Source organism: Musca autumnalis, unplaced genomic scaffold, assembly GCF_047663935.1.
Source record: "Musca autumnalis isolate F117 unplaced genomic scaffold, ASM4766393v1 scaffold_3, whole genome shotgun sequence".
Lineage (NCBI taxonomy): Eukaryota > Metazoa > Arthropoda > Insecta > Diptera > Muscidae > Musca > Musca autumnalis.
The window spans coordinates 152,542,020-152,666,358 of NW_027411866.1; the positions used below are offsets into that span (position 1 = coordinate 152,542,020).

The 124,339-nt window shown below is 36.4% G+C and overlaps 2 long non-coding RNA genes and 33 other non-coding genes across 35 annotated transcripts; 30 read left to right on the forward strand and 5 right to left on the reverse strand.

Annotated features, from left to right (window-relative positions):
• Positions 1 to 3,295: 3,295 nt before the first annotated feature.
• LOC141397949 (uncharacterized) lies at positions 3,296 to 6,347 on the reverse strand. Its single transcript, XR_012411572.1, has 2 exons — positions 6,065 to 6,347; positions 3,296 to 5,998 (listed from the first exon to the last, which is right to left on the reverse strand). It is a non-coding gene; the product is annotated as an uncharacterized lncRNA (long non-coding RNA).
• Positions 6,348 to 8,930: 2,583 nt separating this feature from the next.
• LOC141396449 (uncharacterized) lies at positions 8,931 to 14,944 on the reverse strand. Its single transcript, XR_012411162.1, has 5 exons — positions 14,635 to 14,944; positions 14,009 to 14,568; positions 10,121 to 10,564; positions 9,517 to 10,049; positions 8,931 to 9,451 (listed from the first exon to the last, which is right to left on the reverse strand). It is a non-coding gene; the product is annotated as an uncharacterized lncRNA (long non-coding RNA).
• An 8,919-nt stretch (positions 14,945 to 23,863) lies between these two features.
• Positions 23,864 to 23,937, forward strand: TRNAI-AAU (transfer RNA isoleucine (anticodon AAU)). Its single transcript has one exon. It is a non-coding gene; the product is annotated as a tRNA-Ile (tRNA).
• A 12,969-nt stretch (positions 23,938 to 36,906) lies between these two features.
• Positions 36,907 to 36,979, forward strand: TRNAK-CUU (transfer RNA lysine (anticodon CUU)). Its single transcript has one exon. It is a non-coding gene; the product is annotated as a tRNA-Lys (tRNA).
• An 81-nt stretch (positions 36,980 to 37,060) lies between these two features.
• Positions 37,061 to 37,134, forward strand: TRNAI-AAU (transfer RNA isoleucine (anticodon AAU)). The gene has a single exon. It is a non-coding gene; the product is annotated as a tRNA-Ile (tRNA).
• Positions 37,135 to 42,950: 5,816 nt separating this feature from the next.
• On the forward strand, positions 42,951 to 43,023 carry TRNAK-CUU (transfer RNA lysine (anticodon CUU)). The gene has a single exon. It is a non-coding gene; the product is annotated as a tRNA-Lys (tRNA).
• An 84-nt stretch (positions 43,024 to 43,107) lies between these two features.
• On the forward strand, positions 43,108 to 43,181 carry TRNAI-AAU (transfer RNA isoleucine (anticodon AAU)). The gene has a single exon. It is a non-coding gene; the product is annotated as a tRNA-Ile (tRNA).
• Positions 43,182 to 51,499: 8,318 nt separating this feature from the next.
• Positions 51,500 to 51,572, forward strand: TRNAK-CUU (transfer RNA lysine (anticodon CUU)). Its single transcript has one exon. It is a non-coding gene; the product is annotated as a tRNA-Lys (tRNA).
• Positions 51,573 to 51,790: 218 nt separating this feature from the next.
• TRNAI-AAU (transfer RNA isoleucine (anticodon AAU)) lies at positions 51,791 to 51,864 on the forward strand. Its single transcript has one exon. It is a non-coding gene; the product is annotated as a tRNA-Ile (tRNA).
• A 728-nt stretch (positions 51,865 to 52,592) lies between these two features.
• TRNAK-CUU (transfer RNA lysine (anticodon CUU)) lies at positions 52,593 to 52,665 on the forward strand. The gene has a single exon. It is a non-coding gene; the product is annotated as a tRNA-Lys (tRNA).
• Positions 52,666 to 52,742: 77 nt separating this feature from the next.
• On the forward strand, positions 52,743 to 52,816 carry TRNAI-AAU (transfer RNA isoleucine (anticodon AAU)). Its single transcript has one exon. It is a non-coding gene; the product is annotated as a tRNA-Ile (tRNA).
• A 6,543-nt stretch (positions 52,817 to 59,359) lies between these two features.
• Positions 59,360 to 59,432, forward strand: TRNAK-CUU (transfer RNA lysine (anticodon CUU)). Its single transcript has one exon. It is a non-coding gene; the product is annotated as a tRNA-Lys (tRNA).
• A 91-nt stretch (positions 59,433 to 59,523) lies between these two features.
• On the forward strand, positions 59,524 to 59,597 carry TRNAI-AAU (transfer RNA isoleucine (anticodon AAU)). Its single transcript has one exon. It is a non-coding gene; the product is annotated as a tRNA-Ile (tRNA).
• Positions 59,598 to 60,960: 1,363 nt separating this feature from the next.
• Positions 60,961 to 61,033, forward strand: TRNAK-CUU (transfer RNA lysine (anticodon CUU)). Its single transcript has one exon. It is a non-coding gene; the product is annotated as a tRNA-Lys (tRNA).
• A 208-nt stretch (positions 61,034 to 61,241) lies between these two features.
• On the forward strand, positions 61,242 to 61,315 carry TRNAI-AAU (transfer RNA isoleucine (anticodon AAU)). The gene has a single exon. It is a non-coding gene; the product is annotated as a tRNA-Ile (tRNA).
• Positions 61,316 to 61,643: 328 nt separating this feature from the next.
• TRNAK-CUU (transfer RNA lysine (anticodon CUU)) lies at positions 61,644 to 61,716 on the forward strand. The gene has a single exon. It is a non-coding gene; the product is annotated as a tRNA-Lys (tRNA).
• Positions 61,717 to 62,339: 623 nt separating this feature from the next.
• On the forward strand, positions 62,340 to 62,413 carry TRNAI-AAU (transfer RNA isoleucine (anticodon AAU)). Its single transcript has one exon. It is a non-coding gene; the product is annotated as a tRNA-Ile (tRNA).
• A 5,451-nt stretch (positions 62,414 to 67,864) lies between these two features.
• Positions 67,865 to 67,937, forward strand: TRNAK-CUU (transfer RNA lysine (anticodon CUU)). The gene has a single exon. It is a non-coding gene; the product is annotated as a tRNA-Lys (tRNA).
• Positions 67,938 to 68,461: 524 nt separating this feature from the next.
• On the forward strand, positions 68,462 to 68,534 carry TRNAK-CUU (transfer RNA lysine (anticodon CUU)). Its single transcript has one exon. It is a non-coding gene; the product is annotated as a tRNA-Lys (tRNA).
• Positions 68,535 to 72,123: 3,589 nt separating this feature from the next.
• TRNAK-CUU (transfer RNA lysine (anticodon CUU)) lies at positions 72,124 to 72,196 on the forward strand. The gene has a single exon. It is a non-coding gene; the product is annotated as a tRNA-Lys (tRNA).
• Positions 72,197 to 73,974: 1,778 nt separating this feature from the next.
• TRNAI-AAU (transfer RNA isoleucine (anticodon AAU)) lies at positions 73,975 to 74,048 on the forward strand. Its single transcript has one exon. It is a non-coding gene; the product is annotated as a tRNA-Ile (tRNA).
• Positions 74,049 to 74,685: 637 nt separating this feature from the next.
• On the forward strand, positions 74,686 to 74,758 carry TRNAK-CUU (transfer RNA lysine (anticodon CUU)). Its single transcript has one exon. It is a non-coding gene; the product is annotated as a tRNA-Lys (tRNA).
• Positions 74,759 to 75,225: 467 nt separating this feature from the next.
• On the forward strand, positions 75,226 to 75,299 carry TRNAI-AAU (transfer RNA isoleucine (anticodon AAU)). The gene has a single exon. It is a non-coding gene; the product is annotated as a tRNA-Ile (tRNA).
• Positions 75,300 to 76,841: 1,542 nt separating this feature from the next.
• On the forward strand, positions 76,842 to 76,914 carry TRNAK-CUU (transfer RNA lysine (anticodon CUU)). Its single transcript has one exon. It is a non-coding gene; the product is annotated as a tRNA-Lys (tRNA).
• Positions 76,915 to 81,363: 4,449 nt separating this feature from the next.
• On the forward strand, positions 81,364 to 81,437 carry TRNAI-AAU (transfer RNA isoleucine (anticodon AAU)). The gene has a single exon. It is a non-coding gene; the product is annotated as a tRNA-Ile (tRNA).
• Positions 81,438 to 82,528: 1,091 nt separating this feature from the next.
• TRNAK-CUU (transfer RNA lysine (anticodon CUU)) lies at positions 82,529 to 82,601 on the forward strand. The gene has a single exon. It is a non-coding gene; the product is annotated as a tRNA-Lys (tRNA).
• A 73-nt stretch (positions 82,602 to 82,674) lies between these two features.
• TRNAI-AAU (transfer RNA isoleucine (anticodon AAU)) lies at positions 82,675 to 82,748 on the forward strand. Its single transcript has one exon. It is a non-coding gene; the product is annotated as a tRNA-Ile (tRNA).
• A 2,977-nt stretch (positions 82,749 to 85,725) lies between these two features.
• TRNAK-CUU (transfer RNA lysine (anticodon CUU)) lies at positions 85,726 to 85,798 on the forward strand. The gene has a single exon. It is a non-coding gene; the product is annotated as a tRNA-Lys (tRNA).
• A 1,058-nt stretch (positions 85,799 to 86,856) lies between these two features.
• On the forward strand, positions 86,857 to 86,930 carry TRNAI-AAU (transfer RNA isoleucine (anticodon AAU)). Its single transcript has one exon. It is a non-coding gene; the product is annotated as a tRNA-Ile (tRNA).
• A 259-nt stretch (positions 86,931 to 87,189) lies between these two features.
• Positions 87,190 to 87,262, forward strand: TRNAK-CUU (transfer RNA lysine (anticodon CUU)). Its single transcript has one exon. It is a non-coding gene; the product is annotated as a tRNA-Lys (tRNA).
• A 79-nt stretch (positions 87,263 to 87,341) lies between these two features.
• TRNAI-AAU (transfer RNA isoleucine (anticodon AAU)) lies at positions 87,342 to 87,415 on the forward strand. Its single transcript has one exon. It is a non-coding gene; the product is annotated as a tRNA-Ile (tRNA).
• A 1,405-nt stretch (positions 87,416 to 88,820) lies between these two features.
• On the forward strand, positions 88,821 to 88,893 carry TRNAK-CUU (transfer RNA lysine (anticodon CUU)). The gene has a single exon. It is a non-coding gene; the product is annotated as a tRNA-Lys (tRNA).
• Positions 88,894 to 93,526: 4,633 nt separating this feature from the next.
• Positions 93,527 to 93,600, reverse strand: TRNAI-AAU (transfer RNA isoleucine (anticodon AAU)). The gene has a single exon. It is a non-coding gene; the product is annotated as a tRNA-Ile (tRNA).
• Positions 93,601 to 93,809: 209 nt separating this feature from the next.
• Positions 93,810 to 93,882, reverse strand: TRNAK-CUU (transfer RNA lysine (anticodon CUU)). The gene has a single exon. It is a non-coding gene; the product is annotated as a tRNA-Lys (tRNA).
• Positions 93,883 to 101,019: 7,137 nt separating this feature from the next.
• On the reverse strand, positions 101,020 to 101,093 carry TRNAI-AAU (transfer RNA isoleucine (anticodon AAU)). Its single transcript has one exon. It is a non-coding gene; the product is annotated as a tRNA-Ile (tRNA).
• Positions 101,094 to 124,339: the final 23,246 nt, after the last annotated feature.

A 124,339-nucleotide genomic window follows, 5' to 3' on the forward strand; every position in this document is an offset into this window, starting at 1 on the left:
TTCTGCACCTTTTTGGGTCATTATCTCGGGAAGTATGGACTTTCCCACGAAAAAAAAAATTACAACGTCGTAACAGGGGCCGCAAGTGCAACCTGCTGCGTCACAAATTAATAAGATCAGAGAGGAGTTTTTAAACTATACTTTTTCCAAATTTTGTGTGGGTGGTACTCAAATGAGTGGACCGATATAGTCCATATTAGAACTCGATCTATGCCTGAAAGTAATATTACCAATACCAAAGTTTGGCTCAATTCGGTTAATCCCTCCTAGAGTTATCATGCCCACAATGTTGGCGAAAAATTTTGAACATTTGTGGGGGGGGGGGGGGGGGGTACCGGAAGGAGTGGACCGATATGGTCTATCTTCGAATTTAAACTAAGTTTGGACAAAATATTGAAAGACCCAACATTTTAACCAAATATGTTGATCCGTTCGAGAGTTATCGTGCACTCCAACTACGACACATGGTATTATATGGGTTGTTTGCAGTTTTCGTGCTGATTTCCGAGGATATATGGACTTGCTCCTGAAAAAAATTATATCGTCGTAATGGGGGTAGTGAATACAAGTGGCTGCAACAAAAATCTAAGCGATTCGAGAGCAGGCCTTAAACTGCACTTAAGCAAAATTTTGTGTAGGAGGTACCCGAAAGAGTGAACCAATAGGGTCCATATTGGAACCTCATCTATGTCTGGTAGAAATGTCACGATGTGCAAAGTATGGACTAATTCGGTTACTCCGTTCAAGAGTTATCGTGCGGACAATTTTTCCGAACATTTTTGAACTTTTGTGGGGGAGGTACCTGAAGGAGTGGACCAATATGGCCCATCTTCGAACTTAAATCGAATCTGGACAAAATATTTCGATACACAAAATTTGAACCGAATCGATTGATCCGTTCGAGAGTTATCGTGCGCACCAGCCAGACAGACGGACAGACAGACAGACGGACATTGCTAGATCGACTCAAAATTGTCGGAAACGGATATCGTACAAACATACTTGGGGTCTAAAACCATTATTTCGATGAAGCACATTTTTGGCCGTGTCAAAGTGTAAATATCCTCTTTAGCCTAAAGGCTGAGGGTATAAAAACTATGCAGAGCAGTAAGGTGAATGCAGCACAACTTGAACGTAAGTTTATAGTTTTCTTTTTATTTGTGAAAACCATGGTTTAATTATTAGAGGTTGGGCAGGTTCATGAAATTATAAAAAAGCAACTCTGATGCCGGTTTGCTTATAACTTCAAATGACTAATAACAAATACAACAGGTTTTGTTTATTTGAAATATTGTCAAATATTTAATTTGAAATATTTTATATATGTATGTCTACGTTTTGGTATAGCCCATATAACGCGAATTGTCGCAATTTGCCCTTGTAATTTGGGATTTTGTATTCTACCCAAAAGTGTTTTTAAAGTCCACGTACCATATAACTGTACCTGCAGATTTTAGTTCAGAAAACTAGACGGTGGAGGATATAAAACCTTCTCCAGGCCCAATGGACACTGAGCTCACCTTGGTGCAACCTTGCGAGCTACCGTTAACATCTGTTAAGGGTAGTGAGCTAACATGTTTACTCATAATAATGTTAAAAACTTGAGTTGGACATTGGGCTAACTCAAGATCGTACTATAGAAAAAAAAGAAACAGAAAACAATCCCCTCTTAAGTTGACGATCTCGCTAATGGTTTATGGATCATAAACAGCGAATCTATAATTGCAATGTGAAGTTTACGCTTTGGCAGATGTACTTGAAAAATACGAGCCCGATTTTAATGTCATACAGGAAATACGATGGATTGGGGAAGGCGTCACAACAACATATGTATAAAGGTGGCGCTCTGTATTATAGCTGCCATGACACAAAGCATTAGTTTGGTTGCGGATTTGTATTTGTCAGATGTAAAAGGGTCTGGTATCCAGCTCCACACTAGTGATTGAAAGACTTGCTACAATTCGTATAGAAGCAACATTTTTCAGCATCAGTTTTATTTGTGCTTATACTTCCACAGAACACTAGGAACAGACCAAAGATATACATATTTTATAAGCGCTCAGAAGATTATTGATTATTGTCCTGCCCATGACATTACATTTATTTTATGCGATTTTAATGCCGAAATTGGAAAGGAGAATAACTTTGGCCCAACAGTCCGAAAATTCAGTCTTCCCAGTGGAACTTCTGACAAAGGAATCTGGTTGACTTCGACAAAAAACATGGTAGTTAGTAGTACCAGATTTAAGCATCTCGACATTCATCGTTCCGAGGAGCTAACATGGACTCGGACCACCATCTTGTTGCAGCAACGGTACGTACTACGTATCCGATTAAACGTTGCAAATAAAGTACCAAGAGACACAACGCGGAAGTTGGACATCGGTAAGCTGCAATCACAACACATAGCCACAGCATATTCCACTCATCTGGCCCAATTGTTTTATGAATGTACACGTCGACTATGTTGAAGTCATTTCTGTTTTCAAAATTGTAAATTTTTTATATTTATTTTTGTTCGTATCCAATTTGATTTTGAATAGATTTATTTTGTCAAAACTGTTTTGACACAATAGGAGGACCTCAGGAAAAAATTGTAATCAGATGTTTGCTGTGTCCTACCTTTTAATGATTGTACCATGGATGGCGCCTAAACCATTGACAACTTAACCTTTCATTGGACATCGGTATTTGGTCTGTTCCTTTACTTTTAAAAATGGTAAAAGTGGTGAATTCCTCTCATATAAATTGTGTGCTTTTTAAAGTAAAGGAACGCTTTACAGGTTAAAAATGGTAAGAAATGGTAACCTCAGGTACGTAAAGGAACAGAGCAATTATTTGTCACATTCGTGACACATGAGTCTGGTCAGATCTATATAATAATTTATTTCTCTGTTCCTTTACTTTTGAAAATGGTAAAACCGGCAAAAATAGTAAAAGTTGTAAACTGTTCCCATATAAATTGTATGGTATCTGAAGTAAAGGAACGCTTTTCGAGTAAAAAGTGGTAAAACTTGAAGAGTCTTTCACGTAAAGTAACAGAGCTTAAGCTGAAAACACATCCAACGTTTAGGTAAAGTTTTGTGTCGTTTTGGGGGTTTTTACACTGTTGGGCATGATGCCGAAAAATTCAAATTCATTTGTCTGTTGTTGTTTTTTCTCTCAGCGCCCAACACAAAACTTTACTCAAACGTTGGATGTGTTTTCATTTTCGTTTTCTTTACCTATTTCCTTCATTTTTGCATGGTAGAATAAGAAAAGGTAGCAGCAATACACAGCTGACTGAACTGGGTTGTAACGTTAGTGTCAAATTTCATATGACATTTTATACGTTTATTTCTATTTCGATGTACATTAGGGACATATATTTTTTGAGAAAAAAATATATCATTCGGAAAAAAACCATTTCCCAGAAAGACTTCTTCATATCAATGATATGTAACCTCCCCCAAGTTCGAACGATAAGCCGCGCAGTAAATCCCCGCTTGTAGAGGCGATACAACGTTTGTTAATATGTGAGGTATTTTGTTAAAATTTAAAGAAATAAAGCCCTAATAAACATGTGCTTCTTTGATTTCTAAAACAAAACATTGAAACAGCTTCTCCTTTTTCTATGAATTTCCAGCGACCCCAAACTTTTCTGCAAGAATACTTTCTGCGCGAATTTATGCATTTAGTGGGATGATGTGGAAACATAAAAATTGAAAATGTAACGAATTTTCATTCATGTTTTCCAAAATATTCAACCAAATGTGAAAAATTATTAGTTTTTTAAATTCCAATAATTTATAGACATTTCCTTGTTTTGTTTACAAATACAACTGGCAGTAACGTTACAAACAAAAACAAATTCCTTTGTGGTTGTTGTTCGAGTTGTATTTGTTGTAGTATTAACTTTACCTTGTATTTGTTCTACCATGCATTTTTTGGTAAAATTGTTTTCTTCTAACAATTAATTTCTCAACTGCATACGAAAATACATGGCCGAATGGAGCGCTCCCTAATGGGGTTTCTACATGGTATGTATCATGGCAGAACTACCAGGTAGTGGTATCACACCAGCTGATCGAATATGAAAAGTCAAATCTCTTTATAAAAAAATTATTTTTGTTGTAATTTCCCCAACAACATAAAGAAAGTTTTGACATAACATATTCAAAATTTTACGATGCCACTACCTGGGTAATTGTGCCATGGTATGTATTTTAGATATTTGTGCATACCACTTGTCACTTTTTACAAAATCTGAATTTTGTACACATGGTGCGAATCATACAGAAATGTCAAAGTGTTATGGTCATACATATGTATATTTATACCCTATACCACAATGTGGAAAAGGGTATTATAAGTTTGTTTTGGTAAAAATTCATGTAACACCGCGAAATATTCGTCGGAGACCCCCAATGTGGTATACCAATCTTCATATCTCGACGAGATAAAGCGATTTTGAGATGTGTGTCCGTCCGTCCGTCCGTCCGTCTGTCCATTATAAATTGTAAACACGCTCCAGGCCGCAATTATGGACCAATCGTCACGAAATTTTGTATGGAGGTCGGGTTCAGACCAGAATAGATCCCTTTTCTTATTGGTGATGATCGTGAAATATTTAGCGGGTGAAATGGACCAAAAACATAATATTTATCCAATTTTCTAGCGGCTCTGTAGGTCTCAATAATAGTCCGATCAACGCGTAATTTTAAACAATGTAGGAGTATATCACAAAGGAGCAGCTTGCAATTTGAGATGGCGATCGGATAATATTTAGGGAGTTAAATGGACCAAAACTTTTGTGTGAAAATTGTGAAAATTTTTAATATACAGCTTATATCTTAATTCCTGGAAGTGACATTCGGGACAAGTGAGATTTCAATTGATGCCAATTATGTTGGTGTGCATGATTAGATAAAAGAGTTACAGCCTAATATATTCCGTTATTTGTTTGTAGTGTAATAATAAACTCGCTAGAAGTCGCAATTATACATCAATAGTCACGAAATTTTGCACCGGGTAAGAGTATAGGTCGATAAAGATGCCTACAATTTTGAATGATGATCTGATATTCTTTAGCGGGTGAAATTGACCATTACTTTGTATAAAAAATATAAAAATTTTATTTTTGGTCGATATTTTAATTTCATGAGGACATATATATTTCGCAAAGTAGCCTACATATGGGAAAAAACTACTGACCTTTCCTCTGATGTAAATTGCAATAAAGTGTTTGCTAGATAACGGGCCTACTGCTTAATATATAATGGGTTCTGTGTAGAGAACCACATTTTTATCCCATGCTACATATTGTCTCTCCAAAAGTTTATCTAACACCACGAAATATTCGTCCTAGACCCCTTATTTGGTATGTCAAAATTCATATCTCGACGAGATAAGGCGATTTAGCGATGTGTGTCCGTCCATTAAAAATTGTAAACAAGTTTAAGGTCGCAATTATGGACCGATTGTAACAAATTTTTTAAGGAGGTTGGTTGATTAGTTTTTGGTGATGATCGTGAAATGTTCAGGGGATGAAATGGACCAAAAACAAAATTTTAACACATTTGGTAGCGGCTCTGTAGGTCAAAATAATAACCCGCAAAATTTTAAACAAAGTTTGAGTTTATGATGAAGAAGAAGCGTACAAACCAACGTGAAGATCAGATAATACTTAGCGGGTTAAATGGTTTGAAACTTTTGTGTGAAATTGGTAAAAATTTCAATAACGTGTTGCGGGATGGCAGCTAAGGCTGATGAATGCACACGATAAGATTGTTGAAGCAAATTGAGCATCTTGGAAAGCTTATAAACGATGCCGGCTGGCAGGATAGTATCATATGGGGAGTTCTAGTTGTATATAAAAATATCGATCACTCCACGTTAACAACCCCTTTATGACAAATTCCAATGGGAGTTTGATGATTTGGCTGTCCACATATTCAAGGCAGGTCCAAGTCAGATGAAGAGCCCCTCAGTAAAATTTCCACCGAAATGAATGTTCGTGCTAAAATAAATAAAATAAATGGCATTAATACAACATATGCGTAATCGAATAATAATGTTTACAAACCATGTCCATGTTACATTGTATTCTATTGTGAATGACCGGCCGCAATGCAAAACAATAGAACACACAGACGTACACACTCCACATTAATCAAATTTGCTTTCCCACTTACGATGGTGCTGATACTTGTGAACAAATTCTTCTTCTTGAGACTTGCTGTTTCTGGGGTATCGTGGTCCACACGGTTTTTGTAGTATTTTTCTCTGATTTTTCCTCAGAAGTATTGTTTTTCCTCGGTAAAGGGCTAAAGTAATGTTGACGTTGATTTATTTATCGTTGATAGGGATCTATTGTCCGTAATACATCAACAGCTGTCAATATATAGCTGTCACCGGGTCGGTACTAAAAAGTACAGGGTAGTCATGTTCCATCCCTGAATGATAGCGTATGGCCGACTGGCAGAAAAAAATAACAAATTAAATGTATGAAAAAAATAACAAAAACTAGTTAGAGGAAAAGGGCAAACTGTAGGTTTTCACTAATACTAATGATTTAGGGAATTTTTGGAAGAAAGTGCAATCAGGGAAAGTCTGCATATAAAAGAGAAATGCGATGGGAAAACGTCCAGAACATTTTTATATATTCCGGTGTGGACGAGTTTCGTGTAACAATTTAAAGAGACAATTAACAATTGTTCAAGCTTAAGAAGTTTTCCTTGTGATTAGATAAGGTGCAAGAAAAAGAAAAGTGAGTTTGTGATGAGAAAAGTGTTTGATAATAGGACTGAATAACAAAAATATGTTAACGTTCTATTTAACAGGAAAATTTCTTGCACAGTGATAGCGAGTGATAACCATAAGCGAGCAGTTGGTGAAGATTGTCGTCATCAGCGTATTACCATTGACAGCTTTAAAGTGGAAATAATAGCTAAGTACAACAGCCTTAAGGTAGGACTGAACACATTAATTCTTTGTAATCGTGGAACGAGTATAATTGGATCGGCAAGTGATTGGCTTTATATTATTTTAATCTATAAGATTCAAATTTTTGAGAATATACGTCCGCCGGAAAACGCAAAGCGACTAGCCAATCGCTGCCGATTAAAATTTTTATGGAAACACCCTGTATCAGCCAAAGCTCTGTTCTAAATACCAGCTGCTGAGTACTTGTAGCTGCGCCAAACACCTAGCCACGACAGTTCTAGCAGTTGAAACTAGCAGTGTTATACGCTGTAGGATAGTTGTATGCCAGTAAGCTTTTTTCATCAGAAATTGGTATAAACTATAATAAACGACTAAAGTGGCATAATTAAAGATTAATGATCACCAAATTGAAGTCGTCAGTTAGGCGCATGTGGAAAATCGGTGATTTACGATAAAACCATCAGATAGTTTTTCTTAATTTTTTTGTTTGCGTTATTATACTTACTTGACATTATCTTTTGTTAATAATTAATTTTATATTATTTTGTATACTTTACTTAATTTTTTTTGATTCTCATAAACGACTTTTTTTTGAATCATTCGTTATAATAGACTTGTAAAGGACTTTACAACCGTAGTGATAGGGGTAGGATTATAATAGCTTATGGGACTGAAGCGTCCTAGTCAACAGGTATAGACCTCTAACTGAGCTCAATTAGGGATTGAACTATGACGTATAGTAATCGGGGTCGGAAATTTGGACCCATAACCCTATCTCGACAGAGTGTAGGTTCTATTCGTTGAGTTACAGAGTAACGTAAATTTACCTTTATATTGATCGAAATGACTAGCTAAATATATGTTTTTTTTTGTGTTCTCTTATATAATATTTATGTTTTTTTTATCAATAAAATTATGTTATAAGTAAACGTGAATTAAGATGAATATGGAGTAGTGTTATTAATTTGGGAGGGAAAAAGGTTGTAAGAGGGAGGTAAGGGAAAAGGAGTTTGTGGGGTTCATGTAAATAGTAGAAATGGATTCGTGGACCAAGGATGGGAGGGCTGTGTGAGGGTCTGACCACCAAGGGCCCAAGTTCCACATAATGTTCTCCGTGTTGTATTTTGTGTAGTGTCTTTGTGTATCAAATAATGAAAGTTCTTGTTAGACCCAGAATTAGTTTGGCGGGTTGAGAACCCCCTGGGACCGATAGCTAGTCCGATGGCCAATCTAAAACCTAGCGCGGTCATAACAGAAATGGCGCCCAAGAATAAAAGAGTACTTCGAAGGTCATATAGAATATGATTTAGGAGTGAGTTCGAGTAAGTGCAGTATCAACTAGGCACTTGGAAATAGCCAGAAATTTAGATGTAATAGCCCAATGACAAATTTAGATCGAAGTTAAATACACCTAACTGATATTGCAGCCAGTTTCATTTCAATGAAGACTGCTAAATGTGCAATATTAGATATAGATGCTTTGACGTAAGACTAGATTTAGATAATAAAGGGTCAGTGCAATACCTAGTTCGCGTAGTGTAACTAAGTGTTTTTTGTAATCGACCTGTGACCTGTTTTCTTTTTGTAATGTTAGTGTCTGGGAATATCTATTAGTTAGAATTGGAGGTGAGCGGAAGTGATATCCATTGTGGTTAGAGAACCGCAAGACTGAGTATCCCGCGCGAAATACCACGATAGCTTCGTTTGTAGGAAGATGCAAACAGTATGCCGTGGAATCCAAATAACATATTAGATGTTCCTTAAATGTGTTGTTGATGTGTCTATCTAGAACATTATGATGGAAAGGAACACCGTTAGTATAGGAAAAATTAGATGAGAATAATAGTGTTAATATGGAAAACTCTCACCGTTGTCCCGACCGATATGGATAGACAGCGATGTTGGTATGGTTTCGCAACGATGGGAGTTGGAAATATTAAAAACATTACTCCTAAAATTTCCCTCTGAAAAGACAACCAAAATAACCTCCCATAAGATAGAAAGAATTTAAGTTGAAAAGAACGGAAAATCTTGCGAATTTTAATCAAAATAACTATATACTAAATACATTGACAGAATATAGCGTGAATTTATAGTAATACATAGCTTGCCCAGTAATACGCCTAAGAATAGTCCACATAAGAATAAACTTCGAAAACAGTGCATTTTCTTCCCAAAATCAGTTATTTTTCTGCGTAGCGTCAACGCATAAAACAAACCAAGGCTGGTAGTTCTTGTTACTGGTATGATCACTAGATCCAAGACAGCTACGAAAAGAATTTGGCCTCCAGCGTTTGATGAAAATCCAGGACATCATAGTATTGAAAATAAGAAGATAAAGATGTCCACATCCGGATCTAATGCAAATGACAAAAATCCACAAATTAGGGACCTGTCAGGCACCATCATGAACCGCCCAATACAGGAAATCGGTAACAACCAAACCCAGTCAGCACAAGTAGGCAATGAAGCGGGGACTGAACGCTTTTCGACCCCGTCGAGTAGAAGTCTACCCAGTGAAAAGAACCTTGAGGAGAAAGTGAAGAATATGATTAGTAGTGAGGTCGAAGATATAAGAAAAACTTTAAATACCTTAGTCCAATCTATTCAAACGTTGACCATGAACGTTCCAAACGTAAATACCCATAGAGGCTCAGAAGAACAACCGGCAGCGTTAGTTGAAGCATCGGGAGGGAATCACCAGTCGACAGAAACGATGTCCAACAGTAGCCATTGCACTCGATCGGCTATAAACGAGCCAATCCGAATCAGAGTGGATAAATTTGGTATTAATTATGACTCGAATCCCCTGAAGCTCACAGTCGAGGAGTTCATCTTTCGTCTGGAAAGTTTGCAGGCACAATACGAGATACCATGGGAAGAGATAGTTAGAGATTTTAGGGTATTGATATCGGGCCCAGTTTTGGAGTGGTTTTGGCAGTGCCAGAAGATTCGATCCTTCTCGAGCTGGATACAATTAAAGGATGCCCTCCTATGCCGATATCAGTCAACAAAAAATCCGTTCGAGGCCATGCGAGATTTAGTGGAGCGCAAACAGATGGCTAACGAATCCGTAGATGCGTATTTCCATGTCATGGGTCAACTTCGATCTCGTCTATTACATCCTGTAACGGATCAAGACATGATTAGCATAATCAAAGTAAATGTTAAAGATAATATTAAAACGGTTGTTTACCCAATGACGATCGCGACCGTGGAAAAGCTGAGGATAGAATGCAAGGAAGCAGAAAAGAATTTTCCGAGACGCGATCCAAGGCCTGCATTATCTCATCCGCGACCAGGTAGACAGGTGAACGAACTAGATTTTGATAGCTATGATTACGATGAACCAAATCCACAACTAGAGCCCTCTGAGAGTGTGTCTGCGGTGCGATTGAACACTCAAAGTAAAATAGTAGTTTGTTGGAACTGCCGTACTGCTGGTCATGTTTTTATGGATTGCCCATCGACCGAAAGAAAGGTCTTTTGTTACAGATGCGGCAAGCCGAACACTACTTGTCCCAAGTGCCCCAACTGCAAATCGGGAAACCCGAAGAGGGGCGTGGAGAATGCGGGGGAATCACGCCCGACAGACAACCCCGAGATATAGGGCAAATTCAAATCATTCCGAGGCTTGGTTCTGAAAAGAAAGACCAAATTAAAATGGATACTGATCTCCATATTAATAACCATTATGCTAGGTTGAGGCATCATATTCCATTGGAGGAAAGAGAGAAGAATTATAATCAAGTAAGAGAGAGGATATTTGGCACAGGTGAGCAGGAGAGTCGAAAAACAAAACGCATTCTAAAAATACGGCAAAAAACGGCCGAACAAAGAAAGATAAAACGATTTTTGGTGGATGCAATTGTTAGAGCGGATATGAACAATCCGGACCCCCGTCTATATGCCCAAATTCTGCTGAAAGGAAAGAGTATAAAGGGGTTGCTAGACAGTGGAGCTTCCGTGAGTCTTCTAGGTAAAGGATGTAGGGAGTTAGTGGAAGATCTAGAAATTGTTGTGAAGCCCGTATGCCATAATATATCGACTGCTAGTGGCCAAAGGTTCAGAATTGTGGGGAGGGTAGAGGTCATAATCGAATATGAATCCAACCAAGAGGAAATGACTCTGTACTTATGCCCCGATTTGGAGCAAACCCTCTATTTGGGCATTGACTTCTGGAGGAAGTTCAATATTGCTCCCGAATTGTTAGGCGTCAGTGAAATCAATGTAGAGAGAATAGTCGAGGAATATAAGAACGATGCCGAAAATCACAGACTAAAGCCGCATATATTGAATGAAGAGCAACAGCGTAGATTGGATGAAGTGATAGAGGAATTTGATACCTTTGAGAAAAAGGGGTTGGGGCGGACACCGCTCGAAAAGCATACTATAAAATTATTGGAGGGTGCTGAGCCAGTGAAGGATAGGCACTATCCTATGTCTCCCGCGGTACAACAGATTACGTATGACGAGATAGACAAAATGCTTAAATTGAAGGTGATCGAAGAAAGCGAAAGCCCGTGGAGCAATCGCACCACGGTAGTCAGGAAACCGGGTAAAAACCGCTTCTGCCTGGACGCGAGGAAGCTGAATAAGCTTACGGAGAAGGATGCATATCCTCTCCAAAATATCGACGGCATACTTAGTCGAATCGACGAAACTTTTTATATAAGTAGCGTCGATTTGAAATTCGCGTTCTGGCAGATAGAACTTGAAGAGGAAAGCAAAAAATATACGGCTTTCACGGTACCGGGACGACCCTTGTACCAATTTCGAGTCATGCCCTTCGGGCTATGTAATGCGGCTCAGCGGTTGTGCCGCTTAATGGACAAGGTCGTCCCCGCCAGACTGAAAGAAAACGTATTCGTCTATTTGGACGACTTATTAGTCATATCAAGCGATTTCGATCAACACCTCAATTTGCTAAAAGAAGTTGCCCAATGTTTGAGAAACGCGAATTTGACAATAGGTTTAAAAAAATCGCAGTTTTGCTTTAGGGAATTAAAGTACCTAGGTTTCATAATTGGGGGTGGGATGCTCAAAACAGACCCCGAAAAAGTAGAGGCGATTAGAAAAATAGCTGTCCCAAGAAATCCAAGGGAAGTGCGGAGCTTTTTGGGTACCGCAGGATGGTATCGGCGCTTCATAAGGGATTTCGCCACCATCTCTGCACCCTTAACGGATACCCTGAAGAAATCCAAAAAGTTTAAGATGACTGAAGAAGCTATTACCGCTTTTGATAGACTGAAGAAAGCTTTGACCACGGCTCCGGTATTGCGCCATGCCGACTTTGGTAAAAGATTTTATATCCAATGCGATGCTTCCGATTATGGAATCGGAGCAGTACTATTTCAGCTCAATGACCAGGGGGACGAGCACCCCATAGCCTTTTATTCTCAAAAACTCAACTCAAGCCAGAGAAACTACAGTGTCACTGAGAAAGAGTGCCTTGCGGCTGTTATGGCAGTGAAAAAATTCCGTCCATATGTAGAACTAATGGATTTCACTGTCATAACAGACCATGCAAGTTTACAGTGGCTGATGAGTTTAAAGGATCTGAGTGGGCGTCTCGCCCGCTGGTCATTGCAGCTCCAATCGTACAGTTTCCAAATCGAGCATCGCAAGGGCAGAGAAAATGTGGTGGCGGATACATTATCCAGGTTACCAACGGTCGAGGAACTGGATCTAAATCAAGTATTCGACTTCGAAACTAATGAATTCGAAAGCCCTGAATACGAAGCTCTCAAGAAGAATATAGAATTCAATCAAGATCGGCTTCCAGATATAAAAATTAAAGATGGCATGATATTTAAACGCATGAGGTCTGATGAAAACGAAATGTTAGGCGAATATGAATGGAGACTGTGGGTACCAGATTCACTGACCCATATTCTTATTGAAAAGGCCCATGATGCCCCCACAGCAGCTCATGGTGGAATGTCTAAAACCTTGAGCCGCCTAAGGCAACAATTCTATTGGCCAAACATGACGTCACAGGTCAGACAATACGTCGGCAAGTGCACAACGTGTAAAGAAACAAAGAGTGTGAATTATAAAACACAACCAACGATAGGCAATGAAGTGAAGACAGAGCGGCCCTTTCAAAAACTCTACGTTGATTTTTTGGGGAAATACCCCCGCTCAAAGAGTGGCAACGCGTACATATTCATCGTAGTAGATCATTTTTCCAAATTTGTTTTTTTAAAATGCATGAAAGAAGCCACGGCCTGTAATGTCGTGAAATTTCTTGTGGAGGAGATATTTCGAAAGTTTGGAGTCCCTGAAACTGTGCACAGCGACAATGGTGCACAGTTCAACTCCAAACAGTTTAAGGACATGATAGAGGCATATAATATAAAACATATGCAAACAGCACCATATTCACCACAAGCTAACGCGTCAGAACGGGTTAACCAATCCGTTCTGGCTGCAATCAGAGCCTACATGCAGAATGATCACAGGGATTGGGATCTATACATGTCGGAAATAGAGTGTGCGCTTCGGACCTCGGTACATGTGGCTACAGGCGTGACACCCTTCTTTGCCTTATTTGGCTACCACATGTACTCGAGCGGGTCCGATTACAACTTGGCAAGGAAGCTACAATCTCTAACAGAACACGAAATACTTAATCTTGATAGAAATGATCGTCTGTTACTCATACGAGAAAAGATAAAAGAGAATATGCATAAAGCCTACGAGGTCAGTGCCAGGCGCTATAATGCAAGAGCCCGAGTGACCAAATTTGTCCCCGGCCAAGAAGTATTCCGTAGGAACTATATGCTTAGTGATTTTCAAAAGAACTTCAATGCCAAGTTCGCAAGAAAGTTCACAAAAGTTCGAATAAGCAAGCCCGTCGGAAATAATATGTATGAGGTCGAGGACCTCCAAGGCCGACCCTTAGGTGTAGCGCACTCAAAGGATCTTAAAATGTGATTAATTCTGTGATAAGCCTTTTGGCAGTAACCCGACTGTGATACCAAAGTAACTACGTGCAATATAGGATAAGTGCTTGTTGTGAATGTCCTATGTGTGTAGTTATAAGTTCTACATTGATAAACTTACCATCATATCAACTTACCATCACAGTCACTGCCATATAATTAAATTACGCATGCCACCTCGTGGATACATAGTGATGAGTAATCCCAAAACAACACTAAAAGAAGAACCAAAGTAAATGATCTAATATATATACCTAGTACGAATATACTTCCCTAAAACTTAGTTAACATAGGCCCGGCTAATGAGACGTCAGGGTGTGGGAGTTCCCCACGTTGGGTTTCACGAATCAAGCGTCATCAATTCGTATCCAACCCTCCGCACACCGCCTATTTCATCACAGGTTCGAAATAGTCGGAGTTTTGTTGCGGGATGGCAGCTAAGGCTGATGAATGCACACGATAAGATTGTTGAAGCAAATTGAGCATCTTGGAAAGCTTATAAACGATGCCGGCTGGCAGGATAGTATCATATGGGGAGTTCTAGTTGTATATAAAAATATCGATCACTCCACGTTAACAACCCCTTTATGACAAATTCCAATGGGAGTTTGATGATTTGGCTGTCCACATATTCAAGGCAGGTCCAAGTCAGATGAAGAGCCCCTCAGTAAAATTTCCACCGAAATGAATGTTCGTGCTAAAATAAATAAAATAAATGGCATTAATACAACATATGCGTAATCGAATAATAATGTTTACAAACCATGTCCATGTTACATTGTATTCTATTGTGAATGACCGGCCGCAATGCAAAACAATAGAACACACAGACGTACACACTCCACATTAATCAAATTTGCTTTCCCACTTACGATGGTGCTGATACTTGTGAACAAATTCTTCTTCTTGAGACTTGCTGTTTCTGGGGTATCGTGGTCCACACGGTTTTTGTAGTATTTTTCTCTGATTTTTCCTCAGAAGTATTGTTTTTCCTCGGTAAAGGGCTAAAGTAATGTTGACGTTGATTTATTTATCGTTGATAGGGATCTATTGTCCGTAATACATCAACAGCTGTCAATATATAGCTGTCACCGGGTCGGTACTAAAAAGTACAGGGTAGTCATGTTCCATCCCTGAATGATAGCGTATGGCCGACTGGCAGAAAAAAATAACAAATTAAATGTATGAAAAAAATAACAAAAACTAGTTAGAGGAAAAGGGCAAACTGTAGGTTTTCACTAATACTAATGATTTAGGGAATTTTTGGAAGAAAGTGCAATCAGGGAAAGTCTGCATATAAAAGAGAAATGCGATGGGAAAACGTCCAGAACATTTTTATATATTCCGGTGTGGACGAGTTTCGTGTAACAATTTAAAGAGACAATTAACAATTGTTCAAGCTTAAGAAGTTTTCCTTGTGATTAGATAAGGTGCAAGAAAAAGAAAAGTGAGTTTGTGATGAGAAAAGTGTTTGATAATAGGACTGAATAACAAAAATATGTTAACGTTCTATTTAACAGGAAAATTTCTTGCACAGTGATAGCGAGTGATAACCATAAGCGAGCAGTTGGTGAAGATTGTCGTCATCAGCGTATTACCATTGACAGCTTTAAAGTGGAAATAATAGCTAAGTACAACAGCCTTAAGGTAGGACTGAACACATTAATTCTTTGTAATCGTGGAACGAGTATAATTGGATCGGCAAGTGATTGGCTTTATATTATTTTAATCTATAACTAGGCGTTTACACAAGACAGACTGTCTGCAAATACAACTCTGATTTACTAACACATACATATATTTGTCGTTTGTCTCCCAGCTGTCCATCATTTTTTCACAGACAGTAGGTTTAACAAATGTTTGACATGTTTTGTAAAAATGTGTGAGATAATAATTGAAATGTGTTGAAAACAACAGAATATGAAGAAAAACAAAATATGTGAAGGGAAAATAAAAGAAATCGATGATTTTCATTCATAATTTTACAACTGTTTTTGCAATTGTCTGGACGCCTACGTCACACAGGCAAGTTTTGGATTTTTGACAATCAATACATGTACTCAACTGTCCTGTCATGTGTAAACGCAGGGTAAGATTCAAATTTTTGAGAATATACGTCCGCCGGAAAACGCAAAGCGACTAGCCAATCGCTGCCGATTAAAATTTTTATGGAAACACCCTGTATCAGCCAAAGCTCTGTTCTAAATACCAGCTGCTGAGTACTTGTAGCTGCGCCAAACACCTAGCCACGACAGTTCTAGCAGTTGAAACTAGCAGTGTTATACGCTGTAGGATAGTTGTATGCCAGTAAGCTTTTTTCATCAGAAATTGGTATAAACTATAATAAACGACTAAAGTGGCATAATTAAAGATTAATGATCACCAAATTGAAGTCGTCAGTTAGGCGCATGTGGAAAATCGGTGATTTACGATAAAACCATCAGATAGTTTTTCTTAATTTTTTTGTTTGCGTTATTATACTTACTTGACATTATCTTTTGTTAATAATTAATTTTATATTATTTTGTATACTTTACTTAATTTTTTTTGATTCTCATAAACGACTTTTTTTTGAATCATTCGTTATAATAGACTTGTAAAGGACTTTACAACCGTAGTGATAGGGGTAGGATTATAATAGCTTATGGGACTGAAGCGTCCTAGTCAACAGGTATAGACCTCTAACTGAGCTCAATTAGGGATTGAACTGTGACGTATAGTAATCGGGGTCGGAAATTTGGACCCATAACCCTATCTCGACAGAGTGTAGGTTCTATTCGTTGAGTTACAGAGTAACGTAAATTTACCTTTATATTGATCGAAATGACTAGCTAAATATATGTTTTTTTTTGTGTTCTCTTATATAATATTTATGTTTTTTTTATCAATAAAATTATGTTATAAGTAAACGTGAATTAAGATGAATATGGAGTAGTGTTATTAATTTGGGAGGGAAAAAGGTTGTAAGAGGGAGGTAAGGGAAAAGGAGTTTGTGGGGTTCATGTAAATAGTAGAAATGGATTCGTGGACCAAGGATGGGAGGGCTGTGTGAGGGTCTGACCACCAAGGGCCCAAGTTCCACATAATGTTCTCCGTGTTGTATTTTGTGTAGTGTCTTTGTGTATCAAATAATGAAAGTTCTTGTTAGACCCAGAATTAGGTTGGCGGGTTGAGAACCCCCTGGGACCGATAGCTAGTCGGATGGCCAATCTAAAACCTAGCGCGGTCATAACAAACGTAGCGGTTAAACAACGGAAGTAGTAGTACTACATAAGTGGGTTTCATTACATTTTAGTTTGTGTGAACAAAATTTTCCTTTCCTGCTACAAAAATGCCTTTGTCATGCTAGATAACTTTTAGGTTTTGGTCATAAGTATTATACATTACATCTCTGATATTTGATAATTAAATTTTCACAATCATTGAAAAGAAGTTCCGTGGAGAGCGATTGTCCAGGGATAGTGGTATAGGGTATCCCATGGTCGGCTCCGTCCGACTATAGACTTTTCTTACTTGTTTTCGAATAGAACGCGCTCTATTCTCGTCTGTACAAACAAAGGCAAACAGCTGTTTTGTTTGTACGCGATATAAATAAAGAAAACAACAGAAAACTAATGAAATAAAATTTTTGTTGTGCAGAAAGAATTACATATTGGGGAAAAAAGTGGCAGTTGCTATGCATGAATATGTAAAAAACATTTCGTGTAGAAACCCCATAAATGAACAATTTACATATGAGTTGCCACATCATCATTTTGATAGATGAAAATTTTCATTGTGGTCACACTAAGGGGTAGTTTACACTATATGTAAATGTCATACGACATGAAATTTTCCATCATTATATAGTCGCTAACATTTGCAATATTGGGGATTTTCCTTACGCCATTTACTTTGTGCGTCCACACCAGCAAAATTGTAGTAAAATTACGTCTCCACATTGCCTGCGTGGGTAGATATGGAATGTTTTTATTTTGTGTCATATGACATTGATAGATAGTGTAAAATACCTCTAAGTGTACAACATTCACAGGTAGCAAATTTGACATTTCATATAACATTCATAGATAGTGTAAACATCCCTTTAGTAAATACGGACATGTGCCTATGCAGCATGGTACAATAATACAGGTAGCATTATCATGCCAGCTGATGGTAACATAATGTGTCAATTGCATTGAATTGATGTCAAATTTTGACATCTTATGTTGCCAACAATTGCCGATGCGGCTACCTGTGTATTTGTACCATGCTATGCAGTTCTGGAATAGACCAATTGTGTTTCCAGTAGGCCTATTCTGTAACTTTTATCGATTGGAAAGTTGTTAAAATTTGTTTTGTTTTTGTAACAAATACAAAACAAACAAATGAAATTGTTGTAAAATAAACAATGAGTAAAGTTAAAAAGTTACAGAATAGGCCTACAGCTTTACCCCTTTGCCATTAAAAACACTGGAACACAATGAAGGTATTCTTCATACAAAGCCGTATTTACACAATGTCATCATGTTTGGCAACACTATCAACATGTTGAAAATGCAAATTGACAACAGCAAAAATATAGCTAGCTAGCGCCAAATAACGTTTGTTTACATTTTTCAGTCGAAGGTGTAATTGGAAGTTTTATTTTCGCGAAAAAATATTGAAAACAAAACAAGTAAAGAAGTATGACGAAAAAGTGAAAGAATTGGAAGTGATATTTGTTTCATCACAACAACCTAGACTTGATCAATCAAGACAGATTTATTCAAATGATCTTCTTGTATCAAGTTATGGTATATCGGTTTACCGACAGTTATCCATAAAATTATGAAAAATTTGCTTTGGTTTATCAGAGCCGGGTTTTGTACCCGGACTTTCGGGTCCAATAACCGGGTAACCGGGTCCGTCCCACAAGAAAATTATACATTCCCGTCATCAGCGCGCGCAACAATATCTACACCTGGAAAAAATTTCAAAAAAACGGAGAGTTTTCACTAAACTAGAGTTGTTCCAGAAAATTTCGGGCATGATTTCAGGTTTTATAATTCGTTACACCAGCTCACGTCCACAAAAATTCCGTCTGAATTGTTGCAATTGTGCGCAACGTTAACGATCTCTTTTGCTAACATCATCGTTACAGTGCTATGAAATGTCTTTAGTTCAGCGTAAGGAAATTTTGGACAGTTTGATGTCCATATGTCAGAAAGCATCACTCACTGATATTTAGGACCAAACTGCGTTCTTAATTCTACGCAAGACAAGATAACGATACCTAAGCATTCATATATCAATATACATACATGACAAAAATTAATGCAATGCTTACTTCCTAAGTTGAAAAATCCTAAATAATAGAATCAATAAAATATAACCATACCTAATGAGGAGGTGTTTTCGAAATTACTTCGAAAATCCAATTTCAGAATGTGGTAAGTATATTCGTGTTATAATTCTAGTAAACATCATCATATATTATTGATAATCTTATGTAATTTTAGAGAAACTGGAAACATCCATAAACTTGCTAATTAAACATTTTAAATCGGAAAAGGTTACAGGAACTGAGTAATTCGCATTGAGGGAAACTTCGACAGTTTCCGTCATATATTCTGAATTTTAACGGTGAGTACATTGGTATTCTGTTTGCTTACCACTTTTACGTATAGATAGAAAACATTTTCCTTTTTCCAATTTTCAATTTAATTTATTTATTACAGTAACCTAGCCCATAGGGCCTTGAGCGGTTCCAAAAAACATCTAAACATTAACTACTCGCAGTTTGCTTATATCTAACAATATTTCTTTGTTTATTAAAAATAAGGAAATTTGTGATTTTTACAGGGTGTTATACCCCGTTTATATATAACCGGATTTAACAAACCGACTGGGTTTTAAATGTCAATTCCATTGCTTATATTTCAAACAAATGCTTATAAAGAAGGTTAACCCTACAAAAAGCTCTAATATAAACAGCATATTATCCATAAATTTCTAAACTTTTATTATTTAGTATAGATTACATTTTACCACGGGTACACCTAGAAATACAGATTACGTCAATATATACAAATTTTATGTTTAAAGTCCATATGTATTTCTCAACAAGTAGATTTTGAAAGTTCAGCTTAAAAACTTGCTGTTTTGGACTCATGTACATCTGAAGTACAAATCTTCGACATTAGTCGAAGCGACCCCCGACTCTTTTGAGATTTTTAGCACAGTTGGGTCTAAACGCATAGGATAAACAGTTTCAGAGACGCTTTCTCAGAGCTTCAAACTATTTCGGTGTTTTGTATGCTCGCAATTCTAAAAATAGTTTTTATTGGAACAAACGCTGTTCTTAGGCATGGCCTTTAATCTTTAAATCCTCTACAGATATCTTTGAAGAAGATATATAGAGAGGTTGCACACTGTGCTGGTGGCGAGGACAGGATGCTGATCGATAATTGGATAGCTATCCTATATCTTGTTTACTTGCCACGTGGCTTCAACAACGATACCACCCAACCCATTTTCAAATGTGCCGAACGTTGAGGGTGGCTATTGATAGATTGAGGATTTTAGGCCGGGCCGTCCGGATCTAATGGTCGCCCTGTTACTCCCATATTGCTCGACAATTTGTCAATAAAAAATATCTCATGAGATCAACCAACAAACACATCGTCCTATTTCCAGGGTTCAGTAGTTACTAGCCGTTGTCCACAATTTGTTGGTTCTGACTCCAAATGTCGCAATACTTCAAATTATGTGTCCACTTTTTCGCGTTATCTTCATAGTCAAAGTTGTTGACTTGCTGTCAGTTCTTTTACTATGGTATCTTAAAGTTGTTTTGACGAAACAAACAAGTAGTCTTGAAATCTGATATCTTAAAGTTGAAGTACAATCTTTTTACGAAGTTAATGACTTATATTTGCTCCGTTCTGTTATTCGGAAGGTATGTATGTGACAAGCGGCTACAGCATTGGCATTGCCCTTGAAAATCCATTCTGATATCGGAGATCTCTGCAGCATTGATTGGTAAACTCTCTAAAATTAGGCCAGTTGGATTTCTTATAGTTGACACGCAGAGGTGGTACATTTGTTGTTGTTGTAGAAATGCAAATATGTTCGTTCGTGCTTTATTTTTTCAGTTATCAGGTACTGGTTCCTCTGTATCCAGACTCAAGAATTCTGCAACCTGGACTGGTTGCGTCCATAAAGAATAAGGAGACAGGTGAGTGGGGTTAGCTGGGCAGCTAAACTAATGCAGTGTGTCGTGAGGTCCCAATCCACATGCTGGGCATGTGTTGGGTATCGTGACGTCAATGCGGGCCCAATTCAAATTGAGGCGGCTGCATCAACCGAATCTTAAAACCACTCGTGTTTGCTTGGCAGCTGGCGTTCTTCTGCTGTGACATGATCAGTGTGAATGATATCCACTTGTATTTGGATTTGGAACAAGGTCCTTAAGTCCCTAGCCGGCAGCACTTGGGGTGCCAACTTTTGTTTATGTTTTTAGTCATAAATTTGCGATTTTTGTCGGTAACAGCAAAAATGAGTTACAGAATCCCACTACAGATAAAGAAACCTTGTTGACCACATAGAACGCTATAGGTCGGTCTGTGGTAAGCTATGCGGCGCCAGTCTGGTCCCCGAGATTATGTGATACGAATTGGAAAAAGATTCAAACTTGCCAGAATGTCGCCCTGAGAACAGCAACAGGGTGCCTCCTCAAATTTTCAGTGGACCATCTACATGAGAAGGCAAAGATTCTTCCAGTAAAAAATACAATGAGATGCTTTCGTTGCTAGAGTAGTTTTGGCTCAACTACGCTCGGGATATTGCAGTCGCCTAAATTCTTATTTGGCGGAAATCGATCGCGCCGTGCAAGACATCTGCCCAGTATGTGGCATGGGCCCGCACGACACAAAACACCTTTTCAACCGCCCAGCCAAACCTACTCATCTAACTCCAGTGGACCTGTGGTTACATCTTATCGAAACAACCACTTTCCTGGAACTGGAGATAGACCCAGAGCCCGATTGAACAGCAGAACGAACATACAAACATAATAACAAACACTGTCCTCAGGGCGGTATTCTGGCAGGTTTGAATCTTCTTCCAATGCATAGTGCTAACCTTTGCAGACCACGCTGTCGCCGCATAGCTTAACACAGACCGGCCTATTTCATTGTTGGTAGTCAACAAGGTATCTTTGTCTGCTCCCCAAGTGCTGCCTGCCAGCACCTTGTTCCTACTTCTGATCTTATCGCAAATAGCTGTGGCTTGCGCGGACGACTTAAACATGCTTTGGAACGTTACACAAACTATTTTGGGGTAGTTAATGGTCGGAATCAGTGCACCATCGACCAACATGTTCAGTGGGAGCCTCATTTCAGCCGTCCATGTGGTGAATAGTGTGGCAGTGGATTTAGCGGCGGATATTTTCGTATTCCTCAGATGGAAGAACTGCACTAGGTCAGCTATGTAGACATTTAAACTATCACATATGTCATCGGCCAGCTCTGTATCCCTCTGGTCATTACCTAGGACGGAATGCAAAAGCTCGTGATGAGCATTGAAGTCCCCTAGTACCCCTAAAAGCGAACTAATATCGGTCATATAACGCCGGACACAGCTATTCATCATTAAGCAGATCTACCTCGGCAGTACCACACTTTACTGCTACCCCCTTACATTCCATGCATGGGTCACTAGAGACAAGCTCAAGCGCGATAGATCTGTACTGGACAGACTGGTGTATTAGGAAAGCAAGTCCTCCTCTTCGGCTTCTTGTGCGAACCTTCCGCAAAACGTTGTAACCGTCGTAGCTTGCGTTGTGATGAGCTTTGTTTCCTGGATCGCGGCGACCATGATGTTTTTCCGACTCATAAAGTCCCCAAATTCACTGGCCTTATTGCGAAGACCGTTGCAATTGAATTGCAGGAATGATCGATTTACGGGCCGTTGAACAACAATTTGCAGTGTTAGATGCTGTGTTTGTTGTTGCTGGGGAGACTGCGGAGGCGTTATACATCTCACCATTGTTGACATGTGCTAGATGCGGATCTGGCAAACGGAACAGATCCATGCTCGCCAGGGGTTTATCTCTAACCCGGCACGGACCAAAAGAGCTCGGAGCAGGCATTCTGGGATAAATTGCCGCTCCCATGGTGAAAAAATACACTAACACAAACACATAATTGTTGAGGTGACAGTCCGCTGCATAGAACCGGCCGCCGTGGGATTGAGAGGTGGTACAGTGGGAGGGTCTACTGATGAAGGAGTCAATTTCACACACACCCCAGCTTCCATCATTCTTTTCATATGTGGAGTTTAGCTCAATTTGTTATAGTAATTGGAAATGATTGATAACGTTATTATAACCGAACCGAAGTTCTAACCGGACGGAATATGATTGGCTGAGAAAATGTTGATTTATTGCATATTTAGCCATGATGGTCCACGGTTTCAAGGAATTCGCTATTAACAATCGATTGACGTTGGACACGACAGATGGCATGTTAATGCTGTTCTCATAGTTGTCGATTCAAGTTGATGCAGTATTCGAAATAAGGAGTTGGAACGAAATTATTCTTTTTGTAAAAAAACTTATTCACTTTATGCGATTGTGACCGACTAGTTCTGTTTGGCCTTTATCCCTTTAATCTCAATTCTGGCCATACTGTAACAACAGTAGGGTCCTATGACAGCAAAGACAATAATATTCCATGTTTTTCTTTTTTTCAGATAAGTGCCAATGTTGCTGTTTATCGACAAGTTAATTTTCCAATACATACAATTATTAAGAATTGATAATGAAGTACATAATTGAAATCAAAGGTAGTCAGTCATTTGTATAAATAGGTAATCTCTGTGGAGTAATCTATATTAAATCCTCCTCAACCTTTTAAAAGTTTAAAATAGGACTATTTATTATTTTAAATATTTTGTTATCGCTTCTTTAAAAATAAAGTGTTAGCTATAGGCAACATTTATGAGCGTTTTATAAATTTCAATGACATCACTGTGGCCCATTAGCTCAGTTGGTTAGAGCGTCGTGCTAATAACGCGAAGGTCGCGGGTTCGATCCCCTCATGGGCCAAATATAATTTTACTCTTTAAAATCTTAGAGGAATCCTATATTATCCTGTAAAAAGATGCCGATGCCCATGAGAGCGATGTCATGTTTAGGAGTTGACAATCTCATAGAAAAAAACACTGACCCCCTTGTGTGGACGAAATTAGCAAACGATTTAAGAAACATGACCTGCAAATCTGCAACAGGGATATCCAGCATTTTTGCAGAGAAGGAAAATATACCGTCTTCAGAAAGTGCTATAAATCGGAAACTGCGTCACAACTACACTTAAAGGTACATTGGCTATGGGTTTCTTGTTAGACGAAGGATGAAAGGGTAGCGACAATTCGGATAAAAAAATTTCAACGATAAGATCGTATAAAAAGAACATGAATTTTAACTAATTAACCAAATCGTAGGTTGTAGTTGATGGAAAGCACTCGACGATTCGAGGAGGAAACAGCGGTTCGCCGAATAAAAATATTTGTACCATATCAATGCGCCTTTTGACCTGGCAAAGTTAAAATCTTTTAAATCTTCGGTCAGTGGGAGAAATTCTTAAAAAAGTAAATTACTAAATTGAGTCCGGGAGAAAAATGCGAAAGGACCAAGACCTTAACTATCCAACCAAGTCTGGATGAGGATAAAGGTTTTAGGCAACGATGGTATTATACGATCAAAAATATGCCCCATCGAAATAATATTTTGGACTCCAAATATTTATGGACAAAAATCCGATTAAGGCGATTTAACTCTGTTCTTTCATTTTTGGCTGTCTAAAACTCCCGAACGGATGAACCGATTTGGTCGAAACATTTCACCTTGTGTCCTTGTAGATTAAGTTCAAGGATGGACCATATCGATTCACTTCTTTGGGTACCTCTTCCAACCTACTGTTTTTTATACCCTCAACCTTTAGGTTAAGAGCGTATTTACACTTTGATACGACCAAAAATGTGCCTCATCGAAATAATGGTTTTAGACCCCAAGTATGTTTGTACGATATCCGTTTCAGACAATTTTGAGTCGATCTAGCAATGTCCGTCCGTCTGGCTGGTGCACACGATAACTCTCGAACGCATCAATCAATTCGGTTTAAATTTTGGGTATCGAAATATTTTGTACAGATTTGATTTAAGTTCGAAGATGGGCCATATAGGTCCACTCCTTCAGGTACCTCCCCCAAAAATGTTCAAAAATTGTCGCAAAACGCAAAACGCACGATAAATCTCGAAGGGAGTAAACGAATTGAACCAAACTTTGCATATGGTAATACTACCTCTAGGCATACATCAGGTTCGAATATGGATTATACCGGTCCACTCCTTCAGGTACCTACCACACAAAATTTGAAATAAGTGCAGTTTAGTGACACCTCACGAATCGTTATGAATTTTTTTAACAGGATGTTTGTGCGGCCCCGTTACGTCATTGTAATTTTTTTCGAGGGCAAGTCCATAGTTCCCGACATAATGGCGCATAACCTCAAAAAAAAAAAACGCTGCACTATGTGGCGAGTTCAAATAAACGGTGGCCAAATATAAAATGAGTTGGCGTTGGCAGATGAATTTTGGTATAAATACTTATAGTTCACTGACAATGTCGAGAGCAAAAAATTGCGAAGGTCGGTTCACGTTTTGGGATAGATTTTACATATGTTTCACGCCCAAATACGCCGAAATTTTGCATTGAGGGTTCCCAATGGACCAAAAAACTTTTCTTATAAAAATTATGTACATGTCCAATGCCCAATAGAACGGTATCGCCCGATTTTCGGTATTTTCAAGGTTTTAGCGACATTAAACAGCCAATGTAGCTGATATTTGGTATTTAGTCTTCGCTAGGTCTTGCGAAATATTATTACATAGAATTGTTGGTATTGGTTCACGTTTTGATATAACCCCTGTGGAACGGTACCGCCCAATTTTCGGGTTTTTAAGTTTTATTTATTTATTTATTTATTTATCTATATATATAAAAGAGTAGTGAGGTGAGTGACTGACTGATTGACTGACTGATTCATCAGCGCCCAGACGAATCCGCTGAAGCTAGAAAGTTGAAATTTTGGGTGTAGGTTGCTGTTGGTGTGTAGGGGTGAGATAAGGCTGGGTTTTTGGAAATTCGACCTAGAAGTGTACGAAAAGTACTAAAAGGTACTAAATATGGTACCCTTTGTATTAGGCAAACGGTAAGAGCTAGAATTCTGAAATTTGGAGTGAGGGTAACTGATGGAGAGCTAGAAAGATGTACAAAAGGGTTTTTGGAAATTCGAACTACAAGGGTACGAAAAGTACTAAATGGTACTAAATTTAGTACAATTTGGATTTATGTGAACGGGTAGAGCTGCAATCCTGAAATTTGAAATTAGGGTAACTTGTGGAGAGTAACAAGAAAGGTTTTTGGAAATTCGAACTATAAGTGCACGAATAGTACTAAATGGTACTAAATTTAGTACAATTTGGATTTGGGTGAACGGATAGAGCTGGAATCCTGAAATTTGAAATGGGAGTTACTAATGAAGAGTAACAAAGAAAGGTTTTTGGAAATTCTACCTATTAATGTACGAAAAGTACTAAATGGTACTCAATTTAGTACTATTTGGATTTAGGTGAACGGATAGAGCTGGAATCTTGAAATTTGGAATGAGGGTCACTGAGAAGAGAAGCGATAAAAGGTTTTTGGAAATTCGAACTATAAGGGTACGAAAAGTACTAAATGGTACTAAATTTAGTACAATTTAGATTTCGATGAACGGATTGAGCTGGAATCCTGCAATTTTGAATGAGGGCCACTGATGGAGAGTAACAAAGAAAAGTTTTTGGAAATTCGAACTGTATGTGCACGAAAAGTACTAAATTTAGTACAATTTGGATTTGGGTGAATAGATAGAGGTGGAATCCTGAAATTTGAAATCAGAGACGCTGATGAAGAATAACGATGAAATGTTTTTGGAAATTCGATCTATAAGGGTACGAAAAGTACTAAATGGTACTAAATTTAGTACAATTCGGATTTCGGAAAACGGATAGAGATGGAATCCTGAAATTTGAAATGAGAGTCGCTGATGAAGAATAACGATGAAAGGTTTTTGGAAATTCGAACTATAAGGGTACGAAAAGTACTAAATGGTACTAAATTTAGTACAATTTGGATTTCGGTGAACGGATAGAGCCGGAATCCTTAAATTTGGAATGGGAGTCACTAATGGAGAGTAACAAAGAAAGTTTTTGGAAATTCGACCTATTAGTGTACGAAAAGTACTAAATGGTACTAAATTTAGTACAATTTAGATTTCGATGAACGGATTGAGCTGGAATCCTGAAATTTTGAATGAGGGCCACTGATGGAGAGTAACAAAGAAAAGTTTTTGGAAATTCGAACTGTATGTGCACGAAAATTACTAAATTTAGTATAATTTGAATTTGGGTGAATAGATAGAGGTGGAATCCTGAAATTTGGAATGAGGCTCACTGATGAAGAGTAACGATGAAAGGTTTTTGGAAATTCGAACTACAAGGGTACGAAAAGTACTAAATGGTACTCAATTTAGTACAATTTGGATTTCGGTGAACGGATAGAGATGGAATCCTGAAATTTGAAATGAGATTGACTGACGAAGAGTAACGATGAAAGGTTTTTGGAAATTCGAACTATAAGCGTACGAAAAGTAGTAAATGGTACTAAATTTAGTACAATTTGGATTTGGGTGAACGGATAGAGCTGGAATCCTGAAATTTGGTATGGGAGTCACTGATGAAGAGTAACAATGAAAGGTTTTAGAAACTTCGACCTATTAGTGTACGAAAAGTACTAAATGGTACTCAATTTAGTTCAATTTGGATTTGGGTGATAGAGCTGGAATCCTGAAATTTGGAATGAGAGTCACTGATGAAGAGTAACAATGAAAGGTCTTTGGAAATTTGAACTATAAGGGTACGAATAGTACTAAATGGTACTAAATTTAGTACAATTTGGATTTGGGTGAACGGATAGAGTTGGAATACTGAAATTTGGAATGAGGGTCACTGATGGAGAGTAACAAAGAAAGGTTTTTGGAAAGTCGACCTATTAGTGTACGAAAAGTACTAAATGGTGTGTATTAAATTTAGTACAATTTGGAGTTGGGTGAACGGATAGAGATGGAATCCTGAAATTTGAAATGAGAGTCACTGATGAAGAGTAACAATGAAAGGTTTTTGGAAATTCGAACTATAAGGGTACGAAAAGTACTAAATGGTACTAAATTTAGTACAATTTGGATTTGGGTGAACGGATTGAGTTGGAATCCTGAAATTTGGAATGATGGTCACTGATGGAGGGTAGCAAAAGTACTAAATGGAACTAAATTTAGTACAATTTAGATTCGGGTGAACGGATAGAACTGGAATCCTGAAATTTGGAATGAGGCGTCACTGATGGAGAGTAACAACGAACGGTTTTTGGAAATTCGAACTACAAGTGTAAGAAAAGTACTAAATGGTACTAAATTTAGTACAATTTGGATTTGGGTGAACAGATAGAGCTGGAATACTGAAATTTGGAATAAAGGTCACTGAGAAAAGTAACAATCAAAGGTTTTTGGAAAGTCTACCTATTAGTGTACGAAAAGTACTAAATGGTACTAAATTTAGTACAATTTGGATTTGGGTGAACGGATTGAACTGGAATCCTAAAATTTGGAATGAGAGTCACTGGTGGAGAGTAACAAAGAAAAGTTTTTGGAAATTCGAACTGTAAGTGCACGAAAAGTACTAAATTTAGTACAATTTGAATTTGGGTTAACGGATAGAGCTGGAATACTGAGATTTGGAATGAAGGTCACTGATGAAATGTAACAATGAAAGGTTTTTGGAAAGTCGACCTATTAGTGTAAGAAAAGTACTAAATGGTACTAAATTTAGTACAATTTGGATTCGGGTGAACGGATAGAGCTGAAATTTGGAATGAGGGTTACTGGTGGAGAGTAACAAAGAAAGGTTTTTGGAAATTCGAACTATAAGCGTACGAAAAGTACTAAATGGTATTAAATTTAGTATAATTTGAATTAGGGTGAACGGATAGAGCAGGAATTTTGAAATTTTGAAGAAGGGTCACTGATGGGGAGTAACAAAGACAGGTTTTTGGAAATTCGAACTAAAAGTGTACGAAAAGTACTAAATATAGTACAATTTGGATTTGAATTAACGAATAGTGCTGAATATTTGAATAAGGATCACTGATAAAGAGTAAGAAAGGTTACCAAAGGTCGAAAATTCCTAAATGGTAGTGAGTTTAGTATGATTTGGATTTGGGTGAAGATAGAGCTGAAATCGTGAAACTTGGAATTAAGGTTACTGTTAGAATGTAGAATTGAGATACTTAAAGGTACTAAATTCGATACAATTTGTATTTGCGTGAACAGATTACTGTTGGAGTGTAGGATTGCGGTTACTTTGGAAATTCGTACTTATGAAAAAGTGCTATATGAAAGTACATTGGCTATAATTTGGATTTAGGTGAACGAAAGAACTGAGTTATGCAAGTAGTTTTTGGAAAGTCGTGAACGATAAGTGGTAAATGGTACAAAATTTGGTACCTTTTGGTATTTGCTATATGGTACAGAATCTTGTACAATTTGTGATTTTGTAAAGGGGTAGAACTGGAATTTTTAAATTTGAAGTTCGGTATTAGATTAGCAATTGTTGTTTAGAGTGGAGGTAGGGATGAAGTTTTGAAAATTCGCACTTATTTATACAAAAAGTACTAAATAGTAATATAATTGCTTTCAGCGGAACATATAAAGCTGGAGAAGTGAATTGCGGTCGGGATATATGTTAAGGAAGTAAGCTTTGAAACGTTTAATTATGTGTACGAAAAGTTTGGTAACATGTTGGTACCAAAACCATTTTGGTATTGTGTAAACGGTTAAAGTGAGAAATACCTACTATAGGTGAATGAAAAGTACTAAATGGTACTAAATTTGGTGTTGGGTGTAGGAAAGTTGGGTGTACAAAGCTTGGATTATATAATTTGGACAAAAAATACGAAATGTAAAAATATTTGTTATGAAGACCACTCTGAACTTTGAGATAAAGTTCGGAGTTCGATTGGAAAATGTGCATAAAATCTTCAAAATACTCTAAGTCTTCAAAATACCTCTTCTAATAAAAGTGGATTGAAGTAGACATTTTTTAAATTAAGCTTTTATATCCTCTGAGTATTCAAGGTCCAAATGTAAAGAAAATTGGACAATATAGATTTGTTCTATTTTTAAAAAACACTAAGTCGAACCTATTCGGGTTCTTGGCGAAACCGCTGAAGCTAGAACCTTGAATTGTGAATGTGCGTTATTGTTGTTGTGAGGGGGTGAGATAAAGTTTAGTGTTTGGAAATTCGTATTGGGAGGGAATGCTGTGTAAGTGAAGGAGTAAAACCAGAAGTCAAGTGTGAAATTTGCAGTATGAGTCGCTGTTGGTGTACATATGTCTGTGATATGAGGTAGTAGTTTTGGAAATCCGAAATAAAAAATATGGTAGCTGTGTAGGAGTGCGATACGGCAGATATGTTTTTTTGGAATTAAAAAAATTATTAAATCGATCAAATGTTGGTATTAAAAATAGGTTTTAGTACAACAGAATCGTCAGTGTTCACCACTTCCACATTAAATATTGTTCATATATATTTTATGCCCTTTCCGCATACGAAGTAGCGGGCATTTGCTAGTTTATTTATAATGTGTATTGCGATGAAGAAGCTAACAAGCCTATATGTATCGCAACGCTCAAACTACTACAAAATCATACTTCATAGCATTACAAAACAGTCTTAAACTCATTATTAACACTTAAATAATATTTCTAAACAGAACTATGATGAAAAAAGGCAAAAAGGCTCCCCAGCCAAATGTATAAGTTATTCTGTTTGCAACCTATTGTTGATAATATCAAGACATTAAAATCAATACAGATCGACCATTATTCAAGTCAGGCAATATAAATTTATATTTATATATAAATAGTTTTAGCCACATTATCCACCCAAAATTACAGAAATTTGGTGTTCAGTCTTCATATATTTTTGTGAGTTTATTGAATACATCAAAATTTTGTCTTCAAATTAGAGAATTTTCCTTAAAATTTTTCTGACCGATAAATGGTCAATAAACGGCATGGGTGACGTAGGGGATGGAAGATACCAAGGAACGGTCCTGACCGGTTTTAACATGGCAAAGCCCAGGATTTATCTTGGTCCCTCTTTCATCCCAAGTGGACACTGACCTCCCCGTGGTGTCACCTGGGGAACTGCCTTTAACACCCGTTAAAGGTAGTGAGCTAACATGTGCCGCGCGTTCACCCATAAGAACGTTAAAAACTTGGGTTTGGGCGTCGGGTTAGTAACCCTCCCCTAGAAAAAACAGCCTACTATGAAAAAACGAAAGAAAAGAAAAACAAACCCCTCTAAAGTTGACGAACCCCGCAAACGTTTTAAGGACCATGATCTGCGAATCTGCACCTGGAATGTTCGCACTCTTTATAGAGAAGGTGCAGTCTTCGCATTGGCAGACGTACTTGAAAAGTACAAGACCGATATTACTGCCATACAGGAAATACGATGGATTGGGAAAGGCGTCACAACAACACCTAAAGGTGACGCACTGTATTATAGCTGCCATGACGTAAAGCATGAGTTTGGTTGTGGATTCGTAGTTAGTCGGAGACTAAAACATCTTGTATCCAGCTTCACTCCAGTGAATGAAAGACTTGCTGCAATTCGAATAAAAGCTAAATTCTTCAACATCAGCTTTATTTGCGCTCATGCTCCCACTGAAGAAAAGGATGAACAGACCAAAGATATATTTTACGAGCGCTTAGAAGAAACATATGACCGTTGCCCTGCCCATGACATTAAAATCATTCTAGGCGATTTTAATGCCAAAATTGGAAAGGAGAATATCTTTGGCCCAACAGTCGGGAAATTCAGTCTCCACAGTGAAACATCTGACAATGGTATGAGACTGATAGACTTTGCAGCTGCAAAAAACATGGTAGTTAGCAGTACCAGATTTAATCATCTCGATATTCATAAGGGCACCTGGCTGTCTCCAGATCAGAAAACAAGAAACCAAATTGATCATGTTGTGATAGATGGAAGACATTCATCGAGCGTGTTGGATGTACGATCGTTCCGAGGCGCAAACATTGATTCGGACCACTACCTTGTTGCAGCAAAGGTACGCACCCGCTTAAACGTAGCAAACAAAGTACGAACAGACACAACACGAAAGTTAGACATCGGTAAGCTGCAATCACAACAGATAGCCACAGCATATTCCACTCAACTAGCCCAATTGCTTAATCAAAGCCCTCCTCATCCCGATAACATATCAGCGCAATGGCAAAGCATTGCCCACTCCATGCAAACAGCCGCAAAATCCATACTTGGATACCAGAGACCTCCACCAAGGAATCCATGGTATGATGAGGAGTGTCGTGCTGCCACCGAAGAGAAAAATGCGGCATATAAGGCTACTTTACAATCCGTAGCAACGCGTAGCGCACGAGAGAGATACAGGGAGAAAAGGAGAGAGGAGAAACGTCTTTTCCGCAGGAAAAAGAGAGAGATGGAAAAGCGGGAGTGTGAAAAAATCGAGATGTACAGGAGCCAGAATGAAGTCCGAAAATTCTACCAAAGAGTCAAGCATCAAACTGATGGCTTTGGTACAGGCACATCCTCCTGTAGAGACCAGCAAGGTAATTTGGTAACTGATACAGATAGTGTACTCAGGATATGGAAAGAACATTTTTCAAATCTGTTGGTATCCAATAGCAGCGAAGACGACGAAGATACCACAGTCCCAATCCCAGAAGATGGTATTGAATGTATACCGCCCAGCCAAGATGAGGTAAAGACAGCAATAAATCGGCTGAAGAATAATAAGGCAGCAGGGGCCGATGGCTTACCAGCCGAGCTGTTCAAAACCGGAGGCGACACGCTGATAAGGTGTATTCATCAGCTAGTTAGCACCATCTGGCAGGAAGAACGAGTACCCGACGATTGGAACCTGAGTATCCTGTGCCCCGTCCACAACAAGGGAGATAAGACTGTATGCTCTAACTATAGGGGCATAAGTCTACTCCCTATTGCCTACAAGATCGTGTCAGGGATATTGTGCGAACGACTAAAGCCAATGGTCAACGAGATTATTGGACCATACCAATGCGGCTTTAGACCTGGCAAGTCCACCATTGACCAGATATTTACCCTGCGGCAAATCCTGGAGAAGACCCAAGAGATGCAGATCGACACCTACCACCTTTTTGTCGATTATAAAGCAGCCTTCGACAGTCCGCTGCGCTCAAAGGTATTCCAAGCTATGTCTGAATTTGGTATTCCCGCAAAGCTCATTCGGCTTTGTAAAATGACTTTAACTGACACGAGGTCCTCAGTTAAAATAGGAAAGAACCTCTCCGAAGAGTTTGGTACCAAAAGAGGTTTCAGACAAGGAGACAGCCTTTCGTGTGACCTCTTCAACATCCTGCTAGAAAAGGTTATACGAGAGGCAAACGTCAAAAGAAGTGGCACAATCTACACCAATAGTCACATGTTACTTGCTTATGCTGATGATATAGACATCATGGGTCGATCAGTAAAAGAAGTAACTGATACCTTTATAAAAGTCGAAGGAGAATCTGCTAAAGTGGGTCTGGCGGTAAACGGTGAGAAGACCAAGTTGATGGTGTCGACGCGCAATGCGTCCATTGAGCTCGGACCGACTGTGGAAGTTGGTTCCTATAATATTGAGGTAGTAAAAGACTTCGTCTACCTCGGCACCTCCGTCAACACAACAAACGACATCAGTTGTGAAATAAAAAGAAGAATTGTATTGGCCAACAGATGCTACTTTGGATTAAGTAAGCAGTTTAAAAACAAAGCCACATCTCGTCAAACAAAAATAACGCTCTACAAAACACTGATACTACCCGTGCTGATGTATGGCTCCGAAGCCTGGGTACTTGCGCAAGCAGACATGGCAGTGCTTGGTGTGTTTGAGAGAAAAATTCTTCGAAAGATCTACGGACCAATCTGCGTTGACGGTGAATATCGACGTCGCATGAACCACGAGCTGTATCTGCTATACAACGACATCAATATTGTTAAACGTATCGAGATGCAGCGATTGCGTTGGCTAGGCCATATCAAAAGAATGAGCGATGATGAACCCACTAAAAAGGCGTATGAATACATGCCACATGGCGGTGCACGCAGAATTGGCAGGCCAAGGAATAGATGGCGCAAACAAGTGGATGATGAGATGACAAGGCGCGGTATTCCAGAGAGCAAAGCAACAAATAGAGAGGAATGGAGATCTCTTCTTAGTTCGGCCTATAGAACAAATGTTCTGTAATGGGCCAGCTAAGTAAGTAAGTAAGTAAACGGCACATTTTTTTTGTTAAAAATCGAAATTTTGACTGGATCAACCGATTTGGTCTAAAAGTTGGCTATCGCAATATTTTGTCCAAACTTAGTTTAAGTTCGAAGATGGGTTATATCGGTCCACTCCTTCCGGTACCTCCCCCACAAAAGTTCGAAAATATTCGGAAAAATTGTGCGCACGATAACTCTTGAAGGGAGTAACTGACTTGGTCCATACTTTGCACATAGTGAAATTTCTACCAAACTTAGATGAGGTTCCAATATGGACTCCATCGGTCCACGCCTTCGGGTACCTCCCACACAAAATTTTGGAAAAGTTTAGTTTAGGACCTGCTCTTGAATCGGTTTGATTTTTGATGTAGCCACTTGTATTCACGGCCCTCCATACGACGGTACAAGTTTCATCAGGGGCAAGTCCATACTTCTTGACATAATAGCCTGAAAGGTGCAAAAATTCATATGACACCGTTTGTAGTTGTTGGAGCGCAGCATAACTCTCCGACCGATCTACCGATTCGGTCCAACATTTGGCCTTCGCAAAATTTTGTGCAAACTTAGTTTAAGTTCGAAGATAAGCCATATCGGTCCACTTCTTCAGGTACCTCCTCCACAAAAGTTCAAAAATGTTCGTAAAAATTGTTCGTACGACAACTCTTGAAGGGAGTGACCGATTTAGTCCATACTTTACACATCCTAATATGTCTGCCAGGTATAGATCAGGTTCGAGTATGGACTATATTTGTCCACTACTTCGGGTACCTCCCACACAAAATTTCGGATAAGTTCACTTTAAGACTTCCATTCACTGACCCACTTACGATGGTACAATTTTTTCAGGGGCAAGTAAATACTTTCTGAGAAAATAGCCCGAAAGTTGTAAAAATCCCTATGACACCATATGTAGTGGCTGGAGCGCACTTAGCATTCGCAGTGGTTAACGGATTTGGTCCAAAATTTGGCTCACAGTTTCAATTCACATAAGCTGAGGGTATATCTCTGTCGGCAAAGACGACTGATACTTTTTTACTTGTTGAAATATAGATTATGTTCGAATGTGGACTATATCGGCCCACTTCTTCATGCATCTCCAAAAAAAAAATTACATCATTTCTAAACTTTTACAGCTCGTAGAGATCGTGGTTCTACTGCATAATTTCGGTTCAAATTCAATACTTTCTGAGATAATTACCCTAAAACTAAGGACATCAACTAAACAGGTGCGCAATATATCCACACACAAGTTTGAAACGTTTTCCGTTAATTGCAGGTGCAAACTTATTTGTTTATACATTTTAAAAAAATGGGTTAACATAAAATGTCATATTTAAGGTTTTTGAATCAAATTTACAAAATGTAGAGGGTAAGCTTTCCGTTTATTGGGTAACCCTGGTGTACACCCATATTAAAAAGAATATGTTATATTCTGTGTGTTTTGTAATATTGAGTTACCTAGCGAAGGAAATATCCCTATCATACGAGGCCTGCTAGATAAGTTTTTGGTTTAATAATCCAAACCCGAATATTTTTTATTGTTTTTCAAAGTATTCTTTGCGCTCATACCTACTGTCGAAGCACTTTTTCTATTCCGATTGGGACACCTCTAAAACATGGTTTTTGAACACTTCAACAGCATCTTTTGCGATGCAAACCGTCGACAACTCATTATTTCTTGATATGCGGGAATAAAAATAAGCCATTGGGTATCAAGTCATCAGGGCTCATCAATTCCACGCCGATGACCCTAGAATTCCACGTTTTCAATGGTGCGCAATGATTCTTCTTCCGTAGTTCGATTACAAATTTCTCTGAAGAGTTTTTGGCACCACTCAGAATTGACCGCCCTACGTTGCTCAAGCGGAATAGTGGCCACAAGGCCCGTTTTGTCGAAGAAAAAGTTGACTATTTGCTTCGAAATGCTTCTTCCATGAAAACCTTCCGTTGGATTTGGCTCGATTGCTGTTTTATTTCGGATTCATAAGCATAGATCCATGACTCGCCTTTTTTGAGCGATTGTCAAATTGGATCCAACGAGAACAAACCTTTTTTACGGACAATTGTTCATGCAATATCGAATGTATACTGGTGGAAGAATTGCCCAAGGATCGATCACCGACGATCTTGAATTATCAGTTCAGGCACGTCATTGCTGTTTCAGAATACGCAAAAACTTCCCAGGTGTAAGCACCTTTCATTTAAAATTAGTAAAGGCGCACCGTGGCATTTTATAGAAAGTGAACTATTTTTGATGATTTATAAGGTCACTTATTATAGACTTTTTACCTATAATATCAGAACATTTAACCAAAATTCTATAATCTTTGAAGGGATGAAGATGTTTTAATGTTTTTCTTGTTCGAAAGGTCACTTCCTATGTTCCTTCACAATTAAAATTTCTTCGGAATCTGATGTTGTTTCATGATACATGGACAAATAAAATCCATTTATTTTAAATTTAATTAAGTAGAACATTCTACACATTCTTTATTCACATAAGACAGATCTAGAAAAACTTCGAATTTTGGAAAACATGGATGATGGAAAAGGGCATGGACTGTAAAAATGTGTAACGTGTTATCATATGCCCGGCTAGCTCAGTCGGTAGAGCATGAGACTCTTAATCTCAGGGTCGTGGGTTCGAGCCCCACGTTGGGCGCAGATTACTTTTTTTTCTATGAAGATTTTTTGCAATATCCTATTCAAATTGTTCAACACCAATAAATCTCCACTTAATATCGGCCCATTAGCTCAGTTGGTTAGAGCGTCGTGCTAATAACGCGAAGGTCGCGGGTTCGATCCCCTCATGGGCCACAAAATTACATGTTTTGTTCTCTGAAAATATCCTAAATTACACATTAGACCTAGAATGTGGATCATTAATAGATAATACTCCAGCCTCTTAAGACGTGAAAAATCGAGATCTACGGAATATATTTGATAGGATAAATGATATTGCCCAATTCGAAAATTCTTAAAAATTGAATAATTGAAATTCCTAAACCAGAACCATATGAAATGGATCAGATAATTGCCATGAATTGACTTAATATAATTGGGATGGGTATAAGCATTTCTCCGAATGTACATTAGGGCGACAAAATTTTTTTAGGCTTCCTATCCTCTAAAATTTGTCCATTTGATTCAAAACCCTTATATATGAAATTTTTTGGGGATCGGTTAACGATAACCCGTGCGATCTTTGCTTCCATAGTAATTTATATGGGACCAAAGGCGCATTTTTATCAAAATTATCTAATTGGCAGAATTATGGTCATCCGATCGATGAAAAAACTTAACAAGTTCATTATTGTGGCTAAAAAAAAAATTTTGAAAATCGGATCGGATTTTGATATAGCTATATAGGGCCCAAAATCGGCCAAATATACATATCGCAAACATACCCAGCAACAATTCGAATCGGTTAGTCATTATGTAACCTATTACAAAGTAATGTAATAAGGTAAAACTACTTACTTCACTACTTAGTAGAGATGGGCGCGTGCCTAAAAAATTAGGCACGAACATGCACGAACACGGACCAAAATTTTTATGCACATTCACGCACAAACACGGCGTTTTTCGAGAAGGCACGAACACGCACACTCACGCACGAAATTACAAAAAAGGGGAAATCGATATAGGTGTACATTTATGTTTTTAAAAAATATTCATTTGTATATTCTTTACAGAACATACGAAAACACAAAACACAGTTCTTTTCTGAGAAAACAGGGGTAAATGTCAAAAATGGCTATAAAAACGCGACAAACTCGATTAGTTGTCAATGGGAGTCGTACCTAAAATTTTCTGACCGACATTTTTGCAGAACATTTCGAAGCTGAAAAACGTCATCTAGTATCTTTATCGCGGTTACCGCGGTATCTTTATAGCGGTTCTTAAAATAAAGGAGGAAAAGAACATTGACGAAAGCGAGTTAGAAGGTTAGAAGTGCTCTACGAAAATAATCCTCATTCGATTCGACTGAAGACATGTCATCTCAAAAATAAGCTAGAGTGAACAAAGACATAACGCTAATTCCTGACGGCTTGCAGGGTCTCTAGCAAAAACTTCATCACGCCATAACGCGGAAGTTCGACTCAAGGCGGATCTGTCCTTCGAAGTTCTTAATATACTCACCAATGCCTTTCTTCCTCAAGAGGAATTTTCCGTGTCCCAGACCTTCATATCCATTTTGTTGCACAGTGTAATTCGTGTAAATGTGGCATTGTAATTTCCTGCTCATGATATGTTCTCAATTTGTATGTCAAGTAACATTGCTTTTACATTAGCTAATAAAAAATAATCTTCTTAAACGACAGATATGAAAACGTCCCTATTAGATTGTTGGTACAAAGCGTTTAAGCAATGATTGTTTAGTTTTAGCTTTCAAATCTTTCATGAATTAAGAGTCAATGAGCAGACCTCCAAAAGTTTTTTAGACCAAAGGGCAAAAATGTGCATTGTAGGGTATTTTTCCGAGCTTAATGTATCGGAACACACTTTTAATATTTTATGAAAACCCAATAGAAGTTCTAGAAATACTTGTTTAAACTAAGTTTAAATCTTATATTATAATCAATAAGGATATAATGTATAAGGATTTCCATCCCTGCACGCAGAAAAATTTATGTTAGAAATATGTTTGGATCCAAACAAATTTATGTTTGGGACCGGTTGCAAACAAATATATGTTTGGATCCAAACTTAATATGTTTGGGTCCAAACAAATATATGTTTGCAACATTTTGTAACATATTTCAATTTGATATGTTTGGGTAAAACATATTTTTTAATGTTAGAACATTTTTTTCATGGGTGGAGAGAGGATGTTTTTCAACGAGAGTAATAACAGTGCTCTCGCGGCTGTGGAATGCTGTTTTATAATGAAGAGTTACTTGGTATTTCTTTTTGTTCAACCCCGCTAAGGTAATCATTAGCCACACTTGATGGCTTTTGTAGTGATTCTCCTATCTCTGGAAATTGCGAGCCTACTCTCTCTCTACCAAGTTTTAAAGTTTTCAAACAGTACCAGAAAGTACGCTGCAACTTTCTTCAATGCTCTCAAGCATAATATTTGTCGAATTCCAACGTGTTCATACATCTTGTTTTAAAATTTTCGACAATTTGTTGTTTAGCTCCGAGTGTTTAAAATATCTTACAACGTTTTTTGGGCAGTTAATCAGTTTTCTCAATTCGGGAAGAGGATATTTTTCAATAACATCATCCAAAGAGAATATATTGCGTTAACCCTCAGAGTAGTTTTTGTATTTGCTTCTCTCACGAACAAAACAAATGGCAAACAAACATCATCATTTTTCACTCATACTCTGGCCTCTCCATAACAAAACGGCAATAAGTACCAGCCTACGAAAACGAAGCAAATAATTTTAGGAATATTTTGGTCGGTTTTATATTCTTGTTCGATGTTAGTGTTTAGTAAGGTATTTTGCACGACTTCTAAAGGGAGACCAAAAATTTAGCACGATCGTGTCACATAGTGCAGATCGTGTTTCGTCGTGTCGTGCAAAATCGTGTCGGACAAAAAAACACGATCACGCACGGTCAAAAATGCATTCCGGCACGACACGCACAAACACGGCGTTTTTCGAGAAGGCACGAACACGCACTACTCACGGCACGACACGCGCCCACCTCTACTACTTAGTAATGAGTACGGTGGGATTATATCGCATCATGCACACTAGCAAAGCCTAATTGTTTTAAAATAATTTCCTTTTGGTACTGGCGTTTCCTTTTTATACCCTCAGCATTTATGCTAACGAGGGTATATACACTTTCATATGGACAAAACGTGCCAAATCGAAATAATGATTTTAGATTCCAAGTATGTTTGGACGAAATCCTTTTCAGACAATATGGAGCCGATTTAGCAATGTCCGTCCGTCTGTCTGTCTGGATGGCTGGAGCGCACGATAACTCTTGAAGGGATCAACCCATTCGATCCAAAATTTGGCTTCCCTAATATTTTGTCCAAATTTAGTTTAAATTCGAATATGGGTTATATCAGTCCACTCCTTCCGGTACCTCCCCAACAAAAGTTCGAAAATATTCGGAAAATTTGTGTGCACGATAACTATTGAAAGAATTTAGCGAATATATAACGATGGAAAATTTCATGTCATATGACATTTACATATAGTGTAAAGTTTACACTGTAAACTACCCCTTAGATAAGGTTCCAATATGGACTCAATCGGTCCACTCCTTCGGGTACCTACCACACAAAATTACGAAACAATTCAGTTTAGGACCTGCTCTCGAATCGCATTGTCTTTTGTTGTAGCAACTTGCATTCACTGTCCCCCATATGACAGTAGAAGTTTCATCTGGCGCAAGCCCATACTTCCTGAGAAAATAGCCTGAAAGGTGGAAACAAAAACCCCTATGACACCGTGTGTAGTGGTTGGAGCGCAAGATAACTCTCGAACGGATCTGCCGATTCGATCCAAAATTTGTCCTCCGTAATGTCTTGTCCAAACTTAGTTTAAGTTCTAAGATAAGACATATCGGTCAACCTCCCCAACAAAAGTTCAAAAATGTTGGGACAAATTGTGCGCACGATAACTCTTGAAAGGAGTGACCGATTTGGTCCATACTTTACACATCGTAATATATCTACCAGATATATATCAGGTTTGAATATGGGCTATATTTGTCCACCACACAAAATTTCTGATAAGTTCACTTTAAGGCCTGCTTTCGAATCACCCTGATTTCTGTTGTAGCGACTTGAATTTGCTGCTTCAATTTTCAGGGGCAAGTCCATGCTTCTTGAGAAAACAGGTGTAAAAACCCTTATGGCACAATGTGTAGTCGCTGGAGAGCACTATAACTCTTGAACTGATCAACCGATTTGGTTCAAAATTTGGCCTTCGTCATATTTTATCCAAACTTAGTTTCAGTTCGAAGATGGGAAAAAACTTCCGGTACTTCCCTTCAATATGTAAAAAAATTCACTAAAATGGTATGCACGATATCTCTTGAACGGGGTAACCAATTTCGTCCAAAGTAGGGTTTTGTCCTGTCAGATCCAGTTCGGATTTTATGGCCTCACCTAATAAGAACTAAAACTACAGTTTTTTTGCAATTGTCGGGCCTTTATCTCAGAAATGATTAGGAATTTGGCCTTGCTGTCTTGGCAATACTGTAGCCCTAAGATAGTAGAACTTCCATCCATCAAAATCGATCACAAATTATGAAAATCTTCGATATTTTATTAAATTTGAGGCAATAGATGTAGTTTTTCGAGTTCTCCAAATATTTTAATCTTGCCCTTATCTAAAAATTTGCTTCAGCGGTCAGATGAAGATTTAAATAGGTTTCAGAGATATAGGCCAGAACTTCTTTAAAAAGTCAATATTTAACAATGTTTTGATGGGGCCATAAAATCCAAGCTGGATCTGACACAACAAAACCCAACTAGGGTTATTGTAGTTAAGGTCTGTTCTTTCAAAAAATTCTAAGCTCAAATTGTTTGCACAGTATTGCATTGAAAATGTTGCACAGTGATATTTTTCAAATATACGTTAATAAAGACGAGTTTCTTACTCCTTCAAACCGATTAATATGTAAAAGGGAGATAAAATAAAGGATATAAGGAACCATTTGTTACCACTACGTATTTTTCCTGCAATGAAATTGTAAACAGCAACATTTCCATCTTTTTTTGTTTTATTTCCTTAAACCAAACTACAACAATTTTACGAGTTTTTCTTAAGAACTTCTATATCTCAATTTGAACTTCTATATCTCAATAACGGTTAAACCTAAGAAAATATCATAAAGGTCAATCTTGTGGAGAATTTTCACAGCTACAACATTTTCTTTAGACCCATTTACATAGGACTCGGGGTTTCCAACCAAAATCATGAAAACCTACTCTATGAGCATTGTAGTTTCAGAATCTGCAAAAACTTCCCAGGTGTAAGCACCTTCCGTTTAAATTTGGTTAAGGCACACCGTGTTTTGTACTTTCATATTTCTTCAAATTTTTTTTTTTTGTGTAACGTATCAAAAATTTTTAGTTTCTTCTATTTGAAGCAATAAACTATAAATAACTGCAAAAAATACTTAATTTTACTTTCAAAAAAATGTTTTAAATAAAATTTCCTTAAACGTGCAATTTTGTTGCCACTGTACATTTAAATTATATATTATATTCATATAAATTATGCGTTATGTACATATTACCGTTATATATATTCAATAGCGTACTGGCACCTTCCTGGACCCATATGTATGCCCCATGTGTGTACCCCTATGTGCGAGGCTATCTTATAAATTTCAATATTGACAATCTCATGTTAGGCAACATTATCTGAAAGATTAAAAATAAAAACTATTCTTATCAGCCCTTTAGACAAACATAGATATGATAAAACTGACCATGAGGACAGTTTCATATCTAGGGCTCAATTCTGTTTCTATGAAAATGTGAAATGAAAAATATTATAAAGGAAATAAATGTGAAATGAAAAATATTACAGAGCAAATACTTTTTATTTCAAATTTTCATAGAATCCAGCGCCTGGTCTGATCGAATAACCCTTCTAGGATTTAGATTACATAAACGTGTAATAAATTGTGAAAATTCAGCACTCTAATATGCCCGGCTAGCTCAGTCGGTAGAGCATGAGACTCTTAATCTCAGGGTCGTGGGTTCGAGCCCCACGTTGGGCGCACACATCTTTTTTATGGGTCAATATTTTTGCATTTGTTTATTACTTCATTTTTTGGTTCATTAGAAGAACACGACTTTCATATGGCCCATTAGCTCAGTTGGTTAGAGCGTCGTGCTAATAACGCGAAGGTCGCGGGTTCGATCCCCTCATGGGCCAATAAATAACATTTTTAGATCGCCCGACATGTGCAGGGAAGTGGAGTGAAAGATTATAGAGAAAAAATCATCATCATGGGGGGCAGTATTACTAGGATAACTCTGAATTATGACATCGACCGCATACGTGAAAATATATCCACCACACTGGAATAATGCGACCACATATTCCGAAACTCCATATAAGTCCAGAAGCACAGATAAGGTGGTTTCCCACTATACAGTAAATATCAACAATATTTGAAATTGTGAATAGAATTGGCCAAACTACTAATAAAAATAAGACAATACGAAAATCTGGTCAAAAAAATTAACGAAGTGGAACTTGGCTCTTATCAACTCTTAATAAGAACGTACTGTATGCAAAGTTCATATTCGTACAGCTCACAAAAATGAATAAAATCGTTATTAATTCCATATTTTTATGCAAATATCAAGCAAGTGATAGAAATTGCTATAACGAAGAAAGATTAAAAAACATATCGAAACAAATTATTAAATTAAATCCTCAAAATATCAAAAATCGGGAAGTACGGATATAAGGGGACTATACGCAAACATTACCAGATATTGTTCATGTTCATCCAATATGATCTTACAGCATCTTCTGGTCAAATACAACATCGCTTGGATTTAAAAATTAGCAAAAGAACGATTTACAGAAGAGCGGTAGAGGCCGGCTTATTCAGTCGACGACCTTTCGTATCGACAAAAAGTGAAAAAGCCAGACTTGAATATGGAGGACTGTGCTGTTTTCTGATGAATCTAAGTTTAATTTAATGGACTCAAATGCATAAGGCGTGGACCAAATGGACAACGGTTAAATCCTAAATATTGCAAAGTCACTGTAAAACATGGAGGCGGAACATAATGGTCTGGGATTTTTTTCGGCTGAAGGGATTAAACCAATTCATCAAATTAATGAAATTATGGATAGTTTCAAGTATCGTAACATATTAAAAGGCGTCATGTTGCCTTATACTGAAGAAGAGATGCCACTTAGATGGACATTCCAGGAAGATAATGAGCCAAAATATGTATCGAATTCGACAGAAGTTCTCCATTGACCTGCCCAATCCCCTGATCTTAGCTCTAAATTGGGGCTTGTGGGAGATCGTTAACTCAAAAATCAATAAAAAAATTAGAAAACCAAAGAAAATTTATTTGAATATATTTTGAATTTATTTGTAATAATTTATAATTTAATATCGTATATGCATACAAAATATGCGTGTGTCATCCAGAATAAAGGATACGCAACGAAATATTGAGTTCACTAGTTTTTTGTTCCCCCCCAATACTTTAGTTTTGTGCACTTATATTTGCGACTTAAAATGTGTTTTTTATACTCTCCACCATATGGAGGGTATAATTAAATTTGTCATTCCGTTTGTAACACAGCGAAATATTCGTCGGAGACCCTATAAAGTATATATAATATTGATCAACATAAAATTCTATGTCGATTTGACCATGTCCGTCCGTCCGTCTGTCTGTTGAAATCAAGATACAGCTAGCAATTTTAAAGATAGAGAGTCAACATTTGGTACAGAAGTTTTTATTACTTGTAGGATGGTTGGTATTGAAAATGGGATATATCGGTCCACGTTTTGATATAGCCCCCATAGAACGGTACCTCCCGATTTTCGGTATTTTTAAGGTTTTAGCTTCGTTATCCTACCAAAATGGCTGAAATTTGATACGTAGTCTTCTTTAGCGGTATACAACTTTCGCCCAGAATTTTGACGGTATCGGTCCACACCTTCATATAGCCCCCATAGAACGGTACCTCCCGATTTTCGGTATTTTTAAGGTTTTAGCTTCATTATCCTTCCAAAATGGCTGAAATTTGGTACGTAGTCCTCTTTAGGGGTATAAAACTTTCCCCCAGCATTTTGTCGGTATCGGTCCACACCTTCATATAGCCCCCATAGAACGGTACCTCCCGATTTTCAGTATTTTGAAGGTTTTAGCTTCATTATCACACCGAAATGGCTGAAATTTGGTACTTAGTCTACGTTGGTGGTATAAAACTTTCCCCCAGAACTTTGTCGGTATCGGTCCATGCCTTCATATAGCCCCCATAGAACGGTACTTGCCGATTTTCGGTATTTTGAACGTTATGGCCTCAATATTCCACCGAAATGGCTGAAATTTGGTATTTAGACTTAGTTGGGGGTACTCAAACTTTCCCCCAGAACTTTGTCGGTATCGGTCCATGCCTTCATATAGCCCCCATAGAACGGTACTTCCCGATTTTCGGTATTTTGAAGGTTGTGTCTTCAATATTCCACCAAAATGGCTAAAATTTGGTATTTAGTCTTCAATGCGATATAAAACTGTTCGCCAGAAATATGTCTGTACAGGTACACGCTTTCATATTGTCCCATTTCTGACTAAAATTCGTCGGTATAGATCCACGTTTCGATATAGCCCCCATAGAACGGTACCACCCGATTTTCTTAATACTGAAGATTGTGACGTCAATATCCAACCGAAATGGCTGAAATTCGTTATTTCGTCTCTCAAGAGTTATAAAATATTCCAGAAGAGTATTATCAGTATAGGTCCACGTCTTCCTATATCTCCATAGAAGCGTACTTCTTGATTTTCGGTATTTTTTAAGTTTTAGCCACATTCTCGTACCGAAATATAGAAAATGTGGTATTTAGACTTCTTTGAGCCTAAAAACTTTCCGTCAGAAGTTTGTCGGTATAGATCGACGTTTTGAAATAGCCCCCATAGAATGGTGCCTCACATTGTTTTACCGAAATTGCTGAAATATAGTATTAAGACTTCTTCATACACGAAAGGAAACTAATTATTCCATTTTACTTCAATACAACTTGTGGTGGAGGGTATAACAAGTTCGGCCCGGCCGAACTTAACGCCGTTCTTACTTGTTTTTGTTTAATAATAATTTTTTTAATAATAATTTCAACTTTTGTTTTGTTAAATACTGAAATCCTTAAGTTTGTGTTTTTTTTTCAATAATACAGATTTAAATAAATAAAACATAAATTTGTTTGTTTTCTTACAAAATATAATTAAAAATAAGAATGTACTGAGGGGGTTCTTAAGTTTTGGCTGATACTGTAGGTATTATTAAAAAAAACTGTCAAAGGTAGAAATATTCCGAGACTTTAATATTTTAAAGCATTGTAGTTAATTTGAAAATTAGTTAGAATTAATTAAAATTTGAAATGAAATTCTATGATATTGGAAATTAATTTCTAATTCTGAAATTGTTGGTAAAATGTTTCAAATAATAACTGAAATTATTTAAAATAGATGCAAAAATTGTATAGTCATTTCAGGTGTGCACTATAGAAGCGGTCTTTCTACATATTGAAATCTCGCTAGAGTTCACATTAGTCCCGGTCCACAGTAGAGTGAATTTCATTAAAAAATTTAGATCAAATTCCCCACTACAGCAATTTCATGATTTTACTCTACTATGGAACTCGATATAGAAACGGAAAATTTCTTGCAAAAATTTCAGTGAAATTACTCTAGTGTGGTATAACGGTACATTCAAATCGATAATTTTGAGGGTTAAAGTTATATGATTCCAAAAAAAATACAATTCCACTTGAGAAACCAAAAGTGGTTTCATTCCGGATTTTTTTTCCATTTTCGGTTTCTGAAGAAGCTAAATACGGAATCAATTCCACTTTCGATCGGAATTGGTTTCTGTGACATGCCTGTAGTGCGATTCTGTAACTCATTAACGACAGAATTAACGACGAATGTCGGTAGTTAACGATAAATTTCGGTTAGTGCTATTCTGTATACAAATTTTAACGATTTTTGTCGGTAAATTTTGTCGTTAATTACCGAAAATTATTGTTAAGTTAACAAACAAAAAAAAGTTGTTGTTAAGTCTAAACGACAGCACATTATTGCAATATTTTGCTGATTTCCTTTAAAAACGGCGTTTTTATATGAACATATGTTAAGATAATAAGAAGGGTACACAACGTAAATTCCGCCTTATTGAGAAAAATGTTCTAAAGGCATTTACATAAGTGTTAACTATGTGGGATAACATGGAGCAGCTTCGCCATTGTTGTGCTTATACCAGCGCCGATTTTATTGAACCTGCATAAAGAGCGCTAAAGAAAAAGTTAAAGAACTTCGATTAACTCATATCTTTCCTTTGGATGATAATTATGTAGCATCAATTAAATCGGCGCTTGCGAAGGCGCAACAGTGGCGAAGTTGCCCCATGCTACCCCACATATGAACGCTGCACTATCCTTTGTTTTAATTATTAAAGAGGGAAAACGTTAGCTAATAGTACGTTTATATATAACCGGATTTAACAAACCCACTGGGTTTCAAATGCCAATTCCTTTGCGTATACGTCAAATAAATCCTCGTTAAGAAGGTTAACCATGCAAAAGGCTATAATATAAACATGGCCTAAAGCTTCAAGAACTCAAGTGCGGTACTGCTATGTAAGACCTACATATATCAATGTCCTTAACACTATCTTTCTAGGATGCTTTCGTTGGGGTAATGCCGTACTGAGGCCAAAACGTGTATAGTATTTCTGTAACCTACTTTGTTCTGTGGTAATCTTATACATTTAGACTCAGCATCACTAACAAGCAGAATGCTAAAATTGCGTATAAACTTGGATTTCCGAACTTTTCATACTCTTCGCTAAGAGAAATTCCATTTAACGTGAGCGTGAATTGAATATGTGAATATACGAACTCAAATGACGGTAACGTGGATCCACAAACATCATTGAAGCTAATTTCAAAGCTCAATAATCATATAGCGAAGCTAGCTCTTTTTGCACTGCTTTGAATTTCCTTACAAAGCGCCACAAACCAAAATATTACCCCAACATTCAATTAGAAAAAAATACAACTGCGCTTTAAATAAAGGTATAAGTGCTTTATCACTTTTATTGTTTTTAAATCACACACACAAAGTGACCTTCAAGCCGATGATCCGGAATGGTTACATATTATTTACTTATTATCCTAGAAAATTCGGTTGTGTTGCTCAAAAGCATCTTAAGAAATGCTTCTTCACTGGCATCCGTAGTCATGCAAAAGAAGTGGCCTTGCTAAATTGACAGCATCCTAGCTGCACCACAATACCCTTGTAAAGATGTAAGCTTGATTCACTTGCACTCATTATTCAACTCCTGTAGTGCGATTCTGTAACTCCTTAACGACAGAATTAACGACGAATGTCGTTAGTTAACGATAATTTTCGGTAAGTGCTATTCTGTATACCAATTTTAACGATTTTTGTCGGTAAATTTTGTCGTTAATTACCGAAAATTATTGTTAAGTTAACAACCAAAAAAAAGTTGTTGTTAAGTCTTAACGACAGTACATTATTGCAATATTTTGTTGATTTCTTTTAAACACGGCGTTTTTATATGAGCATATGTTATGTTAATGAGGAGGGCACACAAGGTAAATTCTGCCTTATTGAGAAAAATCTTATTAAAGCGTTTGCAAAAGGGTTAACTATGTAAGATAACATGGGTCAGCTTCGACACTGTTGTGCTTTCGCCAGACCAGATTTTATTGAAGCTGCATAAAGACCACCAAAGAGAAAGTTGTAGAACTTCGATTAACTCATAACTTTCCATGTCTTATTTATTATAGAGGTAAATCGTAAGCTAACGCTTCAAAAGAACACATGTGTGGTACTGTTATGTAAGATTTATATTATTTCCGTTAACACTATCTTTCTAAGATGCGTTTGTTGGCTTTAATGTCGTATTGAAGCCAAAATGCTACAAGTTCGGATTTCCGAACTATAGGTCATGAGAAGTTCCATTTAATATGGGCGTGAAATGAATAAATTACTCAAATGGCGGTAACGTGGATCCACGAACGTCACCGAAGGGGCTTAATTATGTGAAACCTCAAAGTTCAATTTTTTCCTTTTTTTGCGCTGTTCAGAATTTTCGCACAAAGCACCACAACCCAAAATATGACCCTACCTTTGTAGTTAGAAAAAATAAAACAGCGGTTCACATACATATAGGAGGGATTTTACCAAATTTATAATTTTTAAATCATGCATGTATAAAATACAATTCACTATAATAGCAAGTGACCTTTTGACCAATGATCCTTACATAAATCTGTTAAATATTTTTTTGTCAGTACATAGACATAAATAATGCAGCTTCTCTTGCTTCACCAAAGACGGTGTAGATGCACACGCATATTTTTTTGGTCTAAAAGACAAGTTCTTGTCCACTTCAAAACCATAAATTGGGGATATTCTATAATTTGTCTCGCCGAACTATTACGGTGGAGGCTAATGATATATTTCTTCATATCCTGGAATAAAACCACCAAAATCTATGAGAATCATGCATTGTTCCTCCTAGAAGTACTCACATACAGACTTGACGTTTTTGAAGTTGAAGTTACTCCTGGGTTTCGCATTGTTGGGATACTTGTACATAGACAATTATTGTATGCACCTTCCTTCCAAAACAAGATATTTTTCCTCCTTTGCGCGTTTTATATTCTGCAGTTGCGAAGAAATAATGTTTTTAATTTAAAAATACATTAATAAATATTAAAATATGTATATTATTTGACAATTTGTCTTTCCATCGATATTCGTCGGTATGTGCTAACGATTTCTACAATCGGTAACATATTGTCTGTTCCAGTACTGCAAGAATCTACTAATTTTTACTATTTTTTCCGATAACATAAAGGAAAAAATGTTATCGTAGTAAAAAATAGTAGCTTTTTCCAGGTTCTGGAACAGAGCAATAAAGTTACAGAATAGCACATTCGTTAACTCAACCGAATATTTTCGTTAACTACCGATGTCGGTTCGTTATTAAAAAAAAGTTACAGAATCGCACTACTGTTTTGGCTACCAATATTATTCTGGCTATATTGCTTCCAGAGATATTACGTGATGGCTAATGACATGTTTATTCATACCCTGAAATAAAACCACCAACCCAGCTAACAATTTTTTCCGAGGGCTCTGATATCAGATTTTTTCTGAGATTTTCTGAATTTTGTTTAGAAATGTGGCCGATTTCTCTAATATTTTCCTAGAAATTGAACCGATTTTCTATAAGTTTATTTTAAGAATCTCTGCACATTTTCTAAAGAATCTTAAGAATCGTCATTCCGAATTCGTTCCGATTTCTAATGGATTTTCTAAGGGAATTTTTTTTCGGTTGATGTCGAAGAACAGATTTACTGGTCATAAAATTCGCATATACAAATTTACAATTTTTTTAATATAAATGCAACATATAATAATTCAAGCTAGTGTTGATAGCTTCGACATACTTCTGCACATTGTTCTACTGTTATTCATAAAATGATAACAACAGGCAAAATCATTAGAAAGTTTGAAATTATAATCTTCCGTAAATAGTACATTAAAAGAAAATTGTCTCTGAGTGGGGGTTGTTCAGTACAGTACACGTGTTGTGTCAATATCAAAGGCGTCAGCGTCAGAATTGTTTCCGATTTTTTTCAGAAAATCTGAACTTTTCTCCGAATTTTTCCAGAATTTCCTTCCGAATTCGGACGGATTTTCTTAAGAAAATCTAAATTTTTCATCGAATTTTCCAGAATTTTCTTTCGAATTCAGACCGAATTCTGTCAGAAAATCTAAATTTTTCTCCGAATTTTCCAAGAATTTACTTCCGAATACGGACCGAATTCGTCGCGAAACTCTTATACTTTTTAAGAATTTCCTTAGAAAATTCTTTCCGAATTCGGTGACCACGTCCATACAACTTTCGTACCGAATTCGGTACGAATTCGGCATCAGAATCGGATATTTTTTCAGAAATTCTGTCCGAATTCGATACGAATTCGGAAAAAAAATGTTAGCTGGGAACATCTATGGCATGAATGTATTGGTCATTTAACTTCTAGCAATACATACATACATACTTGACACTTTAGAAATTGAAGGTATTCTTGGGTTATGTATGCTGGAATGCTTGAAGACACCACTTATTTGAGTCACACTCCTTCAAAAAGCAGAAATTGTTTTCTCCTTAAATGATTTGTGTTTTGTATTCGCGACGAAATAATATTTTCAGCTTCAAAATATATTTATTTAATATTAAAATATAATAATTGACATTTTTGTTCACATCGATATTCGTCGGTATGAGTTAACAATTTCTACAATCGGTAACATAAAGTTACAGAATAACACAATCGTTAATTCAACCGAATATTTTCGTTAACTACCGATGTCGGTTCGTTATTTAAAAAAGTTACGGAATCGCACTACTGATAGAAATAATTTAGAAAAAATCACTCTTTTTAGATTACCGCACAAGCCCGGCTAGCTCAGTCGGTAGAGCATGAGACTCTTAATCTCAGGGTCGTGGGTTCGAGCCCCACGTTGGGCGCAAAATATTTTTTTTTTGACATTGTTTCGTTCCTGTCCATACATACTCGTATATAATAAACTCTTGTAAATGTAATATTAAAATATTCAATTTGCGCCGTCAACCCATAAACACTTTTACAAAGCCTCAATAAATTATGCAAATCTATTCATAAGCTACTTCAACTAGGGATCTTACCACAAATTTCTTAAACTTCCAATGTCATGAGCTTGGTATGCGGCCCATTAGCTCAGTTGGTTAGAGCGTCGTGCTAATAACGCGAAGGTCGCGGGTTCGATCCCCTCATGGGCCAATATAGGTTTTTGGATAAATGGATTGTATTGACTAAAATCGTTGACAACGACTTTACAAATGAAGTCATTGGGTTCAAAAGTCAGGGCTGTACGGCGAATAACCGACCTATCAATTTCACGTTTTGTCCCGGCCAAAAAGGCGCTGGTTTTAATCAATGTGTGAGAGCTCACATTGTCATTGTGCACAATGATTCAACTTTTTGTTCGTTTTTCTCAGGAGGCTTCAGACAAATAAATTGTAGTATACCTCCTACTTTTCTCAAGCCATAGCATTGTCAGTTTAGCCGAAGATATCAAAGATTCGTCTGTGACGATCTTATAAACGTCGTTTGAAACACCGAGATCGTATGTAAACCCAATTTTTTTGCACAATCCGACAAGAGCCTTTCTTTAAGCTATTGTCAAATTGTGTTATATCTAACAAGAAAAACCCATTTTGCGGCTAGGTGTCCATACAATATCAAATGTTGGATGGTGGAAGAAATGCTCAAGGATGCCTATGTTTCACCGTATATAACATGGCGATCTGCATTCTCCGTGCACGCACGGCCGTTTTTTGACGAAATTTCACAAAAAAATAATATTCTCCTAATAAGCCAACAATAAATATTAATTTTATTTTTATTCTAAATAATAATTGAAAATAACGATCACCTGTCAATCAAACATTAATACCAACAGGATACAAAAACTTGGACATAGAACGTCGAAATGGTCATCATCGTATGCCCGGCTAGCTCAGTCGGTAGAGCATGAGACTCTTAATCTCAGGGTCGTGGGTTCGAGCCCCACGTTGGGCGCAGCTATTTTTCCCCGATTTTTGAAATGATTACTTAGCTGCAGTATATGGTGGATGAAAAACTACATTATCGTACAAGGCCCATTAGCTCAGTTGGTTAGAGCGTCGTGCTAATAACGCGAAGGTCGCGGGTTCGATCCCCTCATGGGCCACAAAATTAGTTTTTAATCGGTTATAATAGCTTTGGAGATCATTATATATGCACATATTTCTGAGATACTTTGAACGGATAATATGTAATAGGCATTAATATAATGAACATCGGTTCCGATTTATATGAACCATATTGTTCTCGGACATCTCATACTGTATGTTCGTTCACTCCCCTCTCATACTGAAATAGTGTCGTGTCTTTCGTCAATAAAAACATGATTGTTCTGGTTTTTAAATCTGGGGGACACCCACATGACCTTGTATATGTAGAGAGGTGTGGGAACTTGGTGGGTGCTACTCACAACAATGTTTTTGGAGCTGCAAAATCGATTGATCAGCTCGATTTTTGGTACGTTCCTTTACTTTTAAAAATGGTAACAGTGGCAAAAAAATGGTAAAAGTGGTGAACTGTTTTCATATAAATTGTATTCTTCTTAAAGTAAAGGAACGCTTTGCAGGTTAAAAATGGTAAGAAATGGTAACCTCAGGCACGTAAAGGAACAGAGCATTTGTTATCGAATTTTACCTCGTGTAGGTTAAACTTGCCCACCGTGGGACCCAACATATTTTCCCTCCCCATTATAGCATTTAACAATGAACGTAAACAAACAAAACGATTCCCGTACCAGTCACACAAAGCCACAAACTTTTCAACTTCTCTGAATCGTTTCATTCTCACAGCCAAAACAAAACCACAAACTTTTCAATGTAAAAAGATGAAAACCATACGATTGCTAAAATCTACTTCTGTTATGCTTTGCCGAGTCGTTTCATTCACCACCCAAACAAAAAGAATTTTTGGCAAACGTTTGCTGTGCGTTATGGGCAATGACACACCCAGGCACACTCACACACATGTTATTGCTTAACAACCCTATAAGTCAGCATCAGCATACCACAGTAAATTTTATCAACCACCAAATGTTTTTGATTTATTCACATGTGTTTAGTACTATTTCGTTTTCTATCTGCTCTTGTGGAGTTGAGTACTTTTCGCTTTTCGTTCGTACCTACGAATGTAAACAAAACGAAACTAAACAGCGAGCTAACCCAACGTGGGTTATTTTTCGTTTTATATTGTTCCTATAGAAAGAACGAAACGAAACGATTGGAAATAACATAAGGTATTTTTACGTACTCTGGTATTTAAATTAACTAACGGATGACCCAAAACTCACGATATTTTAGGAATACGTTCCAAGTCAAACTTTGGCCCATTTCTGGCTCAATGCCTATGTAAACAAGGAAATTAGCCAATTTGGGTTAAGAGCAACCTAAAGAGGATCCACAAAAAATAACGATTTCATGTGGTTAGTCCGCCGGTGGAATCATCGGCCCATATTTCATGAAAAATGGTGTCGGCGAGAATGTACCCTTCAATGGCGACGATTATCGTACCCCATTATCAGGAGCTTCATCCTGATCTTGACGATACTTCGGATTGAACAAAACGGTCCTTCTTCCCCCACATGGCATCAATAAAAGTATCAGTCAGCTATGCCGACGGAGATATTCCCTAGCCAGTGTGAGTTGAAATTTTCATATACGGACATATCAAAAAACGGCCACACAACCAAGATCCTTATGTATTTAGAGGGTTTTCTGAATTTTGAGATCTATTTTTTGAGTTAAAAAAGTGTTGCGGAGGAAGTACCATTTTGGAAGTAGATCTTATTTTAGTTGGTCAACGTATAGTTTAGAGCTTTTGGACCACCACGTCAGGATGTATGAACTTACGCAGGAAAAACATGATATCGCTGTAAACAGAAGCACAAGGAGTAGCTTAGGTATACATTTTAAAAGGATTTTCCAACAGATTCTAAACTGCACTTAAACAAAAATGTTGATCTTTTGTTGGGGAGGTACCCTAAGGAGGACCATTTTCGAAGTTTAACTTAATTTGGACAACATGTTACGAAGGCCGTATTTTATACCAAATCGGCTGATCTGTTCGAGAGTTATCGTAAGCTCCATCCACTACACATAGTTACAACAAAAATCAAAGAGATTCGAGAGAAGGTCTTAAACTGCACTTTTCCAAAATTGTGTGTGGGAGGTACCCGAAGGAGTGGAGCTATATAGACCATACTCGAACCTGATCTATTTCTGATAGAAATATTACAATCTGCAAATCATGGACCAACTGAGTTACTGCCTTCGAGAGTTATCGTACTCCCCATTTTAGCGAAAAGTGTTGAACTTTTGTGGGGGAGGTACCTGATATGCCTAATCTTCGAATTTAAGGGGGTATGACCACTTACAAATTTTACACAATCGAAAATTTTTTATTGGCTCATTTTAAAGTACAGGTAAAATAGAATATTTTGCAAAAATTTTATTATACATATAAAAAGCTTGTAATTAAGCGAGGCACTTTTTTGAAAAGAAAATTTGACGGATTTATGGAGAAAAAACTATCAGTTTTGTAGTTAAAATCGAAATTTTGACTTCGACGGTTCACAATTTTGTTTTTAAATTATATTTTTTAATTCCGCTTCGCTTAAGTACAAGATTATTAGTTTCTTCATGATCCAACAAAAACATATGCTGATCGGTTTATTCGTTTTCGAGCTACAGTGGGCAACGCAAACTGCTTTAGTAAAAACAGTGTTTCGTAGGTGGCGATTTGTCAGAAAACTGTGCAATATTTTTCAAAAAAAAAAAAAAAAAAAAATGAAAGAAGCTCAAGGTGTGATCTATCAGGTGAAAACAAAATATTCAGCAAAAATTTGGTAGATTTCTTGTAAAAAATTCATGAAAATTGCATTTTTCGTGCTCAATAAGTGGCCATAACCCTTAAACTAAGTTTGTTCCAAATATTATTTAAGCCAAATTTTGAACCGAATCGGCTGATCTGTTCGAGAGTTATCGTGCGCTCCAGCCAGCCAGGCGACAGACGGACGGACATGGCTATCTGCAACGAATTTCGTGGAAACATACTTGGGATCTAAAACCGTTATTTCGATAAAGCACATATTTGGTCGTATCAAAGTGTTTATACCCTTGTTAGCATAAATGCTGAGGGTATAACAAAGGGCTACAAACATAGAAGTTAAAAGCGAGATGTTTTTTAACGAATGAATGGTTGGATCCATTGTATTTGTAGTGGTGCTTGTGATGAACTTCCTGTTTGTCATTGTGTTAGTTTTGATTTCTTCTCACACATACATAATGTGTGATAATGCAGTGCTAGTGAACTCCTCCTGAAGTTATGCCCTCATTTTGAAGTTCGGTTGCATATAGATAATTGAGTCTTGTTGTCAACGAATATACATTTGTTCCTTTCTGAGGAGACATGTTGAAGTTTTCTTCGAGTCTGTGCTCTTTTATTAATATTTTTTGTTTCATTGAAATTAAAACCGAGAGTAGAAAAGGTGGTAGATTAGGAGCCATTTTGCCCATTTCTGTTTGATCATTAGCCTAAACACATCACGTTGAATATTGTTTGAAATTGGAGCAAGATATACCAGTAAATTGTTTGTTACAACAAGTGAAATAAAATTTGTTATCTTGTATAAATTGTTTCTTGTATACCCAAAAAGATTAATGCTGGCGGAAAAAGTGAGTAAATTGCGACTCGTTGACTTTGCAAGTTAGCAACTTTTCATTAGTTATATTTCTTAGCTACATTCACTGCTGAATTCCTACACCATCAACTTGGCGGCTCCAGTGTATGGTGTTCGGAAAACAATATTCTGGCAATTTTGCTTTGAGGTGTATTCCATCATTGTTTAAGAAAGTTCTTGTATTGTAGAACTTTTGAATAATACACAAATCTGCAATAGCTGGGTTCATTATTTGTAAATCAGGTGAATATTCCCGCTATTCTCTTACTTTAACAAAAATCTCATTTCCAAAATATATTCACCATCTGTTATAGGCCATACATTTCTAAACGCACATACCAGTTTTTTGCCCTATCCATCTGTAGGGAGAATTGTGGTGGATCAGTTCTCTCGCAATATTCATTGTAACCATTAGCACGTTTCTGTACCTCCTGGTTTGTAATTGACGGTGTGATCGATTTGGACAAATTTGAAAAGTGCAAAACGCGAAGAAATCTGCTACAATCCATCCTGCTTGGCTCGAAGTGTTAATCATTGGAAATTATAATATAAATTCTGAAATTCTCCAATCAATTACTGGCTTAGAATAGTGCAAATTTTAAATCGATTTTGTTAAGTTTGCCATCGTTGAGGCAATAGAAGTGTGTGAGTATGTGTGACTATCGATCTCAGTGCAGTTGTACGTAATTTCATTTCAATTGCAATTAAAAAAAAAAGTAAGCTAACAAAATCTTAAAAACTCGGATTATATGGAAAGTGTTGAGGGCATAAGGCCTATTAATTTTGCCATTATTAAATTTATCACACTCTACAGCCCAAAGGAATATTACCATTTGCAACATCATCTTGGAATGAAAGGCCTTTCATCGATGGATCCCGTAAAAATGTAAGTTGGTCTGTTTTGCTTTTATTGGTTTGTATTGGAGCAACCAAACTTGGACCTTGCTCATTTATTATAACACGCCTTCTCTTAATACGGTGGTACACGGTACCGTTACTCTCCAGATGAGATTGGATGCTCTAATAAAATCAATTATTTTATTATTTTAATATTGGCAAAAATAACTGTTTAAAGCCCGAGAAATAGGTTAGATTTGTTTTCTATTCAGCGGAAACTGAGCTTCCATTTTTAATTTGAAATCGGGTTATGTGTTCTAATCAGTAATACCAACTCCATAGTTCTTGTGTACTACAGTTTGAGGGTCACTGTGTCAATAGAAAACCTAATCCGTATTCAAATTAAGAGTGTAAAACATAACTAGTAAAAACAGAGAAGAATTCGGAGACTCTGACATCTCTGAAAGTTAACTGTTGTGTCTCAAATTTTTTATATTATTTCTTAATTCTGTTCTTCTTATTTCTTTTTTTGTCAAACCTAAATATTATCAAAGCGGTCATTGACCTCAACAGAAATACCAGCTGTTATAGTTTGAACATCATTGCGATCGATATCCACACACAGTATCACAAGTTTATTGTGATTTAAAGAATCTGCTTTTCTGTTTATTTAATATTTATATTTTTAATATGTTTGATTTATTACATTACTCAAAATATTATATAAATCTTCTTGAATTATTTTCATCTAAAATTATTAGTTTATAAATATGTTTAAAATTGAATTTGTTATTAAATCTTTGGCGTATATAGCCATGAACTAAATTCGATTTTAGTTTGACTTAATCCAGCTCCAGAGGTTAGCAAAGGGGGTGCTGCAAGTATGGGTTACCAGACTATCATAGTGGATACTAGGTAACATGGTTGGGAGGGCTCATATCTCAGTGTAACACCACCAGCATTGGGCAAATCCGGCTCAAAGGTAATAATGATGTTGTCCTTCCTTTAAACTACCTTCCTTTTTTTCCTATCGTATATGCATGCTTTTATATTAACTTTTATAAATTTGTACTGTAGCTTTTTCTTCGATAGACAGTGGCAAGAACCCCACCCACCGACGAGCAATAAGGCTGCGGAAATGAAGCATGCCATGCCACTTAAGTCTATGTCAGGAGCATTGAAGAGTTTCTCTTCTAACTTGGCCCTAATTTTCATAGGTTATATGCTACATATTCAACAACAACTTTGAGAGGAATTGTTACATTCTATGAGATGTTGCTTTGAAGTTACAAAGCAGAAAATTGGGATTTCGGCTCCATGCTATGTTTATAAATTACTGCTTGAAAATTAATTTCAATGGTCTACATTATGGGATCCCTCCTAAAACACTTCATTTCAGTCATACTATGTAGAACATGTTAACAGTTCGCAAATTCTGAATGGGTGAAACTCAGATTCATCGATTGTAAAACATTTTTAGTTTTTACCATATATTGAAGAGAAATTGTTAAATTGTGTATATGGATCAGTTATTTCAGAAGTACGTATTATCAGGGAATATGATGACCATGGTGATATTCTTCCTTATTTTAGTGTTGCTGCTAATATTGCGTGCAATCGATACCACCACTACAGTTTTATATCGAAAGCAACTGTTACAAAATGTATACTTAAAAATTTTTCAACCATACTTAAAATAGTTACTTTCTCACGAATTTTTCCCGAAATTCAAATGACGCTCGATTTCATGCATTATTTTATAAAGTGTATCCATCTCCAATTTGTACAGTATCATATGCTTCTTATCACTTAAATCGAAATGATACTCCAAATGTCGCAGAATTGTCTTTTTATGTGTACAGAATGGCACCTCTGCTTACCTTTTTATTTCCAATGAAATATATTCCAACGCCATTTCTTAAAAACATGGTTTTGATTAATTTTTTTTCCGATGATTTTCAGTAATTACCGACATAAAATACAGACAAAAATCGGTAAAAATTTTTATACAGAATATCAATTACTGACAAATATCGCTATCTTTCGTCATTTGTCGTTAATTCGATCGGTAGAGAGTTACACAATCGCACTACTGAAGAAGTCCCTTCCTTTTAATCCATGATTCTATAGAACACATATGCCCGGCTAGCTCAGTCGGTAGAGCATGAGACTCTTAATCTCAGGGTCGTGGGTTCGAGCCCCACGTTGGGCGCATATATCTTTTCTCGCTATTTTAAGCATTTTATTCTATCGAATGCAGTTAAAATACTACATTTGAATAAACATCTACGGATTTCACGCGTGGCCCATTAGCTCAGTTGGTTAGAGCGTCGTGCTAATAACGCGAAGGTCGCGGGTTCGATCCCCTCATGGGCCAAGATAAGTTTTTGATTGCCATTAGACGCATTACCACCCTAAATCAATAAGTGGTATTAAAGATTTGCATCATAATTGAAGGTGGCGAAGGTAATAGAAGATTCTAGTAACCTTAGGTCAGCTGATACTACATAACAACTTACCCACCCATTTGCCAACTCAGAACATTCAAAATAGTCATGTCAATCAATGTCTCAACTTCGGGGACGGGACGGGTCGTTCTATGTTCGTGTATATCAATCAAAATATGGATATATTACAAGGGGAACTAGAGAAGTTCCTGGCCTAGCAATGAAAACGTTGACCACGCCTTTTTTTCTTAATGAGCGAGAATCAAATGAAGTCCTTTGGTTCCAAGTCACGGCTGTACGGCGGATGGACCCATAAATTCCACGTTTTGTCCGGTCAAAAAGCCGCTGGTTTGAATCTTTCGTTTTTCGAATTTCTCAGGAGGCTTCAAGCAAACAAATTGTAGTGTGTACCCCTCTGAATTAACCGTCCTACGTTCCTCAATCCGTATAGTAGTCACATGGTCAGGCGACCATTTGCTTCAAAGTGCTTCTTTCATGAACAACATTCGTTGGATTTGTCTCGCCTTCGAAGACCCCCACAGTCGATTGGTGTTTTGTTTCGGGCTCATACGCGCAGATCCAAGATTCGTCTGTGACTATCTTTTAGACGTCGTTTGAAGCACCGCAATTTCTTTCTAACGAGAAAACTCATTTTTGTGGCCAGGTAGTCATGCAATGTCATATGTTAGTTAGAGGAAGAAATTCCCAAGGGTGCCTCTATCACACATTAAACCAGATTTTCATATAAAGATTTAATTTGATCGATGCACTCTTCTCGTGATAATCCACGTCGAAATTTGTGAAAAATGATCAGACGAAAATGGTTACAAGTAAATCCCATTTTTTTTGGAATATAATTTTTTTCAAGTCGCTGTAAACAACACAACACATGATCGTATGTTAAACTGTCCTGAGTAGGTTTAGGCCAGAAACTGTCAAACTTTTCGAGAAAAGTCAAATGGCGTCTACACCGCAAACTTTTCTAGTTCCCCTCGTATGATAGTACGTCCGAAGATAAGATTGGCCAACTGAATTACGACTCACATGACATGAAGCATCTTCGACTGGAGCTATCATTGATTAGCGATGTATATTAATTTTTGTTCAAATGTGTATACCGATTTATGCAAGAATTATTGATCCGATGAGTTTATGGCTAATTTGCAAATATGTATGTATGTATGTACGTACATATTAGTTAAATAAATTATCATACATTCACGTGTGGGGTAAAGTCCATTTCGAGGATTACATTGAACAATTTAACGTACAAATTGCAGACGATCGACATATGCCCGGCTAGCTCAGTCGGTAGAGCATGAGACTCTTAATCTCAGGGTCGTGGGTTCGAGCCCCACGTTGGGCGCAATATACTTTTTATATCAATAAATTTCGAATATGAAAATTTCCAAAAATGATGTGATTGTTTGAACTTCAACAACAACGGAGGAGATTATTAATAATATAACATGTTACTTACGATCATTTGTAAAAATATATTTTAATTAATTATAATAAATACTTATGCCAACTTTAGTGGTTAATATTACACCTTTGTTACGTGACTGATATGTGGCCCATTAGCTCAGTTGGTTAGAGCGTCGTGCTAATAACGCGAAGGTCGCGGGTTCGATCCCCTCATGGGCCAATTATAAGTTTTTGAGACGGAAAACATGGATTCGGATAGAAAGTTTTGTGGTTTTTAGAACTGATGAAACTTTTCTCTGGAGTGTGGAGAAGTTTCTAGAAGAATCGGCTTATACAAATTTCACTTAGCAGCAAGAACTCACTTTCATCCATATTGTGGGCTTTCTAAAAAAACTTCTCGAAAAAAGGCAAAAATGCAAAAAAATAAAAATTTTCTGGAACACGTCTTTTTACCCATTGTAAATCAATCCAACGATCGATCTGTGAATAGAAAATAACCCAGTTTTTATACCTCAGAGGATAACGAAAAGATCACTACATCGTTACATGCCCGGCTAGCTCAGTCGGTAGAGCATGAGACTCTTAATCTCAGGGTCGTGGGTTCGAGCCCCACGTTGGGCGCAGCATCCTTTTTATTATTTTTTAAATAAATTTTAATAATTTGTCTTTAATTACACTGTGCTACAAAATTTGACTAAAGAAATAATCAAGCGTTCTGATGAAAAATTTCTATCGTTTCTATCGACAACGAAAATAACATTGGTTCCTTTGGATTAATTCGTTTTTTTTTTTGTTGTTTTATAACGGGAACTATAGTAAACCGATTTCATTAGATTTTCCCGTTTTCGAAAGCAAACATAATTTCCTTTTTGATAAAAAATCATTATATTGTTTGGTAACTTCCAAGTAGCCTAGAGCACGAGGAAAATCATTTTCCCGTTTGTGATGCGTTTTTCGCACTTCAACCATTAACCGAATTCAAAACTTGATGACTTGTTCGAAAGAAATTATTCGCCCTTTTAAAATGAAAAACAATGTATAGAAATCTATTGTGACAAATAGAAGTTATGTATGTCCATTTAAAGTTGAAAGTTTTAGAAACCCCGTTTTTCACTACAATTGCCGTTATAAAAAAACGGAAGTGATCCAAAGGAAAGGTATTCACGATAGAATTTTTGCATTATTTTTGCATTGTATTGTAAATTATTCTTTTATTTTTTTGTGCGACTTGGAAAGGATGTGTCGGCCCATTAGCTCAGTTGGTTAGAGCGTCGTGCTAATAACGCGAAGGTCGCGGGTTCGATCCCCTCATGGGCCAGCAAAAACTAATCTTTTATGTATATACAGTGTTGGCCAAAACTAAAGCACCCCTCTCAGTACATTTTTATACCCTACACCATACTGTGGTAAAGGGTATTTATGTCGTTGGGCATTAGTTTGTAAAATGCAAAAGGAAGGAAGATAGATCCATGGTTCCTTTTAGGGATATATGGTAACATGGGGCGCCTTCGCCACTGGGGCGGTTACGCCAGCGCCGATTTTCTCGCAAACTACAAGCGCTAGAAATCCGTTAAAGGCTAAATTGCGAGGTTAATTATCTCCCAAAAGTTGGCAGTTGTGTCATAGGTATGATAGCGGACGCACGCGGTTTATGTTTCAGGGTATTGGGAAAAATAATTTTGGTAGGTAGGGTAAGTGCACCAGTAGTCGGCACTTTAAGGATTCTCGTATCTTCAGCCGTATGTCATTCCGAGCCTAAATATCCAATCAAATTAAATTTAAGTTGTTATGATTCGTTATTTTGTGTAGTTTTAGATTATATAAACAATTTTTTTGATTATTTCTGTTCAGCATGCAAAAAATGCAATTTTAGTGAAATACTGCTTTTTCACCAGTAGTCGGCACCATTCCCCAATAGTCGGCATGATATCATCCAGTAGTCGGCATGTTGTATTTAAATAAAGAAAAAATGCATACTTTACATTTTTTCTTAAATATTTGAAAGAACTATAGCTTAAGCATTAGTTATTTATAAATTTCTTGTTTATTACATACGTTTCTATTGATTTTACTTCAAAAAATAAGGAAATTTAAACATATTGTTTAAATAAATTAGTTCGTACCAGTAGTCGGCATCTATTACCCAGTTGTCGGCACCCCACAACGTACGTACTTAAAATCATGGCTAATATTGCTTAAAATCGCTAAAGTTCCTTTCAAATTGAAACTATTTTACTATTAATTAGCCTTTAAAGTATTTCTTTAGTATTTTTTTATAATATTTAGCTAAAAGTAATCGATAAAAATCAATGTTTATAACCCCATGCCGACTTTAGGCAAATTTTATATTTTGTTGTCCCTAAAGTCGGCATCAGCAAAAATTGCACAATTATAAATATTTTTTAAAAATTTCTTTTTCTGAAGTGTTCTTTTAACTGTTCTCTACCTATATAACAAATATGTTGCGGAAATTTTCTTCATTTTAAAATAATTACAGAGCTTATAAGGTTAACATCTCCACAATTTTTTTCTTAAGAAACATGCATTTTCGGTTGTGGTGAAAAAACCTCACTGACAAAAACTTAAATTTCGATATAATAATTGGTCCTAGCTCAATGAAATTTTATATAAAGTTAGCTGACAATATTGTTGAAGAATTTTAAGGAATATTTTCCTAGTTTGTTTTTTTAATTTTTAGTTATTTGAGTTCAAATTCAAAAGGTGCCGACTACTGGTACATGCCGACATTAGGTGCACTTACCCTATGTTTTGTTGTGATATCTTATTTACCTTTTGTGATATCAAAAACATATTTTATACCGTTAGAAGACAAGTAGTGAATAATATAAATCCCAATAATTCGCATGAAAAAAGCAATTACAAATATCAATATACCTATTAATATTATGAAATATGTAAGGGCTTGGGCGCCTACGCCATGATAAGGGTGTGGTGGGTTAATTTTCGAAATTTGTCATATTTAACTTAAATTATTTATGCCATAGATATAGCATACTATAATGTGAAGTTAACATCAAATATTATCCTAAACGTATATTGTTTTAGTAATACATATTATGATTTTTGTACCTAAATTCAAGGTACCTAGTTCAATTAAGTACTAGAATCTGGTTCTTTTGTGCATTTTAGAATCATATTTGATTAGTCAAGAGAAATCATGTTCCTTTTTCGCATAAGTTATATTTAAGGAAGAAGTTGGTAAATTGCAGTTTTAGAGTCCATTGGATAATGTTCCGTATCGATGGCGATGCTGCCCCATGGGTTGGGAGGCTTCGCCACTTTTTTGACATTTTGTAAATTCTCAAAAATAATATTTTAAAAACAAAATTATAACCATTTATATATCAAAACTTATAGTCAAGATATGCTTATATTTTTAATATTTGAATAAAACTTTAGCGGTTTCGATATGAGGATATTTTGAACAAAAATGTGGCGAAGGCGCCCCATGTTACCATACATAGAATAGCTTTCTGAGTCGATTTACGCATGTCCGACTGTCCATGTATTTTTGTAAACAAAGTACAGGTCGCATTTATTGTCCGATTCGCATGAAAATTTGGGAAGATATTTTTATTGTCCCAAGGACGAACGCTACTTAATTTGGTAAACATCGGTTCAGATTTGGATATAGCTCCCATATACATTTTCGGCCTATTTGAGGTATTTGGTGCACCAAACATGCAAATTCTGTTTGATTTTGATAAGTGTGTCCGTTTATATTTGGATATAGCCCCCATATATATTTTCGCCCGATTTGAGATATTTGGAGCGCCAAACACGCTATATACGTCCAATGTGTAACAGAATTTGGTCTAAAAAAATGTGCCAAATCATGTCGAAATAGGTTAAAATTTGGATTCTTATTTTCGGCCACTTTCACGTATTTGCTGCACTCACTAAACACGCTATTACATCAGTATCCATCATTCTGTTAATGAGCTCTGGCTAGTTCTAAATGTTTTGAGAGATTTTCCTTTTGCTACCGGCGTTTCGTTTTTCTGCAAGTGTCTATATACTCAATTGTTGTGTTTAGTTATCATTTGATGAGCTTTCTAAAACTTTTAAGTTTATAGAATCCAAAATTTCCAGTGATACCGCCCGTTATAACTTCAATACATCAGTATTCATCATTCTAATATGTACCAAATTCTGGCTTTTGCAAATAAATGATGCAACTGCACTCTAAACTTTGAATTTTATTAAATTGACAACTGAAATGTGAAGAAATTTCCATTAGTTTTTAAAATTTTGACCCTTGGACCCATATCCATGCTTCTCTCGTACGACCCACCACTCCCCCGAAGAAGTACGTATGTCCGATATCAGTTTCAAAATTTTTTTCACTTTTAATCTTCCCAGAACAAATACAAATGATTTTAATCATACAAAAAAATTATATTTTACAAAAGGTCTGTTCGTTTACTCAATAATTTGTACAAATTTGTACAAGTCCAGTAACTTCTTGCAATCGACTAAGGTATTTTGCATTGAACTGTACAGTAAACGAACAACATCCAGTAACAATTTGTACAAATTGTAAGTAAACGAACACGCAAAAAGTATTGAAGATTTATGCATCGGATTTGGTTCAGTTGCATATGTTTTGACCATTAAATTTTAAGGTGTGTTATGTATTTTCATATTTTTTCAAATTTTTTGTTGTATAACGTGTCAAAATTTATATATTCTTACATTTGAGACAACAAACTACAAATAATTGCAAAAAATACTTAATTTTACTTTCAAAAAAATATTTTAAATATTTCCTAAAACGTGCAGTTTTATTGCAAATGTATTGGCCACCACTGTATATGAAATCATATGAAAATTTTGATATATTAATTTCTTTGCATTGGTTTGAGAGTTACGAATTTAACCACAAAGAATAATTTCAGATTACAGAACCTTGTGTACAGATTTTCACCGCCTTCATACCTCTTACCTACAAACTCATTTTCTTTTTAATGCCAATTTTCATAGTCTGGCATAAGACTAAGTGGATAAAACTAAAGAACAACAAAAACTATTGAAATCCTTTATTCTGGATGAAACAACCGCAACCTTTAAGCGCAGAGGATATTAAATTATTAATTATTTCAGGCGAAATTAATTTTTTGAAAATGTAGCTTAAATCAAGATACTGAAAATAGATACTGAAAAGATACTATACCCAACGGGCAACGGTTAAAGCCTAAATATTGGAAATGCGGACCACGATAGTCTGGATTTTTTTCTCGGTGCAAGGCGTGATGTTGCTTTATGCTGAAGAAGACATGCTACTTAGATGGACATTCCCGGAAGACAACGAAACAAAACATGTATCGAAAGTGGTTAAGGAGTGATTCCAAAACAATTCGACAGAAATTCTCTTGTTAACTCAAAAATCAACTAAAAAAATGCAAAATCAAAGAAGATTTATTTGAAGTCGCAAAAATACTCTTGGAAACTATATAGCCTCCAATAAGACTGTGAACCGAAATTTTGGGGCAGAGATAATTCCATTTGGGGATGAAACCCTTCATGCTCTCAACCTAATTATTGAAGCACTTTTTCCACTCCGATTGACACACCCCCAAAACATGATTATTGAACACTTCAACAGTATCATATGGTGACGAAAATGTTGATCACGCCTTTTTTGTTGATGTGCCAAGTCAGGGTTGTACGGCGGATTACTCATCAATTCCACGTTTTGTCCTTCCAAAAAGGCGCTGGTTTGAATCGATGTGTGTGTGAGAGGTCACATTGGTATTGCCGTGCACAATGATTCGTCTTCTCTTCGTTTTTCGAATTTCTCAGGAGACTTCAGGCAAGCAAATTGTAGTGTACCACTCAGAATTAACCATCCTACGTTGCAAAAGCCGTATAGTAGCCGAAGAGACAGGCGACCATTTGCTTCGAAGTGCTTCTTCCATGACCCCCACGATGGATTGCTTTTTCGTTTCGGGCTCATACGCATAAATCCATGATTCGTCTATGACGATTTAATGAACGTCGTTTGAAGAACCGCGATCGTACTTATTCACAATTTCTTTGCACCAATCGACACGAGATTTTTTTTGAGCCATTAAAATTGTGCGGCCAGGTATTCATGCAATATCAAATGTTAGTGGAAAAAATGTCGCTATCACATGGTACATATATAAAATGGCGATCTTGCATTATCCGTTCACACACGGTATAATTAATCGACATACAAAGATTTAATTTGATTGTTGCACTCTTGCCATGATTATCCACGTCGAAATTTGTGAAACATGATCGGACGAAAATGCTCACAACACAACACATCATCGTATGTCGAACTGTCCTAAGAACACTTACGATGAATACTGTCAAACTTTCCAAAAAATGTCAAATGGCGTCTGACAACTCTACGTGAAACTTTCCCAGTTCCCCTTGTAAAAATATATAAAATGGAAAATTTTAGTGTCGGGATTATCGAGACTATTCTGTATATTTTTTCACAACGTATACTTCTACAAAACTAATTGTCGTCACAGACTTAAACCAATTTTTTCGACTGCTCAGCAGTCATTTTAGGTGGTGGTGGTATAGATTCTTAGAGCCTTTGGATTAAGAGAAACGATGGACGCAAAAAAAAAAATGTATCGTTGTAAACAGGACCACAAGGAAATAGAGACTTACTTTCCTGTTCCAGAATTTTCCAGAATAATATAAGGTTCTCGAGAGTTTTATCAGAATTGTGTAGATTTAAATATCGTGTCGTCGACAGGATAAATATGCCCGGCTAGCTCAGTCGGTAGAGCATGAGACTCTTAATCTCAGGGTCGTGGGTTCGAGCCCCACGTTGGGCGCAGATTTTAATTTTTGGTTTTTAAGCAGTTTCTCTAAGGATGAACGCCAACTCTTACAACTAATTGACCGTAAAAGTCATTATTTTTACATGGGGATGACATAATAAGGAAGAACTGCCTTAAATATGTTTATAAGTACATATTTATCCACATACCGGTAGTCGAAAAAAGCTAAACAAAATTAATTTCTATTTTTAGAACAATTGAGGTGAAATTTTATTCAAATCAACACTCCACATTTTTTTGCTCTCGGCTGGTTTTGAACACATTTCTGATTTGTAGCCAAACACACTACACACTAAGCCACTCGTACAAACAGTAAGGGAAGTAATTAGTTATGTGAGGGCCATTATATATGTGCTGCCTGATAATCCGGAGTGTAATGAGCACTGATTACTCGGTAATGCATTAAGTAATGACATGTGTTTACCAAATTGTTGCTGTGTAATACTTTTGAATATGTGTTTTTGTAAGATTTATGTGTGAGTTAAAATAATAGAATATTATTTAGATGAATAACACATGCCCGGCTAGCTCAGTCGGTAGAGCATGAGACTCTTAATCTCAGGGTCGTGGGTTCGAGCCCCACGTTGGGCGCATATAATTTTGTGTCATTCTGTCCATGAAAAATATGTCTAACATTGGTTCTTTTCCTCTCTCGTATGGAGAAAGAAGGTTTAAGGCGCCAAAACGACCTCGATAATTTGTGAAACCTTCGGTTTCAAACCAATAATGTAAAGTGCAAAATGTATATTCTAAAGATATTGCCAAATTAGATATGTAATATTGTCCTCACAAATATGATGTGCCCTAAATATGAATATCGACCATTTAAAGCTTTTGACCAATCCCTTTAAGAATATATAGCATTGCTTCGACAATGCAAAGAGTTGTGCCAATCATGTCTTTGATCGTGTTAACAATATGTATGATAATATCCACAATGTCGAGTTATGAAATTGTGGTGAATTTTGTTATTGTGAGTTTATCTTTTGCCTTTTATATATATTCCAACAATGAGTTTTTTGTTTGCATTTCTTCAATTATGGCTTGGATGAGTGAAGAATGTGTAACTACATATTTCTCATTAATTAATAATGTTTTTTTGAGATATACCGGCACAAACTGTAGTATTTTTGTGTTCATTAATGGAAATATTACTTGGGAAATGTATATGAAAATTATTTACCACCAATATAAATAATTTCAACAATTGATTTTCTGAGATGACAATACTTTTTTGTAAAAATTAGGATCATCTATCTGATGACTATATTTGGAACAAGGCAACTACAACAAGTGAGCAAAGGCTATAGTCGGGATGGGGCCGACCATGTGATACCCTACACCACTACCCCTGTGCGTAAGCTTTTCACTGGTAAACATTTCTGGGACCCCCATAAGCAACCAAAATTTCGTGACCATCCGATCAAAATTACAACCTGTAACTTGATTGCAAAAAATGGAAGAATTGGATGCATTACCGACTATTGTGGTATCTCCCTTGTTTGACCACCTTCGCCAACCTGCTTTACACCAATGTAAAGGTAATATTCTCTTCTTCCATTGACAGGTTTTGCCGTTGGAATACCACTACTAGAAGCCGATATATTGACAAAGAATAAAACTTTGAATTTGTCTCCAAATGAGTTTTTCCCCATTCCGACCCCTAAATAGTATCCGACTATCACCAAAATCAATAGGCTTCTTCCTCTGTGGGGCCCCCATCTACCCCATTTTGGCCCTATCCGATCAAAATTCCAACTTGGAGCGTGATTACAAAAAATGGAAAAATTGGGTTTATTACTGAATTTTGCAATATCTCGGTTTGCTCACTTACGCCAACATACTTTTCATCAATATAAACGAGATCTTTTCTTCTTCCATTGACGGGTATTCCTTTTGGAATACACCAACCAGAAGCGGAGATATTCGCATAAGAAAAAAACGTTGATTTTCCTCCACATAAGCTTTTCGCTTATTCCGACTCCTGAATATTATCCGACCATCACCAAACTAAATAGGCTTCTTCCTCTGTGGGACCCGCATCCACACCCAAAAAAATCGTGACGATCCGGTCAAAATTGCGACCTGTAGCGTGATTACAAACAAATCAGAAAAAAGATGCATTACCGACTATTGCGATATCTCGGTTGTTTGAGCAGCTACGACAACCTACTTTACATCGTTGTAAAGGTGATACAGTCGGACCTCGATTATCCGTGATGGTCGGGACCGGAGGCATTACGGATAATCGATTTCCCGGATAATGGAGGCAATGCTTTTATGCAGTTTTTAAATATATTTTGAAGTAAAAATGGCATAGTATCGTACAATAATATGAAAATCTGCAATTTTTTTAAGTTTGTTACGGCGATCCACCAAAATTTTAAAAGATACTTAATATCATCATCATCAGAATTGACTTTGTCCCATGGTTTTTGTGATACTATAAATACACAAATTGTGTAATACGGGAGAATTTCCAGTTTTTGTTTGTTTACCTTTTGTTTGCTCAATCAAATTAATTGAAAAGTGTTCTTTTAATGTCGGGTAATGAAGTTATAACGAAAAATAGAGGAAATGGAACAAATTCCGACATTTCTTTTCTATCACGGATAATGGAGGTTCCCGGATAATCGATTCACGGATAATCGAGGTTCAACTGTATTTTCTACTTTCCTTGCCTAGTTTTGCTTTTGATATACCTCTTAAAGAAACAGAGATATTGGTTTTGAAATAAAATGTTGACTTTTCTCCAAATAAGTGTTTGCCCATTCCGACCTAAATACTATCGGACCATCACCAAAATCAATAGGCTTCTTCATCTGTGAGACCTCCATTAACCCTCAAATTTTCGTGACGATTCGATCAAAATTGCGACCTGTAGCGTGATTTCCAAAAAAATAGAAAAATGGGATGTATTACCGACTATAGCGATATCTCCGTCATTTGGTTACCTACGCCGACCCAGTTTGCATCATTGTAAAGACGGGATCTTCTACTTTCATAGTCAGGCTTTGCTTTTGGAAAGTTTACAACTAAAGCTGTCATATTCGTCAATATAATTAAACTCGCAAAAATGAAAATTGTCGTTTTTTTGCTACTATTGTGATATCTTCGTTGTTTTATCACCTACGAGCACCTACTTTACATCATTAGAAAGGTGATACTTTCTACTTTAATTGTCAGGTTTTGCTTTTGGTATACCCCATATAGAAGCTGAGATTTTCGCTTTGGAATAAAACGTTGTCTTTTTATCCACCTAAGTTTTTTTCCCTTTCCGACCCCTAAATACACTGTGATACAAAAGTGGACAAAATTTTTTTGCAGGATTTCTGATGCACAAATTCGGTTTTGTGGGAGTCCATAGAAGACGAAAATACCTTTGGTATCTTTGGGTCACTTCGGTTTTTCATTTTATAACCAAAATCTATGGCTTGTTCGAAAGGCATTACTCTCCCCTTTATAATGAAAAACAGTGTGTGCAAATCGGTTGTGGAAAAAAGTAGTAATGTCCGTTTAAAGTTGAAAATCCAAGAAAGTCCATTTTTCACTGCATTTACCGTTATAAAATGAAAAACCGAAGTGACCCAAAGAAACCAAAGGTATTTTCGTCTTCTGTGGACTCCCACAAAACCGAATTTATGCGTTAGAACCCCTGCAAATTTTCACTGTAGCACTGTGATATTATCCGATCATCACCAAAATCAATGGGCTTCTTCACCTCCGGGACCCACATCAACACGCAAAATTTCCTGACGATCCGATCAAAATTGCGACCTGTAGCGTGATTACAAGGTTTAGATGGACAGACGGACAGACGGACGGACGGACTGACGGACGGACACACATAGCCAGATCGACTCAGCTCGTCGAGACATTCATTTTGGTATATATAATGGGTCTGCGACCATTATTTCGATGCGTTACAAACTTTTTGGGCAAAACCAACTTATAATACCCTCCCCAAATAGTGGTGTAGGGTATAAAAATATATATATTAGTACTCTAACAAAACAGAAAAATATTTTTTCCCTGTGTTAATTCAAATTGGATTTCACGCTGGTGACTTTTTGAAAATAATTTTCCATGGATTAGTTTGGGGAAAGTTTTAAGGATTCTGTATATACGAGAGTGTGGTAACACTTAAAGTGTTTGAGAATTATTGAGGTCGAGAACACATGCCCGGCTAGCTCAGTCGGTAGAGCATGAGACTCTTAATCTCAGGGTCGTGGGTTCGAGCCCCACGTTGGGCGCAAATATTTTTATTATATTCTGTTGATGAATAACGCGTCGGTCTGTTGTAAATGCAGCAGAACCCAATATGTACCTAACATTATTTTTTTAGAACAAATCAAGTAACAACGGCGTTAAGTTCGGCCCGGCCGAACTTGTTATACCCTTCACCACGCGTTTTATTTAAGTAAAGCTGGACAATTAGTTTCCTTTCGTTTATGAAGAAGACTAAATACCAAATTCCAGAAATTTCGGTAAAACAATGTGGCTAAATTTCAAAATATCGAAAACTTAGTAGTACCGTTCTATATGGGGGGAGGTACCGTCCTATGGGGGTATATAAAGGGTAGACCTATACAGACAAATTTCATGTGGAAAGTTTTGTATACCAAATTAAGACTAAATACCAAATTTCAGCCATTTCGATGCAATATTGTGGCCACAACTTCAAAATATCGAAAACTGGAATGTGGCGTTCTAGGGGGCTAAAGAAGGGGTGGACGTATACCTATTCTATACCATATTACAAAGCTTTATAATAAAATTTGCGAGCTGTGTCTTGATTTCAACAGACGGACATGGTTATATCTACTTAGAATTTGACCCTGATCAAGAATATACACTAGCGGTCATCTGAATAGGTTTGAATTTATTTCTTTTTATATGTTAAGGTGTCTTCTGATGTGTTCGTATTACAGATCCATACTATTTAGTTTTTGAGAGTCATATACTATGCCAACATTCCCAAGAAAAAACTTGACGGTGTTGCCATATTTTCGGAAAATATCCCAATTATAATAAAAGTCGGCGATATCATGCCCCATTGACTTAAATTTGATTTACAATTTTCTACTTTACTGTCGTCGAAGAAACATTCCTCCAGACCAATTTTCGAACATTTATGATACAAGTGGTCAACTATGGTGGATTTGTGAGCATGATAATACTTAAATTTGTACTGCAAGGATAGTTAAAAAATGAAACTTGAACTAAAATACCAACTATTTTCAATGACCTTTCTAATTTATCGATCCTAATAATATGGCTACACGTGGTATTTACTTTCAGACAATTTTCGAAGCTCAGAAGAGATCTAACGAAATCAAAAAGTCATTCAAAGCAAGTTTATAAAACGTTTTTGTTTGAATATTTCTTGATTTTATCTAAAAGTTCTTGGTAACTTTTCCATGTTGAGAATTGAACCCACGTTCCAAATAAAGCGGGTCAAATTTGTTGTAGGATTTAACAGAATGTTCCATTTTACTAAACTAAACCAAAACATTGCGCAATATTTGTAAGGGTAGTACAATTTTTCAATTTTATTTGATTCAAACCTATTCTGATGATCGCAAAAATTGGACACTTTTTTGTACATTTTTATTATAATTGGGATATTTTCCGAAAATATGGCAACACCGTCATGTTTTTTCTTGGGAATGTTGGCATAGTATAGGACTCTCAAAAACTAAATAGTATGGATCTGTAATACAAACACATCAGAAGGCACCTTAACATATAAAAAGAAAAAAATTCAAACCTATTCAGATGACCGCTAGTGTATATACTTTATGAGGTCTCCGATGAATATTTCGATGTATTACAAACGGAATGACAAATTTAATTATACCCTCCATATTATGGTGGAGGATATAAACAAGATAACATGATTCTATATAAAGTTATACCCGATTTTATGAAGTCGGACCGACAAATTTATGCGATTCTTGATGCAATGACGTTTTTCGGGTTTCCAATTATCTCCGCATTTATTGTCTGATAAATTTGTCATACACATATTGGCCCATTAGCTCAGTTGGTTAGAGCGTCGTGCTAATAACGCGAAGGTCGCGGGTTCGATCCCCTCATGGGCCAGGAATGTCGTTTTTAATTATAGTTAGTTCTTATAGTTCTTATCAGCTCAAGGACCCAGCCCACAGTTATTCTAACGTTATATCGGAATTATAGACTCGCGTAGACCTATGTACCCAGCAAACCAAATGTTGGAACATTGAACAATTTCAGAAGCAAAATCGTTCAGATTTCGTTTCGATTTCTATACGATTTTTCGTACGGGAATTCGTTCAGATTTCCTTCCGACTTGGGAGGGAATGTCGGAGATAAATGTCCTTTCGAATATTCCAATGTTTTTCTTCCGATTTCGGTACGAATACGGACCGATATGTGGGAAACAAATTTCCATTCGCACAACAGCAAAATTGTAAAATTTACAGTCATTAAAATTTCTACGAAATCTTTGACCACGGATGACCCTAAAGTAAATTAGTAAAGTCCGAAAATGTAGAACAAGGAGGTTTTCAATCTGCCGATAACAAAACTTTATTAAGGTTAAGGCAAGATATAGAACCTATAAAACCATAAAGGACAGATAGGATTTGGTTTTTCGTTTGCAGTGATTATAGTATTTCTATTAAATCGGAAATATCTGAAATTTAAAATCAAATCTGGTAGTATTTTTGGCAAGAATTTAATGTGGCGCACGGTAATATATGCCCGGCTAGCTCAGTCGGTAGAGCATGAGACTCTTAATCTCAGGGTCGTGGGTTCGAGCCCCACGTTGGGCGTAAATACCTAATTTTTTTTGCCATACGGTTTAATAATTAAATTAGAATTAGTCTTGTGTAATTATATTAGAACATTGAAGAGTTTAGAATTCGTGCCTTAAATAGACATTAATATGACCTAGCCATATTATAATATATAATTTGTAACAAACTAAAAATGGACTGGCAATAATACTATAACGTCTAGGAATGTCCGAATCCAGAATTTTTTTTGACATTTAAAAAAAAATTGCTATATATAATCTTGAGTGATCAAAAACATGGAGACCTCATGCCAAGAACCTACAAGTTTTACTTTTCTAAAATAACGTTACTCTAGTAACATTTAATCAATAAAAGTGGAACCGAATTTAATTCATTTAATCCACATTTTCTACTGAAAAAAAACTGAAAATTTTCGCATTCAGACCCTTTTTAATATAAATTGTCAGCGTTTATAATACAATAAGTTTATAATTATTATATGTGGCCCATTAGCTCAGTTGGTTAGAGCGTCGTGCTAATAACGCGAAGGTCGCGGGTTCGATCCCCTCATGGGCCAACAATGAAATTTTTAATGATCGACCTTTGTGTTAATTCAGGGATATTTCTTAAATCTGCTATAAGGCCCCGGTCCCCTGATTCTTCGTTGTTACCTCTAATCGGAAATATATATATATCGTATCAAAACAATAGCAGTGCAAGTAAGCCAAGCAAAATAAACATGTTAAAAGCTATTCATTTATAACTATTTATTGTTGAAAAGTATTTTCAGACGAAATTCAGATAATACGTATGTGTATCAATGTCGGATTTTTTAGGCGGGGGGTGCCTCAAAGTTTCCATAGTAATTGGTATGGGGCCAAAGGTGAATTTTCACGAAATTGCTCTAAAGGCCGCATTTGTTGTCCAATCGAAGAAAAATGTTTACCAGTTCATTTATGTGATTAAACTAGTAATCATACAAAAAATTTTGAAAATCGGGTCGGATTTTAATATTAGCTATATATAGGGCCCAAGGAAACTTTGTGCTCAAACTTTGGCAATCTTAATAAAATCTAACTAACACTTTAGGGGGGTGCCGCATAAAAAAAACAGACATCAATTTTTTAAAATCACTCTACTCGTAGTGTAGAAATGTGGATCGTCACTGCCTTTAGTACACCACAGATGGTCATAAACATAAAAAATTAAATTTTCCAAGGAAAAACTTACCACATACTCGTAGTTTAAGATGTCGGTGGTATTTTCTAGAAAATTATTTGTGATGGTCGCAAATCGTCCTACGTATCCTCAAAGGAACTAATATCCATAGTACGGATACTATTTTTTGGAATTTAATTTAAAAATAATCTAACAAAGTGAAGGAAATAACACCATATCTCTTGGAAATGCGATAAATAACTACTTTTATGGGTTGATGACATTACCTTCATTTTTCTTCTCCAGAACTAGAGCTTCTAGTTTGCCAAAGATCCAAAAAAATTAAATCCCATCGGTTTCCGAGGTATGAGACCAACATAAGCTATAAACTTATAAACACTGTATGTACATATTTACGAAGTTGGGGCTTCGCCTATGTTGAATATAGAATTATAATTCTTGTTTAATTAAAAATTTAATTTTTACTCTCATGTGGTATTTAATTTTCGGACTAAAAACCTTAAAATACGACATTCGATTCGATCGAGTATTTGCTCGTAAATGAAACCTGTTCGAACTATGAAAACCTGTTGGCCCCACCAACCGTACATTTACTAAGGTAAGGTGTTACAATAATGTCAACAATTTTACAAAAATAAATCATTTCCTACATTTTTCTAGCACAACTTCATTCCGACATTATTAATTAAAGTATTATTCAATGATTTCAACAAATATTTACATTTCTTCATTGATCATTTTGTTTTTCTAGTTTTTGCTTTAAAATAAACACATTTTTTACCATCTACTTTCTTAATGTTCTTTGAAGAACACATTGGTTTTCATAGTTCGATTTTTTCATTCACGAGCAAATACTCGATCGAATCGAATGTCGTAATTAGGCCCCTGAATTAGAAAAATATCCTTTGGTATCTTTGTGTAGATTTGATCGTGTTAATACGCCCGGCTAGCTCAGTCGGTAGAGCATGAGACTCTTAATCTCAGGGTCGTGGGTTCGAGCCCCACGTTGGGCGCAAGAACTTTTATGCCGTTGTCTTTGTAATGTAACGCAAAAATATGGTTGGTCTGAAAATATTTAAGAGGGGACTAGGAATGGATTATTGCCCATAAATATTGATTTTGCCACAGTGGACAAATCTCGTATTGTGTGTTTTGAATATCAATTTATATTATCACTTCTACAGAATAAATTGCTGGTTCAAATCATGCCGTTGGTTAAGAGATTGTTTTTCGATATCGTGGCAGAAAATTAGATAGTTTTGTTTGCATTATTTTATCTTTCTCTTTTTATTTACACAAAATATAAGCAATCCCACGGTAGGATTGTACCGGATTGACCCGAAAAAAATTGTAATCAAATTACAGGCCTCAATTATGAACCGACCGTCACGAACTTTTGTCTGGATAGAATTGAATAGAATTGATTAGTTTTTGGTGATGATCGTGAAATATTTAGGGGCTGAAATGGAAAATCTTTGCAGCTGCTCTGTAGGTCGCAATAATAGTCCCATCGTCGCCGTTAAAATTTAAATAAAAGTTTATATTATGACAAAGAAGAAGTTTGTAAAAGAGGATTATGATCAGACATTCTTGTCCCTTCCCTCTATGCACATTACAATAACGTAGCGGTTAGTTAATGGAACTACACGCAGAGAAAAAATATTTTTCGCTTTTGTTGGAACAAAAATATCTGTTTTAGTTCCAAAAATGTATTTGTTTTGTTCAAACATTGTAATCCAAATCCAAAAATACCATCTTTTGTACCAAACATAGAAAACAAAAACAACTTTCGAATTTCCGCAATATTGTAAAAATCGTTAAAAATACCTATTGTAGGAACTATCATAATCTAATTTTGTTTACAAAAAGTATTGTCAACCCAGAAAACCAGCCCAGAAATTTTTGATTTGAGTGTATATACTTCTCATATACACTTTTCACATAACTTGGATATAAATGTCGCGTATAATATTGCAATCATTGATGAACGCAATACATGGTTTGCTGCATTGGCTGACAACAAATACAAACAAAAAGCCACAAGCACCCACCACAACATAAAGAATAATTAAACACCATAACAAACTCCGGTATAAAACCAAACCTCAAAGCACAATGAAGATAGAAGAATAAAACAAAACAGAAACAAGTAAAAACAAGTGAGCAAAGGCTATAGTCGGGACGGGGCCGACCATGTGATACCCTACACCACTACCCCTGTGCATAAGCTTTTCACTGGTAAACATTTCTTTTAGGGAATATTAACCGACTACCACCAAAAATAATATGCCTCTTTGTCTCTGGGACCCCCATAAGCAACCAAAATTTCGTGACCATCAAAATTACGACCTGTAGCTTGATTGCAAAAAATGGAAGAATTGGATGCATTACCGACTATTGTGGTATCTCCTTTGTTTGACCACCTTCGCCAACCTGCTTAACACCAATGTAAAGGTAATATTTTCTTCTTCCATTGACAGGCTTTGCCGTTGGAATACGCCTACTAGAAGCCAATATATTCACAACGAATAAAACTTTGAATTTGTCTCCAAATGAGTTTTTCCCCATTCCGACCCCTAAATATTATCCGACTATTACCAAAATCAATAGGCTTCTTCCTATGTGGGACCCGTATCAACTCCCAAAAAATTCGTGACGATCCGATCAAAATTGCGACCTGTATCGTGATTACAAACAAATCGGGAAATGGGATGCAGTACCGACTATTGCGATATATGTTGTTTGAGCAGCTACGACAACCTCCTTTACATCGTTGTAAAGGTGATATTTTCTACTTTCCTTGCCAGGTTTTGCTTTTGATATACCTCTTAAAGAAACAGAGATATTGGCTTTGAAATAAAACGTAGACCTTTTCTCCAAATAAGTTTTTGCCATTCCGACCCCTGAATATTATCCGACCATCATTAAAACCAGTAGGCTTCTTCCTCTGTGGGACCCCCATTAACCTCTAAAATTTCGTGACGATCCGATCAAAATTGCAACCTGTGGCGTGATTACAAAAAAATCTGAAAATGGGATGCATTATCGACTATTGCCATATCTCTGCTATTTGGCCACCTATGACAACCTAATTTACATCGTTGTAAAGGTGATATTTTCTACTTTCCTTGCCAGATTTTGCTTTTGATATACCTCTTAAAGAAACAGAGATATTGGCTTTGAACTAAAACTTTGACCTTTCTCGAAATAAGTGTTTGCCCATTCCGACCCCTGAATATTATCCGACCATCATCAAAATCAATAGGCTTCTTTCTTTTTGGGACCCCCATTAACCCCCAAAATTTCGTGACCATCCGATCAAAATTGCGACCTGTAGCGTGATTACAAAAAAATCGGAAAATGGGATGCATTATCGACTATTGCCATATCTCTGCTATTTGGCCACCTACGACAACCTACTTTACATCGTTGTAAAGGTGATATTTTCTACTTTCCTTTCCAAGTTTTGCTTTTGATATACCTCTTAAAGAAACAAAGATATTGGCTTTGAAATAAAATGTTGACTTTTCTCCAAATAAGTGTTTGCCCATTCCGACCCCTAATTATTATCCGACCATCACCAAAATCAATATGCTTCTTCATCTGTGAGACCCCCATTAACCCTTAAATTTTCGTGACGATCCGATCAAAATTGCGACCTGTAGCGTGATTTCCAAAAAAATAGAAAAATGGGATTTATTACCGACTATTGCGATATCTCCGTCATTTGGTCACCTACGCCGACCTGGTTTGCATCATTGTAAAGACGGGATCTTCTACTTTTATAGTCAGGCTTTGCTTTTGGAAAATGTTCAACCAAAGCTGTGATATTCGTCAGTATAATTAAAATCGCAAAAATGAAAATAGGGGGTTTATTTGCTACTATTGCGATATCTTCGTTGTTTGATCACCTACGAGCACCTACTTTACATCATTAGAAAGGTGATATTTTCTGCTTTCATTGTCAGGTTTTGCTTTTGGTATACCCCATTAAGAAGCTGAGATATTGGCTTTGGAAAAAAACGTTGTCTTTTTATCCACCTAAGTTTTTTGCCCTTTCCGACCCCTAAATATTATCCGACCACCACCAAAATCAATAGGCTTCTTCCCCTCCGGGACCCCCATCAACATCCAAAATTTCGTTACGATCTGATCAAAATTGCGTCCTGTAGCGTGATTACAAGGTTAAGATGGACAGACTGACGGACGGACACACATATCCAGATCGACTCAGCTACGACCATTATTTTGATGCGTTACAAACTTTTTGGCCAAAACCAACTTATAATACCCTCCCAACATAGTGGTGTAGGGTATAACAAGAGTCTCCTTGTTGGTATACATACACAGTCTTACATAAGTATACGTACGTCCCATAAATCTCGGTCCGACCCTATAGTGACGGTAATGGTCATAATACGAAAACTACGTTGTTCACAGTGTAAATTTCGTGCTTTTTGGTAGTGATTATATTTTGATGCTTTGGGAGCAGGTTTTTAACAGAATATTTCACATTTCTGATTCAATTGGTGTCCAAGGATTATATAACACCATATTAGAACACAATTCAAGGTCTTCTGTATGTAATTTGAGCCAAGAATTCCGAGGAATCTATTAACTTCCTGAGATATCCCAGGAAAAATGTGAATTTATCGACACCCAGGAAGGTGTGTTATGCACAAGGTCAACTAAAAAGCTTTCTAGGATCTCAAAATCTATAATCTGACACTAATATTGTGGCTTTTGTATACTCAAATACCTAAAACGGAAAGAAGTCAGCAAGGGTCCGCTTTAACGAGCTATACAAGAAGTTTGGCATTAAATAACGGCACTTAACACCCAAAAATTATTTTTTTTTTCTCTAAAATATATCTCGGACACCCAGACACATTCGCCAAAACAATAAAATATATAAATTTTGCTGCTAATTCCATAAATTGTACGGTAATACTCATATTTCCTTGGGGCGTATGTATACTTTTGTAAGTATCATTTTTTGGTTTTTGTAAAATTTACCGTTATTTATATTATGGAATATACTTTTGTTGTATTAAATATTGTTTATTAGTGAGACGAAATAAACCTGTGTACTTGGAATTTCATAAATATCATTACTTTTTCTAAAACCCGAGATTTATGGGGCGTACGTATACTTATGTAAGACTGTGTATACACAAAAACAAAGATAAAGGCATCATGTCATACAAACAAAACTCACCATAATTGTTTTTTTTTTCAACACGGCATAGAATAGCGTGTACTATATAATATAAAAATGGGTCTAAATTTTAACTTCTATATCTCAAAAATGTTAAAATCTAGGAAAAAATCATTACGATTATTCTTGTAGAGAATTTTTACAGCTACAACATTTTCTCTTGTCCCATTTCGATATGACCTGCCATTTTCAAGCAAAATCCAGAAAACTTAAAAATGTATCCTTTTAGGTGATTTCTGCATGTGGCCCATTAGCTCAGTTGGTTAGAGCGTCGTGCTAATAACGCGAAGGTCGCGGGTTCGATCCCCTCATGGGCCAGTAAATTTGTTTTTAATTGATTTTCATTGTTAAAGATTGACAGGTTTCTTAATCTGAATTCTCCCAGCACACCTAAATGTCAAAAACGAACCAAAATCGGTTCGAAACAGAGTTGGGCAGTAGAACGCCGCGACCTAGTTCACTTTCCTAGTCATAGAAACTAACGTGTGATGTTACGTATACGCAGATTGTTTGTACAAATGATCGGTGTCCATTGAACTAGGTCGTTCAACATAGTTCTATTGGAACAACTCGGAATCGGATCTAATTCTGTGCGAATGTTATATAGAGTGGTTGATATGTTTTTTTGGGGACAGAAACTTCGGAAGAAAATCAAAATGTTTGTTCGTATTTCGTTCAGAATACGATTCGAAATTGAAATAAAAAATCTTCGGAAGTGAAAAACATTTTCTTTCCTGTTGTTTAAAAATGTAAAAAAACTTTTTTCGCCGAAGCTTTATGGATACACCACGGATACAACAACGAACAAAGTCCCTTAAAAATCGATTAGAGTGCGAAACGAATTCGGAACAGAGATTCTTAAGCTTATTTTGAAATTGTTCAGAGGCTGCGGATATTCGAAATTTGGTTTGCTGGGTTGGCACAGAACACTATCTGGGCCTTGACAACATACTACCATTGCTATCGAAAACGATATCGTTTTCGAATGGTTCTCGATAGTTTTGCGGATATTTTGTTCGAGAACGACACACGAAAATGAATTGAAAACAATTCATTCGTCGCTCAGTTTGTGAGAGGAACACCTGCCATTTCGAATAATAATATAATGGTAATAATATTATTAGCGAATGAATTGACGATAGTTTTTACGATATTGGCAAAAATCATTTTTGATGGAGTTTCTTGATATTCCTGTTGTGTAGCTTTATTTTCTTTATTTCTTTGTTATCAGGCATGTCACAAAAGCCATTTCCGATCGAATTGGAATTGATTCCATATTTAGCTTCTTCATGAACTCATTCAAAAGAAACGGTGAAACCATAACATCTCTTGGCAGCACTTTCATTAGATTTTCCTGGGATGTTATTCCCACCAAAAATCTTCAAATATATCGCGTGACAGATTCATATGCCCGGCTAGCTCAGTCGGTAGAGCATGAGACTCTTAATCTCAGGGTCGTGGGTTCGAGCCCCACGTTGGGCGCAGTAATACTTTTTATGAATATTTTTGTGTATATTTGAATAAACACTAAAAGATTTAAATAAAATATGTATACGGCCCATTAGCTCAGTTGGTTAGAGCGTCGTGCTAATAACGCGAAGGTCGCGGGTTCGATCCCCTCATGGGCCAGAAATTAGTTTTTGATAGATTTGGGTTGAAGTAACAACAAACATATAGTGGTGGACGCAAACATATATTTGTCCTTAGACCCAAACATTTCCGTGATGGAGCCAAATCTATCTGTGGTGAAACCAAAAATGATTTACAGATTCTTAAAAATAATATTATCCATTTCAAATTTGAGTAATGCGCATTTAAAACAAGTAAAAAAGTATCAGTCGGCTTTGCCGACAGAGATATACCCTCAGCCTGTGTATATTAAAACAATTTTTTTCCCAAAATACGTATGTATTTAGGGGGTTTTACAAATTTGGGCGTTTGAACCGACAAAAATGTTGATTAGGATTAAAGATCAAAAGTTTTGCGGAGGAGATACTAAAAGGAATGGGTCGACATTGACCGTTATGGAAGTGGATCTCCAGCCTCAACATATGGTGCCATAGGGGGTTTTTACACTCTTCGGGCTGTGTGCCCAAGAAGTATGGACTTGCCCCTACAAAAACTTTTACCATCGTAATTGAGGCAGCGAATGCAAGTTGCTTCAACAAAATCAATGTGATTCGATATTAGGTCTTAAAGTAAACTTATCCGGAATTTTTTGTGTGGGAGGCACCGGATGGAGTGGACAAATATAGTCCATATTTGAACCTGATCTATATCTGGTAGATATATTAGGATGTTTAAAGTATAGACCAATTCGGCCACTCCTTTCAAGAGTTACCGTACGAACAATTTTTCCGAACATTTTTGAACTTTTGTGGGGGAGGTACTTGAAGGAGTGGACCGATATGGCTTATCTTCAAACTTAAACTGTGTTTGGACAAAATATTACTAAGGCCATATTTTGGACTGAATCGGCAGATCCGTTCGAGAGTTACCTTGCGCTCCAACCACCTCACACGGTGTCATAGGGGTTTTTTGCAACTTTCATGCTGTTTTCACAGGAAGTATGCACGCAGAGAAAAAAATATGATTGATCCAACAATATTCGAAGAGCAAAATATGTATTGTAATGATATTGTTAAATTCCAAATGTAGTATTGTGATTCCAACAATTGGGTTTTGTTAAATCCAAAAATAGTTTTTGTCAACTGGACAATAGTTCTCTCTTTTCTTCGACAATTTTTTCTCTTTCGCTATTCGATGCCGTGTTGAAAAAAAAAACAATTATGGTGAGTTTTGTTTGTAGGACATGATGCCTTTATCTTTGTTTTTGTGTGTATGTATACCAACAAGGAGACTCTTGTTTTTTATTTGTTTCTGTTTTGTTTCATTCTTCTATCTTCATTGTGCTTTGAGGTTTGGGTGTTATGCCGGAGTTTGTTATGGTGTTTAATTATTCCTTATGTTGTGGTGGGTGCTTGTGGCTTTTTGTGTGTCTTTGTTGTCAGCCAATGCAGCAAACCATGTATTGTGTTCATCAATGATTGCAATATTATACGCGACATTTATATCCAAGTTATGTGAAAAGTGTATATGAGAAGTATATACACTCAAATCAAAAATTTCTGGGCTGGTTTTCTGGGTTGACAATACTTTTGTAAACAAAATTAGATTATGATAGTTCCTACAATCGGTATTGTTAACGATTTTTACAATATTGCGGAAATTCGAAAGTCATTTTTGTTTTCTATGTTTGGAAATTTGGATTTGGATTACAATGTTTGAACATAACAAATACATTTTTGGAACCAAAACAGATACTTTTGTTCCAACAAAAGCGAAAAATATTTTTTCTCTGCGTGTGGACTTGCCCCTGATGAAACTTGTACCGTCGTATGGACGGCAGTGAATACAAGTTGCTAAAAGAAAAATCAACGCGATTCGAGAGATGGCCCTAAACTGAACTTTTCCGAAATTTTGTGTGGGAGGTACCCGAAGGAGTGGACCTATTGAGACCATATTGGGAACTCATATTACTCTGGTAGAAAGTTTACACTGTACAAAGTATGGACCAAATCGGTCACTCCCTACAAGAGTTATCGTGCGTACAAACTTTCCGAACATTTTCGAACTTTTGTGGGGGAGGTACCGGAAGGAGTGGACCGATGTAGCTCATCTTCGAACTTAAACTAAGTTTGGACAAAATATTACGAAAGCCAAAATTTGAACCGAATCGGTTCATCCGTTCGAGAGTTATCGGACGGACATGGCTAGATCGACTCCAAATTGTCTGAAACACATTTCGTCCAAACATACTTGGGGTCTAAAACCATTATTTCGATGAGGCACATTTTCATCGTATCAAAGTGTATATACCCTCCTTAGCCTAAAGGCTGAGGGTATAATGACAAGTTTGTTGGGCGCTTTATATAGACAGATATGTGGTGGTACATCAGTTTAAAGGTTTGCTGTTTTTTATGCAAGCTCTTTCCATGTCACTCACAACATAATACCATTTTAATCATTAAGTATTATCATTCTAATACTATAACATCGTTTTAAACACTTTCACCTCTACATTTAAAAGTTACAATCAGAAAATGATAAATTTTATACAATGTTGTCCGGCACCCATGGTAACGTCGGTGGTGTCCGATATTACGACCTTGATTGATTACTATCCTGTCATTCCAGTTTTATCAGTGGAAACTGAGACGTTCTTCTTCAAATAGTGTAAATATATTGTAAGGCCATGTTTATATTATTAGCTTTTTGCAGGGTTAACCTTCTTTATGAGGATTTATTTGAAATATAAGCAATGGAATTGACATTTGAAACCCAGTGGGTTTGTTAAATCCGATTATATATACAGGTATTGTAAATATTGTTCAATTACAATGTGTTTCATAGCACAGAATTTAAGTTAATACATCCTCCTCGCCGCGTGCTGATGTAGAGTACTATAACCATTTAATAGGGTTTCCATCAAAATAACTTGCGATCACCCCATATGGGAAACAAAATATATTTTGTCAAAGTTCGCGTGGCCTAATGCACTAACCAATTCAGAGAAATCAAAGCGATCATCAAAAGCATGACACATGCCCGGCTAGCTCAGTCGGTAGAGCATGAGACTCTTAATCTCAGGGTCGTGGGTTCGAGCCCCACGTTGGGCGCATTTCTACTTTATCTTCACAAGGTTATCCCTCTTCTACTCAGTCCAAAGTTCCGCCAAATATTCTGGTTCAGTTGAATCAAATATTCTGATTCAGGTTCAATAATTGAAGCGTTTAAAGATAGATTACATATGAGGCGTTAGCTTGAGTTACAGTTGTTGTGATTACACTGCTTATGATCAGCCCGCTTACAACTAGTTCGGCATCGGTAACTCGTCGATTCTTAGGGTTACAGTAACTAGTTCCACTTTAGACCCCTCACAGTGCAATCAACTGTAAACTTTAACATAGGGATGTCATAGGAGGTAACCAATTGACTTTTTATGCATTACCTGTAGATAGTATTGTACTAGTTCCAAGTTTACAGTTATATACCAGTATGTTGTTCAAAAAAGTGGTGGATTTAAGGTAAGAGTAAATAGTCGCAACTGACGCCTCGTTGTTTACTTGGGGATAAAAAGGTGTCAATTGGCTCCCATCGCATTACTTTGTGACGATTTGGTACTTGTTCCGGTCCAGAATTATTTCTGGACTAATTGTCACACTTGGAATTTTTCATTGGTAGTGGGTAGAGAGAAGAAGATGGCAAATTGTATATTTCCTTCGTATTCCTTTTTTATACCAGAACAATGTGAATAATACGTACGAATATGTTCAGTCCATCAGTACTAGCTTCTGTTATTGGATGCTGTATTTATATGTAAGTTATTAAGAAAATGCAAATGTGAATTATTTATACAAATCGTCGTTTAAGCAAAAAAAAAGGTGGATTTAATTTAAGAGTGAATAATCGTCGTCGTTTACTTATGGATAAAAAGGTGTCAATTGGTTCCCTTCGCATTACTTAGTGGTGAATTGTGTACTATTACCGCATAGAACTAGTTCTGGACTACTTAAATCACAGCAATTGAAATTGTCATTGCAAGCGGGAGGATACGCCACTTTCAATAGAAACATTTTCTGAGAGAAGGTGAAGAGAGCCTAACCTATATTTTTGTCTTCAAAAAACTGACAATTGCCACATGAATGAGTATACAATATAACGGAAGTTATTTATAGGCCCATTAGCTCAGTTGGTTAGAGCGTCGTGCTAATAACGCGAAGGTCGCGGGTTCGATCCCCTCATGGGCCAGACGTATCTTTTATCATAAAGCGGGCGGGTTTCTTAAATCTTGTTAAGGATATGATGACCACCATGACCTACTAGAAATCATCAGTAGAATTTCTAGAAATTATCCATGATCTTAGAGAATCGCCAGAAATTTAGAACTAGAAAATTTAAATGATGAGGGGTTTCCCCGACCTATATTTTTGGATTTTTTTTCCAAAACAGTGAAGAAAATCGAAACTACTTAAAGTGACGAAAGTAAATCGTTAGAATTGAGGCATATGCCCGGCTAGCTCAGTCGGTAGAGCATGAGACTCTTAATCTCAGGGTCGTGGGTTCGAGCCCCACGTTGGGCGCAGCTATTTTTTTTCCCGATTTTCGAAATTATTACTTAGCTGCAGTATATGGTGGATGAAAAACTATGCTATCGTACATGGCCCATTAGCTCAGTTGGTTAGAGCGTCGTGCTAATAACGCGAAGGTCGCGGGTTCGATCCCCTCATGGGCCAAAAACAATTTTTGTCGAGAATTATACATAGAATTTCAATCCCATATGCATTTAGAAATGGGATCAATTAGTAGAACATGCGTTATCAAAAGATTAAAAATATGTATGCATGTGGCAACAGTTAGGAAACACCCCTATATGCCGTTCAGATTTCTCCAGAAAGGGGGATGCATGCGTCTATCATTCACTAGTTGACACCAACTGCGTGACGTGCCGCCTATATTGAATTCAACCAACTTTCTAGCTGAAGTGCCGTCATCTATTCGTAATAGTTGTAATTTTATTCCATTCAATACCGAAGTTTTTGTTGATGCCGCTCATACAGCACACTATTCATACAACAATATTCTGTTCAATGGACTTTTAAAGCTTTGGGACTGACAACCATGTAATTTTTCCCTTTTTCAGAATACTTTACGTAACTGAGGTCGCAATTTTTATACCCTCACTACAATGTGGAAAGGGTTTTGAGATGTGTGTCCGTCGGTCCGTCCGTCCATTATAAATTGTAATCAAACTCCAGGCCGCAATTATGGACCAATTGTCACGATATTTTGTGTGGAGGTCGGGTTCCCACCAGAATAGGAAGATTAGTTTTTGGTGGTGATCGTGAAGTATTTAAATCAAAATTTTAATCCGTAAGTCGCAATGATGGTCTGATGGATTTACGACAAAGAAGAAGCTTACAACTTAACTTGATCAGATAATATTTAGAATCGTTCAATTGAACTAGTTCGTTCATGAACTATACAACTCTAATGTACAGGGATCCCACAGTTTTAGTTGCGTGTAGTGTAACCATAATCACACTAGAGGTCGCAGCTATATTTTAATACTTACAAATAATAGGTTTGTTTTCTTACATAAAAATAAAAGAAAAAGGCTCGCGCTGACAAAACAAAATTAAAAACAGTGAAATAAAAGATTTTTTCGTTGCTTTGCTTTCCATAAAATTTGTTATGAGAGAACAATTTTGGCAGTTCTCTCTTTGCCACTTTTACCATTTAAAAATTAAAGGAACAAAGCTAATATGTATGAACACTTCAATACATGCTCTGTTCCAGAACCTGAAAGAATCAAATATTTTTGATTTTTTACAAATGTATAAAGGACAATTTTTTCAAAATTATATATAAATAGTACATTCTTGCAGGTTCTGAAACAGAACCTGATAAGAATATTTATGATCACATAAACAAAATACATACATATTTGTATATGTAGTACGAATATCGTGGTTAAACCCAAATTTTAGTAATTTTTATTCTTTGAATACTAATTTTGTCTTAGGTGTAGAAAAAAATATTTAATAAAAATATTATTTGTTTTTATTGGACTTAACTTATTATAGCTCTTAACGTTTCATATCACGGCACTAAAAGTGATTGGTTTTATTGATCCTATATGCCCGGCTAGCTCAGTCGGTAGAGCATGAGACTCTTAATCTCAGGGTCGTGGGTTCGAGCCCCACGTTGGGCGCATTCCTATTTTTATATTGTGTGTGCAGATTGCCATATATGATCACTAGACAGCGGAATCCTATGCAAATGCATATATGGTTAGGATGTTCGTAGAGAAAATCTGATTAGACAGAAATCCGTTTTATCGCAAAATAAAACAAATTAGCACAGAAATTTTTGCATATATTGCATATCGTGCATATTTTGACATATTTGCATAAATTGAGCATATGCAAAACCATATAAAAAAATATATACAAGGATTTGTGGTCTAAATATCCGAAAGAAATGGCTGACATTTGGTATTAAGTTTTCTTTAGGGGTATGAAACTTTAAACCTGAAATTTGTCCACATAGGTCCATGTTTTAATATAGCCCCCATAAAACGATACCTCCGGTTATGGCCTCAATATGCCTTCGAAATGGCTGAAATTTGGTATTAAGTCTTTCTTTCCACCTGAAATTTTTCTGTATCGGTTCTGGTCTTCATATAGCCCCCATAGAACGGTACCTCCCGATTTTCGGTGTTTTCAAAGTTGTAGCCTCAATATCCCACCGAAATGACTGAAATTTTGTATTTAGTGTTCGTTGGGGATATAAAATTTTCCACATGACATTTTTCGCTATAAGTCCACGTCCTCATATAGCCCCCATAAAACGGTACCTCCGGATTTCTGATTTGTAGGTTGCGGCCTCAGTGACTGAAATTTGGTATTAAGACTTCCTTGGGGGTATAAAACTTTCTACCTGCAATTTCTCGGTATAGGTTCAGTCCTTCATATAGAGCCCATAGTACGATACCTTCCGATTTTCGGTATTTTGAAGGTTGTGGCTGTGGTTATACATTTCTCTATTTTATTGAAACATTTTTGTACCTATTATTGAAATATCTGTTGCATAAGAAAATATGTAAAATGCATAAATTTTGCATATGCACATATTATTTTTTATGCATTTTGCGTATGTCATATGTTTCGATTGCGATTTAATCAGAATCGAAAAATATGCCCAATCCTAAAATTTAACATGAATCAGACCAAAAATAGGGGTTGCATAAAATTCCGCTGTCTAATGATCACCTGCTTTTAACAACCCAGCTAACATTTTTTTACAAGGGCTCTGATTTCCAATTTTTTTCTGAGATTTTCTGAATATTTTTATACCCTACCTACCTTTATACCTACCCATGCACTATAGGTAATTTGGACAGGTTTTTAGGCAAAAAGTCAATTTTTGCACTTTTAATAACGCGAGTTTTCTAATTTGATTCGAAGAAAGAACATGTCAAATTCTATGGATATGCAATTTGTTTTCAAAAATATTCAAAACTCGCGGTATAATTCGAAGTTAAAATCAAAATTTCGAAGGCAAAATAAAAAATGTTAAAAAAGATTAAAAGTCAGAGCAGAATTTAAACGCAATTTGTAAGAGTTTGGTAATAATTAAATACAAAGATATGATATTCAGTGGAATGGTGGTGATGTGTACTTTCTGTTTTAAGAAATAATTTTCTTCAAAATGTTTGTTACAGCAGAAGAAATCGTCATATAGGATACAACCTCAGAATTATTTTTTTTACAAAATTATTGTTTTATATTATAGACTTTTACAAAATTGTCCAACTTTGACCGTAATTCTGCCACCGGGAATATCTTCAGCAAAGGGTTCTGAATCAACTACATAATTACCAAGGTGCGATTTTTTGCGTTTTTTGAGTTATATCACTTTTTTGAAGGTGACCTCCTTGCAGAAAAATATATATTTTTTAAATTTTTTGTTTGGTGAAGGAAATATTAAACACAAAAAAGCATCCGATTTGAACTAAAAAGACATTTTCTTTAAAGAAATATTCACCAGGTGTTCTAAAAATGTACAGGCGTGTTGTGGTCAACATTTTTGTTAATTATAGCCGTAATATGTTCTAACTAGGGATCACGATTGCGTGATTTATTTGGTCCTTTAAAAAAAATAATATTTATAAAGATCTTTTCGCGAATCAATATTTTAAACATATCAACGTTTATAAAAATCTTTTGGCGGATCAGCACTTTAGTTCATTGTAACCATTTTTCTTTTGTTTTAACCGCGTTCATTGGGTTGGAACGAATAAAATAGGTAAAATGAGAATAGGGGGTAGGAAAAAGAAAAGTTGTTCGTTATATCCGTCGTTCGTTGTAAACTAGTTCGTCTGTAAAATTCTTGTTAAAGCCTACTTTTAAATATCATATGTTAAAATATTTGAAAAAGTGCTTAAATCGTCGCTATCGCTTGTGTTTTAAAGCGGGCCTGAAAATCCTAACAAATTGTAAAAAATTCTACTCGCGGGGTAACAAGTTTTGTTTGTTATAATCGTGATCGTTTTAAGAAGTTCAATGTATGTACAAATATTAAGAAAAATTCTTTGGAAACATAAAACTTTGTTCGCTATAAACGTAGTTTCTTATAACCGATGTTCGCTATATCCGAATTTTACATTGTAATTCTTTGTTTTATTTTACTTTTACATATAAAGTAATAAAAATGTATAAAAACCCCACATATCACCCGCTATTAATTTTTGCCTCAAAACCAGACCAAATTACCTATAGTGCCATGGTGTAATAATAAAAGGTGTAAGTGACAATCATATGGTTTTTAACTTGTTATACCCTCAGCATTTATGCTAACGAAGGTATATATACTTTCATACGGGCAAAATGTGCCTCACCGAAATAATGGTTTTAGACCCCAAGTATATTTGGACGACAATTTGGAGTTGATTTAGCCATTTCCTCTGTCCGTCGGTCCAAAATTTGGCTTTCGTAATATTTTGTCCAAACTTAGTTTAAGTTCGAAGATGGGTTATATCGGTCCACTCCTTCCGGCACCTCCCCAACGAAAGTTCGAAAATTTTCGGAAAATTTGTGCGCACGATAACTCTTGAAGGCAGTAACCGATTTGGTCCATACTTTGCACATCATGAAACTTCTACCAGTCTTATATTAAGTTCCAATATGGACTCAATCGGTCCTCTCTTTCGGACATGTTAAAGACCTGCTCTCGAATCGCTTTGATTTTTGTTGTAACAACTTGTAATCACTGCCCTCCATACGACGGTACAAGTTTCATCAGGCGCAAGTCCATACTTCCTGAGAAAATAGCCTGAAAGGTGCAAAAAAAACCTATAACACCGTGTGTAGTGGTTGGAGCGCAGTATAACTCTCGAACGGATTTGCCGATTCGGTCCAAAATTTATCCTTTGTAGTCTTTTGTCCAAACTTTATTTAAGTTCGAACTTCGAAGATAAACCATATCGGCCCCTACTTCAGGTACCTACCCCACAAAAGTTCAAAGACGTTCGGAAACATTGTGCGCACGATAACTCTTGAAGGGAGTGACCGATTTGGTCCATACTTTACACGTCCTAATATATCTACCACATATAAATCAGGTTCAAATATGGACAATATTTATCCACTCCTTCAGGGACCTCACACACGAAACTTTGGATAAGTTCACTTTAAGGCCTGCTCTCGAATCACTTTTTGTTGAAGCAACCTGCATTGCGAAAACAGCCCGAAAGGTATAAAAAGCCTCTACGGCACCATATTTAGTGGTTGGAGAGCACGAACTGATCAACCGATTTGGTCCAAATGTTGGCCTTTGTCATATTAGTTTCAATACGGAGATAGGCAAAAACGGGCCACGGGCCCCAATATTTAAAAAATGTCACTAAAATGCTATGCAGGATATCTCTTGAACGGGCTGAGGGTATATCTCCGTCGGCAAAGCCGACTGAAACTTTTTTTACTTGTTTTTTAGAAATTTTCTGATTTCTCTAATATTTTCCTAGAAATTATTAGACCGATTTTCTATATTTTTTTAAGAATTTCTGCACATTTTCTGTAGAATCTTATGAATCCTCGTTCCGCTTTCTAATCGATTTTCTAATGGATTTTTTTGTTTTCTTGTTGTCGAAAAACAAATTAACTGGTTATAAAATTCGCTTATACAAATTTTAAATTTTTTAATATAAATAAAACATATAATAATTCAAAATAGTGTTGATAGCTCCAGCATAATCGTGACTATTAATCACAAAATTATAACAACTGGCAAAATCATTAGAAAGTTTTAAATTAGAACCTTCTATAAATAGCACATTAAAACAAAATTGTCTCTGAGTGGGGTTTGTTCCATACAGAACAACACGTGTTGTGTCAATATCAAAGGGCGGCGTCAGCGTCCAAGAATTTTTTCCGATTGTTTCAAAAAATCTAAACTTTTCCTCGAATTTTTCCAGAGTTCATTTCCGAATTCGGACCGATTTTCTTCACGAAATCTAAATTTTCCACCGAATTTTCCGATTTTTCCGAATTTGGACCGAATTCTGTCAGAAAATCGAATTTTTCTCCGAATTTTACAAGAATTTACTTCCGAATTCGTCGCGAAACTGTAATATTTTTTGGAATTTCCTTAGAAAATTCTTTCCGAATTCGGTGACCACTTCCATATAACTTTCGTACCGAATTCGTCATAAGAATAGGAATTTTTTTCAGAAATTCTGTCCGAATTTGAAAAAAATTTTAGCTGGGAAGAAAGTTGCCCTTTTTCAAAATCTCCTTGACTTTTACAATACCTTCTTGGCTACCATTACAAAAAAACCTATTTGTTGGCCCATGAGGGGATCGAACCCGCGACCTTCGCGTTATTAGCACGACGCTCTAACCAACTGAGCTAATGGGCCTGGATATCAGTCGTAAGAAACTGTAACGATTCTTCCTCATGATGATCTTCAGAAATACAAATGATGATGAGTCATTAGAACATGACATATCTCATACAATGTATCTTCAAAAAATATCCACATATCAAATATTCTATACACATTAAATATTTTTGTCTTATCTTTTATTTTATTTTTTTTATTAAGTTTAATATGGCCAAAAAATCCTGCGCCCAACGTGGGGCTCGAACCCACGACCCTGAGATTAAGAGTCTCATGCTCTACCGACTGAGCTAGCCGGGCATATGACGCATAGTACGCCAGCAGAAGTTTCGCCGCACCAGACATGGCGTGACAGACTGCTGTAGTTCAATGAGGTAATGTCGTGCGAATGACCACCATGTGTTACCATGTGTTGTTAGTTTTGCTTTTTTCGATTAGCCAGGAATGAATGAATACGACGAAGAAGATAATATTCTAATGCTATAAATAAATGTACGTTTACTTGTAGTTGGTGGGGAATGTGTATGGATGTACATAAGTATGTATGTAAATATTTTTGTGATTACTTATATTATTATACAAATATGTTATAGGCTTCGGCCTAGAGCTGGCAAGCTATCGATAGTACGACTATCGGGTTGATCGCTGTTGTAAAGCTTTCTACATATCAAATGCCAAGACAATCATTTTTTAAATTATTTACGACAGAAAACCCAAACAACATGTTTGGTGGCCGATGTAACCTTTGTTTTACGACAGCAATCAAAACGATATCCAGACTATCGATAGTTTGCCACCTCTACTTCGGACTATTTGCTTATTTCTACGACAATACAAATATATTTCTACTTTCATAAATTAATTCAAGTTTGTTTACGAAAACAAAAGCTTGAGATCGCTGACTTGGATTCATTACTATTTGGGTTTATATCTCAAAAACTAATAGCAGTTGTATTGTTCTATTACACTGTGCGACACGAAAAAAAGTTATCCACATTCTGACACCGCAGCGTGATAGAAGACGAAAAATAAGAAGACACGTGTCTCGGCGTTTTTCCCTGTTACTTCGAATTTCGTGGTTATGGGCCCCCAAAGGCCTGAGGCCTTGATGTCAAAAAGGACCACTTTTTTCAGGCTCATATCTTCTAAACCGCTAAGAATTTTGGTTTACTCGTGGAGGCAAAGTTGTAGCTCTCATCTTAGAGAATAATAATTGTTAAGGCATAAAATCCATTTAACCTTATCTTCAAGGTCAAAATTGTTAAGGTCAAGTTTCCGTTAAATTTTTTTTTCAGAATTTTGCCTACAGATATCAAACCGATCAAAATTGAATCAAACAACCAACTACAAAAATGTACCGTAGATCTCAATAAACAACTTTCTAGAACATACGAACCCTGTAGAAATGGTTCTTAAAGGTCAAAATAGCAAAACAAATGCAATTTTTATTTTCTTTTTTCGGTTTCTGCTCCATAGAAATTATACCATTCAAAATTCAAGAAAACATTCAACCACAATAATTTAGCGAATATATCAGTATATCAGTGGAACATCAGAGCCCACTATATGAACATTCTAGGAACGGTCCTTCATGTTCAAAATTCACTAACAATTATATTATGGTTAATGCTCAGGTCTGGAAATAACAAACTGTTCAACACTCTAGAAAATTTGAAAGGTTTGTTATTTACGGACCTGACCAGGGAAGAATGGGTAAAACTAATGGAATTTTGAGCTTAAAGGGCCGCTCCTAGAATGTTCATATGTTCTAGAAAGTTGTTAACTGAGATCTTAGGTAAATTTTTGTAGTTGCTTGTATTCTTGAATTTTGAACGGTTCGGTATCTATGGACCAGAATCGGAGAAAAAAAGTATAAAAATCGAATATTTTCTAAAGTTTTTTGCTATTTTGACCTTTAAGAACAGTTCGAAGTGGGCTCTGATGTTCCACAAAGTTGTACACTGATATATTCGCTACATTATTGTGGTTGAATGTTTTCTTGAATTTTGAATGGTTTAATTTCTATGGAGCAGAAACCGTAAAAAGAAAATAAAAATTGCATTTGTTTTGCTATTTTGACCTTTAAGAACCATTTCTACAGGTTCGTATGTTCTAGAAAGTTGTTTTTTAAAATCTAAGGTACATTTTTGTAGTTGGTTGTTTGATTCAATTTTGATTGTTTGATATCTGTAGGCCAAAATCTGAGAAAAAATTATAACGGAAACTTGACCTTAACGATTTTGACCTTGAAGATAAGGTTGAATGGATTTTATGTCTTCACAATTATTATTTTTTAGGATGAGAGCTACAACTTTGCCTTCACCAAAATTCTTAGCGGTTTAGAAGATATGAGCCTGACAAAATGGTCCTTTTTGACATCCAGGCCTCAGGTTTTTGGGGACCCATAACCGCGAAATTCGAAGTAACAGGGAAAAACGCCGAGACACGTGTCTTCTTATTTTCCGTCTTCCATTACGCTGCGGTGTCAGAATATGGTTAATTTTCCATGACACAAAAAGTTACACACAGTGTTATTAAATTCGAATGTAATTCCAATTATATTCATTGAATTTTTCCACTTGTAATTTGGAATTATTCAATTGTAATTTAAAATACGAATTAAGTTCATTTGGAACTTTTTCTAATTCAAATTTGAAATTGAAGTAAAATATTTTGAATTACAATTAAAATTAAAGATGGTCAAACTCCAACAAATAAACTATGAAAATACCAAAAAACTAAAAAAATCGAAAATTTGTTTTTCAAAAATTGTTTTCACACATTTTTAATAACAAAATTTACAAAAAAATTAATTTTTTCAACAATTAAAAAAATGCCTTGGGTTTTCATAAAACTTATATAACTCGTATAAAAACTCATATACTCAAAAAATGTCCATTTGTGTAAAAAAAAAAGCTGTAATTCATATTGGAAACGGTATGGAAACAAATAAAAAAGTGTCAGTCGGCTTTGTCGACAGAAATATACCCTCAGCCTATGTGAATTGAAACTTTTATCTACGGACAGATCAAATGTATTTAGGCAATTTTGTGGTCCTTTTTGGACCTTTGTACGTGCCGACCAAAAATGTGGATTAGGATTAGAGTTCAAAAGTGTTGCGGAATAGGTACTTAAAAGAATGGGCCGATATAGTCCATTATGGAAGTGGATCTTATTTTGGGAGTCATATATTTCCGATAGATATCGCGCCACTAGTTTGGACAAAATATGATGAAGCCCAAATTGTGGACCAAATCATGCTCTCCAGCCACTACATATGGTGCCATAGGGATTTTTTACAACTTTTGGGTTGTTTTCTCAAGAAGTATGGACTTGCCCCTGAAAAAAACTTTTACCGTCGTAATTGAGGCAGCGAATGCAAAAGCAGGTCTTAAGCTGGGTACACATTGTCAGTTTTGAATGTCGATATTTCGCAATTATCGATAACTGTCAAACCGTCCAGCACCACAAAACATTTTGCGGTTGCATGATGAATGACAAAAATGAACGGCCACACTAGCAAGCAACAACAAAGCTGTTAGTCAAAACTGACAATGTGTACCCAGCTTTAAAGCGAACTTATCAGAATTTTGTGTGGGAGGTACCCGCATGAGTGGAAAAATATAGTCCATAATTGAACCTGATCTATATGTGGTAGATATGTTAGGATGTGTAAAGTATGGACCAAATTGGTAAATCCCTTCAAGAGTTATCGTGCGCACAACTTTTCCGAACATTTTTGAACTTTTGTGGGGGAGGTACTTGAAGGAGTGGACCGATATGGGTTATCTTCGAATTTAAACTAAGTTTGGACAACCAAATTTTGGACCGAATCGACGGAACCATTCGGGAGTTATCTTGCGCTCCAACCACTACACACGGTAACATAGTGGTTTTTTGCACCTTTCAGGCTATTTTCTCAGGAAGTATGGACTTGCCCCTGTTGAAGCGAGTACACCTTGCTACTGGTCCTAAACTGAACATCTCCGAAATTTTGTGTGGGAGATACCCGATGGAGTGGATCGATTGAGTCCATATTAAAACCTCATCTAAGTCTGGTAGAAATTTTAAGATGTGCAAAGTATGGACCAAATCGGTTACTCGCTTCAAGAGTTAACGTGCGCACAAATTTTCCGAACTTGTGGGCAGGTACCGGAAGGAGTGGACCGATATAACCCATCCTCGAACTTAAACTAAGTTTGGACAAAATATTACGAAAGCCAAATTTTGTGCCGAATCGGTTGATCCGTACGGGAGTTGTCATGCGGTCTAGCCGGGCAGACAGACAGACGGACGGACATGGCTAAATCAAATCCAAATTGTCTGAAACGGATTTCGTCCAAACATAAGTGTATGTGAAAGTGTATTAGCATAAATGCTTAGGGTAAAAAAAACACAAATTTTTACCCATGTAATATCAATAAATTTAAAAAAAAGTGTTAAACGGACGGAACAGGACGGGTACAAAAGTATATATGGACTGAAAGAGGAGAGTCTCGGGCATCTTTCTGTGAAAACAGAACATTGTTCCACAAAAGTTCTAGTCCACTGAGGAAAAATAAAATAGCTCATGTTGTGTAAACGGTAATTTATTAAAACGATTTTTAAAGGCCACAATCCTACCCACCTTACAAAAAACAATGAACGCACTGTCTGTTACAGTTTCGGAGAAATATCTACTTCTTTCTCCAGAAATTTGCAAAAATTACGTATTTCCCAAAATTGGGAAAAATGTATAGAAATTAAATATCTTTGACAAAACAAAATGTTGATTGTTGGCCAGGAAAATCAATTTCTGAGCCGCCCTGCGTCGTTATTTATAGGATCTCCGTTAAATACTTCTATGTGTTAGAAATGGAAAGACAAATTTAATTACATATTATGAGGAGGGCATACAAATTAAGACTCCTGTAGTGCGATTCTCTAACACATTTTTTGAGTTACCGACAAAAATCGGTAAAATTAAAACGCAAAATTATAAATGAAAAGTTCAAATAAAAGTTGACAACACTGTTCCTATCGGTATAACCTTACGACTGCTTTTTATTCATCGCTTACTTACCGAAAAACATCGGTAATTTCCAAAATTATAAGCATTTTAATTTTACCGACAATTGTCGGTAACTCACAAAATTAGTTAGTGAATCGCACTACTGGTCTTATTAGAAAAAAGGTTGGTAATTTTTTGTTAACATCTTCGGAAAATTTTGGTAGAATTTTATTTTACTCAGTGACAATGCAATGCAATAGGCAGAAAATAACATACTACAAAAAAAAAAAAAAGAAAATACATACATAAATATAAAAAAAACACGATCACGCCCGAAACGACTATCAGATTATTCCGACACGACAAGCACAACACGGCGCACAGTGTCACGACGTGGCCAAAAATGGTAAAAACTAAATACTTCGTTGAACAAATTTATTGATGGTGAGTGATAGAAAACATATTAATTAAGAAGAATCTGAATTTTGGTACTGATACGTGAAGTAGTTTTTGCTATATTAGGATTTAAATCCGACAATTTTAGTTAATACGTATTTTTGTGTTTTTTTTTTTTTTTCTAAAATTAATAAATTATATTATGCGTTAATATTTAAAATTTAAAAGTAAAGGTCGCTGCAAAAATGGTTCCTAAGTTCTCTTGGGATGTAATAAACTTGGCTACACTTTTGTTTGCATGTAAATATTAATCATATGGTGTTTACATTTACCAAAACATGTATTACTAAGTTTATTAATTTTCTGAAGCAAATTTTAAATTGAGTGGAGTGGGAAAAAAATGGTATAAAAAGGTATATCGATATTTTTTGCTGTATGAGTAGTAAAAAGTGAGTACTTCAAATATGTAAAGTTCCCAGCTGCAGAGGTTTGCAGACGAATGTGTCATTTCTCTTTTTCAGCGACCACCTCACTGAGAGGATACCCCCTTTTTTAACAAATCGTTTTGCGGTGATGGCTATAGCGCGAAAACGAATGAACCGATCATCGTATATTTTTTGTGGGCTTATTAAATACCTAATAATCTTGCTTTAAAACGAGATAATTTTAAAAACATCAATTTTTAAAAAAATTATGAACAGCGAAAATCAAAATTCGATTTTTTTACAAAAAATTTACCGTATTTTGACCATTAATCGGTCAAAAAAAAAAAAAAATATTTAAAGGAAATTTCTCATATATAAAGACAAGGGTTTGATATATTCAATATGCTCACAAACAATATGAAGACTAAACACCAAATTTCAGTCATATCGGGTGGATATTGAGGACATAATACTCAAAATACCGAAAATGAGGAGACACGGTTCTATGGGGCTATAGGAAAACGAGGACCTATACCGACATATTTCTGGTGGAAGGTTATAAGTCCCCCAACGGAGACTTAATACCAATTTTCAGCCATTTCGGTGTTATAATCAGGCTGAAACCTCCAAAATACCGAAAATCGGGAGGTACCGTCCTATGGGGGCTATATGAAGGCGTGGACCTATGCAGACAAATTTCAAGGTGAAGGTATAATGCCCCCTACGAAGACTAAATACCAAATTTTTAGCAATTTCGGTGTTATAATGAGGCTAAAATCTTCAAAATACCGATACTCGGGAGGTATCGTTGTATGGGGGCTATATCAAAACGTGGACCTAAGCCCACAATTCTCTGTTGGAATGTTTGATACCTCTGCCGAAGACTAACCACAAAATTTGAATACTTTCGGTTGGTCATTGTGTCTAAAACATTCAAAAAACCGAAAATCGGGAGGTACGGTTCTATGGGGGCTATATCAAAACGTATACCGACCAACCCAATTTTTTGTCCTGAAGATTGTAAGTCAATAATACGTACGTGTACCAAAATTGATGCACCTACGACAACTCCTTCTATTTTTGGCCACAGTTAATATGAACTCGCGACATTGTGCGGCGTTTTTCGAAAAGACAGGAACACGAACTTCTCACGGCACGACACTCGCCAACTTCTAATCTACATAGATTCTCAAAGCTAACTGAGGACTGCAACGGTTTTCAGATTTTTTTCATTATATATCAAACTCAATTAAGGATATTATGAATATTTCCCTCGGAATTTTTCAGCACGAAAAATAGTTTAGAAAGTCGGAATTCTTTAAAAATCATTATATTAAAATAAAAAGAATCTTCTAACTATGGAATATTCTTGCTTAATCGACAAAAATATTCCCTTTTTTGACATAAATACGGAAATAAAAAAATGTGAAATTGGTGAAAGGGAAAAAATTCCGCACGGAATTTTTATTCATGATTGCCCAAAATATTAATTTTTGTCGACAGTGAAATCAAAGACTGTCACATCAAATCTAAAAGAATGTTAAACTTGCCAAGTTACTTTTTTACCAAGCGAAAACAGTGAGAAGTTATCATAAACTTTTATTGAATGATCAAAAAATACATGTCTGGCCCATGAGGGGATCGAACCCGCGACCTTCGCGTTATTAGCACGACGCTCTAACCAACTGAGCTAATGGGCCATGTGTAAGTTGGTGAAAATTGTACTACAAAAACTACTTTATTTACTATTACTATATTTTTTTAAAGTATTTTAGAACGATAGACCCCATAAATAATATTCCATTTTGTATAAATAAAAAAATTCCGAATTTATAATCACAAAACAATATTTGTAAAAATCCACCTTATGGTCCGATTAATTAATGGTGTGAAAATTTTTACCCACCCCCTGAACCCACGCCTATGGACTAGAGATGAACTATTTATTCACTAGCATATAAAAGTCGTTTATTCGATGGTTATTTCGTTATAAATTGTTATTATTTGAAAATAGATTCACATTACGTGAACTATTTGTTCGGGTGTATGGTATATAGATATGTACATATGTATAAAAATACATATCTATATTTTTTTGTTTGTATCAAACGCGTGTTTATACTTTCGTTTAAAAAATGCCAACAAATATACAATCAAACAAATATCCACAAGCTGAACGAATGTTCGAACATTTCCCCTTAGTCGTTCACACAGCTGACAACCACTATCATACCGAACCAGTTTAAATAATGTTTGGCAGTGAGATACAAGTTGCTGTGAACTGTAGATTATAAAATTTCGGATAGATGGCGCCAATAGTACTGAAATTGAAAATTAAATTAACAAAATGTATATGATCCCATCATAAAGAAGAATATACTTGTTGAGGCTAAGAGAAAAATTATTTACTAGTTTTTAATACATTTATGTATAAATAAAGCTCTGTAGAAGACCCTCGAAAGGTCTTCTATAGGCAGAAGACCTTCGAAAGGTCTGCTATAGACAAAAGACTTTCGAAAGGCCTTCTATGGACAGAAGACCTCCAAAATGTCTTCTATAGACAGAAGACCTTCGAAAGGTCTTCTATAGACCGAAGACCTTCGAAAGGTCTTCAATAGACAGAAGACCTTTGAAAGGTCTTTTATAGACAGAAGACCTTCGAAGGGTCTTCTATAGACAGAAGACCTTCGTAAGGTCTTCTACAGACAGAAGACCTTCGAGAGGTCTTCTATAGACAGAAGCCCTTCGAAAGGTCTTTTATAGACAGAATACCTTCGAAAAGTCTTCTATAGACAGAAGACCTTCGAAAGGTCTTCTTCTATAGACAGCAGACCTTCGAAAGGTCTTTTATAGACAGAAGACCTTCGGAATGTCTTCTATAGACAGAAGACCTTCGAAAGGTCTTCTTCTATAGACAGCAGACCTTCGAAAGGTCTTCTATGGACCTCCAAAATGTCTTCTATAGACCGAAGACATTCGATAGGTCTTCTATAGACCGAAGACCTTCGATAGGTCTTCTATAGACCGAAGACCTTCGAAAGGTCTTCAATACACAGAAGACCTTCGAAAGGTCTTCTTCCATAGACAGCAGACCTTCGAAAGGTCTTCTATAGACAGAAGACCTTCGAAAGGTCTTCTATAGACAGAAGACCTTCGAAATGTCTTCTATAGACAGAAGACCTTCGAAAGGTCTTCTTCCATAGACAGCAGACCTTCGAAAGGTCTTCTATAGACAGAAGACCTTCGAAAGGTCTTCTATAGACAGAAGACCTTCGAAAGGTCTTCTATAGACAGAAGACCTTCGAAAGGTCTTCTATAGACAGAAGACCTTCGAAAGGTCTTCTATAGACCGAAGACCTGTGAACGGTCTTCTATACACAGAAGACCTTTGAAAGGTCTTCTATAAGCAGAAGACCTTCGAAAGGTCTTCTATAGACAGAAGACCTTCGAAAGGTCTTCTATAGACAGAAGATCTTCTAAAGGTCTTCTATAGACAGAAGACCTTCGAAAGGTCTTCTATGGACAGAAGACCTGCGAAAGGTCTTCTATAGACCGAAGACCTGTGAACGGTCTTCTATACACAGAAGACCTTTGAAAGGTCTTCTATACATAGAAGACCTTTGAAAGGTCTTCTATACGCAGAAGACCTTCGGAAGGTCTTCTATACGCAGAAGACCTTCGGAAGGTCTTCTATAGACAGAAGACCTTCGATAGGTCTTCTACAGACAGAAGACCTTCGATTGGTCTTCTATAGACCGAATACCTGCGAAAGGTCTTCTATAGACCGAAGACCTGTGAAAGGTCTTCTATACACAGAAGACCTTTGAAAGGTCTTCTATACGCAGAAGACCTTCGAAAGGTCTTCTATAGACAGAAGACCTTCGAAAGGTCTTCTATAGACAGAAGACCTTCGAAAGGTCTTCTATAGCCAGAAGACCTTCGAAAGGTCTTCTGTAGCCAGAAGACCTTCGAAAGGTCTTCTATAGACAGAAGACCTCCGAAAGGTCTTTTATAGACAGAAGACCTTCGAAAGGTCTTCTGTAGACAAGACCTTCGAAAGGTCTTCTGTAGACAAGACCTTCGAATGGTCCTCTATAGACAGAAGACCTTCGAAAGGTCTTCTATAGACAGAAGACCTTCGAAAGGTCTTCTATAGAAAGAAGACCTTCGAAAGCTCTTCTATAAACAAACGACCTTCGAAAGGTCTTCTATAGACAGAAGACCTCCGAAAGGTCTTCTATAGCCAGAAGACCTTCGAGAGGTCTGCTATAGACAAAAGACCTTCGAAAGGCCTTCTATGCACAGAAGACCTTCGAAAGGTCTTCTATAGACAGAAGACCTCCGAAAGGTCTTCTATAGACAAAAGACCTTCGAAAAGTCTTCTATAGACAGAAGACCTTCGAAATGTCTTCTATAGACAGAAGACCTTCGAAAGGTCTTCTATAGACAGAAGACCTTCGAAAGGTCTTCTATAGAAAGAAGACCTTCGAAAGCTCTTCTATAAACAAACGACCTTCGAAAGGTCTTCTATAGACAGAAGACCTCCGAAAGGTCTTCTATAGACAGAAGACCTTCGAAAGGTCTTCTATACACAGAAGACCTCCGAAAGGTCTTCTATAGACAAAAGACCTTCGAAAGGTCTTCTATAGACAGAAGACCTTCGAAAGGTCTTCTATAGCCAGAAGACCTTCGAAAGGTCTTCTATAGCCAGAAGACCTTCGAAAGGTCTTCTATAGACAGAAGACCTCCGAAAGGTCTTCTATAGACAGAAGGTCTTCGAAAGGTCTTCTATAGACAAAAGACCTTCGAAAGGTCTTCTATAGACAGAAGACTTTTGAAAGGTATTCTATAGACAAAAGACCTTCGAAAGGTTTTCTATGGACAGAAGACCTCCGAAAGATCTTCTATAGACAGAAGACCTTCGAAAGGTCTTCTATAGACCGAAGACCTTCGAAAGGTCTTCTATAGACAAAAGACCTTCGAAAGGTCTTCTATAGACAGAAGACTTTTGAAAGGTATTCTATAGACAAAAGACCTTCGAAAGGTTTTCTATGGACAGAAGACCTCCGAAAGGTCTTCTATAGACAGAAGACCTTCGAAAGGTCTTCTATAGACAGAAGTAGTAGAAGAATCTTTAAAAGGTCTTCTGTCTTTTAAATATCTTCTATCTTCTGTCTCTAAAAGAACTTCAGAAGGTCTTCTGTCTATAGAAAATCTTGAAAAAGGCTTCTGTCTATAGAAGACCTTTCAAATTTTGTCTGCACACAGAAAACAAATGGCCTCTCTAACATATACCGCAAACATATTTTGCAGCAAACATATATTTGTTTGCAAGCAGTCCCAAACATAGCCCTGTTGTTACTCTCTTTGACAAAAATCCTCTCCACCTATAAAAAATATGTTGGTATCCAAACATATTAAATTAAGGTATGTTACAAAATGTTGCAAACATATATTTGTTTGGACACAACCAAATTATGTTTGGATCGAAACATACATTTGTTTGCAATCAGTCCCAAACAAATATTTGTTTGGATCCAAACATATTTCTAACATATATTTTTCTGTGTGTCCCTATAGAAGACCTCTCAAAGAAGACCTATAAAAGATTACATACCTATAGAGATTTTTGTCTGTAAGACTTTTTGAAAGATAGTATTTTGTCTTTAGGTGCCTTTGGAATTTCTTCCGTTAATGACTGTTATAAGATCTCGCTATAGAAAATCAGAGCCCCTTTTAAGACGCAACCACCCACATCAGTCACTGCACATCTGCACTCAGTTTCTTGATAAAGTTACAATGACAGGCTATTAGAGTAAATGGTTGTTAACGCTTCATTTTAGTGTGGCTCATTAAATTCAAAACTTGTTTTCACTTAATTCACACGGACCGTGTGTATAAATAAGACGTGCTCAACACCGTTCGTTGTCGTGTCACGAAACCACACGTAATCTCTTTTTCTTATAATATTTTATTATTTATCAAAACAAAAATTACCTTACCAATACTTACACATATTTAGTGAAACTCCATGGCATAAGTGTGAACATTGCCAACAGAGAGCGAGAGCAGAAGTATGCTTGAATTTTGAACTCTTCGAATAGGCACACGACATTATTGCCATCGGCCATGTCATATTATTAGTAATAGTATTACTAATACACTTTTAATCAATTTTATACAAAAATCTGTTTATTGCAATTTCTATTTTCTCGTTCTCTTTCAGTCAATCTCTTAGTTCTCTTTCATAAAAAATTGTAGCAAGCCGGATTCTCTTAAAAAAAACTCTGGTAAAGGAAATTATGCGCTTGGATATTTTCTCGTATTTGATATTTTTTCATCTCCCCAAAGAGCTAATGCGCATCGCCGTCAAAAAAGTATGGCGTCGCCAATGCCGATGACAACGACTATATCCGTTACCTTCGACAATAAAACGGTGAAAACACACATTTGTTTTGTAAGTAGAGGAAAACTGTAAGTCAGTCAGTAGCTCGTTGACAATGGATGATTGCAGCGGCGCAGAAATTGGTGCTGGCATTGCCTCCACGCCCCTTGTTTCTATGCGAGAAATAACACGTGCAATGAATTCGATGGATAGATGGCTTGAATCAAACAAAGTTCTAAACTTGAGCAATTTCTTTTTCAAATGTACCGCCGTCGCCGTTTTATTGTCGATGAAGGCAAAAAACCCCCCAACAAAGCTTTGTATGAGAAATTTTTTAGATTAGTCGACAACGACTTGCAAACAAACCTTATTTAAAGAGAGGTTTGTTTGAGTGCTTCTGTTTTGTTGGCTTTGCTTGGGTTCTGTCGAAAATCCACTTGTGTTGGAACTTTATGTGGTGTTCGTCATGGGTTTATTTTTTCTTTCATTCTTTATTTCTGTATATTCTGTGCATAAATTTGTGGGTATGTCTGTCTTTCGACTATTCAAATGTAATACCATGAATGTTTGTTTGTAAATACTTTTATTGATGTCCGGTTGGTTGTATGGTTGCAGAAACATGCGGTTAAATGTAGACTTTGTGTAATATTTTGCTTAAATGGGGATTTGTACAGCTCTCTTTTACGCTCTATTGTCGTTTTTGTTGCGATGGCAGGAGTAAAGTTCATTCTTAGTTGATTATGGCGTAATTGGTTACAATGTAAGTAACATTCTGTTATAATATTTTGTAATGTGTTTATTTTTTAATAGATATTCTTTGTTTTGGTTCGAAGCGTTAATTTATTATTCAATTATGGTTTTTAGCATATTTATCAGTGAAAAGCAGCTCAAGTCGGATGCTTAATTCGTGCGTTATCGTGTTAATCTGGTGGTGTTGTTGTAGCAATGCAAAGATCCCAGCTAACATTTTTTCCTTTTTCCGATTTTATTCCGAATTGGGAACGAAACTCTGCACAAGTTTCCGATTCTGATGCCGAATTCAGAACAAAATTGTGTGAAGATGTCCACAAATTCGGAATGTTTTGTCGAAAAAAAAAATCGGAAGAAACATTAGAGTTTCTTTACGAATTCTGAACGAATGCGTAAAAAACCTGAATGAAAAAAGAAAATTTAAGGGAATTTTCGATTTTCTGCACAATTTCGGACAAAACTCTAAAAGAACACTTAAACAAAAATGCTGATGATATGTGTGTAGTACTCTAAGGAATGGACCGATAGGGCCCACTTTTGAACATAAACTAAGTTTGGACCAAATATTTCGAGTTCCAAAGTTTGGACTAAATCGGTTGCTCCGTTTACGAGATATTGCACATAGTATCTTAGCGAATATTTTCGAAATTTTGTGGGGGTGGTTCCGGAAGGAGTGCACTATGCTCTTGAACCAACTTTAAATGAAAGGAGCTTACACCTGGGAAGTTTTCGCGGATTCTGAAACTACAATGTTCATAGATTAGAAAAATCGCGGGAGCGCTTTTTAAATAAATCGCGATCAAAGTTCACATGTGTAGGTTGTTTTTTGCTTGGAAACTGCAAGCCTTATCGAAATGAGGTTAGAGAAAATATTGTAGCTGTGAAAAATCTCTATAAGACTGACCTTTATGATATTTTCGTAGGTTCTACCATTTTTGAGATATAGAAGTTCAAATTGGGAAAATGCACTTGTATGGCCTCCTTATAAAACAATGCCATGTACGGTGCGCCTTAACTTACTTTAAGTAAAAATCGTTTAGACCTGGGATTGTATGGCCTCCTTATAAAACAATGCCATGTACGGTGCGCCTTAACTTACTTTAAGTAAAAATCGTTTAGACCTGGGAAGTTTTTGCGGATTCTGAGACAGCAATGTTCATAGATGAGAAAAATCCAAAAATAAGAAAAAATCGCTAGAGGGATTTTTAAATAAATCGCGGTCAAAGTTCACATTTTTAGGTTTATTTTAGGTTTTCGCGATGGTGCTTGGAAAACGCAAGTCCTATCGAAACGGTGTCAAAGAAAATGTTGGGGCTGTGAAAATTCTCTAGAGGATTGACCGTTATGAATTGTTCCTATGTTTTACCATTTTTGAGATATAGAAGTTCAGGTCACAGTTTTAGGTTTTTTTTTTGTTTGGTTTTCACGATTTGCTTGAAAACGGTATGTCTTATCGAAATGGGACTGGCGTGCGCACCAGCCACTACACATGCTGGCCGTATGTTTTTTTTTACAGTTTTCGGTCATTTTCTCAAGAATATCCGGAATATCCGGTTTAAAATGGAGATAACCGGATGTATCCTTCAAGAAAATTTGTTAATAAAGTGTTCATCATTACAAGAGCTATTTGTGTTAAATATTTCAGAAGCACCCCAGATGTCTACATAAGCAATAACCAATTGTTATATCTACATACCAATAAATAACCAATGACGAATATGCAGAAAAACCAAACATTGTTTATTTCTGAACCAAAACCGATTAAATGTCAAAAAGGACAATTAAAACGGGACAAAATTGATTTGTTGTCAAAGAAAACCGTACCTAAAATCTTCTGACCAACATTTTGTAGAATATTTGGATGCTGAAAAATCTCATATTGTGGTACTTTCACTACGGTTCAAGAAAAAAAGGACGAAAAGGACATGAACGACATTGAGTTGGAAGAATGAAATGTTCTACAAAAAGATTCGCCAATAGATTTGACTGAAGACATGTCACATCAAAATGAAGCTAAAACAACGCCAAACAGAGATGTGGAGCTATTTTAGCAAGTATTATAGGGAAAAAAAAATAAAAAAACTTGACCTATGGCGAACATTTTCCTTTTGGGTTCTTAGTATACTCATCAAGGACTTACATATCCAAAAGTAATTTGCCACCCCCAGACTTTGAGTTCCATTTTGTGTCACAGTGCAATTCAACCGACTAACACATTATTTTTAACAAGGTCATGTCGGAACAAAAAAAAAAAAAAAAACAATTATTCAACTAAAAAACGTAGAATCCCAGCCAGCATTTTTTTAAAATTTTAATCAAATTCGAGTCTTTTTTGATCCGACTGCACGATTAAAAAGCTAGAATATGAGCTCATTTTCTGATCATAAATGACTCCTTTGTCGGTAGGAAAACATAACCTCAGGCGACTCTTCTAAACAAATCACAAATGAGTCTTTTTCGAGTCGTATTTCAATCATTTATTGGTGTTTTGTTGATTAATTTCGGACCCTTTTTCGAGTCTTTTTAGAGTCATGTTTATAATAATTTATGAGTCTTTAGGGAGTCATTTATGAGTCTTTTTGTTAGACGAAATAAATTAAAAAAATTTTCTTTTTATTCTTCTTTGTTTCTTTCCTTTGTTTTATAGTCTTTTCTGCTTTGTTATGTCTTTTAATTATCCTTTATGTTGCTTGGTGGTTAGTATACTGCTTCTTCATTTCACTTGGCAAAACCTGTTGTGTTTGTCTGTGCCTTTAATATTATACGTTACATTTATATCAAAATTTTGTAGAAAGTGTATATGCGAATTTTATTTTTTTATTTATAAATAATTACAACCAAATAAAAGTAAAACAAAACAATCAGTTTTTAATCACCTAACTGTTCAAAATATGATCAGAGTATACATAATTATAATCACTTTTCAAACACCTGTATGACCCTTTTTTGATTAAGCATTTTTCAATCTTCCAGATGATCAAAATGTGACAATAAATAACAAAAAATTGTCACATTTTAAACACCTCAATGATTTATTTGTGATTGCTACACATTTGTTGTTGTATTTTAAATTGAACTCTTTTTAATCATTACAGGGAGTCACTTTCGAGTCCCTTTCTGATCACACAAGCGACTTAATCAATTTTTGATCACCAAAAGGACTCTAAAAAGACTCCTCAATGTGATTTTTGAAAAAACAGTCTTCTAAATGCTATCTGAGATATTCTTTCTTATCAGTGCTCACACACATAGATTTACGAAGGCTCGAAATTCATCACACATATATTGAAAATAGATTAATAATTGCCGTTTGTTTTATGGCACTGGGAAATTGATAATATGCAATATTTATTTTTAATGGTTCCCAGTGCCCTAACCTCACCCAAAGATATGTACAAAGTTATTTGTACATTCTCCCGGGCGACAAAAATACGATTGTGAAGTGGACTGTATATTTCTATGTATGAATTAATTAGTAAAATTAACACTATAATCATAATGTTGTAATTTAAAGCATAATGAATTAATGATAATGACTACAAATAATAGCTGTGTTCCAGAACTAAAAAGTTTTTACAATTTTTACGACTTTTACACATTTTACTCGAAAAAGCGTTCCCGTACACAAAAAAGTTGTAAAATGTTCACTTCTCTTTAAACAAAAATGGCGCTGAATGACGCTCTCTTTAAAAACTTTTTACACGACAAATTTGGGCGAGTAAAAAAATAGTAACATGGTTGCCGGCGTCTGATTGGCTGATACGCCGACTTTGACATTTGTTCCAGTTTTTTTGACGTATTTTCCATTTTTCCGTTCCCGAACTATTTCAAGAAACTTGTGTGTGACAACAAATTTTTTGCAGTTCTCTCTTTTACGCGTTTTACCATTAAAAAGTACGGGAACGAAGCTAATAATGAAACTAAATATAGTAAGTGGGGGCCACCGTGGTGCAATGGTTAGCACGTCCGCCTTGCACTCATAAGGTTTGCGGTTCGAATCCCAGGCCAAGCAACATCAAATTTACAACGGTGGCAAAATTCTCCCTCAGTAATGCTGGCGACATTTCCTGAGTATTTCAGCCATGAAGAACTTCTCTACAAGTGGTGTCGTAAGACACGCCGTTCGGACTCGGCGATAAACTGTAGGTCCCATATCATTGAGCCAATATGAATCGGCGTGCACTCATTGATATGAGAGAAGTCTCCCTTGTCCCTTCAGGGATGTTGTGGGAACATATGTATGTATGTAAATATAGTAAGTGGCTAAACATTTCCATAATCGTTTTATGTGACTGCACCAACGACCTCCCTCAGCCATCTCTTCCACGAAGGTATCTGACAGTTTCCTCCACCTTTGTCTACAGGCTTCATCCTCCACGCCATTTTTAAGGTTTTCATCGGCTTTTCCCTCCAGGCCAGTAGAAGTCCATTATTGTTTGGCGTTTTTCTCTTCTTCAAGCGCAATTCCTTGCTTCTGCTTCCCTTCTTCTGCTTTCCCTTTAGTTGCAGCGGTCGCTCAATGTTGTTATCCGTTGCAGTAGCTTGTTGTTCATTTTCCGCGAGTCTGCTCATTGCAAATTGGGCCACATTACTTTTTCTATTGTTGTGTTTATTGCCGCCATCAATTTTAGCCTGTTCACCATCGGTATTGGCTTCTTGTTCTACCTTGTATTTTTCATTATCTTCTGATGTAACTTCCATGACTTCATAGGATGTACCTTTATCGCGTACAAGATTATCGTCCATGATTTCTGGTGTAATCTCATCGTTGCCTTTGTCTTCTCTTTTTATATTCTCCTCGGGATGAGGACTAGACGCTAGGAGGGGTTCCAAATCTGAATTTTTATTTACTTCAGGGTCACATTCAGGAATCTCAATATCACAGTTTGGTCTGCTGGTTACAAAATATTTGCTGTTGGTAATTTCGCTGCGTAACCGTTGCAACTCAGCTTCCCGATTGGATATATCAGAACCTTGGCTTGTTCGTTCATTCACAAGCAATCGCTCCAACTCACTTTTGCGGGCATTCAATGCAGTGTTTGCAGACTCCAATTCCCTAATACGGCTATTCAAGTTGTCAGTACGTGTACGAGTATCGACAGCACTGGATTTACGATTGACTGCCGCTTGAAGATTATTAATCTTTTGCTCATACATCATATTTATTTCCTCACGCATCTCCTGCAGAGCTTGTTGTAAATTGGCCTCATACTGTCTAGCGAGACGATCCTCAATTTCACTGATTTCCGCTTGGTGAAGAGAATGTATCTCATTGATTTCCAGTGAATGAACATGATCATTGAAATTAAGTGCCACATGTAGACTCTGCATAGTGCTTTCTAAATCACTACGGGTCAGGATCTCATCTTCCAATTGTTCGCGTAGAATCGTCATTTCTTTTTTCAGTTCCTTAATTTCATCCATGGCTTTGTTGCGGTCAGTAATTGCAGCATTGTATTTGGAATTTACTTCAGTAATTTCTTCCTCATTCTGAGGACTTGTCGGCGGGAACAGTTTCCATAAATCATATTTTCGGCTGGCCTCGCTAATGTACCTATCGCATTCGCAGTCGTGGAAATAAAAGAGCCAATATTTTCTGGCATTCTCGACAATTTCTCCATCACCTTCCCTAAACATGTCCTCTCTTTCTGTATTTATGGGACATGTTATGTCTCCTTCCACAACTTTACCGCATTTTGTAAAGCGCACAAACTCAGGATCAGCTTTTTGCTCCAATTCGGGGTACCTTGGGAATACAATTTTGGCGCACTCTTCAATTTCTCTCGCTTCCTCCTCCGGGCTCAAAAAAGAGTACGCGTTTACCAGACTCCAATACGATGGTGGTTTTATCAGCTGCTCAATCTCAATCTTCTGATCGCTCTTGCTTTCCCACGCTCGTCTCCTCGTCACCATAAACTTATAGGCTACGACGAGACTTTCATCCACTTTCCTAGACAGATTTTCGTTATCTTCTGGACTTTCTGCATATCGAAATGTTTGCTGGAGAACGTAGTACGTATTTTCCACCAGTGTTTTATACGTATTTACATTCTTGACATTTTTAAAATTGGTTGGTGAAGCCAATTTCGTGCAGAAATAATCTGCCAGTTCCATAATATTCTGTTCAGAATCCATTATGTTTTTTTTTAATTGGGACTTTTGCCTCTTTTCAATAGTAACGATTTTTTTCCGAGTGGGACTTTTATAGTCCTCTTTTCTATAAATTTTTATTTTATTTTTAAGTGGGACTATGTGCCCTCTTTTCAAATTTTTATGTTTTTTTTTTAATGTTTGCCTTCGCGGCTTTTTCTAATTTTGCCTCATTGGGTCTTTTGAAATTGTTGCCTCTCTGGGTCTTTTTCTATTTATGCCTCATTGGGTCTTTTCTTTACTTCAGCAATGCCCTTCTTTTCTAGGGAGCTGATTTTAATATTTTTTTGTTTTAATTTTTTTCCTTTGATTCTCTTACCACTGGTGGGGGAAAACTCAATTTTTTATTTTTTCTTTTTACTTTTCGTCGTTAGTTCAAACCTATTCAAAGGCTCGATGGACCAAATGTAAAAGCGAGAAGAGAAAAGACAACCTTTCGGTTCGGTTGAGGATTTAATTCTAATTTTATTAAAATAAAATGAAACTTAAGAGCTACTTAAACTAATCTATCTATTTAGCCAGCACACAAGGAGGGTTGTTTTGTCGGTATAGGTCCACGCCTTAGTATAGCTCCCATAGAACGGTACCTCCCGATATTCGGTATTTTGAAGGCGGTGGTCACAATAACCCATCGAAATGGCAGAAATTTGGTATTTTGTCTTCGTTGGGGCTATAAAACTTTCTCCCAGAAATTTGTCGGTACAGGTCGACGCCTTCATATAGCCCCCATAGAACGGTACGTTCCAATTTTCGGTATTTTGCAGGTTGTGGCCTCAATATCCCACCGAAATGGCTGAAATTGGTATTTAGTCTATGCTGGTGGTATAAAACATTCCACCTGACATCTGTGGGTATAACTCTACGTCTTCATATAGTCCCCATAAAACTTTCTCCCAGAAATTTGTAGGTACAGGTCGACGCCTTCATAGAGCCCGCATAGAACGGTGGCCACAATAACCCACCGAAATGGCTGAAATTTGGTATTTAGTCTTTGCTGGTGGTATAAAACGTTCCACCTGAAATTTGTCGGTATAATTCCACGTCTTCATATAGCCCCCATAGAACGGTACCTCCCGATTTTCGGTATTTTGAAAGTTGTGCCCACAACAACCCACCGAATTGACTGAAATTTCGTATTTAGTTTACGATGGAGGTAAAAACCTTTCAATTTGAAATTCGTTGGTATAGGTCCACGTTTCGATATAGCCCCCATAGAACGTCACCTCCCGATTTTCGTAATTCTGAAGGTTGTGACATCAATATCTCCCATAGAAGCGTATTTTCGGCATTTTGAAGGTTTTAGCCACATTATCTTACCAAACTATCGGAAACTTGGTATATAGTCTTCTTTGAGTCTAAAAACTTTTCGACAGGAATTTGTCGGTATAGATCGACGTTTTGATACAGCCCCCATAGAACGGTATCGCCCGAATTTCGGTATTTTGAAGGTTAGCCACATTGTTTTACCGAAATTGCTGAAATTTGGTATTTAGTCTTCTTCATAAACGAAGGGAAACTAATAGTTCAATTTTACTTCAATACAACTCGTGGTAAGGGTATAACAAGTTCGGGCCAGCCGAACTTAACGCCGCTCTTACTTGTTCCTTCCAGAGTGGCATGAACTTTCACTCTATTGTTGAAGTTAACTAAAAATTTAATACACATCTTTTCTGAGACCAATATTTTAATTATTTCCAACTTTTTTTTATATTACAAGTAAAAAACTTTTGTAATCGGAGTTTTCCATCTATTATTTTCTATAAACATAACACAATATTCATATCAATATATCAATATTTTCAGAATGTAAATAATGGAAAACGCTTACTTTAGGGTTTTACGAAGCACGGTGGGGGGGAATATTGAAATCCTTTGTCAAAAAAAAATTCAAAACAGCTAAGAAAACAATCTTAATAGAATGAATAGCAACGACAACAACAAGGACAAAGTCCATAACAAAAAGGTTCTCTTCTTTATGAAATGAAATTCCTAATCGTCTTAATAAATCATGGCTCTGACACATGTATGACGGCAAACATTTAAAGTTTGTTCAAGACAAAGTGACAGCAACATAGAAACGAATTGCCTGCCCTGCCTGCCTTCAAAGAAACCTTCCAGACCATTTCAATGAAGGGAAGAAAAGTAGAAAATGCTTTCATATGTACTGTTACATATTTACCTAAAGGAAACACAGTGCACAGTAAAAGGAAGTATAGTAAACGGAAGACTAAAGTAAATCAAATAAAAATGTTTATTTAAAGGTCTTCATACAAGAAAAATATACTTGATTCATGTTTATACTACATATTTCAGGATTTTATTAAGGATACACAATAACGGCAACGACAACAACGTTCGTCCGTTATAGAAGATGGTGAATATTATGATGATGGTGGTATTTATACCCCAAACAGAAGACAAGTAATAATGTATGTAGCTGTCAGTGAAAAGGGCGAATTTGTTTGTAAAAATGTGCATGTATATGCCTTATCAATCCCAGGATAAATTTGTCACATGGTTTGGTTTTGACATTTTTTCTCAGAAAGCCACAATGTATATCCATCCTTACGAAACAAAAAAAAAAAAGGATTTCGCAAGATAGTAAATTTTCTTGTGAAAACATTTTTCTTTTTCAACTAAGGCACTAAAAATTTATGGAATCTACAACGAAGTTGAGCCTGGACAAAATTATATACAAATTTCATATTAAAAGTAAATAACTTTTATTTGATTAAAGAATAAAAAAAATCTTGTCTCCATTAACGAAAAGCAAAATATTAGCAAACGATTCTGGTAAAGGGGGATTTTTTTTGGTACAATGTGTAAAGAGAACACCTTCATCGTGGGTTATTTTTTGCGAATATTTTTATTTTTTGATTATTTTTGTTTGAGAAATAATTTTGATATTTTCTCTGAATGTATATTCATCCTTACATTAAGGGGTTATTGCCACTTAAGTTTTTACTAAAGCATTTGGCGGTGCCCAATGTAGCTCGAAAACGAATAAACCGATCAGCATATATTTTTCTGGGGTAATTAAGAACCTTGTCCTTAAGCGAAAAGGAATTGAAAGATTTAAAAACAAGTGAGCAAAGGCTATAGTCGGGACGGGCCGACTATGGGATACCCTACACCACTACCCCTGTGCACAAGCTTTTCACCCGTAAACATTTCTTTTAGGGAAATACTAAAGTTTTCACGTATTTGGCTTTTATACCAAATTACTTGAGGCGAACTGAACGAAAATATTTTTAATTTTATATTTGACTACTGTCGACATCTACTTGGTACTTATTGAAAGCTTTGCTGGTTTTCTTTATTAGCATTTTACAAGACTTTAATACACCAAATAGAAGCTGAGGCATTTTTCATTAAAGTTACAACTTCAAAATATTAAAATTGTGATAGTTTAGCGCCTTTTGCAATAACTCTGATATTTTACCATAAATACCACATTTTTTATTATTTTAAAGCTCAGATAATCTTCAGTACAATTCAAAAAAGAAAATGGGAAAGTCGTATGTAATTTTTCTTCCACGCCGGGACCCACATTAACTACCAACATTTTGTGACGATCCGATCAAAATTGCGACTTGTAGCGTAATTTCAATAAAAACGGAAAAATGGGATGTATTACCGACTATTGCGATATCTCCGTTATTTGGCCAACTATGCCAACCTAATGTGCACCATTGTAAAGATGGGAATTTCTACTTTCATAGACAGCCTTTGCTTTTGGAAAGTCCTCGACCAAAGCTGTGCTATTCGTCATTATAATTAAAATCGCAAAAATTAAATGTTTTATTTGCGACTATTGTGATACCTTCGTTTTTGGACCACCTACGACAACCTACTTTGCATCGTTAGAAAGGTGATATTTTCTACATACATTGCTTTTAATACATACATTGCTTTTAATATACCTCTTATAGAAGCTGAGAGCTTTGTGGAAAAAACGTTGACTTTTTCTCCAAATAAGTGTTTTGCCCAGTCTGACACCTAAATACTATGCGACCATCAATAGGCTTCTTCCCCACCGGGACCCCCATCAACACACAACATTTGGTGATGATCAGATTAAAATTGCGACCTGTAGCGTGATTACAAGGTTTAGATGGACAGACCGACGCACATAGCCAGATCGACTCAGGTAGTCGAGACATTCATTTTGGTATATATGTATAAGTATGGGCCTACGACCAATATTTCGATGCGTTACAAACTTTTTGGGCGAGACCAACATATAATACCCTCCCCACATAGTAGTGTGGGGTATAAAAATGTGAACAGTCGAAGTCAAATTTTCGATTCTAACGAAACGGAAAAGATGTATAGTTTTTCGGCCTTACATCCGTCAAAATCTGTTTTTAAATGTCTTTCGTTTAGGGACAACATTTTTATGTGTACAATAACATATGAGGATAGGATAATCCGTTTTCGAGCTACAGTGGAAACCGCTTTCAAAAAAACATTTCATAAAAACACTTTTTCTGTTTCTATGCGAATAAATATTTCCCTTCCAACGCTCATATCTCAGCTCATTTTTGTCCGATCGAATCGGATATTTTTTGCAACATATTCTATTCTACCTGTATATTAAAATAAATTTTGATTTTTTTTTTAAATTTGCTAGTGGCTAGTAATTTAGTATTTTTTTTTAACATTTTTCTTTTTTCAGTTAAGCACTATAAATATGTGGAATTTGCAATTACATATACGAAAGGACACGTGATACTTATCTCATATCAACGAGGGCACACCGTCTCGTATTAGCTCAATAGTTTAGAACCTACTTTTATCGCCGAGTCCAAACGACGTGTCTTACGACACCACTTATAGATAAGTTAAATATGGCTGGAATACGCAGGAAGTGTCACCTACATTACGCTGAGGCGCATTTTTCTACCGTTGGAAAGTGTGATGTTATTTCTCGTCCACGGAATCGAACACATAGTCCTAGGCCGACGTGCCTACCATTGCAGCATTTAAATTTTTAATAATTAAAAAAATCTTGTTTCCATTAACGAAAAAGAATACTAATTATCGATATATAAATTATAACATTATACATCGTGGTGTATAGAAAGTTTCATATATTTGTTCTGAACTGATGTATGATGCTGTAGAAGTAATAGTACCACCATGCTTTATGACCAGAACCTCTCCGCGTGAAAAACACTGCAAGGTTTAGACAGCTTTGTGGATATTAATACGTTTGCTACTTCTGAGAAGACACCCAATTCCACAGTTCATCTTAGAGTCATCGGTGCACAGCATAATGTCGTAATTCGTCAGTGGTAATTATTCCATTCTATCCTGTGTGGACATTTAATCCAAACGGCTGATGAAATGTCATTGCAGGGGTGCAGTAATCAGCATTAATTGCTATCGATCCTGGTAGTGTGTGAAACACCTGTCGGCATGCTGTCTCTCCACGTTCCTAGAACACGTATCCTTGCAGCATTACAAGCCGCACTTGTCTTCATGTGTACATTAGGGTGGTTTTAAAAAATCGATGTCGGATTTTTTTGCCGCCCCCCCCTAAAGTGTTTAGTTTTGTTAGATTTTAAGATTGCCAAAGTTTGAGTACAGTCGGAATATGCTAACACGTGCCACTGGGACCTCAAAGATTCCATGGACCCTAAATAGATAATAATAAAATCCGATCCGATTTTCAAAATTTTTTGTAGGATTACTTGTTTAGCCACAAAAATAAATTGGTAAAATTGTTTCAGCGATTGAACAATAAATTTGGTCTGTGGGGTGATTTCGTGAAAATCCGCCTTTGGCTCCATAGCAATTACTACACAAACTTTGAGGCCTCAGTGGCACGTGTTAACATATTCCGATTGTCCCCAAGCGTTGGCAATCTTAAAATCTAACAAAACTAAACACTTTAGGGTTGTGCCCCATAAAAAAATCTGACATCGATTTTCCCTTTGAGTTAAAACCAGTCTAGCTAGTGTACATCTATTGGTAGAATATGCATCATTATGTTAAGGTCTTCAGTTGGACAAGTCCGCATTACCCCTCTCTATATTGTGTATAGATGTGTATTGTGTGATATATGTGTACTCTATATTTTTTCTGTATAGTTCTCTTTTCCACTGTTGGCCACCAAGCTAATGCTCAATATGTGTGTATTGTCAAATTATGCTAGAGTACATCCACAACAGGGCTTCCAAATATTTTGCAATATTTACATCACAGTTTTAAGTCTAGGATATCGTCTAAGTTTGAGATTTCATATTTGTTTTTTTTTTTTTTTTTTTTTTTGTGAATAGCGTCATCTCGGTTTTCCCTGGATTCATTTGCAGCCCACTTCTTACGGCCCAAGTATCCAGTGATTTCAGGGCTCCGTTTATGATATTAATGAGCACCGACGGAAACAAAGCAGATACGAGAATTACCCCATTTTCCGCATAAGGAACCACCTTAATTCCCATGGGGTCAAGTTTGACTATGATTTCGTTAATATAATAAGGAGCCAAAGAAGTAGCGGAATCACCCACACTTTGGAATTCCTCGATTCCTATTTCCCAGTGTGACATTAATGACTCAGTTCTGCAGCACGGTGGTTATGCAGCTACTGATGAATGGTTCCACGTTGAAGAAGGCAGCTAAGGTGTATTGTTTGTGCTCTAAGCACTTCTCAATAGTTCATGGGAGTTTGTGTACGTCCAATATGTACGTCGATTAATCTTTCTAGTGTTCTATTCACTGCTACGGAGTTAAGGAATAGTCATTAGAGATGGGCGCGTGCCTAAAAAATTAGGCACGAACACGGACCAAAATTTTTATGCACATTCACGCACAAACACGGCGTTTTTCGAGAAGGCACGAACACGCACACTCACGCACGAGATTACAAAAAAAAGGAGAAATCGATGTAGGTGAACATTTATTTGTTTTTAAAAAAATTACATGGGGCGGCTTTGCCACCGCAGATTTTTTTGAAAACTACAAATGCTACAAAACACCCGTTGAGAGGAAAATTGTGAGTTTAGGAAAGATCTATCATATCCCAAAAGCTGGCATTTGTATCAAAGACATGATTGAGGATGTAAGCAGTTTTGTGTTTTTCGGGGTATTGCGAAAAAATTTCATGGAAGGTATATTTAGTTGTATCTTGTTTGCCTTTAATGATATACAAAATAAATTTTATACCGTTAAAAGACAGCTTCTAAAGAATAGAAATCCAAATAATTTGTATTAAAAAAATAATTATAAATGCCAAAATTATTCATATTATGAAATGTGTTGGGGGTGGGGTGCGTTAATGTGAGAAATTGTTATGTTATAGATATACCATACATTTTGTAAATTCTGAAAAATTATATTTTAAAAAAAAATTATAAACATTTTTTTATCAAAACTTATAGATATGCTTATATTTTTTCCAAAAATAATATTTGAAAAAACTTTGATATTAGAACATTTTGAACAAAAACGTGGCACACCCTCGCCAACCTACTTTAAACCAATGTAAAGATAATATTTTCTACTTCCATTGACAGGCTTTGTCGTTGGAATGCCCCTAGAAGCCGGTGTATTCACAAAGAATAAAACTTTGAATTTGTTTCCACATGAGTTCTCCCCATTTCGACCACTAAATATTAACCGACTATGACCAAAATTAATAGGCTTCTACATCTGTGGGGTCCCACCAACCCCAAAAATTTCGTGACTATCAAAATTCCAACTTGTAGCGTGATTACAAAATATGGAAAAATTGGATGTATTACTTGCATCCATATAAAGGAGATCTTTTCTTTTTCCATAGGCAGTGTTCCTACTTTTCTCTACATAAGCTTATTGCTTATTCCAACTCCTGAATATTATCCGACCAACACCAAAATCAATAGGCTTCTTCCCCTTCGGGACCCTCATCAACACCCAAAATTTGGTGACGAGCCGATCAAAATTGCGACCTGTAGCGTGATTACTAGGTTTAGATGGACAGACGGACGCACATAGCTAGATCGACTCAGCTCGTCGAGACATTCATTTTGGTATATATAAGTATGGGTCTACGACAATTATTTCGATGCGTTACAAACTTTTTGGCCAAAACCAACTTATAATACCCACTCAACATAGTAGTGTAGGGTATAAAAAACATTATTTTGTCCAAGTTAGTACGTCTTTCGTTGAGAATGTTTTCATATGTGGAAAAAAACTCGCGCCCGTTGATGAGCTGATGGGTATAGCCTAAAGTTTCCTGGCTTATTGTTTTAAACATTTTAGATTAGACTGTTTCCAAAAGTTTAAAACATCAGTATGGCTAAATACGGCACTCGATAATATGTATCAATCTCTGTACCAATTGGAGACTTCCTCATTTTTCGTCTTTTTACCATTTTGATCCAAAAACTCTGAAAATTCGTGTAATTGTGGCATTGTAATTTCCTGCTCATCATTAGAAAGATCTATGTTCTCACTTTGTATATCAAATATCGTGGCTTTTACATTAGTCAATAAAAAATCATCTTCTTAAACAGCGGCAATAAAAACGCGTTTAAGCATTGATTGTTTAGTTTTAGATTTCAAATCTTTCATGAATTAAGAGTCAATGGTATCAATTGAGCAGCCTTTCAAAAGTTTTTTAGACCAAAGGGCAATAATGTACATAGTATGGTACTTTTCCGAGCTTAATTTTTCGGAACACTCTTTGAATTGTTGAATTCCAACGACAATTTGTTGTTTAGCTCCGGGTGTTTAAAATATCTTACAACGTTTTTTGGGCAGTCAATCAGTTTTCCCAATTCGGGAAGAGGATGTTTTTCAAAAACATCATCCATAACAGATAATACAGTCAGATAAACATTTGATTTGCAAAGAGATAATATTGCGCTAACACTCTGAGTAGTTTCTGTATTTGCTTCTCTCATGAACAAAATAAATGAAAAACAAACATCATCTTTTTTCACTCATACTCTGGCCTCTCCATAACAAAACTGCAATAACTACCAGACTAAACAACGAAGCAAATAATTATAGGAATATTTTGGTCGGTGTTTATTTAGTATGATCTCTTTCACGACTTCTAAAGGAAGACCAAAAATTTAGCACGATCGTGTCACATAGTGCAGATCGTGTTTAGTCGTGTCGTGCGAAAACCGTGTCGAACAAAAAAGCACGATCACGCACGGCCAAAAATGTATGCCGGCACGACACGCACGAACACGGCACTTTTCGAGAAGGCACGAATACGCACTACTCACGGCACGACACGCGCCCACCTCTAATAGTCATATACTTTAGCTGTGACGCTTTGCAGCATTTTTGATATAATACCATTTGGTCCTGGATATTTGTAGGAAGAGAATCTTTTAATGGCCAATGTGATTAGCCATACTTGTCGACTTCAATGATCATAGTAATTTTCGGTTTGCTCTTCAACAGTTGTATGAAGGATTACACACGATTTCTTACCAGTGGACTTTTTGCCGTATCTTTGGTGCTGTCCAGCGACCCATAGAACTAAATACAGGATTACTTTTTTTTAACTTTCAAAACCGTGTTGAACTTCTCCCAGTTCTTTCGTTTAGGGTTGCGGGAACACTTAATGGACGCTGCTTTTTCAGATACTTGATTCTATAATTGTGATCTGAAAAAGAAGTCTTTCTTTCCGATAATATTCAATTATCTTTTTCAATTTATCGTTTATCGGATGCTAGATATAGATCAAGGACCGTCTACCACCCTCCATTCGAGTTATCCGAGTGTGGAAATACAAAAGTTGGGTTAATTGTATATATTGTAAGATTATTGGTATTTGTCAAATCTAAAACTGACTCACCTCTGTCGTTTATTTCAGCGCCGCCCCACAAGGAATGTCTAATGATGCTGTCGTGTGGTTAAATGACTCTTGAGACCTCGCTTGGTGGAGCTTTTCTTGAGTAGATTCTCCTTAACCAGAGTGCTTTAGATTGATCTACCCTTGGGGTGATGAAAGCATGACCCCTCTAGCTGCAAAGTGTCCAGCAGCTTTTCGCAATTGTCGACGTCATCCTCGTCGTCTTCGCCATTTGGGTCAGGCGGGCCGGCGTAAGATCTAGTCATTGACTTTCCTTATTCCAAAGAAGAGCTGGTTCGCTAATCACTCCTGTGCCTCTACTCCGGCCTAATACTAAGTTTACATTTACGAAATCCACTCGATTTCAACTGTCAATTACCTTGATTAAACGTCAAATGAAATCCAATGGATTTCAGATGAGATTTCATTTGACGTATACACAAAGGAATTGACAGTGGATTTCGTATATCCTGGGATAGTATAGTATATATAACTTTCATATATCATAAAAATTAAAAGTGGTTTGTGCGGGTCCTTTTTTTAAATTTAAATGGAATAACAATTATTTTAGGTATAAATACGCAAAAGGCCATTCATTCGTGTTACAAAATAATTTTTTGGGATTTTTTTTCATTTCATAGAATTTTTTCAATATTTATACCCTACACCACTATGTGGGGAGGGTATTATAAGTTGGTGTTGGCCAAAAAGTTTGTAACGCATCGAAATAATGGTCGTAGACCCATACTTATATATACCAAAATTAATGTCTCGACGAGCTGAGTCGATCTGGCTATGTGTGTCCGTCAGTCCGTCTGTCCGTCTGTCCATCTAAACCTTGTAATCACGCTACAGGTCGCAATTTTGATCGGATCGTCACGAAATTTTGGATGTTGATGGGGGTCCCGGAGGGGAAGAAGCCCATTGATTTTGGTGATGGTCGGATAATATTTAGGGGTCGGAATGGGCAAAAAACTTATGTGGATAAAAAGACAACGTTTTTGTCCAAAGCGAATATCTCAGCTTCTATATGGGGTATACCAAAAGCAAAACCTGACAATGAAAGTAGAAAATATCACCTTTCTAATGATGTAAAGTAGGTTCTCGTAGTTGATCAAACAACGAAGATATCACAATAGTCGCAAATAAAACCCAAAATTTCATTTTTGCGATTTTAATTATAATGACGAATATCACAACTTTGGTTGGAGACTTTCTAAAAGCAAAGCCTGGCTATGAAAGTAGAAGATCCCATCTTTACAATGATGTAAACCAGGTCGGCGCAGGTGACCAAATAATGGAGATATCGCAATAGTCGGTAATACATCCCATTTTTCCACTTTTTTGGAAATCACGCTACAGGTCGCAATTTTGATCGGATCGTCACGAAATTTTAAGGGTTAATGGGGGTCACACAGATGAAGAAGCCTATTGATTTTGGTGATGGTCGGATAATATTTAGGGGTCGTAATGAGCAAAAAACTTATTTGGGGAAAAAGACAACGTTTTTTTCCTAAGCGAATATCTCAGCTTCAATATGGGGTATATCAAAAGTAGAACATGGCCATGAAAGTAGAAAATATCGCCTTTCTAATGATGTAAAGTAGGTTCTAGTAGATGATCAAACAACGAATATATCGCAATTGCCGCTAATAGAACCCAACTTTTTATTTTTGCGATTTTAATAATAATGACGAATATCACAGCTTCGGTTGGGGATCTTCCAAAAACAAAGTCTGACTATGAAAGTAGAAAATCCCATCTTTACAGTGATGCAAATTAGGTTGGCGTAGGTGGCCACATAACGGAGACATCACAATAGACGGCAATACATCCCATTTTTTCATTTTTTTGTAATCACG